The 142,602-nt window shown below is 48.9% G+C and overlaps 2 protein-coding genes and 1 long non-coding RNA gene across 3 annotated transcripts; 1 reads left to right on the top strand and 2 right to left on the bottom strand.

Annotated features, from left to right (window-relative positions):
* Positions 1-37,064: 37,064 nt before the first annotated feature.
* Positions 37,065-85,166, bottom strand: LOC127492624 (uncharacterized). Its single transcript, XR_011382990.1, has 2 exons — positions 84,678-85,166; positions 37,065-46,545 (listed from the first exon to the last, which is right to left on the bottom strand). It is a non-coding gene; the product is annotated as an uncharacterized lncRNA (long non-coding RNA).
* An 829-nt stretch (positions 85,167-85,995) lies between these two features.
* Positions 85,996-91,340, top strand: DLX6 (distal-less homeobox 6). The gene is made up of 3 exons (XM_051852954.2): positions 85,996-86,855; positions 88,076-88,269; positions 90,018-91,340. Exons 1-3 carry the CDS (start codon positions 86,417-86,419, stop codon positions 90,267-90,269), a joined length of 885 nt encoding a protein of 294 aa, XP_051708914.1. The 5' UTR covers positions 85,996-86,416; the 3' UTR covers positions 90,270-91,340.
* Positions 91,341-100,363: 9,023 nt separating this feature from the next.
* On the bottom strand, positions 100,364-104,520 carry DLX5 (distal-less homeobox 5). The gene is made up of 3 exons (XM_002713784.5): positions 103,976-104,520; positions 102,103-102,287; positions 100,364-101,045 (listed from the first exon to the last, which is right to left on the bottom strand). Exons 1-3 carry the CDS (start codon positions 104,328-104,330, stop codon positions 100,716-100,718), a joined length of 870 nt encoding a protein of 289 aa, XP_002713830.1. The 5' UTR covers positions 104,331-104,520; the 3' UTR covers positions 100,364-100,715.
* Positions 104,521-142,602: the final 38,082 nt, after the last annotated feature.

Here is a 142,602-nt window from a genome sequence, read left to right as displayed (position 1 = left end):
ACTAGAACCCGGTGTCCATATGGGATGCCAGCGCCGAAAGGTGGAGGATTAGCCAAGTGAGCCACGGCAGCAGCCCCCATTTTTGTCTTTGAAACTCCAACACCAGCCCAGTGCTGGGCACTTAGGATCGCTGTGCTCTACGATTGCTATTGAGTAAGTGAAAAGAACTCCTCCACCACACAGAGTGAAAGGGGCTGTAGACTTTCCATGAAGGTTAATCGGGTTTCCTTTACTTCTTTCTCAGGTCAAGTCCAGCATCAAAGGATGTCTGACGTTGTAATTGTTCTACGGGAACAGCTGTGAGATTTTACCCTCCTTCTGTATATCCCAGGATGTAACTGCTGACTTTTTACCCCTCCTCCTCCCCAGCTACACACACACACACACACGCGCGCACGCATGCACAAGCACACACACACACAGAGCTCACATCCCACAGAAGTGTATCAAGCATCTCAGAGCAGTCCCTGGAACCAACCAGCCCTTCCATGGGACCTCTAGATATTGGATCCTTGGATTCCCTGGGAGTCACTGGGGAGCTTGTTAAAATACACACGACTGTGCCCCACTGTCTGGAGTGGAAGCCAATGATTATAATTTTCAAAACCAATCACCTACCTAACCCGGCAGAGCTGTCAGGCTTGGGAGCTGCTGCCCACAGGTCAAACATAGAGCTCCAGAGAACCAAAGGAAACACCATGCAGACTGTGACTCCTTTCCCAGGGCCACTGGACAGCAAACCAAACGTGCTACTGCTCGCAGGGAAGGGAGCACAGAGCTGAGTGTTTTTAGCCGTGTGTTGGCTTATGCCTTATGTCCTTCTGAAACAATTTAGGGTGCCTCTGGGACAATAATATTTTTTCTGTCAACAAAAGACATGGAACTTCACAAAGTCCATATCCATCAGATAATCAGCCCTTCCTAATTGAAAGTTGTACAACCTTGGGCTTCATCATGCTTCAAGGAGAGTCGGCAGGTCCTTGTGCCATCAGATTGCATTTCCTAAGACATCACTTACACTGATAAAATGCTAGTCAGGCCAAAGTGCTGTGGTGAGAAGACAGGAATGTAGCCAAATGAACAGAGGCTGGTATGGGTTTTGTAAATGTCAGTTCTGCTGCATGGTTCACGTGTTTAAATTATAGCAGCACACAGTGAGCGCTAAGCTTGGGTGTTCTCCTCCCTGTGGTCGCAAAGTCAGCCCTGTTTTGCCGTACAAGCAAAGAGTTAAATTTCTACCATTTTTCTGTTTCTCATTTGATTTCACTTCCAGACACCTTCCTCAAGGGAGTGAAGGAAGACTGTGATTTTGTCTCCTTTGAATTTTGTTCAGAAACCCCAAGCAAGTGTGCTGCTGCTTCATGACTTCCTCTCTTATTCTCTCCAGAGGGAAGAAAAGAGCCGAAGTTCTAGGGAGAAGCTTGCTTTCTGTGCCACTTTCAGGCGGCCTGCAAGAGGAAAAGGTGAGAAATCCCGGAGAAATGCACCTGCTTAGCTGGGCTTTTTTCCCTCTCTCTCTTCCTTTTGGAGCTTCCAGCCCCATTTACAAATGTGATTCCCATAGTTTGGTAGCAAGAACTCCAGAGCGGATGAAGCTGCCCAGGAAATCTGCCAGATGAGCGTGCTCACGAATCCCACCTCTGATCTGTCTCCCAATTCCCCAGTCTCTGGGAATCTGGCTGTTCTTGTAGAGTGACCTGGACTCCTTGCCATCACCCTGAGAAGGAGCTCATTTCCGCCAGTGTTGTGCAGTAGCAAGAGAAGCAGGGGCTACGTGATGAGGAACCCGGGACAATCTCCCTTGGCTGGGAAATCTGTCACCGGCAGCCGGCCCAGAGCTCTTACTTCTCATCTCACAGGGACCACCAGCAGTAAGCGTTGTGTAGTGGGAACTTCCTCAGCACCTGAGCGCCTTGGTCTAACAAAGCTCTAGCAGCAGAGATGATAGGCCAGCGGCTGGGCCTTCCCCCACCCTAGGTAAGTGACTGGTGGACCATCCCTTCCAAATTCTGCCACTAACTGTGGCCTTCTGACCCGGGATTATGACCACAGGGTGCATCCTTGTGCACCTGCTGTCCTTTGGAAGACCCAGCTACAAGAAGAAATTCTTGGATCACCCACCCTGCTGCTTTCCTCTGAGATCACTTTTCCCTGATGCCAACCGTTCCCAAACTCCAGTGGGTGTGTAGGCAAACTTCCTCCCTGACAGCGCCACACTGGGCCAGTGGGCCACAAAACAGGGCTGCCTCGCGACACAGAGTTGTATTAGCCCCACTATTTGTCCAGCCCCATCTCCTAGGACTCTGGCCCTGATTCAAACAGGGAGGGGTCCCTGGCAATGAGGGGGCAGCTTCCTTTGATGTACTGGCTTTAGAACTCTCTCCCCAGGATGAGGTCGTCCTGATCCTGCACACTCCAGCAGGACTTGAGAGTGCCTCTTAGCCCTCAGCAGGGCGAGGCCAGGAAGCCAAGGATCAGCTGGGTAGCTCAGTACAGACATTTTTCCATCGTCTAAGCGCTGTGTTGTTTTTTGTTTGTTTTTTGGCCTTCGGGAAAATATATCTGAATTTGTGGTGGGTATACAGCTTAGATGCTCATGCTGGGGATTTCTTTTATTCGGCTCTCCTGCTCACCATGTTATAATAAAAAGAAGTTCATTCATTCGACAAGAATTCATTGACTGCCTGGTTTTTGTCGAAGTATTGCTGTAGGTGAGTGGACTCTCTCAGGGAGCGACATAGACCGCATATCTTTGCCCTCATAACCTCATCCTAGTGAGACACACAGTAAGCAGATCAAATGGAACGGGGAATTACATGGTGACCTAGAAGCTGAGCGACAGAATACAGAGAACTGGAGATCAGGAGGGAGGGAGCAGACCGGAGGCTATAGCTGGCGCAACTTCAACAGATCGCTCAGGGTAGCAATCACCAAGGAGGTGACATTGGAAGAAGACTTGAAAGAAGTGAAGGAGATATAGCCTTGTGGCATGGGAGAGGAGAGACAAAAACGCTGAAGCCACTGCAGGATACCGCAGGAGACAAATTCTCGAAATGGTCACAAGACTGAAGTGGGTGGAGAAGGAGAGTGTGAGGAAGGGGAAGTGGAGAGAGACTGGGAATCAGATGACATGGATCCAGGAGGCTGGTTCCAGTTTTGGGGCACGGATAGTTTGCATGATACATTCTCAGCATTTAATAGCCTCAATCTTGTAAGATCTGTTTCACAGAAATAGGCTCACGGATAATCCCAAACTCCTTTTCAGCCAGTAATGTGCACATCCGCTTCAATGAGAGGTGTGTCTAAACGCGGAGGACAACAGAGATTTGACTTGCATCTCTTTTCCCAGCCCATCCCTCTTTTCAGGACCCTGAACAATGCACTGGTACAATGTCCACCCTAGAGAGCACAGGCTGTATTGCAATTTTGGAGACTTCTCTTCAATTCTGAGGCCCCGCTGAGATGAAATGGCATAGGGAAATTCTGTTCATTGAAAAATAAAATTTTACATGTATCAGCTTTTAGTTTGTCACTGAGTAACCATGACTTCGGGAGGACAGGAGGCTCAAGCTAGTGGTAGCCGGTAGCAACATGGTAATGGAGAAGCTAAGAAGCCAGAAAGCCAGAGCCTGTGGCAAGACCTGTCAGCATCTCCCCCACCTTCTCCCCAGTCTACCCACTTGGACCCACCCATCACTACCACCCATCACTGCCCCTAGCTTGAGCCTCCTGTCCTCCCGGAGTCACAGTTACTTAGTGACAAACTAAGAGCTGATATATGTAAAGTTTTATTTTTCAATGAACAGAATTTCCCTATGCCATTTCATCTCAGCAGAGCCTTCGAGTCTCACCTTGACTACTACAAATCTCCTCTATCTCAACATCATATTCCTCACTCCCTCCTAGCAAAGACTACCTGACAAAGGCTGCTGGTCGAAAAGGTAGGCGGGGCCAGGTGTTCTTGGGTGTCCCGTGAACACTAAATGAGATGGGAAACCACCATAAAGCTATGATCTGGAAAATGACATAATCTGATTTAAGATTTTTAGAAAAGTGCTGTGTTGGCTGCTTGGAGAGTTGACTGTAGCATGAACCAAGGCAAGGAGGCAAGGGTAGCCACTGCCTCAGCTGTGCAGGTGAACAAGGATCTTGAGAGTCTCTTCTTTTGCCTTGAAAATGTTAAACACAAAACTCCCTCCTCGAGAGCTTCCCTTTTCTTTTTGTCATTGAAATACTGACTTTTATTTTAATAGAATTTTATATTAATAGACTTTTATGTTGACGGGTTGCAGTGTGACATCTCAATACACGTATATATAACATGCAATGATCTATCAGGGTAACTACTATATCAGACATTCGTCTTTTCTGTGTGTTGGGAAAATTCAGAATCTTCTGTATCAAACTGTTTGGAAATATTCAATTAATTATTGTCGACTGCATCTTGTTGATCTATGGAACATTAGAAATTCTTCCTCTTACCCGCTGCAGCCCTGTGCACGTTAACCATCCTTTCTCCAGCCCCACCTCCTTGTCATCCTGCCCAGCCCTGGTAGCCACTGTTCTGTTCTCAACCTCTCTGAGATCAGCTTTTGAGCTCCCACACCGAAGTGAGAACATGTGGTATTGGCTTTCTGTGCCTATTTCACTTAATATAGCCTCCCCTAGTGTCATCCACACTGCTGCAAATGACAGAACTCCATTCTCTGTTCTGGCTGAATAATCTCTCTTTGTACATACACACTACATTTTCTTTATTCACTCACTCCCCACATCCTCTCCGGCACTCATTATTCTTGTCTGTCTTTTAGGAGCTGTTCTAACTGCAGTGAGATCATAGTTCATTGTGATTTTGGTTTGCATTACTTTTGTTATTCAGGACACTGAGCATTTTTTCATGTACTTTTTGGCCATTTGTATGTCCTCTTTTGAGAACTGGCTAGTCACACTTCAATTAGATTATTTGTTTTTTGCTATTGAGTTCCTTCTATATTCTGGACATCAAACCCTTATAGACTGAGTAGCTGGCAAACATCTTCTGCCTTTGTCTAAGTTGTCTCTGCTGATTGTTTCTTTTCCTATGCAGAAGCTTTTTAGTTTGACCTAATCCCATTTGTCAATTTCTTATTTTGTTACCTGTGCGTTTTGGAGCATATAAAAAAAAAATCTTTGCCTAAACAATCACCCTAAAGCATTTTCCTATGTTTTCTTTCAGTAGTTTGTAGTTCTGGGTCTTACATTTAACTCTGTGATCCATTTTGAGTTGATTTTCATATATGGTAAGAGATGAGGGTCTCGATTTTTCTTCTGCATATGGTTGTGTACTTTTCCCAACACCATTTATTGGAGAGACATTCCTTTCTCTAGAGTGTGTGCTTGCTGCCTTTGTCAAAAATCAGATGATTGTAAATACGTGGATTTATTTCAGCATCTCTATTTGGGTCAATTCGATTTTGTGTATATTTTTATGCCAGTACCAAACTGTTTGGGTCACTATAGTTTTGTAGCATGTTTTGAAGTCAGGTATTGTAAAGCCTCCAGTTTTGTTCCTTTAGTCAGGATTCTGTTGGCTATTCAGAATCTTTTGTGCTTCTGTATGAATTTGAGAAGTGTTTTTCCCATTTCTGCCAAGAATGAAATTGGTATTTTGATGGGAATTATATTAAATCTGTAAACCACTTTGAGTAGTATGGACATTAAACATTTTAATTCTTCCAATCTGTGAACATGGGAGGTCTTTCCAATTTTTTGTGTGCATTCTTCAGTTTCCTTCTATAAAATTTTATAATTTTCATTGTAGAGGTTATTTGCTTCCTTGGTTAAGGCTATTCCTGGATATTTTTATTTTTGCCACTATTGTGAATGGGATTTCTTCATTTCCTCTCAAAATTTTGTTGTTAATGTATAAAAAAAAGCTGCATATTTTTGTATCTTGTATAATACTGATTTCTAACAGTTTTTGTTGGAATCTTTACGTTTTTGTTACAGAAAATCACATCTGCAAGCAGAGGTAGTTTGACCTCCTATTTCCTATTTGGATGCTTTTGCAGCATCGGTTGAATCTTTTTTAGTACAGTCTATATCTTTTATTTTGGGGATCTAATCATTTTATATTCAAGACTATTATCAATAAGTAAAGATACTCCTGTCATTTTGCTCATTTTTTTCTAGTTGTTTTGTGTATCCTTTGTTCCTTTCTTAATCTGTCATTTATCTTTGTGACTTGATGGTCCTCTGTCTTGTTAGAGTTTGACACTCCTTTTTGAATCTACCGTATTTTTTTTAATGTTTTAAAATTTTGTTTGAAACAGAGAGACAGACATAGGAGATCTTCCATCACTAGTTCACTTCCCAAATGCCCACAACAGTTATGGCTGGGACAAAGCCAAAGTCAGGAACTGAACCCAACCTCACTTTCCCACATGGATGACAGAACTCAATCACTTGAGACACCACTTCTGCCTCCCTGGGTCTACAAGAAGCTGGAGTCAGAAGCCGGAGCCAGGTATCAAACCCAAGCACTTCGCAGGCATCTTAGGTAACATCTTAACCTCTAGGTCAAATTCCCATCCCATATTCTCTCGTATTTCATGGTTTCCTCAAAATCCTTTTGGAAAAATTCTGTTTCAGGAAATTCACTGACTTGCTTTTCTTTTGGGTCTGTTGCGAGAGAGTTGCAGTACTTTTTCATTCTTTTGACCTCACTTTCACATTTGTGCATCTGGTGGGCCAGTTGCTTCACCTGATTTTATGGAGTGTCTAAGTAAAACACTTTCTGTTGGAGACGTGTCCTAGGATATTGGCTGTACACACTGCATTGTATCGGCTTTGGTTCCAGGTAGGCACTTTAGTGTAGTGTCCATTTAACTTCTTCAACCGTGATTTCTGGTATGTACTAATTGTTTATCTTTATTGAGGCTTCACTGTATTCCAGACAGTATTATGAGTTTCATTGGAAGTAGATGTTATTATTCTTGTTTTTACAGATAAGGAACCTTGGATACCTACCCATTGTGGACTCTCAGGAACACTTGTAAATTCATTGCCTTCCAACTCCAAGAAGCCCTTGAGAAGATGGCTTTAGCCTTGAAAAATAAAAAGTTGTTGATAGGCTTGTTTAAAAGCTGAGAAGCTGTTAGAGTTTTAAAGCCTAAATTGGACCCAGTGTCAGCTGATCCGATGACCTTCCCTCTTTTATCCCAGGTAATCCGGTAATCTCCCAGGATGAGCAGAGCATGCAGACTCCATTAAATACTGGGTGCACTTTGAGGAGGCTGCCTGTAGCCTTTGGTGCCCAGCAGGGAGCCACAATTGACAACCCAGCTGTTGTCCCACAACGGTACAGCATGGCCTCAGCACCTGTCACCTCCTCTGTCTCCCTGTGTATGGAGTTGGCTGCACTGATGCACTGCTCAGCTCCTCTTGGACCAGTGGTAAAGCCCTGGACTAGACATCCCTGGGTTCCCCCCTGTTCCTAACCCAGGTGATTGCCGAGGTGAGTCACAAACACCTCACCGAATAATCACCTGAACTGTTCAACAAAGCCCTCTCCATCCTTCATCCTGGGATGTGCGACTCGCAGTAGGGGACGTTCTCCAGAGGAACGACATTTATAGAGTTCAAAGTAACGGGAGTTTCAAACTCAGCATTTTAAAAGATTCTAGGAACAATACAGATTTGTAGAGAACTTGTATCTTTAACAGTATTATCATTAATAGGAGAAACTGTATTTTCATGAATGATTCTATATTTCTGAGTATAGAGACAAGAAAGATTGCCTTCATGAAAAGATAGACTGCATGCAATTTTGCTATATTTTGAAATATTCCTCAGTTGCAATCTGATCTTTATACTTTATACTGATAAACTCTACTACTGAGAAAGTTTGCATCTGTACCTACTATCATGATAACATTAGCACATCCTCTGTTCTGTGAGTTAGAGAGACCAGGTAATTTACCTCTTCTTATCTATAGGATTTATTTTCTAAAGATTTTATCAGGAAGAAGTCACTATTATAAAGATTTGGCATGCCTTTTACTTTATTCTTCTCCTGTTTTATTAGGGAAAAAAGTGAAATACCATTAATTCTTTTCTGAGACATACAGTGAGTTGTAGGAAGGGAGTCCAAGAAGCAAAGTGTTCAAGAGTGGAGATCGTGGTCTTTGCAGAATAACGTACCGAGTTCTTTCCAGGGTAAACCATGGAGGACATGTGAGTCTGATGCTAATGGGTTTGGGACTTTCTCTGACTTCAAAGCCTGAGGCTGTTTACAAATACAGACAGACCAAGGTGACACTCTGCCCAGGACAGCACCAAGTGGGGAACTCTGCAGGGTTTTGGTATCTGAAGCAAGCACTCGAGTCAGAGGCAGAGTTTCCGCTGATGTAATGCCATGTCAGGTGGGCCAGTTCTGAGCACTGTGATGAAAACCCTTCACAATGGTTTCCAAAGAATGGGAGCCAGAAACACTTTAACAAAGTGACACTTTCACAGAGCAGCAAGAGAAAGGACTTCCACCATTTGCTCCCATGGAAAAAAGTATGCCCTGGCTCCCTAGACCCAAGCACAGCTCTGGGAGCTGTTGGAGAGGGGCTCTGGCAGATCTCAGATGATGTATGAGTGAATGGCAGGAGGCAAGGGAAGGATGCCAGGGCCCACCCTGAGACAGACTTCCGAGACGCAAGACCATCCTGCGAGTGCATGAGCGGGTGTGCACATACGCACGTACACACGGATAGCAACTGTCTTCAGGAAGGCACATTGCATGTTTTAATGACAGGCAAATATGGTGATGGTAAACTGCCTCCTCTTCTAAGTATGGGATAGATGGGAAGTCATTAGAAGGAACCGACAACAGAGACTGGGATCCCCAGGTCTGTGAATGATCAAGTGATGGCCACAGTCAGCCTTTGGCTTCACTAGACTGGTTGTGCTTCAAGAACTTCTGGGCACGCTACTAGCTTACCTCTGAGAGGTAAGTATATCAGCACCTTAAATCACATGCTCACACCCCAACCCAGCCCTGCCCCTGCTCTCAGCCACGCTCGGCCACTGTGCATCCATCACCTTACCGATCGGTTGGGTGGTTCCCCACCGCGCAGTGCTCCTCCCCTAGTGGTGGGTTCTTTCTTCCTCTAACAGGCACCAAAATGGCACCTCCTAATGGAGGCCCTGCCTGTCCACACTACTGAAGTGTTTGAGAGAGTGTTCAAGGAATGAAGAGTCTTCTCCAAGGCCCCATCTTTTCCACTTCAGTCTGGAAGGATCTTGCCTCTTCTGGACAGAGCACTTAAAGAAACTCCTGCACTCACAGGGCACAGCGCTGCCTCCTATGGTTTTCAGGCCCTCGGCTGGGTGACGTCATCTCATCTCATTTATATGCATCTAGATTAGGGATCAGATCTACTACTCATCATCCTTTCCAACCTCCCAGCAAAGATCTGCATGCATTTATCTTAAAGCTAACGTAACAGAAATATTGGGTTTGGTGAGAGCAGCATCCCCAGAGTGGTCCCCGCCCCATGTGTAGACCGACCACTCTTACAACGTGACAGGAGACCCTGGCATTGTCGTGAGCAAGGGCTCACCTTCAGGGGAGCAGATTTGCCTGTGAAAGTCTTGAACTTCGTCTAAACACTGCTCAATAAAGGCATACTGTGAAAAAAAAAATCTGAACAGCTAGAATTTAAGAGCTGATTGTAAGTTATTGCAAATTTCCTCCTTTTGCTTCCAGAATATTTATCTTAAAGGACCTGGTGCATAACAGATCTTTATATGATGACTAATATCCTGCCAAAAGAACAAGAAAAAAATTTTCAAAATTGTTCTGCAGGAAAATACAGGTGGCTCTGTCCAGCGACAGACTCCTCCTTCCTACTCCACTCCCACCCCTACCCTCATCCCCACCCCAGGCAGCCTCTCACTTCCAAACCTTGAGAAGAGCTCTTTCAAGTTGGAACATTCTTTCAAAATTGCTTTGACTAAGAAACCAAAGCCGGCTGTCTTGCTAACATTTGCTCTGTGTTGTCTGTCTTTGGTGGTCAACAAAATGACCCCCAAATGCCAGAATCCAAATGAAGAATTCAGACATTGAACTTCAGAATAGATGCTTGATAAGATAGGGACTCCGACCACCTGTCAGATGCTAGGAATGCGATGAGGCAGAAAGTGGATGGCAGCGTAGAAAAATGCAAAGAAGAAAATCGCATTTAGCTGAGCATTGATGCCAGATTTCCATTTCAGCCGAAATGGGCACTCACAGTTCCGGCTCAATTTTAATTAGAGGGAAAATGGTGAAAGAAAGAGAGAGAAACACTCATTTTCCACAAGAGCCTTAATCAGGCAAGTTGCCTCAAAATTTTAATTCTAGTTAGCCAAACTTTTCAAGACCTAAGCCACTTCTTTTTGTAGTGTCATCTCTGGCTAGCAACTTGTCACACACACACACACACACACACACACGCCATCAGCACCAGCATCCTTTGTCTCCAGAGATCAGGGACTGTCCCCTCTGCCAGCTAACTCCAGGCAATAGTCAATACTGAAGCTACTTTCGCTCTCGAGATTGTCTCAATGAATCTAAGCTGAGGATAACTTTAAAACCATTTTCAAGGTCTCAGATGCATGTAAGACAAAGCTGGGTGGGTACTGAGTAGATACATCCTACAAATGAACCACTAAAAAATGCACTCTTTTTGAGCACTGGTATGAACTTGTTGTCACCCCAAAATTCATATGTTGAAGCCCAAAGCCCTGCGTGACTGAATTGAGAGCTGTGGGGATGGAATAGAGGTTGGGTGAGGCCTTATTGATGTTCTTCCCAGGGAACCAGCAGACACCACAGAGCCCTCCATGCGCACACAGAGGAAGGGCTGTATGAGGACAGAGGACCAAGAGAGGCTTCACCGGAACCCAGCCAGACAGCACCTTGACCTTGGCTTCGGGTCTTTGATATTTTTTATTTTTTGACAGGCAGAGTGGACAGTGAGAGAGAGAGACAGAGAGAAAGGTCTTCCTTTGCCATTGGTTCACCCTCCAATGGCCGCCACGGCTGGCGCGCTGCAGCCGGCGCACTGCGCTGATCCGATGGCAGGAGCCAGGATCCAGGTACTTATCCTGGTCTCCAATGGGGTGCAGGGCCCAAGCACTTGGGCCATACTCCACTGTACTCCCTGGCCACAGCAGAGAGCTGGCCTGGAAGAGGGGCAACCGGGACAGACTCCAGCGCCCCGACCGGGACTAGAATCCGGTGTGCCGGCACCACAAGGCGGAGGATTAGCCTAGTGAGCCGCGGCGCTGGCCCCCCTTTCATCTTTACAATAAGCCTGTGAGGCAGGTGCTGTTGTTATCCCCATTTTAAATATGAGCAAACTGAGGCTGGGAAAGGATATATGCACAGCATCAAATTTCTCTGACCTTAGGTGGACAGCAAATAAATGAAAATATGTAAGGTATCTTCAAGATGTGTCAAGACTTTTAAGTTGTATTATGGCTAGCAAGCATTACTTATTCTTCCCATTCCTAGTTCTGGATTTTTTTTGTTGGTAGTATCAAATGAAACCTAACTTGAGAACCTCAATACAAAACAGCCAACATAATCAGATCAAAATGCTCATATTTAATCAATACACACCAGGGAACAATTTCAATAACATTTTCCTCATACTATTTTGCCTTTAAAGGACAGTGTCATCTGTTTTTGAGTATAAAGCTGTAGGTGGATTTAAATCTCTTTATTAAGTAATGCTGTCAAATGTGGTGGTGAAGCTACAATCACAGCTCATCTGGTGGGAAATGTGCTCTGGGTTCCAAGAAGCCTGTTCCTTCCTCAACGCATATAATTTAATGGGAGGAACAAGACTATCAAGAAAAATGTCTTGAAATATCTATTTTTATTTAGCATACCATTTATTTGCAAGGCGTACTGAGGGACTACGTCGAGTTTATATACGGAATATGGAAAAGAGGAACTGTGGCAGGATACTGAAGTGGTAGCAAACACAAACTTGAAGTCACTGGAACATGGGCTCCACTCAGCATTGTGGCTTCCTAGTGGGGCCGTCTAGACAAGTCACTTATTGCCTCTAGCTCAGCCTCAGGTCTGAAATGGGAAGAGTAAGTGAGGGTAGAAAGTAGATGGAGTGATGTCTGCAGGATGCTTTGCATTTTGTCTGGTGGAGTAGTCCGGGATCTCCAGAGAAATAGAACCAATAGGTTCCATATAAAGAGAGGGAGAGAGAAACACTTACCACGAGGAACTGACTCATGTGATGAGGAAGGATTAGGAAGAAGTCCCACAGTCTGAGACCTGGGACCCAAGTCAGCAGGTGCAGTGTTGAATTCAGCTGGAGTCTGGAGGCCAGGGAACCAGGGGAGCCAGCGGTGCAAGGCCCCATTCAAGGGCAGCAGAAGGTGCAAGGAAATGGCCTCACTACTGCAGAGAGGCAGGAAAAGGGGCAGATGCCTCCTTCCTCCACATTTGCTGTACTCACCCCTCCACACGTGGGATGGTGTCCACGTGCATTGAGGAGGGCAGCTACTGGGTGTACCAACTCAAATGTCAGGCTCACCCAGAAACACCCTCCCAGGCACATGCAGTCTGGGTACCTTCTGGTCTAGTCAAATGGATGCATCAAATCAGCCACCACACCTTGAAAGTGCTAAGTGCTCAATATGTATTAGCCCTTGTTATTGGCATCTGAAACAGAGGTGACTTTGGATTGTGTTTATCCTGGGAAAACTCCTTCCTGGTTCATGGGTAGAATCCAAGCAGACCCTACAAGCACACATCAAGCCTTCAGGAGCTATGGTACAAGAGAGAGAGGAAACAGGGCTAGAAGGAGAAGAAAATCTTTTTCAAAATGAAAAACTGCTCTTTCCCAGCTCCCAAGAGGCGTTCCAACAATCAGCAGCGAAAAGTAGCAGATGATGATACTCTACACAAGAGACAGCTATTTATAAACAAATTTAAACGACATACAACAAGCAGCAATACACAGCAAACATCATGGGGTCTACCTGCACAACACACACAGGGACGCAAGCCAGTCTGCAGTCGGCGGCAGTGACTTAGGAGTGCCACTGTGTCACTAGCGTGAGCTTCAGCATGTGCACAGCACCAGCTTTGAGAAACAATAGAAATCGGCAGACACATGCAAACCACGGCACACAGGTGGCTGTTATTGTACATCAGAGTCCAGGTTGCTCTGACATCAAATCATCACCCTGATGACCCGACAAGGAAAGGACAAGGCTGGTGAAAACCATTAAAGGGGTCAATTGGAAACACCTGCCTATGACTTAGTTTAGGTGATAGGACAGTTAATGCTCCCCCAAAGGTGTGCGTCCGCTTGCATGGCACAAACTTGAGGCAAAAGAGACAGCTCAGCCAGGAACCTCTCCCTAAGTCGCCTTTGCATCTAGCAGTGCCGTGTGCTTGAGCTCCAGCCAATGGGATGGGAGTAGATACGATGGGTGCCATGTCCAGGCCCAGCTTGTAAAACCTCCCAACAATGCTTTTCTCTTCCAGACAGCAGACAGAGGCCAGCACAGTGCTCTCACGAGCTACATGCCGAGGATTCCATTAGCCTCGGTCCCTGATGACTGAGAACATCCTGTCCTTCCCACTCCCACTTACCTTCTACAACTCAGGACGTTTTACAAGCCAAAATTAAACTCCTATTGTTTGAGAGCCTTTGTACACTGTGCCATCTGCTTGTTCTAAGAGTCAGCATTACCCCCAACCAATACAACTAGCATTATCCTAAGTTATAAATATTTGGAGCATGAATATTGCAAGAGAAAAAGCACAGGAACTTGAAACACTTGTTCTGTTTTCTTTTTCTGCTCCTTTCTGTTCTGATGTTGCTGGGCAGGTATCAGGAAAGGTTATCAAACACAGAATGAATGAATGCTGGATCTGACTCACCTATGACATTGTAACTTCTGTTTTCAATGCTTAAAATCTGTAATTAACATCACAATATCTACTCCTCTGTTGAAATGCAGTGAAGATTAACAAATTGTGTGACCTTCCACTCTGAGCTCCTTGGGGATTCAAAGCTAAGCACAGAATAAGCACAGTCAAGTTTTTAATGTACCCAGTAAACACAAGCCCAGTAGAAGTCAAGTTACATAAAACTCGAAGGTGTCTAGGACCCAAGAACCCCAAGTCACTACAGCAATGTACCCAAGGGGGAGTGTGGAGCATTATCTAGAATATTAAGCAGGTAAAAATTATATCTTCATTTCTTCTTAAAAGAGGTTTTAATAACTAAGACAAGTCAGTAACTGTTCAATAACAATGTAATTCATCAAACTGTCAACCTCTGGGTTCCTTGTTAGTTGGATGTGTGTAAAATTATGTAGCCTTTCTACCCAGGGGTAGCTAGACAGGAAATTCAGTCCCCAGAAGTATTTGAAAGACCTTCTGAAAGCAGGCACCTTGATGCAATCTCTAGCTTTTTGAAAACCAGAGATGAGTCCTCTTTGTGCTCTTTTCAGAATCCAGAAGAATATTTTCAAGTGTACTTTAAGCTAATTTGATTTTCCATGAATTTCTGTTCATGGTAACCTGACATTATATTCGATCCTGCTTCTATAGAGTTAGACAAACACATGCTGGTTGTCTGAAGGCTAAAGGGAGATGAATTATTTTTCTCCTGGTGATCAGACTCGAAGTCTCCAACCTGACTTGGTTGAAGTTTGGCCCATGTCCTTCAGTATGTGTTCCATCATGCCCACCACCGTCTCGGCACACTGCCACGGCTCTTCACTCATGAGATACTTGCTGAGCACCTGGGCTAGAAGAAGCCTTTACCATGTCTAAGATAAACCCCTGTCCTCCCAGCGCCAACACAGCAATATTTATAATTCGACTGTGCACCAGTCAAAATGCATCCCAAGCTCCCTTGTTTGTGACAGAGTAGTATGGAGTAGGAGCTTGGGATAACGTTCTACATTCCACCATACGTGTGTTCTGCAAATATGGCCTAAAGCTTTCAGGTTTGAGTCCCGCTCCCCTCTGCCCATCATCCTATGTCCCCCTGGCCAGCCATCACAACACTTTGAGCCTCTTTCATGATTTGAAAGTTTGAGGTGCTCAAATTAGGAGGCTGCCATCTTGAATTGTCCAAAACTCACACTGTTCTCATCGATGAGAAGCCTTACTTACTGATTTCTGGCCTTTGACATGCCCGCTCGATGCAGGCTGAAAGCCCCACGTCCCGTTCTGGTTTTCTTTTACGTAGTCTTGCTTGGTTCAGCAAACTTTAATGGAGCTGAAGAGGAGACAGAATAAATGGTAGCCATTTGGCCAGGCAGACTTCTGAAAAAACAAATCCTGCAGAAGAGAAAGCCTTCCTTGGATGACACCTGTGCCCCAAGGAAATCGTCCTCATTACGAACAGGGAAAATGGCATCCTACCACATGGGAGTAATTGTTAGCAGGCAAGTGATCATGTAATACACAGCAATTGTGGATTCTGAGGGCGCGATTCCAGACCATGATATAAGCCCAGTTGTCTGCCCAAGGTTAATGGGGTAATATCCTTGCTTACTCCAGCTCCGAGCTAAATTCACTTCGCAAACTCGGAGTGCAGGTGCTGTCTTTTGTATAGGGCGCTCAGGACTTACCGTTCTGATGGGAATCCGGGAGTTTAACTTTCCAGGGGGCGTCTGTCCCTCTTTGCATGCAGCAGGCTGCACACACACCCCCGGTTCCAAGACACAAAGACTCGGGGAGTGGGGGTTTTCTGCTGACAGCCTTTTCGCTTTGTTTAGAGAAGCCTGGCAGGCTCCGTGTAATGGGAATACCTGGCCTGGCTGCAGCTCTGGGTCTCGCCCACGACTACCGCAGCATGAGGTTTAAATCACCAGACGCCACGAGGCCAGGAAGCACTTCCTGGTGTTTTTCACGGAGGCTTTCTCCCCTCACAGCCAGAGTGGCTGCCAATTCTGTAAGAAAAGCTGCTCCAATGAGTTGGATCTTGAGGCGTGGGGATGAGGAGGAAATCCATCATGGCTCGAAGGACTCAATCGATGGGCTGCATTTTCACTTTTCCACCAGCTGTTTGGGCAGCTTGAGGAAGGGGTCAGGCGATCCGTCTCCAGCTGCATGCTATTGTCATCAGTGAGGCATGCCAGTTCCAACGCCTGCAGTGCCATAGGCAAATCTGGTTGCTTGGAAGCACAATGATTGCTGTCTGGAAGTAGCAATTTCCAGCCACCACTTTTGGCTTTCACTGTGGACTTGATATGCCCTGCTCCGTGAAGACATGGCCTGGAACAATGGAGCTGCTCCCGAAAAGCAGGTGCACCGACTGCCGTTGCCCCGTGATTCAGAAGTCCCACGTGCTGCTTCTCAGACCACTGACTTCTTGTGTACTGATAGAAGTGTCTGCTGTGTAAAAATACCAAGTCAGCAGTGCACAGCTGGGGGAAGCCTGGACCTGTTTGGCGCTGGCAAAAGCAGCTCTAGTATGAGTGGACGTCATCATGTCCGTGGGAAAGATTAAAGGAATTGAAAGATAAGTTTATTGTGGTGCAAAAGAATCTTGAAATCACATGTATGAGGAGCCCTCAAAATGCTCATGGAAAATATCGACTATGGAAAAGCGGGGTACCTTACCTTTTAGTTCCATTTCTGCACAAATGTGTTAAAGTGAGTAGGATATGTTGGTCCTGAAGGAATGGAAATCAAATGGTAGAGAACCTGAGGAACTGAACACTATTCTGGCATCGGTACTGGTACTGGATCTACCAGCCGCAGAGGTTCTGACACGGATGCTAAAGCATTCACTTGTGCCAGACTCTCACCCATGCAGGGCTCCGGGCTTGGAGTCGAGGGGACAGACGTGTGCAGGAGTGATCTCATCGCTGTATGACGAAGAGTAGTAACGTGATCTGACAACAGTGAATGCTTCAGAACATTCCAATTCACCTGCACCTCCTCGGGGCTCTACGCAGCCTTAAACTCAAGATCAATAACTTCTCAATCAATCATAAACTTGTTGTGATGGTTACACAACTGTATAAACTGACTTTTCAAATACTGGGCTGTGCACTCACAGTGAGAGAATTTATAGTTTCTAAAATATTCCTCATAAGTGTTAATTTTAAAATAAACAGCAAATATTGTGGAAAAAGAAAAATATAAGTAACCTATATGATATTGCTGGATATTTTAACAACTAGTTTGAGTTAACTTCATGCTCGGTCCCATCAATCATAAAGGAGTATGGCATTATGTGATTCCTAAATGTCCCAATTCGTCATAAGGAATGATTTGTTAAAATAGAATTTAGTTTACGTACACTGAGCCTTTTTTTAAACCAAGATAAACATTGGCTTACTCATATCTCCAATTAGACACACAATGTATTTAAAAATCAAAAATACATTTTCGAGCTGGAGAGTACATAAAGAAGGTTGAGTATTTCCCAGTTATGAGGGAAAAAAATAAAAATGAGAATAATTTTATGAATGATCACAGAAAAAAAAAAAAAAAAAAAAAACCTTGTAACCATCCCCTGCAGGTATATTCTGATTGTCTGATAGTCTAATAAAGTGAAGTACATTGATTTCTCTCTCGGGAAAATAGTACTAACTATTTGAAAGAATTGAACCCTGCAAGGCTGTGACACAGGAGAAAGACCTCTGCACCCACTTTAGTGTAACCTCTCAAGTCGTCACTGAAGGAGAAATCTTTCTCTCGTGTGCCTTCCATTCTCACCTGTTGAAACAGTGAGCATGAATCTTTGAACAGTGGACTGCCCTACAAAGATCAGTCCTCATTCACTGAAGCGCCAGGATTCTCGCCAGTTTATCTAAAGTGAGTTCAGACTCCAAAGAAACTTCCCACAGAGAACTGTTGCTTTTCTTGTGGTCTAGGAAATCAATCACCTCTCGAGCACTGTTTAGTCTGTAATGCAAGAAAACCGCTATATTTTTAGGGAATTAAGGAAGGCAAATGTTGAACATCTAGAACCCTCCATTTGTATCTAATTACTTTTTATAAAAGTCCTTGAGAGAAATGTTTTCAGAAGAGATCACAAAATCAATTATTCCTGCTGTTTGCATTTGCTCTCTTAGAGAATTAATGTTATGCATAATTGGCCCACGGGTATTCAAAGGGGTGGAGAGCTGCTCATTTCTATAGTTTCTGGTTATCACCGGATCCCCCCACAATAAGCCTTTCAGCCAGGTGGCATTGTTGTGCCCTTTCGGTAGATTGAAAGACTGAGTCGTAGGAGACTGAATACGTCAGCCAAGTTGATGCCGCAGCAGACTTGGTGTTCAAGCCAAAGACTGTCTAGTCAGGGAACTACTTGGCACTATAGCAAGAGAATCTGAAAACCAAGGAGGCTGCTGCGAGACCCCGCCCCTGGGGAGGCTGCCCGAGGACAAAATCAGACCAGCACCAAGTTCGCGTTGACTGAAGAATGGAGTTACTGGTTCAGCCTGCGTGTAAATGTTATGTCAGAACATACTGGATCGCAGAAAAGCTGTCCCCAAAGACTGACCTGAAGGAGGACTCTCCAGGGAGAAGAGATGACCATGTGAATTTCGGTGCACGAAGGAACAACCCAGAACCTGGCTAGGGCTAAGAGTGGTTGTGATCTGTCACTTATTCTAGAAAATTAGAACTTGCCCTCAGCTTCCAAGTGCGTGGGCCTGATTACTTTAATCAGAACAATATGCCCTCGGGCTGTCAACTGCCTGGCTGATAAACCCAAATGCAAATAGTGCCTCACACGTTTGGAAGGCGCAAAGACCCAGGTGAACACCCGCTTTTGGCTGGGAACCCCTTCCACATTTTCTAGGAGTTCTTTCTTCCTGGTAGATGAAGAATACAAGCCTGCTTGGTTATTATAAGATGTTGCTTTTTCTTCTTTTCACCCCCAAAGAAAAATGCGCTTCCCTGAGAAGTCTGAAATTTGAAGGTGCTCTTTCAGATCTTGCCATGTAACTTACCGCTTCTGACAGTCTCTGAACAGCTACTCGGGTCCATGGCATGAAGCACGTTGGCCGTCCTCTGTGGTTTTGATAAAGGGCTTATTCACTGGGATGGACCTGGCTACCCACCATGCTAGCTGGGCTATTCTTTGGGTGGCTTGACTTGCTGAGCTAGTGAAGAACCGAGTTAGCCCGAAGCCTGTGTGATGCAGGTGAACCACAGATGAGAATGTTTAATTGCTTGTGCCAGAGCTGGGTAGATCTCCTGGCCAAGGCCAGATTCTCCCAAACTCTGTTTCTCCATGTTGAAACTTGGCCAACGTTGTCAGCCCAGTGACAATGAAAAAAATAAATAAATAAAATGAAACTCTGTTAATAGGATTATACGATTTGGGGGGTAGAATGTTGCTACAGACGATTTATTTTGAAAGCTGATTTCATTTCAGTGCAAACAAGCTCAGCCCATTACACCAGAGACTGTGGTGCCAAACACAATCATTTCTAGTTTGAAAGATGTGATTGCTTTTTAATGTAGAACTTTCACAAGGTTACAAAGAGGGGAAAAAATTAAACTCCTTTCATATAACAAAGTCACTTTGGGATGTGAGTTGCAATGCCCTGACAGTGTCCAGACGCCCTGACCACATTGCGAGTCAGAAGGTGGATCAGTTCGAGCTACACCACTTCTCAACTGTGCTGCTCTCAGGCCTCTGATGAAGTCTAACAGTGGGATTTTTTGTTTTGTATTTTTTTTTTTTTTTTTTTACCAAAATAGAGAGTAAGACACTCTAAATATTGGAAGCGTGTAGTCAGGCAAGGACAGGAGAGATAAGGGAAAGAAATTCAGGTAGAGAAACTTACTCTGTGGGCCTGTGCATGCATGTGTGTAGGCCTGTGCCTGTGTTTATTTGTGAGTGTGTGTGTTTGTGTGTGTGTGTCTGTATTTGAATTGTCTTCACCCAAAACATCCCTTTGCTTTTTCTGGTTAGGACAGAGCATAGCCTGATGCTTAGCCTGTTCCAGTTTAACCTGGCACCTTGCTTTCTCTAGGTTCTATAACCTTCTCCCCCCCCCCCCCACCACCCATACCTTTGAGAAATTTTAAAGAAAATAAAGACCCAACAAATCAATGTTCTAAAAACACAATCATAGGATATGAATGAGATTATCAAAATAACGACGGCTGGATTTTTTTAAAAAAAGATTTATTTATTTAAAAGGCAATGACAGAGGTGGAGGGGAGAGAGAGAGAGAGAGAGAGATCTTTCATCCATTGGTTCACTCCCTCAATGGCTGCAATGGCCAGGACTGTGCGAGGCTGAAGGCAGGAGCCAGGAACTCCATCCACATCTCCCATGTGGGTAGCAGCAGTCCATGTACTTGGGCCATCATTTACTGCCTCCTGGGTGCATTCTTAGGATGCTGGATCAGATGTGGAGGAGCCAGGACTCAAACTAGCACTCGCCTATGGGATGTAGGTGTCACAAGTGACAACATTCACCCCAATGACTAGGTTTTGATTTGGCCTTATTTTATCAGATCTCACGATTCTTTGATAATAGGTGATCCAGAGTGAAAATTCTAGCAAATGACCCATAGGAGCAGGAAAATTTATTTCTATTATCAAATTGATGTAAAGCAAAAATGTAAACTGCTTTGAAGAGACACACATTTTTCACCTGGAATGCACTGTCTCACTGTCTCATCTTTTTTTTTTCATATATAGGAGTTTCAGCCTTGGCTTCACTTTGGAGTCACCTGGTAATCCTTTTTTTTTTTTTTTTTGAAAGTTAGAATTATTTACTCCCAAGTAGCCCCAATGGCCAGGGCTGGGCAAGGCCAAAGCCAGGAGTTTCATCTGGGTCTCCCACACAAGTTCAGGGGCCCAAGCACTTGGCCATCTTCTACTGCTTTCCCAGGTGCATTAGCAGGGAGCTGGATCAGAAGTGGAGCAGCCAGGATATGAACTGACTCCCAAATGGGATGTTGGCACCGCAGGTGGTGGCTCAACCCGCTGGTCACAGTGCCAGCCCCTGCATTGTTCCATCTGTAAGCCAGGCTTCCCCCCAGCTTTGGAGCACAGTGCTCGGGGTCGGGGGTAGGAACCCAGCGATGACAAAGGAGCCGAGTTTCACAGAAGTGTCACACACACTGTGCCATTTTGTCCTCCCAGGAATCAGCTGCTGTGCGTTTGCTGGTGCACTTTGAATGCGTGACATCCTGTTCTCTGTGACTGACCAGGGAACACAAGTGCAGAGTCTCTATGGGCATCAGGCTTCTCCTCACATACACGTGGCCAACAAAATTAGTATTGGCCTGCCGGGTCTAGCACCAAAGATCACCAGTCCAGTGAAAACGAAAGGAAATTGGAAAGGAAAGGTATTTGCCTTCTGTTGAGATAAAATTTAGGGGAAATACACAGAGTGAGATTGGAGTGCCCAGCTGTCAATCAAGGCCCATTTTCCTTATGGCTCCTGGCAGTCCAGATTCACTGCACCATTCGTTTCGTCCTTGGGCCAACCCAGAGCTCCAGGCCGGCCGATTCCAGGTGGCAGGTGCAGGTTTCCTTCCATTTTCCTTTTCCAGTTCTTCCTTTTCTCTTTGCTGTCACTTCTGTTCTCATCCTGAAATATCAAAATAGGTCATTTTACTTCTTAACATTGGTTTATAGAAGAAAGGGACTGGGCCACCTTAAAACAAAATTTAGGATTCTTGTGGACCAGTGTCACTGGTGCCGGAGGATGGGCTGCACTTACCGAGTGCTCACGTTCCAGCGGTTTCATACACCTATTTAGTCCTCACAAAAACTCGAGATAGATTCTATTATCCACTTTGCAGAGGGGAGGGGGGAATTAAGATGCAGGGATCTTCGGAGCCTACAGATCCTTTTACTCCAACATCCCTCCTTCCCTCTCAAGCTTGCTCTGCCCCCCAATTTCACTGGAGGTAGTACTCTTCTATTAATTTTCCTGGTTGAGGACTGGACTTATTCAGCAACATGAGCCCAAATATTTCTGCATTTAGGACCTCAGTCCTTGATGGGGAGACTTTTGAGAAAGACTTCAGAGGTCTTCAGGTGAAAAGAAAGTAAAATACTACTTTCTGAAGTTCATAGTATGACAAAATTGTGCACGGACTTCAAGGGGATTTTTTGCACCAAAATAACTCACACTGTCTTGTTATAGGATCTATTTGAGGGAGTAACAAAGATAAGACACCAAAATGAAAAAGCTCTTTTCAGAGCAATATGAATTCTGCTTAAATTGAAGCAAGAACAAACATTACATTCATGGTGAAGCTTGGGTGGGAAAAATATGGAATCACTGACACATTAAAGTCTATGGGGACAAAGACCCAAAGGAGCCAGCAGTTTATGGCCAGATAACTCACCGTGAGAGGGACACGATGATGTTGAAGACAAACTCCCCAGACACATCGCACACGTGTCAATTTGTGAAGAAAGCATCAATTGTGTCCATGCCCAGTTTCAGAGGACCAACAATTAATAGCCAGCACCACAGACATCCCAACTGGTTCAGCTCACACAATTCTGACAGAAAATTAAAGTGTAGAAACCTTCTGCTCAATGGGTACCAAGATTGTTGTGCCCAGATCAGCAGTGGACGAGAAAGGAGTTTTCAATGGAAATTTTTGGCAAGTGGGTGCAGGATCGCCAAGCATTTCTCTGAAGAACTGGAATAGGAGAGGAAACATGGCTTGGCCAGCACGCTCCCAAAAGATAACACTCAGCCAAAGCAATGGCTTCAAAGAGGTGGACGCAAAAGTGGACCGGTCAGGAGCAAAGGTCCTAGCAACGGTTACTTGGGATGCTCAAGACATGTTTCCTGTTGAGTTTCTGGAAAGTCAAAGAACAATAACATCTGCTTATTAGGAGAGTGCTTTGAGAAAGTTACCCAAAGCATTAGCAGAAAAATGCCCACTGAGTCTTCACGAGAAGCACACACTCCACACTGCCATTCATCTCTCTCATCCACAAACAATACAAGAAGAGTTCCGAAGGAAAATCATCAGGCATTCATCTTTTTTTAAAGATTTACTTATTTAGGGGCCGGCGCTGTGGCTCAGCAGGTTAATGCCCTGGCCTGAAGCGCCAGCATCCCATATGTGCGCTGGTTCTAGTCCCAGCTGCTCCTCTTCCCATCCAGCTCTCTGCTATGGCCTGGGAAAGCAGTAGAAGATGGCCCAAGTCCTTGGGCCCCTGCACCCACATGGGAAACCTGGAAGAAGCTGCAGGCTCCTGGCTTCGGATTGGCGAAGTTCCGGTCATTGCGGCCATCTGGGGAGTGAACCAGCGGATGGAAGACCTCTCTCTGTGTCTCTATCTCTCTCTGTAACTCTGCCTGTCAAATAAAATAAATCTTTTTTTATTTATTTGAAAGAGCTACACACAGAAAAAAGGAAGGGGAGAGAGAGAGAGAGAGAGAGAGAGAGAGAGAGAGAGAAATCTTCCATCTGCTAGTTCATTCTCCAAATGGCCACAATGGCTGGAGCTGTGCCAATCTGAAGCCAGGAGCCTGGAGCTTCCTCCGGGTCTCCCATGCAGGTGCAGGGGCCCAAGAACTTGGGCCATCTTCTACTGCTTTCCTAGGCCATAGCAGAGAGTTGGATCAGAGTGGAGCAGCTCATGTGGGATGCCAGCACGACAGGTGGCAGCTTTACCCTTTATACCACAGCGCTGGCCCCCAGGTATTCTTTCAGTCCTGATTTGGCTCCATTTTGACTTCTTTTTTATCCTAATTTAGAGAAATCTTTAAAAGACAAGCATTCTCTGAACTGATAATGTACAGAAGATTTGACTGACATGGTTACATTCCCAGGATCCACACAGTTCTCTAGAAATTGACCCAATGGCTGGTATCATCATTCACAAAAGTCTCTTGAATTTGATGGAGTTTATGTTGAGAAATAAAGTTGATATTTTTATTTTTGCCTTTTATCTTCACTTCCCACAAATATTTTGAAGTCCTCTCATTGATGGATGGATGCATAGATAGATAGATAAATAGATAGATAAGTACTAGTGGCTGTGTAGGTTTGCCCTGCAAACACAACTCTGAGATAAATAAGAAAAACAGCTTCTTACCTTAGGGGCACAGTTCTGCGTGCCCTTTCACATATATTTTCACCTTTAATCCTCCCCACCAAAACAACTAAACAACATAGCAAATATTCTTAAGAAGCCACAAGTTAGAGAGGTTAAGTAATTTGCCTGCGATTACATGGATAAGCAAGAAACAAGAGTTTAACATGAGCTTGACCTTCTTAACTCCAGCCAGTTAACTTTCCTCCATAGTAGAACACGAGATTCATATCCCGCCTAGCACTGTGGCACTGAGAAAGCGGTGCCACCTGGGGCCATCCCTCTACAATGCTCTTATCCCACAGCATTGGAATGACTCGGTTGACCATCCTTGCCTCCACCAATAAATCTCAGACCCTTGAAATGAGGGACTAGGTGTTTTTTTCCTTTGTTCCTTGTTGAATAGTAAAAAGACATTTAAGTTTCTAAGTTGAATGGAGTGTGAACTCTTAAGTCTCATGTGTCAGAACTGCCAATGTTTTGATATATTTTTTTCTATCTTTCTCCTCTGTGTCCTTGGTACCTAGTATATTGCCTGGCACATAGCGGGTGCCAAGTGAGCATTGGTTGAATTTAACTGTGGGATCCATAGTAGTAGGAGTGAGTCAGGAAACCTGTTACCTAGTACAGAAATAGTATTTTGGATTTATTTCTTCATTCTTCAAGTTGGCATGTTGGAAGTATTTCTAAAGCATTCATTCAGATTTTACTATTCGATCGTGAGATGATGACAGAGATCGTAAGAGAGGCTTTGGCAAATGATATCTCTTACGATATGTTTTTTTCAAAAGCAAACTACATATGCCCCTATAACAATATCCCCCATGGTGAATAAGTCTTAACAGCTATTGACTGATGGTTCCTTCAGTCTCTCTCTCTCTCTCTCTCTCTTTAACGGTTACTTCTTGAATTTCAGTGGTTGCTAAGACGACACAGTCTACACAGGAGTAGAAAACTGCATGAAACCAGACTCCAAACTCAGAGGGCAAGCATACAGCTGCACCAGAAATCATGTCAGTCCAATCCAAATGTACTAAATCCTCCTGTAATGTGTGGTCAAGGAGTTAAGTTCTAAAGGAAAATGCAAACAGCCCGGAGTGGAAACCATAGATGCCTGTCTGCTCGGTCTCGGTAGGAAGGTGGTGGCAAACATGTGAATGTCATCCTAACGCTTTGCCCAGTAATGAGCCCTCACCAAGGGCTCCGGAGTTCTGCAGCAAGGGCCAACGTTTGGGTTTGGAAAAGAGGGGAAGCAAACTGATTCTGTGGTCTGTTAGGAGATCCTGGGAGGAGCTTTTGAGTGCTACAAAGAGTCTTTCCTCTGCCAACCCTCCCAGCCGCCTCCTCCTCCCTAACCTCCTTCATTCTTTTTCAAAGAAAGTTGGAGACTGAAAGAGAAAGGCCAACCAGAGGAAAAGACCCCGAGGCCCAGATCTCCTTGGCCTTGACCGACGACCGTGCCCCAGTAGTAGTCTGCGAGACGGGCAGCCCTATTTCATTGAGTCTGTCTGGCTGAAAGGGAAAACTGCTCTGTGTGATGACTTTATGGCAAATGCTGGCCAAAGCTTCGCCCTGCATACTGAAAGAGAGACATTTCTGACCGCAGCCCATGAACCACTCTTATTTACTCTGGCTCATGCCCACTATTTGTTCATAGGCTTTCTGTCTCTCCTAAATGCGTTCCAATTTTGGAGGCTAAATCATTGCCAGTAGTTTCCAGGACATTCCGCTAGGCTAAGCAAAATTGCCCTAAGCGGTAGTCAGAAGCCACTGGGGTAGTATTGTAAATACAGACTATTTGCAGAAAATGAAAGATACTGAGCATCTTATCTTTCTTTGTGTTGCAGAAATCCATGGGTTGAACCTCGCAGAAAGCCATGCAAAGCACTAACAAACAAGAGACAAGAGCAGGGTACAAGGGCTTGCATCCCCCACTAGATCTCAAAAATTGGGCTTGAAACCACTGTGAAATCCCAGCCTAAAACCTCTGTAAGTGCATGCTATGGCTGTGAGCAGGAGGCACGTTGGACATTAGGTGCAGTCTAGCCAGTAATAGCCTTTTGCCTGGTATGGATTTAAAATGAACATAACATCTGAAAACAGGAGCTGGCACTGTGGCATAGTGGGTAAAGCCATTGCTTGCTGTGCCAGCATCCCATATGGATGCCGGTTCGAATTCCGGCTGCTCCACTTCTAATCCAGCTCTCTGCTGTAGCCCGTGAAAAGCAGTAGAAGATGACCCAAGTGCTTGTGCCCCTGCACCTGTGTGGAAGACCCAGAAGAAGCTCTTGGCTCCTGGCTTCGGATCGGCGCAGCTCTGGCTGTTGTAGCCATCTGGGGAGTGAACCAGAGGATGAAAGACTCTCTCTCTCTCTCTCTCTCTCTCTCTCTCTCTGCCTCTGCCTCTCTGTAACTCTGCCTTCAAATAAATAAATAAATCTTTTTTAAAAAATGAAAACAGTACTCCTATCTCTCCTTTTAAAGATTTATTTACTTATTTGAAAGGCAGAGTTAAAGACTGTGGGGGGCGGGGGAGAGGAAAGAGGAGAGAGGAGAGAGAAGAGAGGAGAGAGAGAGAGAATCTTCCATCCGCTGGATCACTCCTCAAATGACCACAACGGCCGGGACACTGCCAAGCCCAAGTCAGGAGCCAGGAGCTTCTTCCAGGCCTCCCACATGAGTGCAGGGGCCCAAGGACTTGGGCCATCTTCCACTGCTTTCCCAGGCCATAGCTCAGAGCTGGGTCACAAGTGGAGCAGCCAGGATTTGAGCCAGTACCCTATGGGATGTCAGCATTACAGGCAGTGACTTAACCCACTACACCACAGTGCCTGCCCCTGGTTTCTCTTCCAAACATAGAAAGAAATCTGATGCCTTTTACTCAAGATCTGAAAACAGTGGGGCAATGGTAAGGAGAAAACAGTGGCCAGACAAGAGCCATTTTCTCAGTGGTAGTTGTCTAGGCCAATATGATGCTTCACCTTTGGCCTTCATGGTCATGCTCACCCATGCTGAGTTCTTAGACATTGTTATGTATGCATTTATTTATTCAAAGGGCAAAATGACAAAGACCAGTCACAGCTGGTCCAAGCCAAAGCCAGGAGCCAGGAGCCAGGAGCTTCTTCCGGTTCTCCCATGGGGGTAGCAGGAGCCCAAGCACTTGAGCCACCACTCACTATCTTCCCAGGCACCTTAGCAGAGATCCATATGGGAAACAGAGCAGCTGGGGTTCAAACCAGAACTCTGCTCTGGGATGCTGGCATTCCAAGTAGTGTGCCGCAATGCCAGCCCTGAACCGTGCTAACTGTGAGATCTGGGGTAATTGGGAAATTGTCCATTTGTGATCAAATATCTCAGCACTGTTGGGCTGCCGTATCCTGTGTCTTGCCTCAGGCAGTGACTAAGAAAAGGGTGTGGGAATTCTTACCTTTATGTAGCGCTTTTGCACACTTCCTGTTAGACTTGCTTCTAACTAGATCAGAGATTTTATTTGCATTCATAATGAATCCATGTGTGCCTTAGAAAGCCAGCAACGCTGACATCTACTCACTGATAGGACCATATTTGTGTTTGGAAAGTAGAAGGAAGCTCATTCCAAAACCAAATAATCTATCAAAAATAATGATTGTTAATATTGACGGAGTTTGTGGATTCAAAAGGCTTCCATAGGAGCCTAGGCAGCTCATATCAAGAGCCTCCGGTGGTCACTAATGTCATACATAAGAGTGTTAGTTGTTAAATTAATAACAGGAGTCACTAACTCCCAGTGCAGGACCTCTGTCCTCAATGAATTGTATTATGAGAATTAACTGTAAAACTTGTTCTCAAACAGTTTGTGTGTGTATGCATGTGTGTGCAAATTGTTAAAATCTTTACTTAGTGTAGAGTTGGTCTTCTGTGTACAAAGTTAATTGAAAATGAATTTTAATGGAAAATGGGACTGGGAAGGGGAGAGGGAGGAGATGGAGGGGTGGGAGTGTGGGTGGGAGGGAGGGTATGGCGGGAAGAATACTGTATTCCTAAAGTTGTACATATGAAATTTGTATTCCTTTAAAAATAAATTAATTTTTAAAAAAATGATTGTCCTTGGGCATGGTTAAGCTGATTCCTGGAAATCTGTCTCTATTTTACACTGTCTCTTGAGACATAGTAATACAGGTCACATTCATCCTAAGAATGAAGCAGAAATAAGAGGAAATAAGCCACAATTAAAACTCCACGTGTTAGGTTGGGAGGGAGTAGGGAAGGGCCACGCACGTCTCTAACCTTGTGCACTTTGGTAGCGACAGTGGCATTTCAGCTTCGAAGAGTGGACTAGGTAGAAACAAGGCCACCACATCCAAATGGTAGCGGGGTAGAAGAAACACGGGACACCTCCTGCCTCCTCTGGCCTCTGTCTGCTTTCAATTTTGCAAAATCGCTCCTGTCTGGAGATTGTATATTTTAAGTTGCCTCTCTAAGCTACACGGCGGTACAATGTCAGGGAGCCTGATCGCCAAGCCAGGCAAGGGGATGCAAAGGCTGTAAAGGCCCCCAACCCACAGGAAAAAAAAGACAAGGACCGGGCGGCGTCTGGCACATGCAGGGACCAGGAAGGTGGCACCAAGAGCCGTAACATTTCTGTTATTGTGAATTTAAGACTTTCTACGTGTCTGTGTTATGAAACGCTAATACCCCTTTGGAATTTCTAAAGGTGACTTCCTAAGAAACGTGAACCGGCCAGAGGTTTTACTGGAAATGAGATTCCATGGCAAGAGACCTCAGAGTGAGCCAATTTCTCCATCACCCATACAGCAAAGGGGAAAACCGGGGACAAACGCTGGACTGTGTGCTGCACTTGTGTGTGCACACACACCACGATGTACCGAGCTCCTCGGTGGCAAGTGGAAGAGAAAAGACATGAACCGGTCCCCGTGTCCAGCTGCACCTCCCCAGTAAGCCACGTAGCTCTGTGTGGGGGGAATGATGCAATGATGTGTCCCAGGTTTTGCTTTTCACATTGCATACTTCTGAAATATAGACACACCTATAAGATGGGCACGCTCATTGTTTCGGCCTGCCGAGTAACTAGGAAGCTGAAATGAGAAGAAAGTGGGTGACACAGTGAACCTGGGGCTCAGAACACAGCCAGCCCTCGAGAATTGCTCCCTGTGCTATGATGCAGGCTGAGATTCAAGGGGATGCTTTAACTGTGGTGCAGTAACGGTACCCACAGCCTCCTCTCCAGCAGGGAGGGCCAGCCTTGCCCTTAGTGGATAACTGAGTCCATCTTCAGTTTGTTTCTCACGCGCACCTTCTCCAGCTCAGCTTTACTGAGCAGTCCGTGAACCCCGCACCACGGTGCACCCGCAAAGCAGTCTCTCCACCCCGCAGAGGCCGCGGTGTCCTTGGAAGGAAGCAGCACGCACAGAGATCGCCGCCGCAGTGGGGAGCAAACCTCCCGGAAGGCGTTCGTGCGTGTTGCAGGCGGCGTCGCCCGCAGAGGAACGGCAAAGCTGCCTACTGGCCGCTTCTGAGAGATAGCAGGGCGGACGCCGCGTATTGCAGTTCCGCGGCCTCACCACTCTCCTAGAACAATCCCTGCCCAATTGCCTGTGTCTAGGCACGAGTGTCAGCCTTTTCTGAAAGGGAGCAAGTGTGACGGCAGGTTGTTTTACTGACGCACCTTCTCTGTGTACTATTACTGAACAGTGATGGAAGCAGAGAAGTTACGGCAAGTGGGAGAAAGGCTGGTCAATGAAGATGGACCTTGGTGGGGTGAGAGTGTGCGTATGCCCTGTGCCAACACTGGAAACCCCAGGCCTCAGGCCCACTTCTGTGCGAGATGCACAAACCACATAATTATTCAGAACCAACAATGGTCCTCCTGATTTCTCCCTGGAAATCACTATAGATCACATGGGAAAATTTCCCAAGAGTTGAAAGTTAAAGCAAAGCCCTGCCCAGTCAATAACTCAGTGAATATATTCTGGCTAGGCCATGAAGCTATTCAGAAAATCTTGGATTAGTAGAGCAAAAATGAAACATAAACAGTGTCAAATCAAAACTGCTGTGGGCATTTTTTTTTTTTTAAAGAAAAAGTTCTCCGGCTTAAGTCGTTATGTAATCAGAAACAAAGCATGGCTGCTGTTTTCAAAGGGACGGTGGAGAGCAGTAAAGATTTGATGTGTGGCCACTTAAAAGAAAACAGGCCCGGATGGTGAGATTACATAGTCTAAGTAGGAATCAGCCTGCAGGCACACCGTGGGGAGAGGCCATGGCTGTGCCCAGCGCCCTGTCTGGGTGCCAGCCCCGGGAGGAGACAGGTACGTGCGGGCGCTGCCCCTGCGGTGAACAGAGCGGTCCGGCACGTTCTCGGGCCGTCTCCCTCCTCACCAGCGCCTCCACCCTCCCGTGGGCTGAGCCCTGGCTGTGCCAGACACCCAGGGACTCTCCCACACTCCCGGCCCGGTCGCCTCCAGCAGAGCCAAGCCTTGTCTTTGCGCACAGTTTTAAGGGTGCTAAGCGTGATGTCACTGCCCCCAAAGTATGACTCCTACCCATTGGACGCTGAAATTTCCCCAGTGAAAGTTCACGCCTTAGTGCTCGTACAGGACTGCTGCTGGAGGGGGGCCAAGGAATGGCCCCCCCACCCCTTCACGGGACAGCAACAGTGCAGGAAAACGCTCTGACCCCTCCTGCTCGCGTCCCAATTGGATTGTCACGTAACTTCCCGTCCCCTGGGCAAACAGACGGGAACGCTCAACACGCATGGGGTGTGACACAGGTGGAACTTCACGGGGAATGTGGTCCACATGGGGCACAGACGGGGTGCAGAGCATGGCCGATCAGGTGAGGGACACGGCGGGGACCTTGGGTGACCAGCGTCTACACCTCTGAGTCTGGGGCAGTGGGACAGAGCAAGGGCCGTTTCAGAGTACGTGCGTGGTGACCAGCAGCGACTGCCTGGTGTGACTTAAGGCAGGCCCTGCAAGTGGAACTGCCAGCCACATACACGGCCCCAAGTCGCCCCTTCCCCGCCAGCGTGTGCTCCACCTCCTGCCCTGTGCCTCTGCCTGTGTCTCATTTGGGAGCTTCGCAGCGGCTCCAGCAGTGTCTGGGCTTCGTGAACCAGGCTTAGAACAGCCCACGATCCTGTCCCGGGTTCCTCCATGCTGAGCAACCCCTGGCTGTGGCACAGCATGAATCCTTGTCACCTTGTTGGCCGGGAGGCAGTGTGTCGATCTCTTGGGAATTGCAAAGATCTACAAAGTTGCAAAGTAACCCAACCAAAGGTGTATTCTTGGTCAGTCCTGTCCTATAATTAGGAATTTGTCATTCTTTTTAAACAGGGGAAAAAAATCTTACTTGATCCTATTGACTCTTTTTTTAAAAAAGAATTATTTTATTTATTTGAAAGAGTTAAGAGACGTAGAGCCAAAGAGAGAGAGGTCTTCCATTCCGCTGGTTCACTCCCCAAAGGACCACAACCGCCAGAGCTGAGCTGATCCGAAGCCAAGAGCCAGGAGCTTCTTCTGGGTCTCCCACATGGGTGCAGGGGCCCAAGGACTTGGGATATCTTTTTTTTTTTTGCTTTCCCAGACCATAACAGAGAGCTGGATAAGAAGAGGAGCAGCTGGGACTTGAACCAGGCCCATATAGGATGCCGATGCTGCAGGCTGGGGCTTTAACCCACTGCACCACAGCACCGGCCCCTCTTGTCAACTCTTTCCTTCCTTTTTGCAGGCCTTTATTCTTTAAGAGAACTGTACATCGTTATGCTGTATAATATATAATAGGCCTCAGTAAAATTATCCCGATGGGCCGGCACTGTGGCATAGAGAGAAAAGCCACTGCCTGCTGTGCGGACATCCCACGTGGGTGCTGGTTGGAGTCCCAGCTGCTCTGTTTCTGATCCAGCTCCCTGCTAATGGCCTGGGAAAGCAGCAGAAGACGGCCCAGGTCTTTGGGCCCCTGCAGCCACGAGGGAGACCCAGGAGAAGCTCCTGGCTCCTGGCTTCATGGTAGCCCTGCTCCTACCATTGCAGCCAATTTGGGGAGTGAACCAGCAGATGGAAGCTCCCTGTCTCTCTGTCTTTCCTCCTCTCTCTGTAATTCTACCTTTCAAATAAACAAAAAAAATATTTTTTAAATAAAAAATAAAACAATCCCAATGCAACATGGGTTTCCCAGAAGGCTGGAAGCCTGGTCTATGGCTCTATCCCCTTCAACCACCTGAGGCCCCTGGCTTCCAAGCCATGGGACTTCCCTATGGACTCGGGGCCTGCAGGGCTCTTGGGGCAATTGTCAAGGCTGTGTTTAGTAAACAGGCTCTTGCACCCCTGGAAAAGGACCTTTCTGGACTACTATGGGAGAGAGATCTCCAGGACCATTATGGGTCACCTAGGTGGGGCAGGTGAGGTGGGATGAAAAAAGGGAAGTTGATGTCTGAAATAGAAAAAGCAATCAATCTAAGAAAAGTCTCTTCAGCCATTTCACCCAGTTCTTTGAGTTAAGAAGGACTTAGGAGCCCAGTTTTCCTGAAATCTTAATGTTGCTAAAAGCAGAGAATGTGTGCTGGTCAACATGAGGGTAATGCCATTGATTTCCGATCAGTGTCTTGGGATGAAGCTGACCATGCCAGTTAAGAGTATTTTTTAAGTGTACTTTCATTTGAAGTAGAGAAGATTAAAAAAAAAAAAACTGGAAAGAAGAAGAAGAAAAACACACTTTAACCACTTTACCTCATTCAATTTAATTTCCAAGCCAGCTCCGAACAGGAATGAAGCCATTCCTCATCTCTTCTCCTGAACACTCCTGATATTTTGCTAAGTGTATCATTTATTTTGCAGCAACTGTGTCAGGAAAGCTAACCCCAGCAGAATAATCCATGACTTACAGATGGGTTACAAAACAGCAGAACAATTAGAGAAAAAACAATGTAGTTTTTCTGTGCTAGTTGCTTTGTCTTTGTGAGTCTACGTTATTCAAAAAGACATTTTTTTTCCCCAGCAAATTGACTGGGGAGAGCAGTACGAGAAGGACACAGCCTTAGATGAGAAAAAGTAGAAATCAATTTTCAACATTAAATAGTGAATCAATGGAGTTGCTACAACCATCAGTCAAGAATATAGTTGCGGAAACGTGTAGTCCCAGGAATGTCATTCTTCTCAACTCAGGAAAATCTTCCCTTGTGAATCACAGAGATTAAATCGTTTTTACAGAGATTATGTCTAAGGAGGCCACCCAGATTCACCTTTCAATGACTCATTCCCTAGTAGCAACTCCAAAGACATTAAGCTCCTTACGCCAGAAATACACATGTCCCGTGGAAACTAAGTATATCGCATTGTGTCTTCCATTCACTGGGCTAAAAGCAGTAGTTGGCCACACGCTAGAATCACATTTCCACAAGATAACGCTACCAAAGGGAAAAAAAAATGAAAAAAAAAATGTTTATTTGAGATCCTTGTGGATCAGATAAAATTTTCCCTGTCTAAGATGGGTGCCTCAGAACAATTTTGATCCTGACCCAGCAAATGCAATGTGTGCACTGGGTCTCTGGAATCTGAGGCGGGAAACTAAACAAGTGGTCATTACTGAAGGGGGTTTCCATAATTACTTTAATGGGAGAGAGCGATTTTATGTGAAGGTCTTTGTGACAACTCAGGAAGAAACAATCAAAAGGAAAATTGTTTTCACAGCTTGTGACAAGGTAATACCAATAAATAGGAATGGCGCCTTGATCGTTTATCCTGGAGACCCTAATACTTGGGTCGAACATATAATTTATCGTCCAAACCAAGATTCTTTAGAGAGTGAGAGGGACTGCAATTAACAATTATGCTGCAACAACAGGTGTGCATCTGGACAGTTCAAGCCAATAAGGGCATAGGACCGCCCTACTGATATTGCAAAGGAGATTGGCAGGTTTCTAACGAATGTTTCATTTGGAAGGGGCTTTTATAACAAGTGTGATACATGCCTGTTGCAACTACAGAAGTCATGGCTTTTACACATCTGTGATATATATGAGACAACATACCATTTGGCAACATATGGCTCATTGATTTAATGAAGCTATGGAAAGGATGTGAGAAATGTCTGCCTCTTTGGGGTGTGTTAAGTTTGAGATTCCTGCTAAAGCTAGTTAGTGATGTACAAAGGATAGCGAATGTATAGTTTAGGTTCAGGTTGGAATTTAGACATAAAACTGGGAAGACATCAGCGTGGGGAAGGTATTCAAAGCCAAGATGCTGCATGAGATCACCAAGGAACTGAGTTTAAATAAAGAAAGCAGGTGGCCCAAGGACTGAGCCATGAATAGTCACAACATTTCAAGACGAAGAGGACAAAGGTGAAGCTTAGAAGGAGCAGTCTGTGAGGTAGGAAGAGATCTAAGGGACACAAGTGTGCAGAGGAGCAAGAGGGAAAAGGATTTCCAAGAGAAGAAAGTGATCCACTGTGGCCAGTGAGTTGAGAGGTAGAGAAGATGAGGACTGAAATTTGACCATTGTATTTCACAAGTAAACACCACAAGTGACCTTGACGAGAGTCTGGGGAGCGTGGTTAGAGCTGACAGCTGGAGAGGCATGGGTTTAAGAATGGGTGAGAGGGTGAGTGTCCTGGCACATTGGGTTAATTCTCACTTTCAACCCGCATGTCCCCTATCTCAGTGCCTGGGTAAGTCCCACCTCCACTTATAATCCAGTTTTCTGCTATTGCACCCGAGAGGCAACAGAGGATGACCCCAGCACTTGGGTCCCTGCCACCCACGTGGGAGACCCAGATCAAGTTGTTGGCTCCTGGCTTCAGCCTGGCTTGTTGTGCACATTTTGGGAGTGAACCAGCAGATGGATGATCTTTCTCTCTTTTACTGACTATGTCTATTTTTCTGTCTTTCAGATAGATAAAAATAAAATTTCTTTATAAAAAATGAATGGAAGGGAAGAAAGTGTCTTTATCAAAGAAAAGCTTTTTCAAGGGAAATTGCTCTAAAGAAGTACACAGAATTGGAGGAAGTTTTCTTGATTTTATTGCGTGAGATTGGAGACATATTTAAGTACCAACAGGGATGATCTTGAGAGCATGGAAATTTTCCTGAAAGAGGTAGAGAGTTCGGCTTAACCCGCAGTAGGAATGAGAAAAATGTTAGCTGTGTTGTTATGGATGAATTGAAGAAGAAAGTGGTAGGGACAGGAGCTGGAAGTAGTGTTGCCGTGACCTGTCAGTCATGGCTTTAACCTGTTGATGAATAACAGAGGTAAAGGAACAGAGAGTTCTGGAAGCCTTAAAAGAGGCCAGGGAGAGGTCTAAAGTGAATTTGGGAGATTACAGCAAGCCAGAGTAAGGCTGACAAAGGTGTTGTTACGGGTGTGTAGAAATCAAGTGCCAACTTTTGATTGTGTTGGGCTTTTATGAATTATTTAAACTGAATTCATATGTTTGCTCTTTGGGTAAAAGAAAATAAAATTCAGGGTAGATATTGTGGCGGAGTGTGTGAATCCACCATGTGGGATGCCCACATCCTAACCAGAGTGCCTGGCATCAGGCCCTTGCCTCTGGTTTGATCATGCTTCTTACTAATGTACCTGGGAGGCAGCAGATGTTGGCCCAAGTTCCTGGGCCCCTGTCACCAACATGGGAGACCCAGATGGGGCTCCTGGCTCCTGGTGTCGGCCCACCCTGGCTTCAAGCAGTTGGGGACTAAACCAGTAGTTAGACTTTCTCTCTCTCTCTCTCTTGTTCTGCCTTGCAAATAAATACATAGGACTTTAAAAATTCAGACTGTCAAAGCACATAGGCTTTGACAGTATACCCATATTGTTTCTTTCTCCCTCCCTATGGGGAACCATTGTTCATGTAATTCAGTGTGTGTTCTTACAGATATGTGGGTGTGCACATATGTGTGTGTGTATATATGTGTGTGTGTGTATGCGTAATTACTTTACAAAAACAGCAAAAATACTATTTACACTATTCTGCAATTTGCTTTTATACCCAACAATGTGTCTTTTGTATTTTTCCATCTCAGTAAAAATAGCTTTTCCTCTTATAAAAAATATGAATAGGTAAAATATGAATATGATGCATTGTATAAAAGGGACAACAGGATATATAGAGAGTCTTTCTCCAACCTCCCAGCCAGTCAGTTGCTCCCCAGGGATAGCCACTATTCTCCATCCCTGCATTGTCCTCCACAGTTAGCTACTGCATTCAAATATTGATACGTAGGTGTTGCATAAATAGAGCTGCCGCTTCTCTTGTATTCTTATTTAATCAAATTCTGTATCTGAATGTTTCTAACTTTGCCCAGTCAGCTTAATGCAACCATACTGAACAATTTAGAATTTAATCAGCAAAAGAGGAGAAACCAACCTTGAAAGAAGATCAAAAGAAGGCATTCTAGATGGCTAAGAATTATAAATTAAGGCAGTTTGCAATTCCAGGTGCTAATATTCTTATTTTCAAAAGTGGATTGATGGGGAGGGCAGTGTGTCACAAGGGGTAAAGCCATGGCTTGGGACACCCACACCCCCTATTGAAGCGCTGGTTCATTCTCAGCTTTCCTGCTTCTGACCCAGCTCCCTGCTAATGTGCCTGGGAAGCAGCAGGTGATCGATCACTCAAGCACTTGGGCCCCTGCCACCCATGTGGGAAATCAGAATGGAGTTCCTGGCTCCAGGCTTCAGTCTGGCCTTGCTCTTTAAAAAAAAAAATCGATTATTTTTCTGACTTCCAAATAAGATACAAGCAATAAAGAGCCCCTCTCTGTTCAGGGCACCTAAGTCCTCTTAACGACCTGGAAGAAGCCTTTATCTGGAATCAATGAACGTTGAAAGTCATTTATATGTTCACAGAAACTTCTGGCTAAGAAACCAACTTCTCTTCCACGTGTCAGTGCTGTTACTGTTGATATTTTTCAGAGGCTGATTTTACCTATGTTGCAATTAAACAAATGTCACTGAAATAATGCATTTACCAGGAAATACTCAGGAAAAAAAAAGTGACCCTTTCCTACTATATTGGCCGGCGCCATGGCTCAACAGGCTAATCCTCCGCCTAGCGGCACCGGCACATCGGGTTCTAGTCCCGGTTGGGGCGCCGGATTCTGTCCTGGTTGCTCCTCTTCCAGGCCAGCTCTCTGCTGTGGCCAGGGAGTGCAGTGGAGGATGGCCCAAGTGCTTGGGCCCTGCACCCCATGGTGGAAGCACCTGGCTCCTGCCTTCGGATCAGCGCGGTGCGCCGGCTGCAGCGCCAGCCGCGGCAGCCATTGGAGGGTGAACCAACGGCAAAGGAAGACCTTTCCCTCTCTCTCTCTCTCTCACTGTCCCCTCTGCCTGTCAAAAAAACAAAAACAAAAACAAAAACAAAACAAACAAACAAAAAAAAACATTATTAACTGGATTGGCTGGGCAGACAGTATCCTGTGGGATTCAATCTTCCACTTGGAAGACGAGGAAAGATTGTGTTCATTGCCTCTTCCTACTCTGAAACATGCTGGAAACATCAGAACATGAACCTGCAGCACAGCAGGAAGTTCCCAAGTATGACATTTTCTAGATAACCATATATTCAATAAATAGCTTTGCCTTTGGGTCTTTGGCAACTCTGGCCTGAATTGTCCCCTCGGAACCATGAATTAAGGTAATATTTCTTCCCAGAGAGGTTTACCAACTACTTTTTCTCAAAAAGATTTAATAGGACAGACATTTAGCCTAGTGCTTAAGATGCCCGTGTCCCAGATCCGAGTGCCGGTGTTCAGTTTCCGACTCCAGTTCACGACTTCCGCTTCCAGCTACTGCAGCCCCTGAGAAGTAGCAGTGATGGTGCCAGGGATTTCTGCCGCCCACTTGGGAGACTTGGATTGAGTTCCCACTTCTCAGCTTCAACCCAGCCCCGTCATAGCTACTGTGGACATTTGGGCAGTGAACCAGCAGATGGGAGCTCACTCTCCATCTGCTCACTCTCTGTCTCTCGAATGAATAAGTAATTTTGCTTTTTAAAGAAGATGCAATAGATGTAGGGCCCATACAAGCACATGCAAGGGGGCTTCAAAAAGTTCATGGAAAATGGAGATAAAACAAAAGCTTAATTTAATCCAAAAAAATTTGAAAGCCATGCATAGCTTTTCATGATACATATTTTCCATGAACTTTTTGGAGACCCCTCTTGTGCATATGTCAGACTTTTAAATCAGAAATGGCTTTGGAATTATACATTATCCTCAATAACCCCTCATTTTATGAATGGGGAAAGTGAGCTCAGAAAGGCAAGAGATGTAGGGAGGGTGTTTGTTTAGCAGTGCAGATGCCACTGGGATGCTAACATCCCACGTCTGAGTGCTTGGATGTGCGCCCCAGCTCTGCCCCCAATTCCAGCTTCCTACTATTGCAAGTAGCTGGGTCCCTGCCACCCACGTGGGAGACATGGATTGGGTTCCCAGCTCCTGGCTTCAGCCTGGCCAGCCCTGGCTGTGATAGGCATTTGGGAAGTAAACCAGTAGATGAGAGATCTCTTTTCTTGTCTTTCTGCCTTTCAAATAAATAAAGTAAATAAATACTTTTTTAAAGGGAAGAGCTGTGCCAAGGCCACAGAGCTCCCAGCCTAAGGACGAGGACCAGAGCTGTATCTTTGGTTTAACTGTCTTGCCTTCTTCAAACCACACATGTAATACAAAATGAAATATGCATGCTTTAAAAAAGTCATTGATGATAATGTTCTTTCCTTTCTATTGCAGGGGTCAGTGACACCATCACACAGGATAAGAACAATCCCACGTGATTTAAACTTCATGGCACGGAAAACCTGACAATCACCCCATCATTGCAAAGGTGGCATCCAATGACCCAGAAAGGAGTGAGGGAGATGATGGAGAATGAGGAGGGGAGTTTTATGTTCCTTACTGAGCCCCAAGTCAGCCTCCCCAGGCTAGCCCTTCTTTCCAGCTTCCAAGACTGCCTACAGGAGTCCTGTGGTTTCCAGAAGCTCCAGGTTTTCCCCGATGGCCGCCCCTTCCTCACATTTGGATAGGGACAGTGGAGTTGCTGTGAGGTGCTGAGCCTGCAACTCCCTGCCTTGGGTGAACATGGAGGTGCCCAGGTCAGCAATCAATTCTGGAATCACAGTGAGGGCAATGAAATTCAAGTCTACTGATAATGGCTGGACCTGGGCCTCTGACACACAAGAAAGGATCTTCTGGGCTCCCGCAAAGGGCAGGGCGCCCATGCCGAGCGAGGAGACGCCTTCTGGGTCTGACTCACGCACCGAGTGTGGGCAAGGGAAGGTCGCAGAACTGGGAGAACACCCAGACCAGTTCTGGACACCTGCCTGTCTGCCCACGAATGACACTGTGGAATGGAAGGCAAGGAGACCGCCCCAGAGCTCGGCCTGGAGTCCGGGACTCCATGCGCAGCCCCTGCTCCAGTCCTGGCCACCACCAGGAAGGCAGCCACTGCCTCCTGCCTGGCCACCAGTTCTGCGGTTGCCAGAAGAAGCCAACGGCCATAAATTCCCAACCCCACTAGATGTTGACCTACTTCTAAGGCTGACTGCAGCTTGCCCTTTGGGAAAGCAGTCTTCCTCTTGAGTACTCTCTGTAAATGAGTGCCACCTTGTCTCTTTCCTCCGTGTCATCATTATAATTAATAAGCAACAATATCATCCCTCGTGGTTATGTTCTTATTAAGTGTTAACTGGCCTTCGCGTCATTATCTCATTAAGGCTTTCCACCTCAATTACTCGATCAGCTTCCCTCTGAAGGGGGCCTGGTACTGGCTGGCTGGAAGGAATCCCTTGCACAAATACAGGGAAGCAAAGAGATAATCACAGGCATTTACACCTGCTCCAAATATCAGCTTTTCTGAAAAATTGTCATTCCTACCACTGGGAATAACTTTACATTGTTATCAATCCTCTCATCCAAAATTTTTAGAACAATCCCCCAAAGCTTTTTAACTTTATTTCGCTCATTTTTATGGGAGAAATGGTTTTGGAAGAGGATATTTTCAAATATTGACAGCAGTTGAAACCTCGTCATCACCCAGCTTCTATTGGATAAATTGTCTCCAGTGCTCTCATCAGACTCTGAATTTTAAAATTGTACCTACAAGGCTGTGAGCAGGTTTGTTCGCCTTCTCCCTATTCGGTTGTTCTAAACGCAATCTTCTCTTCAACTTGCCCCGATGATGCTGAGCTGTTCTCTCTTTTAATAGCATTCATCTTATACATCAACCTTCTGTAGAAGGTACGTGAACACTCTTCCGTGCTTAAATGAGTGCAGAACACAGACCGAGAGATTTCTCTAGGAGCACTTTCATTCCTGAGGACTAATGCCACATTACGGCTTCCTCGAACGTGCTCAGGACTTCGCGGTAACCATGAACCTTTCCATCTCTTCCCTCTTTATTTCTAGGCTGTGCACATGCGCCACAGCTTGGTGGCTAGGCCGTCGAGGGTTCCAGCTTGGCCGTTTGCAGGCCGTTTGCAGGCCCTCCCACTGCCTCTCCCCCAGCTCCCATGCAACTCAACATTCACCCTCACTTGCCTGAGAAATTTCCCGTTTTTAAGTATCTCCTCTTCTCGTGTTCCTCAGTACCCACGGATCCTTCAAACCCTGTTCGTTTAGCTTTCTCACAGACTGGGTGGTCTCACCGGCTTGCGGCTTGCTTCCTCCCCCCTCCTTCACCTCCCTGCTTTGCCCGCTCCCCTCTGTTTCTGAAGGTGCAGAGCATGCTTTGAAACCGTGGCGATGAGCCTTCGTCTTCTTCCAGTTACTCGCATACTCTTAAAAACGCACCTATCATTCCAAGGGGGAAACTAGGCTCCTAACTCTCCAACCTTCCCACGGAAGCAACCAAACACACAAGAAGTCTTTTTATTTAATCAAAGGTAATACAAGGCAATACATTTGTAAAGGCTGATGCTCACCTTAGCTGTGTTGACCATTCTCCTCGTCCTTTGAGAATAACATCCAGTACAATGTTCAAAAGACACACCGACATCTTAGGAATTTGTCTTATAAACCTTCCCTCTTAGCCAAAGGAAAAAATCCTCAATGAAAATCTACCAGCATCAAACTGTTAGTGCCCACTTTTTCTAGAAGAGTACAATTTTAGTTTTCAGCATTTTTTTTTTTTTTTGGTTTGGTTTTGCTTTGAGCCCTCCCAGGTTTGAGGTGTTTTCTGGTTTTCTTGATCTATCTTTGCTCCCTCCTGAACTCTCAGGAGCAGGAATTCTAACCAACCCTGGAGACCCCGCTCGGCCCTGTGCCGTCTTCAGGAGCCTTCCCCAGCTCCTGCCCTCCCGGTGACGCCGTCCTGTTGCGGGTTTACAGCGAGGATGCATTCCCACCTTGCTGTCCCCTCCCTTCCCCTCTGTCATTGTCTGACTCTGCGTTACCAATGCTGTCCCTGGCCACAGTCAGCAGGTTTCTGTGGCTGTGGGCTTTCTCCCAGCCTGGCTCCCTGGGCAAGGGGACGCCATCTTGCTCCCACAATGCCCCGCAGATGTTGGCAGGGGAAAAGCATCATGGCTGCCTACGTTATTAGTGATGACACCAAGGCGATGGGAGGAAACACAGTGATGAGAGCACAGCCTCATGACACAATGCTTAAAGGAAGAACTGCAGCAGTTGCCCGAGCTCCAACCATCGCCCTGTTGAACGCCCAGGGGGACCAGGGTTCATTTTCCAGGTGATTGATTTTCTCTTTTTTTTTTTTTTTTTTTGACAGGCAGAGTGGACAGTGAGAGAGAGAGACAGAGAGAAAGGTCTTCCTTTGCCGTTGGTTCACCCTCCAATGGCCGCCGCGGCCAGCGCACCGTGCTGATCCGAAAGCAGGAGCCAGGTGCTTCTCCTGGTCTCCCATGGGGTGCAGGGCCCAAGCACCTGGGCCATCCTCCTCTGCACTCCTGGGCCACAGCAGAGAGCTGGACTGGAAGAGGGGCAACCAGGACAGAATCCGGCGCCCCGACCGGGACTAGAACCCCGTGTGCTGGCGCCACAAGGCGGAGGATTAGCCTATTGAGCCACGATGCCGGCCTGATTTTCCCTTTCTATCACAGGCATGGGAGGGACTTTTAGCAGAATGAGGTCAGGGAATTATAACCACCGAAAGCTTGCATGGCTTCCATGTGGCTATGACTTGACTCTCCTAAACTGGTCCTGCCTTGGTGATTCTGCTCCTGGACTGGCTATGAAGATGTTGCTTTGAAAAGAATTGGGTTTCCCTACATTAATCCCTTTTTGGAAATAATCCAAATTATCTATTCTTTTTTTCTAAAATATGACCCCTCTCCCCTTCAGTATTCTATGACAATTCACACATGATTTCTCTTGAGGGTACGATCAAGTCTAATTTTCTTCATTATTCAATTTGGATCCTGTTAAGTGAGACAGGCATTCACTGACAAGAAGAGCATTTAAATTTCGGCAAATAAGTTCATTAGCATTCAGAAAGCTTTGCACCCCTCATATTTAATAAACCTTTCCATTACAGAACAAGAAATCTTACAAAATAGTCAAACAAATTAGCAAGGAGGCCACCAAGAGAGTATATTCAACCCTGATTCAGAGATGTCTTGGTTTATCAGTTTTCTGTCAATCATCAAAACAAGAAAAATGAAACATGCAATTACATACAAGGAGTCAGAACTCATAATTCTTTCATCTCAGCTGAAGCAGAAGCATTTTAATTGCCTGGAAAAATGTGATTTTTGTTTTCTTTCCTTTCAAGGAGGATGGGGAAAACAAATGTAAATTGCCTTAGAGTCAAGGCTGGAGTGACCCGACTCCAGACCATCCAACAAGAGGTAGAAAGACGAGCCTATCATCTGTATACTTTGTCTTCTCAATGGCCAATGTCCAGATATTTGAAAATGTGAGATGCTAGACAGAATGAGCCCTTTTTCATAGAATGTCTGGAGTCATCTGGGTCTACTGATGCCGTGTCTGCTTAGTGGGAGGAACACTGCTCTAAACTATTTGAATACATTGTCAACTATTCCAGGGTCAACTTTTCATTTATAGAAGTTACCCAGGCCTGCTATTGCTCTTCAAAGTTCTACCAGCCACTCTGTCTATGAATCTTACCCTGTTTTTAATGTAGTTACCAGAGGGAAAGAAAGCACAAGCCGAGGAGACAAAACACTAACCAATAAATTTAATAATAATGTACATACACAAAAGAGAAGGTAATAGAGAAAATTAAAGCCCTTGGCACTGGAGAAGTATAGACACGAACTGAAAGTGTCACCCATGCCTTGACTTCAACCATAAAGTAAAACTGAGTGAAGAATAACTAATTCCACCATTTAAGGCAGAAGTTGAAATCTCTAAAACTAGATCCCACGGTGAGATTCTCAAACCAAATAGTTTGTGTCAGCATTTCTGAATTTGAAATTCCACGGATTTAATTTTCTATATTTTCTGCACCCAAAACTATATATTAAACAAATTTGCTGGTGGTGAAAGAAACAGTGATGAGAAGTTCCTTATATAGGATTCATAATGAGGCAAGAACACATAACAACAGATTCTTATCTGATAAGTGTTTTTCCTTGTTAAAAAGCTCTCCAGAGGCTGGTGCTGTGGCATAGTGGGTAAAGCCACTGCCTATAGTGTCGGCATCCCATATGGGTGCTGGTTTGAGTCTCTGCTGCATCTCTTCAATCCAGCTCTCTGCTGTGGCCTGGGAAAGCAGTAGAAGATGGCCCAAGTCTTTGGGCCCCTGCACCCGTGTGGGAGACCAGGTAAGAAGCTCCTGGCTCCTGGCTTCGGATCAGCACAGCTCCGGCCGTTGCGGTCATCTGGGAAGTGAGCCAGCAGATGGAAGACCTCTCTCTCTCTCTCTCTCTCTCTCTCTCTCTGCCTCTCTCTCTGCCTCTGCCTCTGCCTCTCTGTAACTCTGCCTTTCAAATAAATAAATAGATCTTTTTAAAAAACAAAAAACTTCTACAGCCATGTGGATATATGAAGCACTGTGTGTATGAAAGATGTCTCTTGATGGAGAGGCATTGTTTTAAGTGCAAGAAATAGTAGCCCAGACTCTCCCTACCTGGGCAGGGCTGGGTTGCTGGGGGCAGGGAGTAGTAGTCGTTGGTGATCTTCACTGCATGGAGATTCATGCCAAGAAGTAAAAGGTTGTCTCCTCCTTAGATCTGGAGATAGCTCTTTCCCTGGTGACTCTGCCTGAAAGGTTACTGATGGGTATTTCAGGGCGTTCCAAGATTGTGCTCGATGCAAAGTGAGGAAGCAGAGAGGCAGAGAGTAGGCAAAGAAGGGAACAAAGCCTCTATGAGCAGAACAGGGCATGCTGCCAGAACCTTCTTAACTCCAGAGGACAGAAACAGACTCATTGTAGCTTAAGAGGCCAGTAAAACACCCTCTCCAAAAAACTCACAGTCAAGTGAGTGTTGAAGATCTATTTGACCTAACTAGGAACTGGAAAGCTAAGCACTGGTATGGCCTGGGGCCTGACCTGACATTGTTAGGGGTTTGGAGTCATTCAAGGGGCACCTTGGAGCAACTCGCCCAGTCACACAGTTCCTCAGTAGTGGGATAAAGACTAGACTCAGAGTGGGTATTTGATGCAGCAGTTAAGATGCCGTCCCATATCAGACTGCCTGTGTTCAAGTCCTGGCTCCACTTCTGATTCCAGCTTCCTGCTAACACGAACCCTGGGAAACAGCAGGTGATGGTTCAAGTACTTGGATCCCTGCCGGTAATGTAGGAGACCTGGGCTGAATTTTGGGCTCCTGGCCCAGCCCCAGCTGTTGGACATTTTGAGAGCTGAATCAGCAGATGGAAGGAGAAAGAAGGTGTCTCTCTCTTCTCTCTCTCTCTCTCTCTCTCTCTCCCTCTCTCTCTCCATTTCAAGAGCATTTTTTTAATTACTAAAATTCAGATCTCAAGGTTTCCAGCTCAATATTTTCCACGCTGATTCCTACATAGAACAGAAACAAAAGAAATAGAATTCTATTCTTTCCTACTTCCTGACCCAAATCACTCTATATTTCCCACCCTAAAAGCCCTACTAATCCAAATTCCCACTTCTGATTCCACAGGACATTGTATAGCTTGTTAGGGGAAAAAATAGCTTTTAGGGCATTTCTAGAATGCAGGATTACAGCACATGGTCACTAGGCATGTTTAAAAGCAATAAGAATGACCATATTGAATTCAAGAATATCTTTGTGATCAGTAGTTTGCTGTAGCCACTGCTTTTCATATCTAAGGAAAAAATTAGAAGATGAGAGCTCCATGGGGGTAGGAACTGTGTCTACTCTGAAGTCTAACTCTAAATTAGTACCTATTTGTTGTTAAATGTGACCACAGTTCTATATTTCATGACCATGACTCCAAACATGCTCAATGATGTCCCCACCTACAAATAGCCAGCAATGTCATCCTTAAGCCAAATATTTTTGAAGGTCTCAGCTCCATTGGTATCTTCTTCCATGGATTTAACTCAACACTGTGTCTGACCTCCTGGCCCATTAGCAGAGTTCAGGTTCCAGTTGACTTGAACTACTGTTTTAGCAAGAGGGCTCACCCCCAATAAATGAAGGCACTCTAAGGACACACATCCTGGAATTGGAAGACAGAGTCTATGGTAATGTCTTCATTGTCAAGCCCTAAAATGCAGAGAAGAGAAATGGAAGCTAATGAGTCAGTGCCTCCTTCAAATCACAACTTGTTCAGTCACTATTGGAGGAAAGGCTGAGCTCTGATGGAGAAGAACCAAGCAGAACAACTGCGATGCTCAAACCACACTCCATGTGCAAAAACATCCCAGCAGGAAAGAGGAGACTTATGGGAAAACAACCTTACCCTCCTCCATAATCTGATTATTCTGTCCTCCCCACCCCTAAGAAATGTATCAAACCCACCCGGAATTCCCCGAGACGGGATGGCAGATCCGTCTCCTTCTTGTGTTTCTGTGGCTGTGTTAGCACGCTGTTCTCGTTTGGGTGCCCTTCAAAGTCAGTCCTTGGACTAGGCATTTGGCACAGCAGTTATGATGGTGCTTGAGACATCAGTAGTCCGCACCAGAGTTGCCTGGTTTGATCTGCTTCTGATCCAGCTTCCTGCTAATGCATCCCCAGGGAGGCAGCAGCGATGGGTCAAGTACTTGGCTCCCTGCTGCCCAGATGGAAGAACGGGACTGAGTTCCAGGCTCTGGGCTTCAGCATGGCCTACCCCACTTGGAGAGTGAACCAGTGGATGGAAGACAGCTCTCTCAGGGAGAGAGACAACTGGCCAGCAGTTGTCCAGCGGGCTCATTCTTCATCTGACCCTGATCCCAGCCATTACTTGACATGAAGCAGGCGGTCCAGTGAGGAGCTGCGGCTTATGTCCTGCCTCTTCTGGGCTCTGGGCAGTCCATCCAGAGTCTTCCTGATGATGGTGTCCAGTGGCCAGTTTCAAACAACTCAGCAGCAGCAGGGCAAGCAATTTAGTAAAAGGCCAAAAAGCTCCAAAGGACTGGGTTTTCCTTCTGTCTCAGCAACTGTAAAATTATAAATCAAAGATTAAAAAGTTAAGCCACTGCTCAAGTGAGGATCTTGGTAAATATATGGCTTAAACAAAACCCGATGATGGATTCATTGGCATATAAATAAAGTCTGTGGTTTTTCCAGACAATGGGGTAGAGACTACAGGGACACAAAAAATATGCCTAAGCATTCTCCATGCCTTCATTAATTTTGCTGTACCAAAGGAAAAGGAGAAGTTATAACTGCAGTTAAATAAACAAACGTGCATATACATGAATCTGCATGGTACAGTGTACACCACGAATGGGCTACAGTGGGACATACTGGGGAAAGAGGAAAGAGAAGAGAAAGAATCCCAAAAAATCATTCTCCTTCAGTGTTGGTAACAGGGCTGACCTGAACTGGATAGTGATCATGTGACCAGAGTAAGAGCTGAATCAATGATTGTATTTGGGGACAAACTTGGATCTAAGATCCCATGAAAATTTACAAGCACAGCAGCCTATGCCTTGTCCAGGTCCTATACAATTGATGCAATTGATTCCCAGAGTCTTCTGCAAAATGAAAATGACGAGGTCCTCACCCAAAAGTGGCGCAGATGAAGCGTCAGTAAATCACGCATCTGTCAAGAGCAACAGGGGTGATGAATCCGAGCACCACTGTCACAGGGAGGTAAAGGGCCCATGCCCTGACCACCCTCGGCTGCCGTCCCCTTCCTCACTGCCCCCTCTTCCCTTCCGGAGGCTCAGGACACCTGGGTTCATGTGCTATGATCTACCCGCTTTAATCTCTTTACTACAACAAGTAGTCATTAAACAGAGCATCTTCCAATGACTAGCCTTGATTACTTCATACTAGAGTATTAACAAATGGTGACTTGAACACTGCCCTTGAGCTATTTGAACCTTATACATGGAGCTTGAATGCAGGACAGTGAATTATTGGAATTTGGGAAGAACTGGGAGGGAGGGAACAGGAGCACAATGAAAGAGCAGGGTCTTCACACACTCTTGCTTAGCATCATCTGAGTGTATAGCAAAGCCTCCTGCAGATACCAGTGATCTCAGCTTGTCCAGAGTCTCCCCTCATCCGAATCCTCCACTTTACAAAGAAGCAAACCGAAAGGTGAATGAGTGGCTTCCTCGGTGTCTCCCCGGTAGCCCAGGACTGAGCCCAGGTCTCCCGGACCCCCGTCCTCAGCCCTGCCCGAGTAAATCCCAGTGAGCACACGTTGGCTTTGTTCCAGACACAGGCAGGAAAGTCGTATTCCTCAAACTCGCAAGCAGTGTTTGGGCAGCAGCGAGGTAGTAATTTCCCCTTCCTGAACAACAGTCTGGCTGGGTGGGTCTGGGACAAGGCACAGGAAGCTGCGGGTTAAAAGGCTCCCTGAGGGCTCTGATCTTCAGGTGTGGGAATCCCCTCTGCACTTGGCCACTCCTCAATCTACCAGCACCAGGCACGAGGCTGGGAGGTCTCCCGGCTGGAGCTGTTCTGAGAGCGCCTCTTGAGCCCAAGTGCAAAAGGGCTGCTGACCAGGGGTCACAGGCAGAGCCTGGAAGACACACATCAGCCTTGAAATCCCAAACAGAAGATGCTAGAACGGTCGGGAAAGATCTCCTCTTGGGCCCATGGCCCTTAATGACTTCTGGCTGCCCACATTCTTCAAGGTTCATGTACAACCCGTCTCCCAATATGTCCTGATGTAAGCGTGTGTGCAGGGGTCTGAGAGGGACACAGCAGAGTAAGCTCCGCCTTAAGTCATCAATTAAGAAGATCAGACATGCATACTTTTTTTTTTTTTTTTTTGGACAGAGTGGACAGTGAGAGAGAGAGAGAGAAAGGTCTTCCTTTTGCCGTTGGTTCACCCTCCAATGGCCGCCAAGGCCGGCACACTGCGCTGATCTGATGGCAGGAGCCAGCTACTTATCCTGGTCTCCCATGGGGTGCAGGGCCCAAGCACTTGGGCCATCCTCCACTGCACTCCCTGGCCACAGCAGAGAGCTGGCCTGGAAGAGGGGCAACCGGGACAGAATCCGGTGCCCTGACCAGGACTAGAACCCAGTGTGCCGGCGCCGCAAAGAGGAGGATTAGCCTAGTGAGCTGCGGCGCCGGCCCAGACATGCATACTTAAGAATAGCAACATTATGGAGCAGAGCTGCTGAGGATGGAACACAGCAGGGCTGCTGAGTGTCGTGCAAGCATGTTCCAGATAACTCAACGATTGCCAAACCCATTGCCTGGCAGGATCTTCGGAGGCAATTCCTCAGCCCTGGGCATTCTGACTCAGTGAGCCCAAGGAAGTCTGGAATCTGTATTTTAAACAGCTCCCTCGTGAATCCCAGCAGGTCCACAGATAGGCCGCTGAGACCCTTATAATGTGTTGAGGGCCAGGCTGTGAAGAATCCAGGGGATTGTGGCTTGGTTGTTTGTACTAACGGTGTACAGCTCCTGTATTCTCAAGCTACTTAAACCGCCCTTGGAACCCAAGTTTGCTTGGTTTTGTTCCTCTTAGGTCAGTCTTAGCCAACGCTCTCTTCCACTGGTTACTTCCTACTTCAGGCCTCCTTCCTTTTCCAGTAGAAATGGGTGACTTTATTCTTCAGGAAAGCACACAGGCAAAAGCCCATGTATAGTCATATTTTGTATGATTCCATCTATATGAAATGTCTAGAATAGGAAAATCCATTCAGATAGAAAGCAGATTAGTGGTTGCTAAAGGCTGAGGGAAGGTGGAATGAAGGGTGACTGCTGCTGGGATAGGGTTTCTTTTTGGAGATGATGAGAACATTCTGGAATTAGCTCATTGCAATGATTGCTCAACTTTGTGACTATACTAAAAACCACAATGCTGTACACTGCAAGAGGGGGAATTTTATGGTATGTGAATTCCATCTCATATTTGAAAACCCATGGAGATGTATGGGTACTGCATATCACATGCAGGTGGCTCACCTGGCTCCCTGCGTTCCCCAGGCAAGAGGCAGGGCAGCCAATGACAATAAAGCTGCCAGCTATTGTGCACTGATTGTGTGGAACACACCATTACACATTGTTTTCCTAGATAACATGTCATAACCAAAGATGTGGGCACTGTTATTATAAAACCATAATATTATTTTTTTAAAGATTCATTTATTTATTTGAGAGGCAGAGTTACAGACAGAGATAAGGAGAGACAGAAAGGTCTTCCATCCACTGGTTCAATCCCCAAATGGCCACAACGGCTAGAGCTGGGCAGATCCAAAGCCAGGAGCCAGGAGCCTCTTCTGGGTTTCCCATTCGGGTGTAGGGGCCCAAGCACTTGGGCCATCTTCTGCTTTCGCAGGCCATCAGCAAGGAGCTGGGTCAGAAGTGGAGCAGCTCATGTCAAGAGCCTCGGGTGGTCACTGATGTCATACGTAAGAGTGTTAACTGTTAAATTAACAACAGGAATCATTGTGCACTTACTTCCCATGCGGGACCTCTGTCCTCAACGAGTTGTACTGTGAGTTAACTGTAAAACTAGTTCTCAAACAGATTGTTTTTGTGTGTATTTGTGTGCAAATTTACTTAGTATAGAGTTGGTCTTCTGTGTTTAAAGTGAATTGAAAATGAATCTTAATGGAGAATGGGACTGGGAATGGGAGAGGGAGGAGGAGGAGAGGTGGGAGTGTGGCTGGGAGGGCGGGTATGGTGGGAAAAATAACTATATTCCTAAAGTTGCACTTAAGAAATTTGTATTCCTTAAATAAAAGGTTTCTTTGGGCGGGGGGGAAAAAGTGGAGCAGCTGGGAGTAAACCAGTACCCATGTGGTATGCCTATGCCAAAGGTGGGTGCTTAACCTACTACATCACAGCACCAGCCCCCATTATTTTTATAATAACAAAAAGATGCTAACATCTTTTTAGAAATATTATTTATTTATTTATTTGAAAAGCAGACAAAGAGAGATTCCATATTCTGGTTCACTCCACTAATGGCTCCAACAATCAGGTCTGGGCAAGCCAGAAGCCAGGAGCCAGGAATCCATCTAGGTCTCCCATATGGGTGGCAAGGACTTAAGTACTTGAGCCATCATCTTTTCCTTCCTAGGTGCATTAGAGGGATCTGGACTAGAAGTGGAGCAGCTGGGATTCAAACTGGCACTCCAATATGGGATACAGGCCTTCCAAGTGACAGCTTAATCCTTTGCACCGTACACCTGTCCCTACAACTAACCTCTTAAAGCTGTTAAAATAAAGGCACAGTGAGGTGAAAATGATTGGGTCAAGCCCACAGCAAGTAAGTGGCAAAACTAAGAGCTAGGGTTTAATAGGGATCAAATGATCCTCTGCCCTAAACGATGTCCCTCGTAGTTCTAACACTTCCACATTAGATTTGGGATGAATGCAATAATCATAACCGAGATAACAACATAGCTAAGATTTTATCTTACACCTTCCATGTTCCAATTCCTCTGCTAAATTCCCTGCATAGATTAGCTCATATAAACTTCACAGAACACCTGTCATGTCCACATCTGCAATTTAAAGACCACCAGTGATGGAGCCAGGGTTTGAGCACAGCCCCTTAGTGCTAAGCCACTGAGTCAGAGATCCCAACTCAGATTCCTAAAGGGGAGGGCCGACTCCACGGCACAGAGGGTTAAAGCCCTGGCCTGCAGGGCTGGTATCCCACATGGGCTACCCTTCCAGTCCTGGCTGCTCTGCTTCTAACCCAACTCCCTGCTAATGCACCTGGGAAAGCAGAGGAAGATGGCCCAAGTGCTCGGCCCCCTCCTCCCACGTGGGAGACCCAGAAGAAACTCCTGGCTCCTGGCTTCGGATTGGCACAGCTCCAGCCATTGTGGTCATTTGGGGAGTGAACCAGCAGATAGAAGACCTCTCTCTGTCTCTACTTCTCTTTGGAACTCTGTCTTTCTTTTTTTTTTTTTTTAATTAATTTATTTATTTTTTTATTTTTTGACAGGCAGAGTGGACAGTGAGAGAGAGAGACAGAGAGAAAGGTCTTCCTTTGCCGTTGGTTCACCCTCCAGTGGCCGCCACAGCTGGCGCGCTGCGGCCGGTGCACCGCGCTGATCCGAAGGCAGGAGCCAGGTGCTTCTCCTGGTCTCCCATGGGGTGCAGGGCCCAAGCACTTGGGCCATCCTCCACTGCACTCCCTGGCCACAGCAGAGAGCTGGCCTGGGAGAGGGGCAACCTGGACAGAATCCTGTGCCCTGACCGGGACTAGAACCCGGTGTGCTGGCGCCGCAAGGCGGAGGATTAGCCTAGTGAGCCGAGGCGCCGGCTTGGAACTCTGTCTTTCTTTTTTTTTTTTTTTTTTTTTTTTTGGACAGGCAGAGTGGACAGTGAGAGAGAGAGACAGAGAGAAAGGTCTTCCTTTGCCGTTGGTTCACCCTCCAATGGCCGCTGCGGCCGGCGCGCTGCGGCCGGCGCACCGCGCTGATCCGATGGCAGGAGCCAGGAGCCAGGTGCTTTTCCTGGTCTCCCATGGGGTGCAGGGCCCAAGCACCTGGGCCATCCTCCACTGCACTCCCTAGCCACAGCAGAGAGCTGGCCTGGAAGAGGGGCAACCAGGACAGAATCCGGCGCCCCGACCGGGACTAGAACCCGGTGTGCCGGCGCCGCTAGGCGGAGGATTAGCCTAGTGAGCCGCGGCGCCGGCCTGGAACTCTGTCTTTCAATAACAAAATAATGGAAGCACGAGGAGGACCCTACACAGATCTCGGAACACAAGACAATGTCTGCCCATCATTTATTCATTTGGATCTGTGATAGGATTTCCTCTTCACACCAGCAGTTAAAGCACAAGAGTGGTGACAGATGACAAAGGACATAAACTGGTCAATTAAAGGGAGAGCCTGCTTTGTCTAAAGGGACAGCCATCATTCAGCTGCAACCCTGCAGTGCCAGGTAGGCATGTGGTGCAGTGTTGCCATAGTTTCTGAGATAAATGAATTTTAAAAAAAAAAGTATTTATTTATTTGAAGGTAAAGTTACAGACAGAGAGAGGGAGAGACAGAGAGATAGAAGTCTTCCATCTGCTGGTTCACTCCCCAAATGACAGCAACAGCCGGAACTGAGCTGATCTGAAGCCAGGAGCTTCCTCCAGGTCTCCCACATGGGTGCAGGGGCCCAAGCAGTTGGGCCATCTTCTACTGCTTTCCCAGGCCATTAGAGAGCTGGATTGGAAGTGGAGCAGCCAGGACACAAACCGGCGCCCATATGGGATGCTGCAGACAGAGGCTTAGCCTTCTGTGCCACAGCGCCAGTCTTGAGATAAACACATTTTTAAATGAAATCTTTTGGCTTTTAAAAGATGACCAAAAAAAAAAAAAAAAAAAAAAACCCAACCTGCAGCCTGGTCTTGGCCTTCTTGACCTCCAGAAATTCCTGCTCGAGCAGGTCTGTGTGGTAGGGATTTAGGCTGTGCAGTGGACGACGACAGGCTGATTGCGCAACAGTGTGGAAAGGCCAGGGTAGAAGACTCCTGACACGCACCTAAGGAAGTTCAACTCTCTAGCCAGGGAGAGGCAGAAGCCTGGTTGTTTTGTTGTGTCTAAAAAGGGAGAGCAACATCACTGAGGGTGAAGGACAGAAGCTGTGCTGTGCCCGCAGCTGCCGCCCTGAATCCAGGTAGTGGGAATGAACTTACGTCACCACCAGCCACGCTCTCCCTGAACTCATGACGGACTTGCTTATATCAAAAGGGCAGGTATGCACCCTCCATTAATTACACAGCGGCAGCATCACTTCATTCAAAACAAAAGCCTGTGACCCTGAAGAGGAAGCCCCTGGGAAACCTGGGAAACGTGAGGAAGAGATCTGGGGGAGAAACAGGGGTTTTGGGATACAGCTTATTGGAGGCGGGGCTTGGCATAGAAAAAAGGAAGGGAAATGTTCTGGCTTGAGAGGAGGCAGCTTTAAAACAGCCCAGGAAAGTGAAAGTGGACAAGGGAAAGAAAACACACACACACACACACACACACACACACACATACGGAGGTCAGGTATTCAGTAAGGCGACATGGCAGGCCGGCAGGGGCGAAACCCGCAGACAAGAAAGGAGAGTGGAGACCCCTCAGGTCCAGGCTCGGCAACCGAGGGAGCAGGGACAGCATTCTGGAAAGATGTGACGGCACCACAGAGACTGCTTTAACAGACACCGCAGCCAGAGGATTTATAGGGGGAAGAAGAGAAGAGGCGGGAATGTGGGAAAGGATTTGAGCGACTGGAGACCACTGGGAAGAGATGAGCCTCAGATGTCAGAAAGGAACATATGACGGGATTCTGGAATATGCTCAGAGTAAAACTAAGGTCTGGTCTATAAAAAAATGCAAAGTTCTCTCTCCACAAGTGCTTAAGAAGTGGCCCTGAGGGGAGCCAAAGACAACAGGGAACTGCATTCCGAGGGCGTGAGGACAAGAAGGCAGCTACCAGAATGTTCCAAACAGAGCAGACGCTCGTCTCTGCCGTGCAAGGTTGTCCGTGGTCATAACATCACCCACATCGGAATAAAGTGTTCCAAGAACTGACCTTGTCAGAGGTGACCTCGTGATGGCCCAAGGCATTCTGGGAAAACAGCAGTAGGCAAGAAGCCTGAATTAAAGAGGAGTCTTTGCCATCCTTCTGGCCTTGAGATTAAAAGGACCAACTGCACCAATAACATAATATCCTAATTAAAAGCATCACGGGGCATTGTGGGGTAGAAGCTAGCAATATCAGCATCCCATATTAGAATGCAGTTCAAATTCTGTTTTGCTTCCAATCCAGCTCCCTGCTAATGCACCTGGGAAGGCAACAGACTGGCCCATGTAGTTCTGTCCATGTGACCCTATGGAAGGCCAAGATGGAATTCCTGGCTGCTGGTATCAGCTTGGCCCAGCTCAGGCTATTGGACCCATCTGGGGAGTGAACCAGTAGATGGAAGAGCTATACTCCCTGCTCCCTCTCCCTCTCTGTCACTGTCACTCTGCCTTTCAAATAAATATTAAACAAATAAATCTTTAAAAGTTTCAAGTGACTATTTGGCAAAACAGTTAAGACATTGGTTAAAATGCCCACTCCGCACACTGGAGTACCTGCGTTCAGTGCCCAGTTATAGCTCCTGATTCTAGCTTGTAGGGTGGAAAACTTTTTTTCCACCAAGGACCATTTGGATATTTATAACATCATTCATGGGCCATACAAAATTATCAACTTAAAAATTACAGATTTATTGATTTTCAAGTCCCACCTACAGTTGCCTTGGCAAGACAAGACCAGATGATTTCACAGGCCTTGTGGGACCCGTAGGCCAGACATTCCCCACTGGAAGAAGGCCCTGTCACTGACATGGGAGACCTGGATTGAATTCTAAGCTCCAGACTTTGCACTGCCCAGCCCTGGCCATTGTGAATATTTGGGGGAGTAAATCAGCAGATGGGAGTTGTTTCTCTGTCTCTCAAATAAGTAGTGTGTTTCTTAAGGAAAACATCAACTTGTACATCAAAGGAGAAGAAAACAGGGAAGCAAGAGGAAGGAGTGTCATTGACAGCAACAGGAAGGGCCTACCACTTACAAGTGTGTTATACAATGCCCAACTTCTCACCTACAGTATTCTATTAAAATTCCATAATGGATAAAGATGGTCCATTTACCAAAAAAAAATTGTAGAAAGGTGGGCCTCTGCCATAGTGATGAAGATGCCACCTTGGATGCCTCTATCCCAAATCAGCATGCTTGGGTTTGAGTCCTGGCTTTTCTCCAACTTCCAGCTTCCTGCTAACGCAAACTCTGAGGACAGCAGGTAAAGGCTCAGGTACCTGGGTCCTTGCCGCCAACTTGGGAGGCTCCTAGCTTTGGTCTGGCTCAACCCCCAGCTGTTGCAGGCATCCGGGGAGTGAACCAGCAGATAAGAGATCTCTCTGTGTTTCTCTGTCAAATAAAGAAAGAAAAATTTAAGGAAAGAAAAATACCTGGAAATGACATAAAATCGATTCCCAGGAAATGTCAAATCTATACACAGTTTTAGAGACAAGTGCTACCAGAGGCTAAAGCTGTTCTTACCGCATCACACTGTTGGACTGAGGGCCCTGTTCCACCTGGGTCACTGCAGAAGCCTGCTGGCTTGCACCTCTCTCACCTTCTCCAACTCCTCACCCAGTGTGTAGCCTGGGAAATCTTTCCAAAATGCAAATTCCATCACAGTGCTGCCCTACTTGAATCCCTTCCATACATTCCCTTTCATCTCGGATGGAGTCCAAACTGCTTAGCATTCCTGCGAAGGCCCTTAGGGACCTAGCCCTGCCACCTCCCTGGTCTCATCTCAAACTCCTCTCAATGCGGGGCATGATTTAGTGACTTGGAATAAATCTAAGTCCCAGAATGCACTGTGTTCCTTCTCAACTCCAGGCCTTCACATACATGGTCCTTTATGCCTGAAGCACCCTTCCCCTCCCCTCTCACCCCCACAGTACTTCACCTAGCTCACCAAACCTAACACACTTGGTTACAATCCTTTCTACCTGTCCTGAGGTCCCCATACTGCCTCTACCAAGAGGTAAAGTCCGCTTTCTATCTGGCTCACCCTTGAGTTCATCACACCTAGCATACACCTCACATATCACAGGGCTTGAATGGATGAACAAATGTGATGGAGTGAGACTGTCACTGGTTACTAATGTAGGAGGCTAGGTTGGGAGTTCCTGGCTCATGGCTTCAGCCTGGTCTAGACCTGGCTATTGCAGTGATTTGGAGAGTGAGCCAGTGGATGGAAATCTCTCCCCACTACTTGCTCTGCCTTTCAAATCAATCAATCAATCATTAAAAACAATTTTTGGCTATCCAGGTCCTTTGAGTTTCCATGTGGATCTTTGGCTTCTTTTTTTCCAGTTCTGTGAAGAATTTTATTGGTATTTTGATGAGGATCACATTGAATCTGTAAATAACATTAAGAAACATGGATATTTTAACAATATCAATTCTTCCAATCCATGAAGATTGGGGATCTTTATATTTTTTGTCTTCAACGTCTTTCATCAGACCTTCATTTTCTTTCTTTTTTTTTAAAGATTGTTTTATTTATTTGAAAGACAGAGTTGCAGAGAGAGGTAGAGCCAGAGAGAAAGAGAGAGAGAAGGCTTCCATCCTCTGGTTCACTCCCCAAATGGCTGCAATGGCCAGAGCTGATCTGAAGCCAGGAGTCAGGACTTCCAGGTCTTCCATGTGGGTGCAGGGGCCCAAGGACTTGGGCCATCTGCTACTGTTTTCCCAGGCCATAGCAGAGAGCTGGATCGGAAGTGGAGCAGCTGGGACTCAAATCGGCACCTATATGGGATCTGGGCACTGCAGGCCAGGGCGTTAACCCGCTGTGCCACAGCGCCGGCCCCCAGACCTTCATTTTCAAGGTCTCTCACATCCTTGCTTAACCTTTTTCCTAGATATTTTATTTTATTTTTTGGTTGCTATTGTAAACAAGACTGCTTTTATGATTTTTTTTGCTCAATGAGTTTGTTGTTGGTGTATAAGGCTGCTACTGATTTTTGAATGTTTATTTTTTTATCCCACAACTTTACTGAATTTATTTGTTCTATAATCTTTTAATGCTATCTTTAATTTTTTCTATGTATAGGATCATATCATCTACAAACAAATATAATTTGGCTTCCTTTTTATAGGCCTTTTTTTTTCTTTCTCTGACCTAATTTCTATGGCTAAAATTTCCAGCACTAAATTAACTAAGAACAGAGGTATGAACATGTTTATGAAGTTCCAGATCTTACAAGAAAATACTTCAATTTTTTCCTACTCAGTATGATGTTGGCTATGGGTTTGTGGCATACCACCTTTATTATGTTGAAATACATTCCTTTTATTCCTAGCTTGTTCACAAGATTTTATCACAAATGGATGGTTCAAATGCTATTTCTGCATCTATTGAGATGATTGTATGGTTTTTATCCGTCATCCTGTTGATGTGATGTATTATGTTTATTGATATGTATACATTGCAAACTTGCATTCCTGGGATAAATCCCACTTGGTTATAGTGATCATTGTTATATGCTTTTGGATTTGGTTTGATAGTGCTATCTTGAGAATTTTTAGATCTATGTCCATCAAGGTTATTATTCTATAGTTTTGTAGTTGTTTCTGTGTCTTTGTCTGGTTTTGGTATCAAGGTAATGCTAGCCTTGTATAATGAGTTTGGAAGAGTTCTCTCATTTTTAATTTTCTGAATAATTTAAGAAACACTGGTATTAGTTCTGCTTAAAAGCTTTGGTAGGATTCATCAGTGAAGCCATCAGGTTTTGGGCTTTTCTTTGTTGGGAGGCTTTTTATTACTGATTTAATCTCATTATTCATTTTTAGTCTGAAGATTTATACATTAATAATTTGATTTTGGTAGGTTTGATATATATAAAATACATATCTGAAGACTTTCAGACATACATATATACCTTAAGATTCTCAGACATCTCAAAAAATTTACCATAATTTATGGAACATAGGCTCTATTTGGCTGCTCTGCTCAGAGCTATGAGCAATTACAGAGAAAATACTCATTTTTTCCCCTTCATCACCAGCTCAGTCTGTTGGCAGAATCTTCATTTTGCCAACATGGTACAGTTCATATGTTCTTTAAATATTTTCAGGGTTGATCTGACAAAGAATCCTTGACCCATCTGTTAAGCATTTGGTAATCGCCAGTTGACCAATGACTTGCTCCCAGACTACAAAGGCCTTGAGAGAAGAGAAAGAATTTTGTTCAACATCAGCATCCCAGTGCCTACCACAGTGCTGGACTTAAAATAGTCCCTGAATGAATGAAAGAATAAAGAACTGAACAAGTGAGCAAGCGAACAAGGCAGGTCTTGGAATAAAGCTTTGGAATCCAGGTCACAGTCTCAGGTATTCTTCTCTATCCCTAAGCAGAGAAATGATTCTGTGACAAGTCTCCTAGGGGAAAATCAGCCATGGACACACACACACACACACACACACAGAAGAGACTGCAGGGCCTGAGGATGGCAAAAGAGGGGCAGGATAGGACTTAACAATGGTTTTCCAGTGCCAATCCAGGTTCTCTTCTGTGTTCTTAGGCTCAGAAGGGAGGTATCATAGGGCAGCCACACCCACAGAGATTACTAAAATGGTTTCATCCCCAACCCCAAACCTGCTTTCTGAAGCAAATCATGGAGACTGATCCATAGATCAGTAAGTAGATACATCCATATATTGTTCACCACACATTTTCAAAAACCTATTAAACAAACCCTCTGATGACAGCTTATTGAAAATGTATAGTAATAGTCACCAATATAATCAATATTCAACTAAAATAAGGTTATTTGGATAGTTTCTATACTTTTCAGAATTCAGAATAAAAAATTGAACTTCTAGGAAAAGCTATTGAAACAGTTATCTTTACACACACACACACATACACATACAACACACACTCCTGGAATTTACCTGCTGCTAACTTGTTAGTTCCCTGACTAAACATTATTTCTGCCACACACTTTAGTACCAAACAGTACCTTGCAGTCGGTTAAAAAACCTTTATCAAGGTTAGAGTATGGTATTATTTTGACACCAGACAGTTCTTTGCTTTTGTGTGGAATCACTGTGTTGCCTGAACAGTGTATGATTTCGCTTTTGTGCAGACAATCAGCAGATCATTAGTGTACCATACAAATCGCCCTGGACTCAGGATGGAGCCCTGGGGAACTGAAGCTGTTAGACTGCAGAGACCATATGCTGGTTGCCGACAGTCACCTCTGATGGCAGGTAAAAAGGTATGATTGCAGCCACATGACAGCTTAAGACAGCAGATCCCTGAGCTGGTCACGTGAAAAATTCTGATTAATAGGGTCACTAATCATTATGAATTTTTAAGTTTTCACAGAGCACTTCATCTTATTCTATTATTACAGCACAAGACTCACAAGCTCCGTTATGAAATAGCCATGTTTTAACATTATTTGCTTGCCTCTGGTTTTACACACTGACAAATATAAATTCATTTATTCAGCTGACTTGGGAGGAGGGAGAGTCCTGCTGCATATTTAGAAGGTTCATAAAGAAATCTTTGCATCCGAAAATAAATGTGAGATCAGCTAGGAATACGAGCCAGAATTCAGCACTTCTCCTCAGGCGCATACGTTTGCACGCACACACACACACACACACACACACACAGAGGAGAAGGTCTCTTTCTCTCTATCCACATCTGGCAATGATGTGGGCATAGTGAAAAGATTTCAGATTCCCTCCAGAAAGCCCTTGGGCTACAAGAAAAATCATCCTACAACTACTAAACCCATCTTAGATATATCTCCCATATGGCAAAGCCCTGTTTTGCTTTATTACAACAAATTGGTCCTTGGATTACTCTCACAGCTGTTTCTCCTATTGTTGCTGATGCACTGAGCCCTGGAAATAGGCAAGACTCCACGAGCACAGCCAGGATACCCCCATGACTGGGTTGTGTGTGCACTAAGTGATATCACCTGTAAGGAGCGCTGGGCGCTCCGGATAGAGAAGAGCCTGACAGCCAGCAACAACTCACCGGAGTCAAGGAACATTTGCGACTGCGATATTGTGGGTAAGAAAAATCCGAACAGGGTTTGAATCAGATGACAACAAAGCAAAAAGGATACTAGAATGAGCAAACCAACAAATAGCTTTTTCTCAGAATTTCTCCTTTACTATTTCCCACCAAAGTTCAGTTTGACTCGAGAAACACTGGTGCATCCAGGCACCTGACCCTTCACAAGGCCTGGAGACACACAGATGACTGGGGCCACGCCCTGGCCATGGCTGTCCTACTCCACAGGTATGAGACACCTGAGGCTCTTTGAAAGCAAAGTCTTTTACCATTGCAATAACATCTAGAAAGTGAGAAGACCAATATTTGTTCTTCTTAACAGCTATGACTTAAGTTAGTTGGTTTTTTTTTTACATTTTAGAAGTCTCCTCCTTAATCTATAGCTTCCATATGTATAGAAATCATTTTATTTGGGACTGATTTATCTAGAATTAGTGGTTATTTCAAATAGGTTAAAAATTTAACAAGTTAAATGTGAGCCATATTAATGCCAAATGACAAAATAGCCCATTATAGCAAGCCAACGGTACAGTTTTTGCTGTATACATTAAATATAACTATCATACACACATAAGTTGACCTAAAATTTCCAGTCACCCCATCACTAGGATACCGATGATTATTACCAAAATTGAGAACTAATTCCAACCCTTCTGGTCTGTCTGAATAGATCATTTGCAGGCGTGTGGCCAGATGTCCTCAACATTTTGAGTTGTTCAAGATCATCTTTAATCTTCTGGGATTTTTGTCCATCACTCTCCCCTCCCCCAATATTTCTTTCCATTTCTATCAAGTTTCAGCAAATCCTTTTCTGAAGTTGAAGTAATACCAGAAGTCTTGTCCATTTGTATTAACCTGAGACAGTTTCCTGTCAGCTTAGGGTTTAGGGCCTAACCCCCCTCCCTCTTCCTTTCCACCTCCCTTACTGAACCAGCCTGGTTTCCCTAGTTTTATTTTATTCCAACATTCTTTTTTCCATGTTTTTTGTACTAGTTAAAAATCTCTTTCCTGTGCTCTAAGAAAGAATACGCCATTGCTGCGGCATAGTGGGTAAAGCCACCACCTGCAGAGCCAGCATCCTATATGGGCGCCAGTTCAAGTCCCGATTGCTCCACTTCCAACCCAGCTCTCTACTATGGTCTGGGAAAGCAGTAGAAGATAGCCCAAGTTGTTGGGCCCCTGCACCCATGTGGGAGACTTAGAAGAAGCTCTTGGCTCCTGGTTTCAGATTGGCCTAGCTCCAGCTGTTATGGCCATCTGGAGAGTGAACCAGCAGACAGAAGACCTTTCTCTGCCTCTGGCTCTCTGTAACTCTGCCTTTCAAATAAATAAATGAACAGAAAGAAAGAAAAGAAAAGAGAGAAAAGAAAGAAATAGCAAGTAGCCTAGAAGTTGGGGTTAGATGGGTGAGCAAAAAGGAAGAAAACAAGAATTTTAAAGCCCTTAAGCATTTTAATCTCAGCTCCTTTTTCTCTGATGGACAAAAATGGGCAGAAATTCTAGAAAGACTAAATGGGAAAAGATGCCAGGGGCAGAGAGAAGGGTAGAGGAGGAAGCGACCTCTAGTTCTTTCCTGTTCCCCTAGCCTCTTCTTTAGGCTCCCAGCAGAGCGGGATCCACTGAGAGCTCACAGCAGGTGGAAGGCACAAACGCCGCGAAGTAAAATTCCACTGACAAAAGCAAAACTTCCTCAGGGCCTCTAGTCATTGCTCAAGCGTTTTCCACCGCACCCCACCCACTGTCCCAGGCCAACAACGCACCACTAGGCACCTTGCACCTGAACTTCTGGTTGAGCCAGAAGAGCACTGGACATTCAGCAGGGGGAGGGCCAGAAACACAGCCGAGCCCCAGGCCGTGGGCTCAGTCGTCAGAGTGCAAGGAAAACACTGCCCCAGAACAGCTCCCACAAGGCCGGGCAAGGGAGACAGCTGGGAGGGTTGGAGGCACCCTGAGTTAGCATTAGACAGCCTTCCCCTACCTTCCACTGGGCTGCAACCCTGACCATGTTAGAAGGTGCCACAGTGTCCTAACCATGACTCCCAAATTCCAGTTAAACCAGAAGTTGGACATTCAGGGGAGGGCCCAGGAATGTGGCCGGCCAGGTCCAGGGACATTGCTTCCACGCTTCCTATCAAGGCCCACACGCAGGATCCAGGCCACAGAGGTGTGTTCGTTAGACACTGAGATTCTGTCTAAAGGGAAAATGCTCCACTCCAGACTTTGACGAGGACAGTCAATAATGACTGTCACTTGCTGCACACTTGCTATGTATGGGCTAGACCCTCCACCCAACAAGTCGCTTCATGTTAACTCCTTGCAGTAGTCACTATAATTATCTTTCCTTCAAGCTCTAGGAAACTGTAGTTTCCAAGAGTAAAATAACCCGATTCTAGATATTAAAGAGACAGATCCAGAACTCCACTGCAGAAAGGGCTGACTCCCAAATCCACATTTCTAACCCTTATATGTAAAAAACCAAAACTATATTTTCCAAAGTGTTCTTCCTGGAGGAAGGCTTTGTCGAAGAAACAGAATTCAGAAGCAAGGGGACACATAGCTTTCCTCCGTCAGTGTGCCTGAGGCTAGAAGTAGGTTCTAGAAATTAGATAAACAAGTGGCAGAGATAACTCACTTAGCAAACAGCACTTACAGGAGCGTGGGTGGCTGCGTGCATTCTGAACCGTCTGTCTCAAGGCTGCAGTATCTCCCTTGCTTTTGGAGCACAGCAAACACATGAACACGTATCTCCCACGAACTTCAGTCACGGCTCCAAATCAACAGGCCACATGCTAACACAGGATGTGTTCAGGAGGTCCCCAAGGAGCACGCACTGGACCCCGCAAGTCTCATTTCTCTCAGCGATATTGACTGCTCCATGCCAAAGATTAGTCAGTTCTGGGAAAGTTCTGAGAACTTCCTGAAGGAAGTAACGGACGCAATGAATGAAGACAAAGTCAACATTGCCTTTACACTGAAGGTAAGTTTTTAAAGTAAGGGAAGTCGCAATTGTAAAGTAGCTACAGCAGTAACCGTGATGGATCATTTCACATAACTATAAAATAAACAGGTTGTGACAGTTTCTCCTTGCACAGAGACTGCATGAATCCCCATGATGATGAATTGGGGGCATCTGAACTATTTATGAAAGCTCCCATTCAGTTCAAGCCGCTACTATCACTTCCCCTCCCAGCACCCATGCGAGCCAAGGAGTCTCCCGTTTGTAGGTGTCAAGGGAGCTCCCCCTCCTTTTGGGGAAAGAATGACAGCTTCCTCATTCCGTAAGCCAACGGTCAGGCGGGCTCTTCCCGTAGTGAACCACAGATGACAGCCAGCCTTTCCTCCCTTGCCTCTTTCTATCCTGTAGCCCAATCCAAAGAAGGACAATGGGCACCAGGAAACACACAATGAAGAAAGGCAAGGACATTCTGGGGCCTGCACTGGGCCAAGCGGGGCAGATGCTGCCTCTCGTTTCTGAGTGCTTGGGTTGCACACCGGCCTCAGCCTGGGGCTCCCGACTTCAGTGTCCTGAAGACCTTGGAAGCAGCAGTGATGACTCCAGTGGTTGAGAGATCAGAATTGAATTCCTGGTTCTGGGCTCAGCCCTGGCCATGTGGGCTTTTGGGAAGTGAACCAGCAGATAGGAGCTTCCTCTTTGCCTGTCTGCCTTTCAGATAAATCAATAATCTTTTTAAAAAAGAAAAATTCATACCCCAACCCCTAACAAAAACAAAACTCAGAGGTCTGAGATTATATGAAATATGTCCACGTCTACAGGGTGAGCTTATTCCCTATGAATTATAATTTAAAAAGAATCAGAAGACTCAAAGATCTATATCCTCTACTACTTTCACTTACTTTTTTTTTAATCTATTCATTTATTTGAAAGTCAAAGTTATAGAGAAGATGGAGAGACAGAGAGAGAGAGAGAGTTCTTCCATCCACTGGTTCACTCCCCAGATGGCTCCAACGGCCAGGACTGAGAGAAGCCAAAGCCAGGAACCAGGAGCTTCATCAGGGTCTCCAACATGGATGGCAGGGGCACAAACACTTGAGCCATCTTCTGCTGCCTTCCTGTTAGCAAGGAGCTGGATGGGAAGTGGATCAGATGGGACCTGAACTGACACCCACCTGTGATGCCATTGTCATAAGCAAAGGCTTAACCAGCTATGCCACAGTGCTAGCCCCTCACTCTTTTTTAACGAATAGTTTTTGAATACCTGCTGTGTGAGGTTTCCTAGAAGATACAAAGGTCACAGGGTTGCTAGATTTAGCTAATAAAAAGGCTGTGTTTTATCTGCCAGTTCTAAATTGCCATCAAGAAATCCTGTCTGGAGTGTCAATTTGTGAAGTCAACGGCAGGAGTCACTGTGCACTTACTCCTCATGTAGGATCTCTGTCCTTAACGTGCTGTACACTGAGGCTTAATGCTATAACGAGTACTCAAACAGTATATTTCACTTTGTGTTTCTGTGGGGGTGCAAACGATTGAAATCTTTACTTAATGTATACTAAACTGATCTTCTGTAAAAAAAAAAAAAAATTTATCAATTCCCAACTTGACTCTCACTGGGATTAAACATGACAATAGGTCTGATCTGATTTCATCATCATTTAAAAAAAAATCATCTATTATTTTTCACTTTATGTTTCTGTGTGGGAGCAAACTGTTGAAATACTTACTTAAGGCATGCTAGGCTGATCTTCTGTATATTAAGATAATTGAAAATGAATCTTGACGTGAATGGAGGGGGAGAGGGAGTGGGAAGGGGGGGGTTGTGGGTGGGAGGGACGGTATGGGGGGGGAAGCCATTGTAACACATGAGTCGTACTTTGGAAATTTATATTCATTAAATAAAAGATAAAAAAAAAAGAAAAAAAAAAAGAAATCCTGTCTGTGCACAAAAACAAACAAAAAAACCCACATAATCTAGCACCCTGTGCATTCCCTAAGAATTTTGAAATCTTGTTAGCATCCTAGCAAAAGCTGATTACCTGATTAGCCTCCAAGTATACAAGCTAAGGGAAATGATACACAGATGAGGTCAGTTTTGAGGCAAAGAAAGAAGTTGGAAGGATCCAAGGCAAGGCCACCAACAGCAGTGCATCCCGGCAAGTGACAATGGCTGACAGAGGAGAATGAAACGCAGGGGTAGGGTAAAGGGATTGAAGTGAAGAAGAAACTCCTCCCGAGAACTCAGCTTGTTTCACCTGCATTCCAAGTTCACGATCGGTTCGCCCAACATGCTGTCAAGGTTGGTAAGCATTTCAATCAGACCTGAGCAGGGCATCCAGAGTGATTGCAGGCCAACTTATGGTTTGGGGTGGAAACCATACAAAATGTGGTGGTTTTATAGGGCCTGAACCTGAAAGCAAGCAAAATGTGGTGGTTTGAGCTGTGTTTTTCTTGGAGTTTTTTAGGTTCTTGGGCATAAAAATTCAGTCAGGCTTGGGAGGTCTGATCTGAAACAATAAAAAGTTTTCACGCTATCCTTTCAAAAACCACACAGACCGAGAGAAGCGTTCAAGAGAAGCTCTAGACTCTTACTTGAGTCTCTCTTTAATATGGTCAGTAGATGGGCCAGGTAGGGCACAGATGTCATGAAATTTGACTTGGATATTTGGAGAGAGGAAAAGTTGACTGTTTCTGGACCAATATGATCTACCTAGGAAAAAGAAGCCAAGAGTTTTGCTTTGTTTTGTTTTTAATAATATGCACTCATTGTGTTAATAATAATAAAATCAGTTAATGATTCGTTCCATTGGCAAAAGTTTCTTGGTCAGCCCGCTGTGAGTGACTCCATAGTTTGAATCTGAAGTGAGAGTGGGCAGAGCGAAATATCTGTTTTGTTGTCTAAGTCAATTACTAAAGCCCCTTGTGTAGCATAAAGAAAGAGGAAGCGTCACAAAAGTGGCAGAAACGGATGGACAGACACAGGCACGTGGCAAACCTTACTGTTTTCCTTACTGGTTACTCACCATTTTCTAATCTTAGGATCCCATAGCATTTTATGCCCAGTGCAAATTACACTTTGCCTCTTCAACTCCTTCCCTTTCTTTGATCTCCTTTGTCTGACTCCACTGCAATGCCTCATGGGAAAGTGTGAGTGTGGGGTTAGCACTGCCTTGGATGTGGGACAGCACTGGCTCACTGGCAGCTGAGCAGTGTATCAGCAGGTGCAGGAAAACACACTGCCTGACCGTCCCCAAGCTCTCCACGAGGCCCAGTCTCTGGACCTATAACCAAATCAAAATATTGACTTCAATCTTTATCTTAAAGAATCATCATCAATAGAAATTCTATTGTTTTCACAACGAAGTGGAATTTCTTTTGTCCTTTTAAATTGCTTTATTTATTTTGTTTTCAAAGGGGCTAGGGGAAAAATTATGAACATTAATTAGTGTTTACATGACCAGAACAACAGGAATCATTATTATGGCTTAACGCCTATATTTTCTAAGTTATTCCAGGAAAGTCTGGTTCATTTTGACCTTGTGCCTTTGGAACACTGGATAATGCCAAGATAGGGAATGGGCTTAACTTTCCCTTTGGTAAAAGAAAGAGAGTTTACAGAATCTAATTAAATAAGCTTTGCAGGGGGTGATTAATTTCTTAAGAAAACAAACAGCTCTCAAACACTCGAGTATCAACTGTTCCTGACGATTAATGAAATAATTACAAAGAATTCTGGCCTTGCTCATTAAAGCAGACCCAGTTTTGGGTCTCAGACACAGAGTTACTCCCTGACTTGTGTAAATATTTTCCGCGAGGTAGATTACAATATTCTATATTTCCTACAGAGCATAGTTTTTTACTGGTTTTCCCTCGAATTAGCTTAGCACAGTGAGGATTCCCTAGATTTCTAAGAGACAAACTTAAAGTGACAGTGAAACAAGCACACGTGGTCTTTTGAAATGTTTATTATACCCCCAATCACGAGTAACTACATGTACATACACCTGTGACCTGTAAACCAGTGACATAGCTGGATTCATTAAGAAGCCCAGTTGGACAGGGCATTGTGGTAGCTGAAACCTATTAACACTCACAGAGAATCCAAATCACCATCCAATGAATAAGCACAACCCTTATATTGAATGTCATGATCAAAGTCTTGGACAGATAACTCGACTTGTCCATAAGGCAACTCACCAACAATTCGTTATAAAGCTCACAGTCAAATATCTTCATAAAGTTCCTTAGGGGAGTAATCTGTTCCTTTCCTCATGCCCCCTGAGGAACAGTAAGCACAGAGAACTAAATGCAGAACTATCCATCCCATGCAAGCAAAACAGGAGGGAAAACCTGAATATTTACCTGTTGGGTGTTAGTATCCAGCAGGCTCAGTTGTGAGCTCAGAGGAAGATAATTAATCACACTGTGTTTGCAATAACTTAGAGTCTAAGAAAGGAAAACAGATAAGGAAAGCTGTAATTACAATAAAACCTGCAAAGTGCTACAGAAGTGATAAGCAGTGAGTACTATCTGGTTCTCTTTGATCTACTTTCTCATTTTGCCTTTTTTTCCTCCGAATTTCAAGCATCAGGGATTTCCCAGGGGCACTGTCCCTTGGGGGGAATTGGGGAGGTAAGAAATTATCCAGGTGGGCAAGGCGGCAGGGAGAGCTTTCCAGAGTAAGTGGATAGTATATGCAGAAGCAGGAACTGAAAGGCCTTGTTAAGCACTATATTAATGTCAACAGTAAGCATTAGTTAGTATTCCTTGAATGTTTTCTTTTGACAAGGCACCTTGCTAAGTGCTATACAAGCACTTATCTCATTTAATTCAACCATTACAAAGTAAGTTATGTGTAATATTATTCCATTGTACTGAAAGGAAAGTAAGCCTCAGAGAAGTAAAATAACTTGTTCCAGACCGCAAATCCTGCACTTACCACTAGCCTCCACTGCCTCTCCAAGCAGGCCACAATAAGGAGCTGCTTATTTTCTCTATAGCCAGTGAGGGCCCACTAAGAATTCTAAGCAAGTCTCCTAAAAGTAAGCATAACTTTTTTTCATGAGAAAATGACTCCTACTCTGCATTAATTTTTTGTTCAATCCTTTGGCTCAACACCTTGTTGAGCAAAGGAACACTGACCCTGTGACACCATGTGAATCACAACTCTGAGTGAAGAGGTGACAATGTCGCCATTTCCAACAAGCAGGGATGTGAATTGGCAGGTGTTGCTCTGATGTGCCCTACAGAAAGCAGAGGGTTGTCACACAATGCATGCAAAACAGGATCCACCACTGGTACCCGCTCTCCGAGAGGTGGGGTTACCTTTCCAAATCAAACCACTTTAAATTCATCATACTTCTCCAGTAATCTTTGCTTTATAATTGCTGGTTTCTAAAGGGCAAGATTGGCTTAGAACTCTGTTAAAGACAGAAGAGTGGAACTATAGTGATCTAAAATGATTTGATTTTCTAGAAAATTACTGCTTTCTACAAGCTGTATAAACTTTAATTAAAAAGACAAGGAGGTCTTTTCTTTCTCCCTACACACATGCGACATGCTAGGTTTTTGGGAGACTGGGAAAAGGAAGAGAGCAGACTGAAAAGATTACAATTTTTAATGAAACTCTAAATATAATTAAGATGGAATGTTTATTACTGACTCTAAGGAACAACAAGTTACCGACGTTTGTTACTTTTCCAAAGAGAAAGTATTTTTTCCTTCAAAATATGTGTAAAGTCAGCTTATAAAGTGAACCATGGAGCCATGTTAAGTCACAAGTAAGACAATGCACAAGTGAGCTTATATGAACACAACACTTTTTTAGCTAAATGTCACCAAAATGAGCAATCTTGGGATACTTGATACAATGCTTTCAGTATCTGTAGGCAACAAATATCCCCTAACCTCATGTAAAGGAATAGTTTGGTAGCTTCCAATACAAATTCTCTACCACCTGAGTTTCAGGGTAGCAGATTTAGAGGCCTGGAGGAAGGACAAGGAAGGCCACCAAATGAGAGCAGACCTCGGATGGGGACGCAATCCACAGTCTGTGGCCACAGACAGCTCCCTACCTCCATACGCGGCAATCCTGTGCTCTCTCTCTTCTACTGGCTCTCTCTTTGCCCTCTTCCTCCCTCGGCCCATCGCAGTCCTCCTCCCAAGCAGTGCTCCCAAACCAGTGAATTGAAGGCACTTTAAAAGCACAGGATCCATGCAAAGTCATTGACTGTGCTTTGTCCTCCATGTAAATGCATTTGGGTGGCCATGGTGTCAGGGTGAGTTAGGCTGTCACAGAGAATGGCCCACTGAGGTTAAATGAAGACCAACTTTAATAGGGATGATTGCAAGCAGATAGGGCTTTAAGAAATTTAGATATCTGCATGTGTTCCTCCCATTCTACAAATTCTGAAAGCCATAGTTTCGTGGGCAGCTTCTTGCAATACAGAACCTAAGAACTGAGAGGAAGGGTGTGTAGACAGCAGGAATGCTTATGATTCTGCACACATCATTTGTGTTGAGTGTGCAGCTCAGCTATATTAACTATACTGATTAACTATATTTATATATATGGGAGGTGGCATGCAAGCAGAGTGAAATACTGTATTGTATGTATAAATATCAGGTAGCATAAAATAAAATACCCTTCTGGTTGTTTGTTTAGGGACACATTTGGATTGAGTGAGCTTTGTAACAATTATTTCTTTCAAAGCCACAAAAACATCACAGTTTTTGGTTTTAATAAAAAGTCTAGTTTTTGGCAGTTCTTTTATCCCATCTGTCATCTTCTAAGCTTTGCTTAGCCAACGCACTCAGACTTGAATTTTGAAATTGTCAATATAGGCCTTCTAATCTGTAAGTCTTAAATTGTCTAAGCAGATTAACCACCATTGCTCTATGCTTAAAGAACTTGGGTAAAAGAAAGCAAAGGAAATACAACTTCTTTTTGTTGCTGTTGTTATTTTTCCAGGTAATTAAGTTCCTGCGGAGGTTGTGTCTGGGGCATGTATTTGGAGCATGGTCCAACGTATTTGTGTAAATAACCAGGCAGGCATGCTGAGTACATTAAACCCAGTATCTGGAGCGATAAGCCAAAAAATGACTCCCTTTAAGGAACTTAATTGTCCCACTTTGAAATCACAAGGTATTCATAGTTTGTACTGACCCTTGCCTGTTTGTCCACTGGTAAGCAATGTCCGAAGCTAAGGGAGATATCTTGAAGGACAGAGAGGAGACAGGGAAGGAAGGAAGGGATGGAAAAAGGAGGGTGGGAGGGAGGGCGGGAGAGGAGGTGGGTGGGAGGGAAGGGAGGAAGAAAGGAGAGAAGGAGGGCAGAAGGGAGAGAGGAAAGGAGGAAGAAAAGGTGGGGGGGGGGGATCTTCCCAGCAGCACCTTTGTGGCCACCTGATTTCTGCTATGATCTCCCCTCCCAGATCAAAGCAGGATTAATACGCTTCTTTACTGTTTGCGTTGCACATCTCAAAGCTCTGGAGACTGAATGGAACTCGTGTGTTTCCCTGGAACCAAGGGAAGTGGAGTTTGAGGGAGGCTGGTTAACTGCACCAGGGCTAGCTAACTCTGGAAGGTCCTTTGGATTGGGAGGCACTGTGGAATTGAGAGTACTTTGTAAGCACAGTTGCTCTCTCTTCTCTCGTTTGCTGGTGCAAAGCCTTTAGCTAGCTGATGAGGCCGGTCCTGAATGCATCTTATTAATAGTCTCCGTAATGACCCTCGCCTCGTCGGGAAGGCTCTGCAGCTGAGCTGGTACACATAAAAAGGCACGGGATCCCTGCGGCATGTTTTCACACGAAAGCGCTTTCACGGCGCTACAACCAGGCATTTACAAGGAGGGTTTCAAAGAGGGGGAAATCTTTTAAAATATCACAATGTTGAGCTTTTGTATTTCCACCGCATGTGACATTCCTGGATACTGGAACCCCTAAGGGGCGAGTATTTCTCAAGCCTTTCAGAACTGCTTGCTCTTTTGTGGAGGAAAAAGGCAAGTCCCATATTCCTGGGATCTCAGAAGGTGAGGGAAAAAATCGCTTTCATTTTTAATGGTGAGTGTACACACCTCCGGAGAAGCACCCTCCTCCAAACTCGCCTGTGCTGTGCGCCACGGCGCGGTCACCGCGCAGCTTCGGGGGGGGCTCAGCCCGCCCTGGGGCAGCCGGCTCGCGGGGTGGGGGTGGCGGTTCCCAGCCTGCGACGCCCCCACCTCCATCCCAGGTCTCCACTCTCGGCTTTTACAATTGCACCCAAAGCTCAGCTTTCGCACAACTCCGCACGCCCAGCCACGCAAACGCGCCCATACGAATTAGAAGTGCCAGCACCCAGAGTCGCGCAAGCAGCTGCGCCCCGCGCTGCCGCCGGACAACAGCGTCCCCCTCCTTCGTCCCAGGTCCCTTACGTTTGGCCCTCGAAGTTAGTTTCCTATCCGCATCTCCTACTGCCCTCGCCCGCTCGCCCCCGGCCGCAGCCACACTCAGAGCCAAGGAGGCGACCCGAGCTGAAGACAGCCAAAAGAGACCCGATAGCGAGGGCTCCGCAGGCTCAGCAGCCGCGAGGCCCGGGGTCCCTCCTGCGCGCACTCCCGCCTTGGCACCCCACGAGGCCCCACCTCTGGGTGCTGTCCCACGTGGAGCTGGGGACTGGGGGGAAGCTGGGAGTCAGGCACCTTCCAGGCCCAGGGCTGAGGGGAGGGAAGGGGCTCCCACGTGCCGGCTCGTCCCCGTGCCCTCGCCGCGGCGCGGGTCTCCCGCTGCCCGCCCCGAGCGCGTACCTGGCGGGCGACTTGGCCCGAAGCACCTGGAGCGCTATCTCAGCTGGGGGAGCAGCTTGGTGCGGCCGGAGAAGGGAGCGGGGCAGGAGGAGGTGGGGGGTCTGAGCTACCTACGCACTCTCCGCTCACCTCCAATTGTTTCAGCACAACCAACACGGGCAAACTGCACGCGCTCGGGCCGTCCCGGGCTTTACTGGACTTCACCCGACGGTGTTAATGCTCATTATGATGCTAATTTCTCAACAGGGAAATTAACCTACCAAGCTCGGACTCCGTACCCGGGAATCCTGGCTTCCCGGAAGGAGTCACCCGGAACATTCCAGTGGGCCAGTTGGCCACTCCGACGTGCGCCCACTCCTGTCTCCCCCCCTTTAATTTGAGACCACCGCTCTGTCTGCAGCCCTGTCTGCTGAGCGGTGGTCCATCTCCCGCAAACAGCCCTGCAGCTAAAAGCACAGTCACGCACCCACGATTCAACTCGTGTGGAAAAGTGAGAAGTTTTAAAAATGTTCTTGGGTGATTTTTTAAGTATAAAGTACTAGGTGAAATCTGAGAATACGACCATTTGCTGTATTTCAGAGGCCTTTATCTGACTGATGTGTTCCTGACCACGTTATGACTTGGAAACAAACATGAGAGTTTGAATTCATCAAAAGTTATTTAATGATTAAAAGCCAGTGGGGACCCTACAAGTTTCATAGCTGCGTCAAGACATTGTTAAGGTTTCATTATGTATGTGTGTATTCATCTTTGTGTGTGGATATGAATATATATATATGGCACATATAAGGGGGGAGAGAGAAGGGGAGAGAGAGAGATGGGTTTTTCTGGGTTCTCAATTTTCCAATGTCCTGTTTCAGACACTATCCCTTGATTCTAATCCATGATCTTTTTTAGGTGTCTTAAAGGAATGCAGCCTTCAGCTCTCTTTGTTTCATATCTTTTGGAGACACACTAACTCCCTTGACCCCTATTGCCTAATTTAGAAGCCAAACTTTCAGGTTATGTCTGGAAAGTCCACTTGAAAGAAACAGGTAACCGAGGGTGGCTCTATTTTTATTTATTTCATTTTGTTGAGAGAAGTGTTTAGGTCAATGAAGATGTACAGGACAATCAAATTACAGAGCATCCTGCCACACACAAAATACAGAGACGACTTTAAAAAATGATCCCGTGTAGCAACACTTATAGACACACAACTACTAAAAAGCATCCCCATCAACAGCCAGCGTCGCTGGCAAAGTATATTCCATCGAAGTGCTGCTGAAAGCGTTAGACTCCGTTGTAGCTTGGAGTTGTGTACAAGTATGTATGCATGAGATCTATGTATGTATAATTCTTATCCTTTATATATATTTAGACATACACTTCTTGCTAAATGTTTATGTGGTTAGTCGCTTTAAGAGCATCAAAATAAATTGTGCGTTGGCTCACACGATCTCCCAGGTATTCCTAAACACTGATGAACAAAAATCTTTACATCCGAAACGAGGAGCCACACATTGCAGAGACAGAATGGGAAGGAGAACTCGATTGACTCCCATTTGTTTATCGCTACATCCCCCCCCCCCCTCCCTGCAGATTCATTTGAATAGCTTTCAAGCTGGAAATGGAAATGTGGCTCCTGCCCTCTATTTCAGCGGCGGCAGCGTCCTGGCAACAGCGCAATTTTCTATCATCAAGGATAAATGGCATCGAACAGAACATTCTGATAAAAAAAAAAAAAAAAGGAAAGGAAGAAAAAAAAAAGAAAGAAAGAAAAGGGGGGAAAAAAGCGCGAGGAGCCCATGAGTGCCGGCCTTCCTGTCTGTCATCCCTTTACAAAATCCTGCGCGCAAAGCTGAGCGGCGTGCTGTCAGGGCTAATAACGTCTGCCGACGGGCGGAGGGGCCGCGCGCGTCCCCGCACAATGTTCCCATTTATTAAATCGAGGGCTGCTTTTAAAATTGCAAAGATCTTTGGTTCAGCGAAAATTAAAACCAAGATGTAGGAAGTTACATGATGCAACAATTATTCGTGTCCTATCAGAGGCTCAAACCCGGATCTGGGCTTTCTTCTGGCTTGGCGGGGGGGGGGGGTGATGTGGGGGAGGGGGGGGTCTGGGGGAATCCGGGGCCAGGAGGTTGCTGGAGGCAAAACACAAATCCGTGCGCCCTGCAGGTAAGCGGCGAGCAACTGAACGCCGGAGAGCGCGTGGGGCGCCGCGCGCAGCTCGCGGGTCACGCACGACGCGGAGCCCAGCCACCGCTTCCCCAGCAGAGACTTTGAACATAATGGGGGCGATTTCTCACCTACTGAGATCCCTTTCCGGAAAAGACCCTTCTCCTGCTCCGAGGAGCTGGATCCCTCGCGCCCGCTTAGAGGGTCCTAGAGGGGCTCAGAGGACGTCCTCGAAGGCGTCCCCAAAGCCGCAAGGTGGGCGCTGAGAGGCCCAGCGCAGACCTCACACGTGCGGCTGGCCTGAGGCCTGGGGGTGCCGCGGCTGGGCCTGGCCGGTGACCGGCCCTGGCGCCCGGCCAGGTCTTGGGCTATCTGCTGAGTAGAACCCAGCCAGGCCCAGGGCCGCAGAGGGGCAGGGCGGGGGTCGAGGCCGAGGGGGGGGGGGCTAGCGGCGGAGCTGACTCGCACTCTCCCTCGGATGCACGGGTAGGGCCCTGGCCACCGCGTAGAGGGGAGAAGGCAGCGAGGGGACCTACAACAAAGAGAACATTAGATGTTCACCGTCTTTGCAAGAAAAGGGATGGTGGAGAGGTACGCATAAGACCCCGAACTGCGGGGACCCTAAGAGACAGCAGGGGCTGGGGTCCCGAGTCGGGGGGCGGCCGAGGGAGGAGAGGGGTCGCCGGCTCGGGTGTGAGGCGCTCCCGCGTCTGAGAACGGTGGGAAGAGGGGATGACGGGGAAACCTTTGTTTAATGAGGAAACCTAATTATTGCGCATCTGGAAGTCTAGGTCCCAACTCGGAGACGCCGCGGGTCCCCCGAGGGGCGCAGCGCGCATGCCCCAGCCGTCGGATTTGCATGACAAGGCGCACACGTGAGCCCGCTGGCGCGCAGCCCGCACCGCCGCGGCCGCCAATGGAATCCCCCGCGCGCTGCGCCGCCGGCTCCCACCGACACTTCGGTCCCCCCACCCCACACACACGGCAGGCCTTTAAAACCCACTTTCAAAAATAAAAAGAGTGTTTTAGTATTGATTCTCACCTAGCCACTGGGGCTTTCTGTAGGAAATCGACACATTGGAGGACGACAAACACATTTACTGCAAGCAACGGTTAAAGTATTCAGAATTTAAGGAAAAGTTAGAAGGCAAAAGAGAGGGGGCTGTTTAAAGAGCATCTGCAGGAAGTCAAGAAATCCTGGGAGCCTCAGGGTTGGCCAACGCTCACTCCCTGTGCCTTACTTGTTGTTGCCAGCAAAGCACCCTTGGATAGACCAAGGCCTCAAAAGCAGAATCTTCCCGGGCAAGGCCTGGTTGCAGGCAGCAACCACAACCCCAGCCCTTCCTCACCTCCTTCCCAGCCATCCGTGGTTGCCAGGGAAACGGAAGCCAACAGCTGCACTCCCCCTTCCTTTCCCAGACAGCAAAGTGGCCTGCAGGGCGAGGTCCACATCTGTGCAATGGGGCTAATTATAGAAAGGCAGGTAAGTGACAGGAACCTCTGCCTGCTCTGGGCCTCTCTTGCCCCTCAGGCTCCAAGGCTGGAGACATGGAGTTGATTCTCTGCAGCTACAGGAGGGGTGAGCCAGCTGGGAGATGTCCATCGCGCTGCCCCTTCTGCACACCGGGGCTGCAGGGGGCTGCAGCCCCATGCCCTTTCCAGCCTACACTCCTGCCAGGACCACTGTCCACACACCAGCCTCCAGTGCCCCAGGCAACAGCACTCAGCCTCAGCTTTAAGAAAACTGCTAGTTCTTCTCTCTGAAATAAAACAGGTGAGGATTATTATATGCAGTCCCTCTTCCCATTTGTGTAATTCACAAGTCTCCAACGTGGGAATAGGCTTCAAATGCATTTGGGCAGGTACATGCATTAGAGTGCTCAGCTCCAATAATGGGAGGCTTGTCTGCAGGTCTGTAGTTACAGCATGCCCCCACCTTGGTTTTGCGAATATGAATCAGACCTCCACCCCCAGCCCCGACAAAACGCAAGACACAAAAACATGACCCCGAGGGCTTCACCTTTGCATCTGAAGTCAATATTTATTTGACTGGTAAGTATTTAAGTTGGCGTATTGTTGAAGCACATAGCTTCCAATAGCCATGCGTGGTTTCAAAGGGGGAGACACCTACTGGATTTTCAGCGATGCCAGCTGGCAGTCTCTTTGTAGAACAAGCTTTCTCAGATTGTCTCTGCAGTTACCCTTTCTCCTAAACTGACCCAGCACGGTCAGGAGCGTCTGCTTCAGTCCTCTGGGGCTTCAGGATGTGAAAGCCATATTGTTGCGAAGACTTTCTGAGCACTTTGGATTTTAGGCTTGTACTTCTAAGACTCCCCTTTGTGCTTTAAGGAACAGGGAAAGGATAGTGTGTTTGAAAGGAGACATGGGCCTAATCAATGATTTGCACTGATCTCAGCTGAAGCAAAATCCCCTTTTCCTGTCTTGTGGGTGGCTGGGATAAGTCAGATTTGTCTTCTGGAGCAACTGGGGAAAGTTGAATGGACTTAAGTCTCAGAGCCACACCGTGGCCTCTTTCTAAAGCAGGTGTCAGATCACCCGTGAAGCCAACTTTGCTGACAAGTCATTGTCACCCCTGAGAGAGTAGACCAGCAGGCTGCGATGCAGAGGTGTGCACCCAGCACAGTGACCCAGCACCCAGTCTCTGGAGCCACCACTCACAGGCACCCTCAGCTCTAGCCCAGGGGGGCCCTGCAAAGTCTCTCTGTGTCACCATTGCACTGACCTCAGACCCAGAGGGCCATCAGCACCTTGGGCTTGTGTGTGTTTGGTTTGAAGAAGAAAACAAAACCCCCAAGCCGACCTGGGAGCGTCTTCCTTCCTGTGTGGGGCTAACGTCTTCTGACTTTGAAACTGGTCAAATTATGAAGAGGCAGGGAGAGGGGTTAAAGGGGAAGATTATTGCAGACGCTGACTACAAAAACACAGCCCACAGGGCAGAAGCATGGGCCCAGGGTGGACTCCATGGAGGACTCAGGATGGAGCCTTGCATCAGCTGGGGACAATCATGCACCTCTCCTGTTTGGGGCCATCAGGGGAGGAGAGACCTGGGGGAGGGGCGATTCCCTTTCTATGGCACAGATCAGCCAAGGGAGGCAAAAAGAGGAAACGGGGTACTGAACTCTCATCCCAGAGATGCCTGCTCTGCGGCCCTCTGGAGTGACCAGGGTCCCCTGATGGCGCCAACACGGGACTTGGAAGGTGCTCCAGGGAGCTTTCCTCTCGCTGTTTCACTAGACGGGGCGGCTAAACCAAGTCAGTCCAGCCCGCAGGAGGCAGCGCCCCAGCGCGGGGCGCTCACTCGGCCCTTCGCGGCCCGTGGGCAGGTAGCAAGCCCGGCGAGCAGCGCGTTGTCCCGGCAGGCGTTTTCAAACAACTTGAATTACAGGCTACATCTTGAATATGAATTAGCCTTGCGCGCTGGTGTGACTTCGCTTTGAAACTCGACTTGTCAAAGTATGGTTTTAATTAAACGTCTTCCGGCCTCGAAAGATTACATGTTTTGTAAAATATATCCTAGCATGAAATTTACTTCCACGATCTGAAATTAGGTTCCTTGTAAACGTTTTCATAAAAAAAGAAATAGGAGGGTGCGTGTGTGAGAGAGAATGGAGCAGTTCTTACTCGCCGCGGTCTTTTAAGGCGCTCAGCCAATGGGCCCCGGTGCCCGCCAGGTCCCAGGCCGGCCCGCCAGCCCCGCTGGAGAGACTGCGCGCCCGGGACCAGCAAGTAACCCGAATCCGCCCGGCAGGCGCAGCCCGCGCTGCGTGTGCACTTGGAGACAATTCAGCAGACAGACAAGTTAATCCCGCACTGATTTGTTTCGGATCCATCTGCAGGACGCCGGATACCCCCCTCGGCTGGCTGCCGGGCCGACACCTGCCTCCCTCGCCATCCCAGGCCGCTGCGCTTGCCCCTTGGGAGGCAGTGACAGAGAACGGCTGGGCCCCCACGCACCACCTTAAAGTTCTCCTTGAAGAAGTCCTGGCTAATACTGAGAACAACAGCAATACCCATCAGCAGCCATTCAATCTCAAAGCTGGTACCGAGGGAGAAGGAGACCCTGTGGGCTCTCCGTTACCATCCTGGGGGCGTCCGTCCCCCACGTAGCCCTCTGAGAAAAGGGGTCCTCTTTCCCTGTGTGGGGGCAGGGTAGGCGGCAGCACCGGATGCGTCTGTCTATTTGATACAGACTTCAGAGCTGGGTCCCTGTGGTATTTTCTCAGCCTAACTACTCTCTAAGGGATTCGCTGGAGCGAACCTTGGCGCACAAGGTGGGGGGGGGGGGGGGATGCTGGGGCGCACGAGGGACGGGGGCGCATCTCCTTTCTTCCAGATAATTGAGACCCAATAAAGGAGGAGGGGGTGGAGCGGCTGGGACAGATCTTCACCGCCCGCCACCCGCAACAAGCAAGACCAGTAAAGCGCCTGGCTTTCCCCCTGCCTACTCCCATTCGGTGATTGGCAAAGCGGGCCCTGGAGGCAAAGGCAATCAGTGCTCCGCGCTCTCCTTACCAGGGAAGTGTGTAGGCATTTGAAGTGTACTAAAAATAAAAAGGAGCGAGAAAATGAAAAAGGGACAGAGTGACAATTTGCGGCAGTTAAAGCGTCTACGCGATCTTGCTGGAAGAACAGAGACCCACAGCGGTTTTTGTTTTCCCAGGCCCGGTGATGCGACTAACTTGTTAGGGAATTTGCGCCCCAGGTTGTGCGTGTGCTCGAGTGCGCGCCCACGCGCGTGTGCGCGTCCGCGCGCGCGGGCCTTCGGCAATCAAGGGGCCAGCTCCTAGGGTCGGAGTCGTGGGCAAGGGGGGGGGGGGCTGGGACCCTTTCTGGGCCCCTCGAAATCCCATTGACCTCAGATCCAGCCCAGTCCAGCTCTCCACACCATTCCCCGAGGCCTCGCAAGCAAGAGCGTCTGGGCTGGCGTTGGCCCACCACTTCCTGCAGGAACTTTGGCGCAAGTTTTCAGCTCCAGGGTGTCTAACGTTAAAGGGGGGAGGAGGGGGGGCAGACATAATACTAACTTTTATTTCACAACCACCCCAAACGCAAGGATGCAGGGTGGGGTGGGCAGGGGAGGGGGGCAGCCAGCCAAATCAAAGCTTGGGAGACATTTTGACAGCGCTCTTGAAATATTACTGTTAATTTTTGGAAGGTTTTCAAGAAGAGAAAGGGGGGAGGGGCTTGAGACAAGTACAACTTTCTCCTGTCTGTCACTCAAGCGGCCAGAGAGGGCTCCCACCTCCTGCACAGGCGGGGACACACAGTGGGAAATTGCTTCAAGATACAGCGGGGCTCTCTTCTCCCCCCCCCCCCCAGCTTTCCTGAGCTGTGAACTTTGCAGAGAGGGTGACAAGATTTGGAGGGTCCTGGGTGTCACAAAGCAAAAAACAGACAAAATCCGTGCCTAACCTGGACCCCCGGGATCAGAAGGCTTAACCCCGGGCTGCGCCCTCCAGGCCAGGCGCCCAAACTGGCACCCCAAGTCGCTCGGAGCCCCCAGCCCCGCCGCCCCCTTCCCCGAGGCGGGGGAGGGGACTATTTGGCGCAGCCACCTCCCTGGTCCAGCCCAGGCTGGCTTCAATGAAAGCTGGCAAATCCGGCGAGTCTCGCAGAAATTTTCTTCAACCCTAATTCAATTTTAAAGCGGATTTTTACTATTAAGAACGCTGCCGAGCAACACATTGAATTAATCTGACTGTACGGTTTTAATTACAGTGAGGGTTTCTCTACAAATCTGTACAAGACAGTGGCTGGCTCTCGGAGGATCCCGGCCTGCTGAATTCCATTACCCCGGCCCGGGTGCCTGCAGACGGCGTCGCGTGGGAGGCAGCTGCGGGCGTGGGCGTTCCCGCGGCCCTCGCCTCCGCGCGCCCTCCGCGCTCCTGCGTCGCGGCCCCGGCTTCACCGGGGCCCGAGGGTAACCCCGGAAGCCCACCTGCGTGTTGGGCACAGCGTGGCTAACAGCGGATAAGCTGCCTTTGCTTTTTAGCTCCCGGGCCCAAGACTTCATCCCCCAGAGACTCGTTCACGAAAGGGCTCGCTTTGTCCGGGGAGGCGAGCTCGTTGGTAGATTTTTAAAGGGTCCTCCCGCTTCTCTGTCGCAGCTGTCAGAGTGGGCAACTGTCTGTTTAGGGAGAAACAGGCCACGGAGTGCCGAGGGGAGCAGGAGAAAGGGGCAGCATCCTTGCTCCTTTTGGGGTCTCCCCTGCACCCCTACCCCTCGTCCCAGACCCTGGAGGTTTTACTCCGTGAATTTAACACACACCGCAGGCCCACAGGCAAACAGGGCCACTCGTATCAGCTTCAGTTTTGTTGATTTATTGTGCAGCTAACACGGTGGGCCAATGGTCCCCAGTGAAAAGGCCCAAGGAAGAGAAGGAGAGCAAAGAACGGGCACCGTGAACAGAGTCCCACTCATTCTTTTCCACCCACTGGCATATTCTCTCTGTAACTCCCTTCCCTTCTATGCCCCCTGCTTCTGCGGCCTGTGCTTCCCAGAGACTGGGAACCCAAACAGGAGCCAGCCACAGGGACACCAGCTCTCCCTGTGGACAGCGAGAGTCCAAGGCTGGAGCTCCATAGGGAAGGGGCCCTGCTTGAAACAATGAAAGGGGTAGAAGCACTTTTGCTTTCTGCAAAAATTGGTGAAAACTACAGAAAAAATAAATGATCCCATTCCCAGGGTGGCATGGGCCACCAGAGGCATTCAGGAAATTTGTGTGTTTTACTACACAAAAGAAAAGAGGGCACAGTTGCAAGAATGGGGTTTTTAAAACAATCCTAGCTTCTAGGGCTCTTAGATCTTTGACCCTCTAGGGTGAGTTTTGCTCGAAACCCTAACAAATTTCCTTCTCACTTACTGGAATGTTCCAAAATAAAGATGAGAAGAAACGCCTCTGAACAGGTATGAATATGGAAACCACTAGCACATCACAAGGGCGATCAGATACAGAATCAACCTCTCTCTCTCTAATGAAAAAAGTGGTTTTACCTTATTTTTTGGTTGTAACAAGGGAGCCATCTAAGAGCTCCTGTGATAGCAAGAGGGTGTTTCCCAACCCCGGAGCTGCTGAGGAGCTGTCCCAAGCCCGGTGCTCTGGTAACCTGAGGCGTTTGCTGCGACTTTGCTGTTTTTCCACCGACTTACACAGAAGATGCTGCAGGCATTTAGGAAGACCACTGGGCAGCTATATTAACTCCTTATTATGCCTAAAAATAGCCTGCCGCTTCCTGTTGATGCTTGTTCCCTGCTACTCTGGGGCTACATTTGTCCTCCAGTGGTCAAGGGGTCCTGCTTTCCAGAGCCAGGCTTGATGACAGCTGATTCTAACCCCCACTCCTTCCCCTAGCAGGGCAGTCTTGGTTTAGCCTACAAATTAAAAGACAAACACCAGCACTGATCTTGTTTTAATCTAAGCGTTTCAACTGTGGAGCTCACCCCTCCTTGCCCTGCCCCAGGCATGTACTAGGGAGTCCTGTGCTTGAGTGGGAGTGAAGAAGGAGGGAAAGAAGGAAGGAGGGAGGGAGGGAGGGAGGGAGGGAGGGAGGGAGGGAAGACAGGTATGCAGAAAAGATGGGAGTGCACTGTGCCCCTGGGCCCAGTCTATGGAAGGAAGTTCTGGGTGATGACAATACATGGAAATGCACTCAATGAGTCTGTGGCCCTGGTTACTGGGCTCCAGCTTTGAAAATGCCTGGAGCAGGGGCCTCAGTCAGAGACCTGTTAGTTAATAGTCTCCAAACTGGACAATCTCAAAAGTCTGCGAAGCCCCCTGGTGGGCCAGTGCCATGTTAGAGATTCCTAACTGCCTGTTATGGGGACCCAGGGCTGGAGAAATGCAGGAAACGCCCCCAAACTTCGGCAAGGCTCCTCCTGGCTGTGGAATCAACAGAACCCACTAGTTAGCTGGACCTGGGGAGCCTGGGAGGGGAGGGTGTTAATATGGACATTGGAGTTTTAGCACTAGAGAAAATAACACCAACATCTCAGTATCTTCTTCCTGGCCTGTTATTTTCAGCTACTACTGGCAAAGATACCATCACTGCCAAGGGCTAAGAAAGGAGAAGCCGAAGTCTGCTTGTGGCCCAGAGCTTTGGCAGGTGGGGGAGGGAGGTGTAGAGAAGGGTGTCTGAGTTTCTAGGATATGGGCACCATATTTTACAATGAATGAGGAAAAAGACCAGCTAGATATATATATATTTTTTTACACCAATGTCTCCTGTTGAGAAGGGGTTTCTTAGCATGGCTGTGTAAATCAACACCCAGTTATTTCTTTGAATTCAAAGGCTATTTATCCAGGTCTAATTTCTTTAGAATTAACGTGACAACTGAGCTCAACTTAGCAACCGAACCCAGCTAGGCCCTGCCAAGCTTGACTGTATTTCTGCAGCCCGAGAGAAGGCAACCCAGGGCCCCCAGCAGTCTGGTGCCAGGAAACACCGGTCCAGGGCTGGAGCTGCCCAGGCTCCAACCCAAAGAGCCCATCTCTCCAACTGGGGCCTCTGGTAGGTGGACCAGCAAGGTCTGGTGTTGGAATTAGGCAAGAATTTCCTTCTCCATAGCACAGCCCCAGCACGGAGCCCTCTACCCCTCACCACCTTAAACAGCAAAATGCAGCCTTGGCCTCAGATGCTGCCCCTCTCAAACTTCTCAGTGAGTATGACCCTCAAGCACTACAGCCCCAGAGTGAGCCCTAGGGCTCCGCTCCTTCCCATTCTATATTTTGAATGCTAAAGCCTTCACCCGCCTGGCCTGCTCTCCTTCTACCCACAAAGGTTGGCTGGGCCTCCCCAGCAGGCAAGACAAAGAGGTAGAAGCCAGCGCCACGAAATGGAGGCCCTGAGCTCTGTGCCTCTTTTGCAAGGCCCCGAAGAACCGAGTTGGCCTCTTGCAGAAGGGCTTGGTGGTACAAACTGGACAATGGGTGGCTCCAGCTGCTGGGCCCCTTTACCGCAGCTTCTGACACAGGGCAAAGGCCTGGGAAGCTGAGCTGCCCGGTTCAACTGGGTAGAAATGAGCACCCCAGCCACAGCTGGCCTCTGCACTCTGAACCCCCGTGGTGTGGCTGGTGGCTAGGGCCACACGTGGCCGCTACTGGAGGGGGGGGGGCGCCACCTTGACACCCTCTGTGGGGCCACACCAGTTCCTCAGCTCCCCATTCCTGAGCGTAGGAGAAAGTAGGGCGCTCCTGCCTGCCGTTTGGAGTGTGTCCCACCAGTGCACACTGAGAGTGTGCGAGGCCCCTTCGTTCACTGCACTCCCCAAGCCCACCCAGGGTCTCCCAGCAGGTCTCTGCATGACCTAGCTCCAATGCAACAGTGCAGGGACTCTCTCCCCAGCTAATGCGGGAGGCATATGAGCCTTGAAACTTCAGCCTGCTCCATTGCAGTCTACCCAGCTATCTCAGACGTTCAATAAAGAGAGAGAGGGAGGAGAGAGAGAAAGGAAGAGAGAGAAAAATCTTTGCTTAATGGAAATCGCTGTCCCTGGGTGTGGTGCTCTACTTGAGGACCTGCCATGCGGGGTCCCGCTCCGGGTGCGGCCCGAAGTGTGGGAAGCAGGCAAAGAAAGCCAGGCACCTGCGAGCAATAGGGGAGAAACAGAGGAGCGCTGGGGGAAACTCTGGAGCCGTGTTAAAAGCAAGGTGCTGGGGATAAAGCAATGAACTGCCACGTCTCCCTGCGAGCTTCGAGGGTCTTACAGGCTCGGGGCGCAGCCGGGCTGTGCCAAGAGCTTCCCCGGGGCGGGGGGAGCTTCTCCCCTCCGGACCTCTTCTTCAGGGGCCCCCACAAACGCCCCATCACCCGGCCCACCTTTGCACTTTCCTAGCAGCGTTTTTGGTTGTTGTTTTCCTTCACTGCCGATTTGTAAACGCGTGGATCAGGTTACTGGTCCGCGCGCTAAAGTGCAGCTCTTGTGAAAAGGAAGGGGAACAAGGTAGGCCACTTAAAAATGAATTCAGAGTTACTGAACCGGCTCCCAAGTCTCCAGACTTGAGGAGGGGACGCGGGGAGCGAATGCCGCTGTCCTGGCGATCCTGGAGAAAACCCGCGGGCGGCGGGCTTCTGGTCGCCCCGTAAAGCAAAGAGAGGAAAGAAAGAAAAGGCAAAAGGCAAGCTGACCGGGCCGTGCCTGGAGACCCCGGATTGGGAGCGGGGCGAGCAGCCTGCCCGAGCCGTGCCGGCGAGCTTCGCGCACCGCGCAGAGCCGGGGCGTTTGTCCGCAGCCACCTGGTCCCGGAGTCTCGGGCGCCGGCAGCACCGCGGAATTCTCTACCCTTGGGCTCCTTAGGGGCCGGACGGGTCTAGGCGCAGTCGAGTGCAAAAACAAAACAAAACAAAACCCCCAAAAAACAAAGACCAAAAAGTCGCCAGTAGCTTCCCCAAGGGTAGACACGGACTCGCTCGCAACCTCCAGACCCGGCGACGCAGGGTTGTGAGCTTGCACGTCTCTCCCCAGGGCTCGCGGCGCAAACCGAAAGCCGGCGCCGAGCCCGCAGGGGTCTGCAGGTTTTGCCCACCCAGTCTGGATTCCTCCCCATCACCCCCGACAGCGCGGGCTCCCTGCGCCTTGCACGGCCCCAGGGCCGGGGCGCCTAGTCCGGCCCGGCCCGCCGTCCTGCACGCCCGGCCCCTGGCTCGGCGTTCCTACCTGGTGGTCGGGCCTGGGCTGCGTCCCGGGGCTCCGCCGTCTCCGCTCGGCTGCCTGGAGCCCGGAGGGAGAGCGGTTAGATCCGCAGTCCTGGGCTGCTCCGAACTTAATGTCTTTCCCCAGTCCATCTTTGAAAGAGAAGTGGTTCTACCACCTGGATGTGCGGATATAAATCCCCTTGCAAATAATAAATGGATTAATAATAACAAGGTATGAAGTTCTTTTTATAGAAAAAAAGGAGAGAATTGAAACTAAATGCGGCAGTTAGACAACCATTTTGATAAGAGGATAATTGAGGCGACACTGGTGTATAATTAGAGGATAATTTATGCTATATCCACTTTTATTCCACCTCCCAAAATAAACCCAGTCCATAATCATTACAGGCAAATTGTTCTGAATTTTATAGCAGCAATTTGAACAAAGTACTGCAGTTAATCATGGGAGATTTTTGTGTATTCCTGATTAGAGCTCTAATTGCCTCCTTCCAGAAAGTAAAAATAACTGTAAAACGACTCTATTTTTATCATTAACAATGTTGACAATAAAATAAAATCAATTGGAATTGTAATCGAGAGACAAATTTAGGACGAAGGCACTTTTACTTGGGTAGTTTATATTGTAATCAAGATTTGCCAAACCACTAACCGCATGTATCATTTGCATATATTTGAAAGCATTACAGTAGCTTCTGTTTTCAATAGGAAAAAATGCATTACTGTCACTCCTCCAAAGATTCGCTTTCAGAGGAGGCTTCTGCCTGGAGGGGGGCGGTTAGGCCCCCCATTTCTGCCCGGCGCAGCCCGCAAGGGCAGGACCCTCGCCAGCACCGGGCCTGCTTGCTCCAGTCCTGTGCCACCCCGCGCCCCCCTCCCGCCGTGGGGTGGAGCCCAGGTGTGTGGGTTCGTCTTCCCTCTGTGGTTTCAATAAAGTGTGCCTAGGAAAATCCACGGTGACAGGGCGCTCCCCGGGGCGTGCGGCGCGAGCGGGGTGGGGGAGGAGGTCAGGGGAGGGGGCCCCGCATCTGCGAGCAGGCAGCCTACGAGGGCGCACGGGGCCTGGCCGGGCGGCCCGGGGGCTGCGACGCCGGGAGCCGGGGGGCCCGGGGCGCGAGCCGCGGCTCGACGCCTCCCTCCCTCCCCGGCCGCCCCGGGCGCCGCGGCTCGGCGCTGGGATTGGAGCCGCCGCGGGCAGGCGAAGAACTCGCCGCGAGGCGCGCGCGCCAGTGGAAGCCGTGCGCCTGTGACGTCAGGGGGCGACTGACCAATGGCGAGGCGCTGCCCTTTGGAGACAAACCATTCGACTCGTGGCGTCTGCATCAAGTCTGAAAGCAGACGCGCAACTTTCGCAGAATCCACCTTAAAATCTCTGCCTTAAACTGCACCAGCCCCCAAAAAATCCAAGGGGGGAAAGCGAGGGGGGGGAGAGCAGGTTCCCCCTCCCCCCTCTCCTCTCCCATCCCTCCCCCTTCCTCCTCCCTTGGAGTTAACAAGGCCCCGCTCACCGTATCTCTTTATATTAAAAATATATATATTAGAGAAGAGCGAGGGAGAGGGAGAACCACCTCCGCCCCCTCTTTTTTGTTGTTGTTTTTTTATTTTTTATTTTTTATTTTATTATTATTTTTTTTGCAAGGATCCCAAGAGCTAAGGTGGCTGCAGAGGGGACCGCGGCGCAAGCCAAGTGGGGGAGGGTGGAGGAAACCCGGGAGAAGGCTTTCACCAGCCCCCAAAGTTTTGATGATGACCATGACTACGATGGCTGACGGCTTGGAAAGCCAGGACTCGTCCAAATCCGCCTTCATGGAGTTCGGGCAGCAGCAGCAGCAGCAACAGCAGCAGCAGCAGCAGCAGCCCCAGCAGCAGCCGCCGCCGCCGCCGCCGCAGCAGCCGCCGCCGCCGCCGCCGCCGCACCCGCAGCAGACCTCCCCGGCCATGGCAGGCGCGCACTACCCGCTGCACTGCCTGCACTCGGCGGCGGCGGCGGCGGCGGCCGGCTCGCACCACCACCACCACCAGCACCACCACCACGGCTCGCCCTACGCGGCGGGCGGAGGCAACTCCTACAACCACCGCTCGCTCGCCGCCTACCCCTACATGAGCCACTCGCAGCACAGCCCTTACCTCCAGCCCTACCACAACAGCAGCGCGGCCGCCCAGACGCGAGGGGACGACACAGGTGAGAGGCCGCGGCGGCTGCCCGCTTCTCCCGCCCGCCCCGCTCACCGCCCCGGCGCCCGCGCCGCGGTCGGCCCCCTCCCCGCGGCGGCCGCGGCGCGCCCCCGGCCGGGCCCCCGTGCGCGCCCGCTCGCCTGGCGCCTGGCTGCCGGCCTCTCCCGGCCGGGCCCCTTGGCCGCCGCCGCCGCCGCCGCGGACCCCCGGGCCTCCTGGCGGCGCGGCCCGCGCGGCTCCCCCGCCTCCAGCGAGCCGCCGGGGCTGCGCGCCCCGCTCGGCGCCGGCTTCACCCGTCGGGCCGCAGCGCGCTCTTGCCGCGCGCCCTTTGCCCGCTCCTTCGCTGCGCTGCGGGCCCTAAGGCGCCGCAGAGCGAGTGCCACGGCTGGGGACGTCCCTGGGCCGGAACCGGGGAGCGGGTTTTGCTGCACCGAGCACGCTGGGCAGGCGGTGGCCTACTTTGCCCGGGGCGCCTCGGTGGCTTGCAGGCAAGCTAGCGCGGCCTGTGGCTCCGGTTCAACTAGTGACAATTGGGTTCTTTCCTGGGGACTTTGGGGTAACCCCCGCTTGCACCCCAGGCCGAGCCCCCTCCCTCTCCGGGTTTTCCATACCGGGGTGGCCGCTCTTTGTTCGTGGAGTCGAAGCCGAGGGCCTCGGCCACTGGTTCTCAGCGCCCAAGGGGACGAGGTTGCTGCGACCGGTTCAGCCTTAGGGGAGAGGGGGAGCTGGCCTGAGCGGCTGCTCGTGTTTGCTTTGCGGGACTGGTCCCTCTCGGCAGAATCGTTTTCAGACGCGCCGAGGGGGCTTGATGCACTGAGCTTGGAGCTGGTGCTATCAACCCAACGGGACGGGTAAGCAGCCCCAGGGACTCCAGCTCAGCCTCGGGAGCTAAGGAGCCAGGCCCTTCGAAGAGCCCCGGGCCTCCTGGCGCCGCCTCGGCCGCCGCGGAGCAGGGCTGACCGCCGGAGGGCTTGGGCGCTCCCACGGTGCAGCAGCCGGCTGCCCACTGTGAGGGCCAGGGCCCGGGGTGGGGAGAAGCTGACGCAGCCTCCCGCAGCACATGGGCACCGCGGACGCGGAGAGGTCAGGGCGGCCTGGGGACGCCTGGAGGAAACCCTTTTGGGATTTGGGGGTGGGGTGGGGGGACCCAGCACAGGCCAGGCCCAAGCAAGCGGAAGCGGCGGCAGTGGCCTCACGAGTGACCGCTCCTGTGTCATTTGCTTGCAGATCAACAAAAAACGACAGTGATCGAAAACGGGGAAATCAGGTTCAATGGAAAAGGGAAAAAGATTCGGAAACCTCGGACCATTTATTCCAGCCTGCAGCTCCAGGCTTTAAACCATCGCTTTCAGCAGACTCAGTACCTGGCCCTGCCCGAGAGAGCCGAACTGGCAGCTTCCTTAGGACTGACCCAGACGCAGGTAATTCCCAGGAAGCCCGCGTGGCCTGGAAATGCGGGCCCATTTGCAGATCCGGCAGGGAGCGCACCCGGAGCAATTCTTGGCCTGGCCAAACCAGCGTAGTGACAAATGCCTTTGCTCCAGTTGCCACTTTCCCCGGGACAACACGCACGGAATAAATGACCTGGTGTTGAATGCTACATTGGAGTTGCACATCCCCCCACAGCCCTCGGCGACCCAGCCCCAGCCTAGCGTCCTTTGGCGACCAGACTTAGTTCCATTGAGTGCTATTCCAGAGCAGAACACCACGAAAGAGAACAAACGAGTGGGAGGAAAAGATGTGCAGACCGGCGGGCAAAACCAGGCCCACCTCTCTTAAGGATTCTTTTGTAGGCCCTAGGAACTCAGAAGGATTTCAGCTCATTGGCATAGGAAGAAAAATTGTGAAGTGGAATAAGGGGTGGGGGAGGCAGGTGGGCACAGGGAAGTCAGCGCCGGCCAACTGCTCCTGTTAGGATGGAGGGTGGGTCTTTGAGCAGCTGGCCCTTGGCTGGGGGTTAAATCATGCTGGAGGCAAATGGCAGAGGTAAAGATGGAAGAGAGGTGCTCTCCAGGTCATAGCAGTGCAGCCGCGGTGAAATACAGCTCCCAGGGCTCTCAGTCCCAGTAACCGGAAGGACACGATGGGGAGGGCATTTCAGATTCCCAGGAACGGGCTTTAGGTGGACCTCGCTTACAAAGCCAGGCTGCTGGCACCTGAACTTTTTGTTCTTGTCGATTAATTTAGCTTCATGCCATGGTAGGCCCCAGCAGTGGCGGGAGACCCTCCTTTAGCAAGGGGACTTCAGGTGTTATGAGGCGGTTGCCGGGGACTAATTCTGTGGTCCCTGAATATCTCTTTTCATTGTAGCCTGCTTTCTCTGCTCTGTTGTCCCTGAGAATATTTGGGGTTTGATATGAAAGGATTCCAGGTACGCAGTGACTTGTATTCCTCTGGGAAAAGCAGAACCTCTGGCTAAGGAGTTTTAAAGCAAAAGGAAGCTGCGTTGTAGGTTCTCTTCTTCACACCAAGTGGGTCTGCAGGGCTGGTCTGTGTGTGCTGCCATCCCAGATTCCTCTGCCTTGCAGTGACTGCACTAGCAACCATGTGAGGGTTGCTGCCCACGCTGGTCTAAGCAACCTACAAAGCAGGGAATGAGGGAAGTGCAATCCTTAATCCCTGCAGGCTTATGGGGATATATGTACATCTGGAGGAAGATGCTCTGTGCAGAGCTGTATACATGGAAATAGATTCAAGGCATTTGGTTATGAATGCATTGGCTGTGAGCTGTTTGTAGCCATTTGCTCCCTGAACACGTATGGAGATGCCAGCTTTTGAGTTTGGTAAACACCAAAACAGACTACAGAAGAGGTGCATTCAATTGTATGGTTTTGATCCAAAAAGTACTCCTTAAAAAAAAAAAAGGACCCTTCTTTAGACTTTTTAGACTCTGTTATCTCATTCACTTTCTTTCTTCTTTTATTCTCACTTACACCAGGTTAGCATCCAACTCAAGAACTATAGTGACTTTAGGTAACCAGACAAGATACCTAGTAGGCTAGGAGGTGGGGATGGGTGGAAGAGGCTAGACGGAGGTGGAAGGAGGCGGGACTTGGCTCAGCTTTTGCACTGATTTTTTTTTTTTTTATATTACTTTGAAAGCCTCCAGTGACACTGGAGGCACCGGTTGGATGTTTATCGGGACTAATCATTGCTGCATTCATTCCAGGTGAAGATTTGGTTTCAGAACAAGCGCTCCAAGTTTAAGAAACTGCTGAAGCAAGGCAGCAACCCTCACGAGAGCGACCCCCTCCCCGGCTCAGCGGCTCTGTCACCGCGCTCACCGGCACTGCCCCCGGTGTGGGACGTTTCGGCCTCGGCCAAGGGCGTCAGTATGCCCCCCAACAGCTACATGCCCGGCTACTCGCACTGGTACTCCTCTCCACACCAGGACACCATGCAGAGACCACAGATGATGTGAGCTGTCTGAGGAACGCCCCAGGAAGGCGTCTGCACCTGGCAAGCAGGATCCGGGACCTGCTAGCCTCTGCCAGACGGAGCCAAAGGAGCAGGCTCGGGAGAACTCGTAGGTGTGGCGAGAAGCCAGCGGGGCGCTTGTGTGCGCTGTCTCTCTCTCTCCCTCTCTCTCTCTCTCCCTCTCTCTTTCTTTCTTTACTTTCTTTTCATTCCTCTTTACCTTTCCTCCTTTCTTTTTTCCTTTCCTTTGCTCATCAACCTTGTAACCCTGAGCAGCCTCAGTAATTGATCTTGCATCACACACACACACACACACACACACATACATGGTGGGGGGTGGGGGGGAGGGGGGAGAGAGAGAGAGAGAGAGAGAGATCGAGCGAGCATGCAACTGGTCTCTATGCCAGCACTCCTGAAGCCCCTCACTGTAAGGATATTTCCCCTTACCCCTGGGATCCAGGCTCTGAGCCTCCACTTCTCTTTGGTATCCATCAAAGTGACTTTTTTTTTTTTTACACACACTTCCCCCCACCACAAGAATCTGCACAAACATGGCAGCATTTTTACTTGTTTAATGAGCTTAAGACATTACATGGGGAAAGAGAAGCATTTTGGACTCCTGTGTTTTTATTTACCAACCCCAGACTGGTTTTTAAAAGAAAGAGAGAAAAAGAAAGAAAAAAGAAAAAACAAAAACCCTCACATAACAGCCCCTCTCTAAAGGAAAAAGAAAAACCCGGCTGTTAGAAGGTTGCCACCAAGGGAGCGCTGCATGTTTTATCCAAATGCAACAACCAGGAATGAGGATTGATTTTCAAAAGAGAAAATAAAAGAACAACCACTTTTCCCACCCTATCCCCAAACCCTGAGCTGGAACCAGGAAAGACAGAGGAAGCAACCGAAGTCACCATCCGATTGCTCTGACACCTTTGCTAGTTGAACTGGTGGCATTGAGTAAGCTAATAGGGACGTTTATATTGAGAAACATTTCTGTATATATTGTTGAATTTTAGTTGTACATATACTTTGTATGTTTTTGTCTTCTTTCATATATGGAGTAAAAGCCACAAAATGCTGGGAGTGTCTGGTCTGTTTCTGTTTCCCCATCCCTCTCCTGCCCTCCCGTTATATTTTCTATCACTCTTCAAAGAATTCCTGTTTCCTAATATGGGAAGCCCCATATATAAACATCAAGTGCCTGTGAGGATGGCGGTTTGCACCACTAGCCCTTGTCTTATGTACTTTAATATCAACTGTGGTTGTTTTCCCAGCTGCCTCTATGTTTTAGGTCTTTATTGTCATCTCTATATAGCTTCTCTCTCTCCCTCTCTCCCTCTGTCTCTCTCTCTCTTACAGCACCAGAATGACCTGTCCTGAGGTTAAGCTCTAGACATCCAGTAGTCTCTAGTGTTGAAACTAAACATTCTTTCCATTTTCCCAGCCAAATTAATCCAGCTGTATTTGTCTTTGGAAACAATTATTTTTAAAATAAAAGGAGAAAAGAATAAAAGAGAAAAAAAACCAGAAAGTAAAGTGCACAATTATGCCTACTTAATGCTTTAACCCCATTGCAAGCTAGCTAGGTAGAGAAATGCACTATCCTGGATGAAATACATCCTTTCGATCTTGTGGAAAGCACAGAAATAATGAAAATGAAAAGTCCTTTCGTCATACAAGCAGGAAGCCCCATACTGTGAGAATTAATGGCTACAGACCTGGGCATCCTTCAAATTATGAACCTTGAAACCACTGAGCCATTTATCAGAAGTCAATAGAGATACTCGGAGTGCTCCATATAATGACAGCGACATACAGTCGTGCAAAAGGACAGTCACTATAATTAGACACAAAGCAAAGACTACTTACCAATATACCCGTTCCTTTTTTTGTTGAGCAACTTCCACGCTCAGTCAGTCTTCAGAATGGTTTAAAACCGATCAGTCTTGTCATTTTCTAGCATTCGCATTGTTACATTAGGAAAAATGTTTTCTTTTCTTTTTTCTCCCTTCCTACTGTGAAACTTTGGGTTCGCAGCTCCCCAGGATCAATTCTGAACAAAGCCTCCAGCTGCAGTGCCATCCAATTTGAAGCAGACATTGGGGACAATTTAAGGTTTTTATCCACAAGAAGGTTTTTTTCCATTCTCTTAAATGCAGCCATAATTAGAGTAATTTTTCATGTAGCCCGCTGATTACAGCGTTTTTACCGTCAAAGATAATTACCTGTAATTTTCTTCCACTTTTAATACTAAAAAGCCATCTTTATTTAGATTCAGGAACAGGAAAGGCGAAACAAAAGAGGGAAATTATTCTGTTATTCATACACAAATTGCAGAGACGTAGGACCTAAAATTGAAAATTAACCAAAATTATAATGCTGGAAAGAATGGAAGAGGCTGTAGAAGTACAGCTGGTAGTGGGGCTTTGCTGAATTATTCAGATTACGTTAGAGAGAAAAGCTACCATCCATCGAAACCAACACTAATTTTTCTTTAAAAATTTTTTTTCACCAAAATACACGCCAAACCACTGCGAGTGCAGGGGCCTCTGAAACCCCACAAATGCACGCTAACGTATCCTACGGAGGTGTGGCCGTGACGCATCTGTATCGATCCCTGTATCTCTTAACACGAGTGTAATCGAGTAAGGAATTCTGCCAAACAGTGCCCCTGGAACTCTCCCTGGACCGGGCTTCCTTTGGGTGCTCTGGGCCGCAAGGGTTAATATTCTCGCTCTCGAAGAAGGACTGGCCCCACAGTAAGCCGGTCGCCGAGGAAGGGGCTGGTAGGAGGGGCGTGGGCAGAGGCAGCGCCCAGTCGCTGCGGCGCCCACTGCGCCTCCCCACGTTCGCCATTCCCGTGGCTGCAGAGTTCGGAGTTTCACAGGGGTGGGGGGGACAGCAGCTGCAGGGGGTAGGGGTGAAGGGCATGGTTTCTCCGCGGCGCCAATAAGCATCTCATTATCTTTTGACACAACCAGTCCCGATCTCCCAGCCAGCCGACAGAGGCCTTTCTGCACCACGGTGAGGAAGCCAGAGCGCTCTCAGGCTTCCGTGCGCCCCACCTCTAGCTGCTTACATCGCCCATGGGGTCGGGAGACAGCGTCATCTACAGACGGCGCGGTCTTCCTCAGTGCGCCCCTGAGCCACTCGGGTTCCTGGGTTCCGCGGCCCGGCGCCGCGTCTCAGCCAATCATGCCCCTGGAGCGCCAGGGTCGCGGCGCGGGCGCTCCTCGGGCCACCCGCTCCCCAGATCCGCACGCCCTCCCCCAGCCCATCGCAGCCCCACCCGGTGGAGGCGCTTGCCCCGAGGAGCAGTCCCGAAGGGCTTCGGAGGCCAGTGACTCCCCCCACGCGGAGGAGAGATGTCCAGGGGGCTTCGAGGTGGAGAGATTTGAACTGCCCCTGCCCCTGCCTCTTGCCAAGGTCCGCAGACCCGCAATTGTCAAGGAGCCCCGTGGATCGATCACTTGATGCCTCAGCACCTGAAATCAGGGCCACACACACAGCCCTCTATGGATTCACCTAGGATTACCTGTGAGTAACAACGTTCAAATAGATTTTAGCTTGGAATCCCTGGCCGGCTCCCCCGACGCCTTACAGAAACCGGGTCCTTTGCTCTGTCTCTGGTCACTAACAGCCCCCAAACACAGCCGCCGCACAGAAAGCAAGAGAGACAAATGCGCTCGCAAGGACCCCGCTCGCACCCACATCGCTTACTCACCAGAACAAGCACCCTTTCGCGGCGAAAGGGGGCTAGAAGGTCAGAATTGAAAAAATCTATGAGGCGAGGTCGCAGCCCCCATACACTGCAACAGCAACACACATAGCTTGGAGAGTGTGAGCAGAGAAATCGGAACTATGCCTTGAAGTAGGCAAGAAATAAAAACTTACCCCAGTGAATATCTCTCGGGCAATGACCAGGGTCTAGAATCTATACTGAACCGAGGCAGAGAATATTTTTCTGAGTCTCAGGGCAGAAGCTCTTTCTCTATATTCTTGGTTGAGTGAGCACATCCAGGTGTGAAATTGTTTGCACACCCCAGCACCTCTTATATTGCCAGCAAAATTAGCTGTTATTACTGTCACTGTTTAGTGATGGTTAGCGTGATACAAAAAAAAAAAAAAAAAAAAACTGCTGTAATCAAGACCTGGCGCATCTTTGCAAATTACAGATAATTGTAAACGGCCAGATTATGATAATAGCATCCTAATCCAGCCTGCAATATAATTATTACAGAGTGTTACATCTGAAACTGTCCAGTAGGGCTAATTCAGCCATTATTTAGACCCTATTTTTGCACTGCAAATGGGTTGCTGAGTTGAAAATGTACGATTGTAATTTCACGGGGCACTCAATGAGTAATGGTATAGGAAGAGGAAAATACAAAAGTGAAATGTGAACAGTAGCGATCAAATCAAACCCTGAAGGACAAAAGACTGTTTGATTCATATGGAAAAAGAAGAGCGGGAATTAAGAAAATAGCAAATCAGTGGTCTGAAGCATTACGTGTCCAAATCTTCAATAGTGCAGGGCTGATGTGTTTGCAAGGGCTGCTGCGTCTGCTGCTGCCTGGAGTCTGAAATAATTTTTCTTTTCTTCTTCTTTTTTTAACCTCCTGTTTTTTTTTTTTCTTCTTCTCTCAAAGCATTTCCTTGCTTTAAAAAAAGTTACCCCTCCCCCAAAGTAAAGAACATTTGTCAGTTTCACCATTGTTTCCACCTAAGCCCTAGGAGCTGCCTGTCACTTGTTTATGAACATTTTTCCTAAATAAATGTGCAATCTTTCATGTCATCAGAGCAAAACACCCCGAGTGCTCATGAATGTTCCCGCACTCCATCTTCACTCTGCTTTCAGGGCAGACAAGTCATGGAGAGTCCTAGAGGATATTAACAGAAAATGCATTAATTGCTGTTAATTAAATATAGCTGGCTGAGAAGCGATCTTCTCCAGTCAGCTTCGCTGGTATTGGTTTTAATCCCATCATTAACTTTTATTAATGAACACTGCCACCCCCTCCCCCATATAAACCAGTCCAGCCGCTTCAATGCTACACATCACCCAGATACCTGAAAAAGCAAGGTCTGTCTTTTCCAAACATGGGAAGGCCACAGGGAGGGAGGGGGAGAGGCAGAGAGGATGGAGGGAGGCTGGGGACCAGTGCAGGTCTTAGAGGTAAAGCCCTCTGGGGATTCCAGCTGGTGCTTCCAGGCATCCAGTTCTGGGTCCTGGTGAGGACCTCCTGGTCGGGGATGCCTAAGGCCCTTCTAGCCCCAGGAGCTCAATTTTCACACCAGAGCTGCAGAGTCTGGCGGGCATCTTTTCCAGCCACTGAGCCCTGGCCCTCTTGATTCCCCCTCCACCCACCACCTCGGGGACCTGGGAGCTGCCCAGCCAGGACCACCCTGCAGGGTGGCAAGCTGACTTGCTAGTTCCTGTGAATTTAAGGGCAATAATGAAATGTCCCCTGTTTAGTGACCCCTGTTTATAGATGAAAGTTGAGTCCATATCCTGCCTCTTCCCGCCGCCCCCCCTTCTTCCACCTTGCAAATGGCAAGTGGCAGAAATAGTCTTTGGATGACAATAAGCTTCCAGTGGCAGTTTGTCTTCTTGCCTTGCAAGGAAAAAAAAAAAAAGCTTTAAAATAAATCATAGCTTGCGAACTGTTTACCGCCCTCCACCCCCACCCACTTCTTAAAAAAAAAAAAAAAAAACTAGATTGTGCATGGTGGAGGCTCCTGGAGAATCGTAGGAAACCGTGCGTGTGTGTAGAATGATGTTATGAAGTCATTTTTTTCCCCTTCCTGTGGTGAAAGGTCGTAATGTGTGGTATTTCACGGTTTTATATAAATCTCGGTTTAGGATGTGGAACAGACTCAAATAATACATGCGCTTTTGGCAAAGAGACTCTTTCGGATCCCCATAAATCAGAAGGAAATAAGAAGTCAGAGCGAACAAAAGAGCAGAAACGTTAATTGCTACAAAACAGATCTTCTTTAAAGAGAGATTCATGTAAATTCCCCCAGCTCCTATCTTCACGGTCAGCGCTGGACCCATAAAGCAGGTTATTGCGTTACTGCCGGCAGCACCCCCCCCCGCCCCCCAGCAGTAGATACATGGGGCGGGGGACAGGGACAGGGGTGCACAGCGAGGAGTTAACCAGCTCCACGTGTGGCGCCGCTCTTTGGGCTATTTTCGAGGCCCGGAGTTCGCCGTGACCGGGCCAAGCTCTGTGTGCCAGGACCGCAGGCAACCAGGGAAGGCAAGCCGAGGGCTGCAGCGAGCCGCAGGGCCCCCTCCCCGAGCTCCCGGCGGCGGGGGCCTCCGCCCAGCCGCTGCGGGAGGGGGTGCGTAAGGGCGGAGGAGCGGGGTGACCGCAGGCGGATCCGCCGGCGTGGCGCGCTTCCCAGAGGTGCCCGACGGCTTCTGCCCTCAGGGTGTGCCTCCGGGGAGGGCTGCCGAGCGCTAGGTTGGCGGGGTCCCAGTGGCCAGTGGGAGGCGCGCGATCCTAGGGGTTGCGGGGACAGGGCGGGCAGTGGGGTGTTCGGGCAGCCCCTTAAAGCCCCTCGCCCGGAACACAAGGAAGCGCCGAGGACAGGGCGAGGGCAGGGTTCCAGCCTGGCACCCCGGGCACACGGGGCTCGGGAGCTCAGGAGCCCGAGCGGTGTCAAGGCCGCAGTGAGCTCTAGGGCGGAGGCGAGAGTCGCCCGGCCTTGGCGCGCGGTGGGTGACTCCCAGGACGGCGCGACCGGGACGCCGCGAGCCGTGGGGCGTCCGGTGGGATCAAAGGAGCCAGAGGAGGCCAGCCGGCGCGTCTGGGATTGTGGGCTCCGGGGCGGGAGAGAGAGGACTGGCAGGGGCGGAGAGATGCTGGCCGCGCCTGTGTCGCCCGGAGCGGGTGTGTGCGTCTTTGTGCGGGTCAGCGTGCTCCTGCCCGAGCCCCAGCCCCGGGCGCACCCGAGTACGGGTGGACAGGCTCCCGGGTGGGTGCCCCGACGGGGGAGTCGGGGAGAGGGGAGAGCGAGAGCGAGGGCAGCGAGTCTGCGGGTTCCTCTGTGTGCGCGACTCAGGCCCTGTGGCTCTGCACTGGAGCCGCCTGGCACCCACAGGAATGCGGCTTCTCTCGGATCCCCAGGCCACCCCCTGTCCCACAAGGAGGTGGCCGCCAGAGAAGGGAGGGGGAAGGGCAGAAAGCCGCCTAGCCCAACCCGAGCCTCAGACAAAGGCCAATTTATCTGATCTCTTGGGGGGGGGGGGGAGCGGGAGGCAGGCAGGGCACCGAGGAATCGCCGTGGCCCTGTCTGCCCGCCCCAGGCCTCCTGGGCTTTGCGAGGTCTGAAGACGGGGGAGGAGGGGCGGGGGATGTGGAAGTGTGGAGGGCGCGCGCGCGCGGTGGGGGGGGGGTGCATGTGAAGAGGCCCACGGAAAAGGAAGATGAACCTTGAGGTGGGCTCGACTCGTCTCGGGGACACCAAGAGGTGTCTGGGAGGTGCGGGCGGAGGGTACGCCCGTGCGAAGTCCGGGAGAGCAGGGACTGCTGGTTAGGGAGGCTGCTGAGGGTGGCACGGACCCAAGAAGAAACAATGGCGGGGACCGGGAAGGTGGGAGGAGGGCGAGGGAGAGAACAGCACGCAGGTATTTTTAGACTTTGCTGAGGATCTGCTATTTTTACATCTTGGGCACGGGGCTGCAGGGAGTTAAATTCTCAAAGGAGCATCCCCACGGTTCCAGGGAAAGCCCGCTGCACACTGGTTTGCCGGAATATTTTTGTTCACAGCTCCCGGACCAAGTTAACGGGCGCGTACACACACACACACACACACACACACACACATCCCACCACCATCACCATCACCCCCACCACCATCACCACCACCACCACCACCACCGCGCGCGAGAAGAGGGCCGAGCGAGAGGTTAGCACAAGAGAAGGGATCCTGAAGCCGAGGCCGCGTGCGCAGGGCCTGGGAAGCCCAAACAGCCCGCAGTGTCAAGGCCAGGAGTGCAGGGCCGAGCACCAACCAGGAGGTGCCCTGCTCCTCGGAGTGCCGGCCAAACGTGTCCTTCCCAGCACCGGGTGTTGGGGGGCGATGTGGAAGCGAGCCCCCCTAGTCCGCCAGGGACACGGGTGGGGACCTCTCTCTCCCGGGTAGAAACGGAGAGCAGTTCCCGAGCACATTTTCGCCACTCTCAGGGAACCTATGGGTGTGTGCCGTGGGCGCCCCCTCCCCAAACTCACGCTCCGGGGCGGGGTGAGGCTCCCGCGCGCGGGGAAGCGCCAGGTGCTCTCGGGATTTCTGGCAGCCTGAGTCGCCAGAAATTAAAAGTGCCGGCTTTCGACGCGCTGTAAACTTGCCGTTTGCTTTAATAAGCAAAGAGAGAAAAGCAGGAGGTATGAATCTCTGCCAACTCAGAAAACGGAATGGGCACGAGACCCCGCCGTCCACCCGACCCGTGCGCCGGAGCCTCTGGGCGCTGCCTCTGGGCAGGAGCGGCTGCAGCGGCAGCGGGGAGACGCAGAGGCCGCGGAGCCGCCGCTCCGGCCTCGGGGGCGGGGAGCAGGAGGGCCCGGGTCGCCGCCCGTGCTGCTGCCCGGGGCCAGGCAGCGGGACGTCAAGAGATCTGCCAAGCCAGTACCATCTCCCAAGACCCAAGCGGTTCCAAACTGGCCGGCTTGGAGTTCCTTCTGGAAAGAAAGGGAGGGAGAAGAGAAGAAATCGGGGCTGGGGGTGGGCGTTGGAGGGAGAAGGGGAGGAGGGGCATGGAGAGAGAGAGAACACAGGTAAATTCCCCTGCAGGCACCCAGCCAGCCCTTTCAGGTCTCTCCTCTCAGCCCTGCAAGAGCCTACTCAGAATCCTCAGATGACAGAATGTAATTTTTTATGTTCTAATCCCTACCCCACCCCCATCCTTTAAGAAGGCTTTTTTGTCACATTTATTGCTGCCGACTTCCTAGCTGTAAAATATTTCACATGCATCTTATAATTTCCAACGCACGCTTTGCTTTGGTATCCTAAGGAAACAGAGTCGGGCAGACTAAAGGCCCGACAGCCAGAGAGACGCCTCCCACGGAGGCCTGCGGGGCAGCTCTAGCCCGGCTGCAGCTCTGCTCTCAGGCTCCGAGACTCCGCGGGGTTGGCGGCAGGGGGCGGAGAACGACGCAGGCCGCCGTGGCTGCTCCAAGGCGGCTTACAAAGGAGAAATGCCCGCCAACAGATTCCAGGTCTCCCTGCTTGGAGTCTACTTTGCCACTGTTTCATGTTAAAAACAAAAACAAAGCAAAACACTAGGCAGTGGTAAAGAAAGTGGAGCAAAGTTCTGCTGGGAGCGCTGTCATGGGAAAGAAACCCACGCGGGCCTTACTGGGCTCATTCCTCCCCTCCACCCCACACCCTTCCTGGCCCACTGCTCGGGCGCATCCTGGCTCTCACCGCCTGCCAATTTCCATTCTCTCAAAGAGCTCACACAAATGCGGCATCACACTCCCAAGGAGTCCAAGGCCCTACCCTTTCAGATTTTCCAAAAAAAAAAAAAAAAAAAAAAAAAAAACAACGGAGAGGGGGAGATGTCCTTCCTTTTTTTTTTTTTTTTTTTTTCCTTTTCTCGCTTCTGGAAGCTCCTTCTGAGGGGAGTGTAATTTGTCTAATTGCTCTGGCAATACCCAGAAGCTGGGGTGGGGGGGGCAGCTCCACCATAATTGCTTTGAGCTTAGAATTCAGAGGGGTTGTTCAGGGGTTTTTGTTACACTCTTGCTTCCAGGGTGGAAGGGATGCACTTAAATTCCAACATGACTATCTACCTGAAACAATTTGGGGTTAGACAAAATCATCTAAATGCTTTTGTGGTTAGGCCAAAATACACCTAAATACATATTACACAGCAGTACTGTAAACAGGCCACATATGCATATAGACATATAAGGCATGCAACATGTACACATAGGCAGTTCTGCTTCCATGCAGCCCTTCGTCTGGTTTTCTTTTTTGCCTTGTTGGATCTCTGCAGAGCTGGTCTTTTTTCTGATTTGCCTGCATAAAGCATCACTAGTCAGTCGGGGGCGGGGGGAGGGGCAAAAGGGGGTGGGGTACTTTTTGGAAACATTGTTTTCATGGTCGAAATAATTTTATTTATCCAGAATATACAGTTTAATTCCTCTATCTACACTTATGTACATGGTTAAAATAACATTGAAAAAAGTCTTTTGAAAAGTTGAGGTCATAGATTTCAAGGCACCATTGATAGTGTCCACAGTTGCGCAAAAAAGTTCATCTGTAAAAAAAGGGGGCGGGTCCTCCGGAAAGGCAATAACTTACATGCACAAAAAAGCTTTACACATGAATCTCTTTCGTTTCCGTTTTCCAAACGTGCCCATTTGGATTCCTCTCGTTTAGGTTTCTCTAAAACAGCCAAACACAGTAGTCCCAAAACAGAAAGCAAGAGAGCGCAGCGCGTCTAGTACAGCGTCCCCGAGGCCAGCGCCAGCGGGTGTTGTAAGGAACCGGGCGGCGGCAGGTGGGAATTGATGGAGTTGGCTGCGCTTGGGTACCAGGAAGCCGAGTTCTCCAGGTAGCTGGATGCGGGGGACTGGTTGGAGGTCGGAGGGTGGGCATGAGGGTGGTGGCTGAGCGAGCGGGAGGAGCCCTGAGGCTCCCACACCGCCGGGGACTGCGGTGAGTTACACGCCATGGGGTCGCTGGAGCTGGGGCTGTGCTCCGGGGGCATCTCCCCGTTTTTCATGATCTTCTTGATCTTGGATCTTTTGTTCTGAAACCAGATTTTCACCTGGGTAGGGGAACAAAGGCACACGTTACCGGGACACACAGAGGTCGCCCGCGCCTTCCCTGGGGGCGGGCGGCGACTGGAGGTCTGGCCCCTCGGTGGCGGCGCGGCCTCCGCGTCTCCCTGCAGCTCGGCGCCTAGGGGCTGGGCCCAAGGCAAAGCGTGGAGCGCAGGGGGCCCCAGGGGGCGCCCGGCCAGAGCTGCGGCTCCCGGGGCCGCTGCAAGGGCACGACCCCAACGCTTTTGTCTTTTGTTTGGGCTGGGGGCCGGGGTGCGAGCGCGGTGGGGGTGCGCTCCTGCGTCTGCCGCTGGCCTTCACCGCAGCGGGGGTGCCCGGAACAATGGCGGTGCCGGCAGGCGGGGAAGGGGCGTGGGGCCGCCTGAGCGAGCGTGTGCGCGCACTGGCGATGGACTGCGGGTGCCAGTGATCTCCTGAGCTCCCGCTCGACCTCCTTCACTCCCTGCTAGCCCTGGGGGGCCGGAGCCCGTCTGCAGCTCTGGGCGGCGACTCGGATTCTTTATGCTTCCATAGGCCACAGCCCTGTGTGTGTTGGGGTGTGGGGGGGAGTGAAGTGAAAGAACGGGGCAGGCGCCGCCGTGCAACAGCGCCCCCAGCCTCGTGACCCTCAGAGCTCCTGCGGGAGCGGCCCACGACCCTTTAGGTTCCCCGGCCTTTAAGTGGCCTGGGGTGACTGCGAGGCCTCCAGTCGGTGTGCGCACGCCCGGGGGAAGGCTCCGCGTTCCTCAAGACTGCGAGATTGTCCCAGAAACGCCTGTCCCCTTGTTTCCAACCCAGGAAACCGGCCACCCCGGCCCCGCAGGCCCAATGCAGGGGCCACCTCGGGACGCACGACGAATCCCGTCCCCTCTGCCGCGGGTCGGCGCCAGCCGGCTGGACTCTAAGGGCGCAGGGCGCGCGCGCGGGGCTGGCGCTTTCTGTCTGTGAGATGCTTGCAGGTTCTATCAGGAGGAGGGCTGCGGCCCTTGGGGACCCAACGGCGGGACCCAGGCGAGGCTGACCGCCCAGGCGGGGCCTGCGCCGGGCCGAGGCCGGATTTACCTGTGTTTGCGTCAGTCCGAGAGAGGCGGCCAGCTCGGCGCGTTCGGGCAGGGCGAGGTACTGAGTCTTCTGAAACCTCCTCTGCAGCGCAGCCAGCTGAAAGCTGGAATAAATAGTCCGGGGTTTACGAACTTTCTTTGGCTTGCCATTCACCATCCTCACCTCGGGCTCGGCCACTTCTTTCTCTAAATAATCAGAACAGACTCGGTTAGAACTGGCGGGCAGAAAGAGGCCCTTTTGCAGACGGTCCTAGAGTTTCTTACCGTGTGGGCTTCGCCCGCGCTCGCCCTAATCCCCACCTCTGCTCGGCAGACCCCAGAGAAGGAAGCGCACGCCCCACGTCACGGAAAAGCCCGCTCGGCCCGGATCCAAGCCTACCCGGTTCCCTCAAGGTGGGTTTGCGCCCCGCGAGCGCTTCTTAGCGCCAGGATGCGGCCCGCGAGGAGGCTCGCCTTTCTCCCGGGCTTGTTTCTCCGCCTGTGCTGTGCTCCCTGGAGGCGCCCCGAGGCAACCTCTCCCTGGGCCCTGGGGCCGGCTGTGACCCGGGTTCTGTCGGCGTCTGTTCGGGCGCCCGCAGAGGCCAGACGCATGGGCAGCGAGGACGCTGACCGAGGTCTCCAAAGTTCAAAGGCCCACAAGCAAACTAGGCTCGAGCACTTCAGCGGCGAGCGGTCGGGGCGGCGCAGACAGAGGGCCGATTATGCAGCCCCCATAATCTCGCTGCAGATCTGCGAGGGCGCACATGTGTCTGGTTTCTTTTACAAATAGACTTAATATGTTCTTGGCCAAGGAGGGGGGAGAAATCTTCCACTTAGGCACGAAATGCAGAGACAGTGAAAGGAAGGAAGACATCCCGCCCGTGGATTCTCTCTCACAGGGTTCAGCCAGAGCCACTCGGTGGAAAGGAATCGGCCGTGGGGTCTTTTTGGAGCAAAGGGGAGGCAGGTCGGAGTCTGGACGAGGGGGAGGGGCAGACGTGCCCTGGGGCCACAAGCCCCCGTCCTCAGCAGTTCGGAGCCTGTCCGTGTGTGGCCTCCGAGAGAGGAAGGGTGGAGGGTGAGGGCTGCGGTCTCCGTGCCGCCAGAGTAGGGGATGCTAATATTAGCAGGATTATTAATGTGCCGGTGGGGGGAGATCAAACCCGACCAGTACAACCCCTCCTGGGAGACCTCAGGCCTCTCGCGGCCCCCCGCCCGCGAGATCTCGCCAAGCCAGTCCCAAGGTGGACCAAAGAGGAGGGGCTGGGGAAGAGGAGGAGGAGGAGGAGGAGGAAAGCACATTTTAGGCACTCAAGGGGGAAGAGAGAGAGAGAGAGAATCTCTCCGACAACGTGACCCCTCGGCAACCCTTCTCCACTTTTCAAAGCCTTTTTGTTTTTGGAAATGCCATGGAGAGACCGCAGAGCGCTTGGTGCGCTCTTCCCTGCCGGGCTCCCCAGGCCCCCACCCTGCCGCGCGCGCCCCGGGCACCCGCATCGCGCTCGCCGCCGGCCGCTTCCAGCCCAATCCCAACTGGGTCTCGCAGGCAGCTACCCGCTAGCCCTCGCACCACCGACCCAAAGTCCTGACCAACCTCCCTTCTGTTACGCAAACGCCACCATGGCTGCTTGATTCTTTCTTCTCTCCACCCCTCACTCCCTTTCCAGCCCGGCTGGCTCCTTGGCCAGGCGAGCTGGGAGTCCAGAGGGTCAAGGGCCCAGGAGGCGCGAGATTGAGCCCCCTCGGGATTCTTCCACGGGGAATCCCTACAATGCTGGCCCGAGAGAAACTCCCTAGGTCGACGAGCCCCGGCCCGAACGCCCTTTTGCTAGGTGTGCCCGGATGGCAGGGCCCGGCATGGCCCGCAACCTCTCAGCGCACCCCACGCCCCGTACCTGGCTGGCTGGTGGCGCTCGGGACACGGTTGTAGGCGCCGCCGTACTGGTGGTAGGGGCTGGCGTAGCTGTAGTCGGCGTAAGCTTTGGCGGGGTAGCTACTGGCGGAGCCGTTCACGCCGTGGTACTGGTACTGATAGGGGTTGAGCGCTTTGCCGTAGGAAGCCGAGGTAGGAGAGCAGTAGCCGTGCGGGGCTCCCCCCGCGGCGTTGTAGTAGTCGGAATCGGTGGCCGACGACTCGGGCAACGTGGGCGATTCCTGAGACGGATGGTGCATGGCTGCGGACGTCTGGAACGGAGCTTGGAAGTCGCCGGATCGGATGCTGGGGACCCTTCTGTCAAACACGCCTGTCATCGCTCCCCGGCGGCGGCTGTCCCAGCTGCTGTGGTGGCGGCGGCAGCCGGGGCTGGCTCTGGGGCTGCGCTGGTCTAAGCAGACATGGCTGTGGGCGCGAGGGAGGAGGAGGAAGAGGAGGAGGCGAGGCGGCGGCGGCGGCGAGGAGGAGGCTGGGAGTCGTGGAGGCTCCGTCTCCCGCCCGCTGACTGCTGGCTGAGGCGCAGCACAGCCGTGGTTAAATCCTTAATTGCGCGCTTACGCACAGCGGGGTGGATCCGGTTCCATTGGCCAGGGCCTCGGGAGCAGCAGCAACACCCTAACTCGTCCAACTAGTTTTAGCACAACAAAGCATTGCTGAGAGAGAGAGAGAGAGAGGAGAGAGAGAGAGAGAGAGAGAGAGAGAGAGAGAGAGAGAGAGAGAAGGAAAGGGGGGACGTGTGTGTGTGTGTGTGTGCGCGCGCGCGCGCGCTCCGCGCGCAGGGGGAAGGGAGGACTCTGGCAATCTGTTTTTAGTGAATACCAAAGAACATACAAACCCCAGCACCCAGCTCTGTGAGGTCCGGAGACAGCATGTTCCAATCAGCAGCCTCACTGTGCGCGGGTTTGGGGTGGGGGTCGGCTACCGTCTTCTTCCCCGCCTCGTGGGCTCCACTAAGGGCGACACTTGAACCCTGATGCTGAAGTGGGTTGTCTAGGGCCATAGCATGAAGGCGAGAAGGAACGGAGAACGGTACTTTGTTTTGGTGTTGGGAGGCAAGTTGCAACTCAGGCGTGCTGAAAATCCCTGATTTGGGGAGAAGACCCAAGCGTGGAGCCTGAGATGTCCCGGGCTGAACAGAGGCGCTCAGGCCGCGGGCCGCCCATGGCGCAGCTCACAAGGGAAAGCTCTTGCAGCCCCAGTCCTGCCCGCCACTTAAAAATCCCGGTCTTAAGCACAAATCACTTAATGACACCCACGTCGTCGCTGCTGGCGTCCAAAAAGAGCTGGGCGGCTGCACCGCTGTACAGTGTTTTGTATCTGGGAGCCACGAGCATGGAGGGTCTGTGACTTCTCAGTGGCCAGCACTCCTCCCCAGAGTGTCCATGCATGGCCTGGGGTGCCCTGGATCGGCACGCGGATGCCAGATCAAAGGCCTGTGGGGAAGCCGGGGGTGCCCACCAACTCGCTTCCTGGCTCTGCGGTCGTGGCACCGAGGCCCCGCCCCTCCATCCCCCCGGTCCGGGTTCCTGCACCCCTTCCCCACCATTTGTTGCTACGCGAAGGGAGTAAGCACTCGAGCCGCACGCGCGGTGCACGCGGCCTGAAGTTGATTTCTCGTGACGTGCTCTAGTCGTGATCCAGCTGGGAGCCGAGACGCTGAGTCCCTCCCGCTCCTTCTCTCCTCAAACAGGCAACTCCAGGCGCGGACTCTTCCTTGCTCCCTCCCTGCCTCTTCCCCCAGGGGGCCCAGGACGCGGAACCCGGGCGCTCCCCCGGGTTCCAGGGCGGGACCGCCTGGCTTCGCCTTCTCTGCTCCCCCAGCCCGAGAAGCAAGCGTCGGCGCGAGCTGTGTGTCCAGGGTTAGTTGGGGCCGACTTCGGCTGTGGAACGACCCGGGCCCCACTGGGAGAGCTGGGGTTTCTGGACCTCGGCGCCGGATGCCGGTCCCCTCCGAAACTCCAAAGCGGAGCAGCCCACAGGCGCGCCAGCTCCCAGCCTCGGCCGTCTGGGCGCCATAAAACTACAGCTCCTGTCGCCCTGCCCCGGGGTCGGGGTCGGGGGCACTCCAGCGCGGGTGCGGCCTGTTGGGCCCCAGGCTTCTCCCCCGAGCAGGCCGTGGGGATCAGCCGGGGCGCCCCTGCCCGCGCGCCTGGCCGGGCTGGGTGGATTTGCGTGCGGCGGTTCCTAGATGTAGGCCGCGAGGCGTTCCGGGGGCCGGCGGGGACGCAAGGGCGACCCTAGAAGGGCCCTGGGCTCTCGGCGCCCCCGTTCGCACAGCCCGCCCTTTAAGTACACGAATCTCCCACGAATCAATGCCAGGGACAGTTCTAGGGGCCCCAGGCGAAGACGAGCGGCGCGGGGAGCTGGGCGCCTTTCTCTGCGTCCCCTCCCCCAAGCTCAGCCCCTGGCGAGACAGAGGCCCAGGAGTCAGCGTCCGAACGCGAGGGGCCAGGAGGTTCGGCTAAGCAGCTTGCTCCCAGCGAGGCGATGGAGCTGGAAGCCGCAGAACGGGGACGACATTTGGGAGTTCGGGTCCTGCTGAGCCCAGGGTGAAAAATAGAGTTCTAGGTCTTGCGCATTTTCATTCCCCACCTCTGATCCCAGTTCCACATTTTAATAAGAGGCAGGAAGTTGTGGGGCGGGAGGGAAGCTTCGAACCCCTCTGTCTGAACCCCCCGAGGAGAGGCAGCGTCAGCCCCCAAGGAGCCCAAGCCTGGAGGTGTCCCTGGAAGACCCGAGTCTCGGCTTTCCAGTCTGCTCTGTCAGCCATCCCACCCCCAGCCCCAACTCCTCGCCTAAAGGCAGCTGGGAGGGAGCGCGCGCCGACTGGAAGGCAGCTGGGGGCGACTCCCGGGGGCGCACCACGCACTCCCTTCTCAGTTGGCACTCGGGCGCACGTGCGCTGCGTACCCGGCCTCGCTGGGCTTTGGTACGAGCGGTGAGCTGGGGTGGTCCCGACACCCTGCTGTCGCTCAGCACCCAGAACCATCACCCAGCCAGTCGTGGAGGTGCGCGCTCCCCGGGTCCCGAGCCGCAGAGAAGAATGTAAGTAATTCCGTCTTTTAGTGGCCGGAGCGTGCCTGGGCGGTGCAGGGGGGGCAGGGGAGCGAGCAGCCCAGAGAGAGGCGCAAGTCTTTACCACGAGCGCCACCCAGTGTCGCCGAGGAGCAGCGCGCAAGTGGCCACCGCCGCGCTCGGAGCCCCGGCCCGCACCAGGTGGCTGGCTTGCTTTTTCCACTCCCATACCCTTGTCTTCCTCTTCTGGACTCTTTATCCATTCGTGCGTTTCGTCCGCCTTCCCGCCGGCTCACTCTCTTCTGGTCTCGGCGTGTGGCTTTCAGCTTCCTCTACTGTTTGATCTCCCCACTGGGGAGGCCCACGTTTCCCAGACGACTATGAAGAATTAGGCCCTCCTCTGCTGAGCTCGGGGTGCCGGGGCTTCGTGCTTCTGCCCCCAGGAGAGGAAAGGCAGCGAGAGGCAGGTAGGGGCTGTGGGCTAGTGATTTTAAAAGCAGCTTGAAATTATCTTCTTCCGGCCCGTCTGGAAATCCACTCAGCTGCATTCTCAAGGAGAACACCCTTTCCTCTGAGCTTGAAGCTCAGACAATTCAATGCACTTGAAGTTATTTAATTTATGAATTTAAGGTCTTTTTGAAAAGGGGTGTTCGCTTCTGGCTTGAGGAAGCACTTTCTTAGAGGAATATATAGTTGCCCACGGATTTATGTATTTGAAAGGCAGACAGAGAGAAAGAGCACTCGCTGGTTCACTCTCCAAATGCCTGCAGAGCAGGCTCAGTGGCTGCGCCATCCAAGTCTCCCATGTAGGTGGTGGGAACCCACTTACTCGAGCCACCACGGCTGCCAGCCGGGGTCTGTTTCCACGGGAAGCTGGAGACTGGAGCCGGGTCGGTTGTGGAAGCCACGTACTCCAGTGTACCCACTAGGCTACATGGCCCCTGCAAAGGTAAGGGCCTCTAATTCGGAAACCTTTATCTGAAACGTTGTGCATGCACTCAGATGCACATACTTCAGGTAGAAGGCCTGGTGATAGGATGGTGGCATTTGTGTGTGTCCATGTGATACAAGCAGTGCGTGTTGGCTTTAGAATTCCTACTGGAGGAAGGTGTGTCTTTGAAAAGTCCTGTTCTGGGACTCAGGCTTCTTTGGCTTTATATTTGCAGTTTTATCCAGGGCATTGCAATCCATCGCTTTTCTCTATCCTTAGAAAAATGCTCTCCGACAGTTCTCTGCTATTGTAGCTTTACTGATCCTGATCCTTCCACGGTACTCTTCATCCAGACACCTCGAACACAAACAAAAGTGGTTAACTCATACATTTGTGGATGTAGATTCGAGTAATCACTTTATTTACAGTGGAGCTGTAATTATCTTTGAGCCGGGGCACCAAGACCATTTAACAACTTAAGGTAACAGCCTTGAAGTGATCAGTTTGATGGTTGCATAGAAAAGACACATTTCTATGAATCAGGGAGAGAGACAGGAATGGTGACTGCAAACAGTAAAAGTTTTTCCTTTTCCTTTCTTTCTTTGTTTTTCTTATTTTCTCTACAACTTTTTCTTTAAAATTTATTTGAAAGGCCGTTGCCACGGCTCAATAGGCTAATCCTTTGCCTGTGGCGGCGCCGGCACACCAGGTTCTAGTCCTGTCGGGGCGCCGGATTCTGTCCCAGTTACTCCTCTTCCAGTCCAGCTCTCTGCTGTGGCCCGGGAGGGCAGTGGAGGATGGCCCAAGTGCTTGGGCCCTGCACCCACATGGGAGACCAGGAGAAGCACCTGGCTCCTGGCTTCGGACCAGCGCGAATCGCTGGCTGCAGCGTGCTGGCTGCAGTGGCCGTTGGAGGGTGAACCAACTGAAAAGGAAGACCTTTCTCTCTGTTTCTCTCTCTCACTGTCCACTCTGCCTGTCAAAAAATAAAATAAAATAAAATAAAATAAAATAAAATAAAATTTATTTGAAAGGTAGACAGAAACATGGGCAGACACAGAAGGATTTTATTTATTATTTTTATTTTTAGAGATTTATTTATTTATCTGGAAGGCAGAGCTACAGAGAGAGAGAGAGAGTGAGAGAGGCCGAGAAAGAGAGAGCTTCCATCTGTTGGTTCATTCCCCAAATAGCCACAATGGCCAAGGCTAGGCCAGGCCAAAGTCAGGAGACTGGAGCTTCATCTGGATCTCTTACATGGGTGCAGAGGCCCAAGCGCTCGGGCCATCTGCTGCTGCTTTCCCAGGCACATTAGCCGGGAGCTGGATCAGAAGAGGAGCAGCTGGGACTGGAACCAGAGCCCACATGGGATGCCAGCATTGCAGGCAGTGGCTTAACCCACTATGCTGTGATGCTGGCTCCAGAGAGATTTTCCATCTGCTGGTTCACTCCCCAGGTGCCCACAACGGTTGGGATTGGGCCAAGCCAAAGCCAGGAGCCTGGAGCTCAATCTAGGTCCCCCACATAGGTAACAGGGACCCCGGTTCTAAAGCCATCACCTGCTGCCTCCCAGGATGCACATTAGCAGGAAGCTGGATTGTGCCGAGGAGCCAGGACTCAAACCCAGGCCCTCTGCTAATATGATGTGGGCATCCCAGCTGGCACCTTTTTTTTTTTTTTTGACAGGCAGAGTTAGACAGTGAGAGAGAGAGAGACAGAGAGAAAGGTCTTATTTCCATTGGTTCATTCTCCAAATGCCACTATGGCAGGCACTGGGCCGATCCAAAGCCAGGAGCCAGGTGCCTCTTCCTGGTCTCCCATGGGGTGCAGGGCCCAAGCACTTGTGCCATCCTCCACTGCCCTCCCGGGCCACAGCAGAGAGCTGGACTGGAAGAGGAGCAACCGGGACAGAATCCAGCGCCCCAGCTGGGACTAGAACCTGGTGTGCCAGTGCCGCAGGCGGAGGATTAGCCTAGTGAGCCCCGGTGCCGGCCCCAGCTGGCATCTTAACCACTGTGCAAACACCCATCCCAAGCAAAGGCTTTAAAAATGTCAGCAGATGCAGGTCACTGGTTTTGCCAGTGCAGCTGTTTGGCCTTTATCTCCCAGCGGAGAGCCAGATTCACTGGCTTGCAGCTGGCACGCAGAGGTGGTACCTGTTGGCAAAACTGTTGAATGCCCCTCTTGGTTCCAAGTTCTTCCCCCTGCTCTCTGAGGCTGAACTAACTTGGCCCAGGCCAAACGCTCGAGGGTTATGTGAACTGACGATGAACTCATCCAGGGAGGGAAAGCAGTGGGAAGGAGGCAAGTGATGGAATGGGTAAGTGGAAGGAAAGACTCCTCCTATCTCGACTTTAATTGCAATGCCCCCCTGTCCTCCAGAAAGCACGTTTGCAGTTAAAGAGCAGCTCCAGGAAAGCAGTCTCAAAGGATTCACTGGTAGGCAATTATATAAATATTCTGAATAAATTAAGAATCCCCAGAGACGAAAACTCTTTTCCACTTAATTCCAACCTAATAGGATTTTTCAGTTTATTTCCAAATGATAGTGCAGATCATAGACTCTTACACGTTTTGTTTTTATAATTAAGACATTAAAATATGTTTATTCATTTGACTTAAACATAACTCACTCGGAAAAGGCCTTAAGTATCCACTCAAATCTATTCTCTATGAGACAGATTAAATATACCACAGCTGAAAACACTTCAAGTTCATCTGAGTAGGAAGCAATGGGATTATATTATTATATGTCTTTGCAAACTGAAATTGAGTCAGAGGCTTCATCCTGAACTCCGATTCCGTCCTCTTGAAAGGAAGGCTTGGCTGTGGTACTACTTATAAAGCCTTTCTTCTTCTTAAAGATATAGAAATATTCCAATTAAAAAATACCCCTTGTGGAGTTAAAAGAAAGGTAATTGGCAGGCAGGAATTCAGGGCCGTGATCCAGCTCTGGCAAGGAAATGGCAAGAGTGAAGCTGCAGGCATCTTTAATAACCTCCTAATTCCAAGATCAATTTAGAATTTTAGAGTTCATTGATCCTAAGCCACTGTATTTGATGATCTGACAACACTGTAGGCGAAGATGTAGAAGACGACTTCGAAAGTCAAATCCATTCAGATTATCCAAGTGCTGAGAACCAGGTAGAAGCTGGCCCACAACATATATGCACATGAGCAGATGGTATAATTTGATAGGCATTTTTGCCATCTGCTTTAATTATATCATTTTAATAGACGACAACACACATTGAGAAAATACAGGACCTCTTTCTACAGCTGTGTTTACTACCTTACACGTTTTCTAAAGAAAAGAAATTCTTAAACAAGCAGCCCCAGCCTGAGATAAGGGGTTTCCTGCTGTGCAGCTCAGCACAATCAACTCGAGGCCTGGTGCCCACCGGGACTCACACCCCTCTGCACTCCTGCGGGAGAGAATTAGGGCAACAGGAAGGAAAAGTCAATAGGCTTTCCCAGTGAAGTGTGGCTGACGCCGCAATGGAGGCATCTTTTAAATTTGGGACAGAAAAAATACGCTACTTGCTTAAGTCGTGGCTTGGGACACCTGTGTCCCACGTTGGGGTGCCTGATTGGAGCCTCACCTCTCCCACTTCTGATCCAACTTCCTGCTAATGCGCATCCAGGGAGGCTGCAGGTGATGGCTCAGGTACGTGGGTCCCTGCCACCCCTGTGGGAGGCCTGGATGCAGTTCTGAGCTCCTGGCTCAGCCTGACCAAGACCCAGATGCTGTGGGCATTCGGGGAGTGAACTGGCATATGGAAGAGCTCCATCTTTCTGTCTCTCTCCCTTTGCCTTTCTAACAAAATGAAAATAAGTTAAAGAAAAAAAAAAGAGCGGAAACACTACTTGAAGCTGGAATCTTAGTAATATTCCACTTATGTAGTCCATGGCAGTTAAGCAGAATTTAGTTTTTCAACATTAGGTCTTCGGGTTTATTTTATTTCACTGTCTTAACACAATAGGCTCTTGCCCAAGAGCATTTAGCAAAATGAAATCAACATACACGTTCCTATAATTTATTGATGCATCCTGGTCCACAGTTTTGGGCCTACAACTGCCTATGCTTATTGATTTGTGTGCTTTTTTTCATAGCTCCCTCCATACTCCCCATGAATGCAAGCATTTCAACTGGTTACATCACTTTGCTGCACCATTTTAAAAAACGATTTATTTATTTTTATTTGAAAGAGAGAGAAAGATAGGAATCCACTTTAATAACAGTAACAGCTTACATAGAGTTTCACACTATAAAAACTTTTTGTTTATTTATTATTTTATTTGAAAGGAGGAGGGATGGAGAGAGAGATCTCCCATCTGCTGGTTCACTCCCCAAATGGCTGCAACTGCAGGAGCTGCGCCAATCCGAAGCCAGGAGCCAGAAGTTTCCTCTTGGTCTCCCATGTAGGTGCAGGGGCCCAAGAGCTTGGGCCATCCTCCACTGCTTTCTCAGGCCACAGCAGAGAGCTGGATTGGAAGCGGAACAGCCGGGATTAGAACCGGAGCCCATATGGGATGCCAGCGCTGCAGGCAGCAGCTTTATCCATTACACCACAGCACTGGCCCCTGCTGCACCATTTTAACCAACCTTAGTTTGCAGGCAACCTACTATGTGTCTTCATGCACTACTGTTCACCCAAAATGGGGCTTACAAATGCCTGGAATTCTTCTTACAAGTTCCTGGAATTCTTGGAGCGACAGAGGAGAAAGATTCTTCTTAGGAAACACTGAACCTCAGCTAGCCACAGAATGCCTGTGAATGCATTAAATCCTTTCCCAAATGAAAAAAAAAGTCAAGGTGGAAATCAACAAATCACGTAAAGGAGTAACAGATAGGGTTGGGGTAGCTGAAGTCACCCGCGGAGAAATTCAGGCAGTTACGATTGGCCACACCGTCTTCTCCTGCGCTTGCTTCGCCTTCCTTGTTGTTTGTTCTGCTGCTCCAGGGGTGTAGGGTTTTACAGCCTTTTCACACTTGCCTTTAAGAGTTTCAGACACTTCCAGGGTCATGTTATAGAGTAACTGTGTCAGGTCACTGGCAGTTAACCCACATAGTAAACTGGGAGAGGACAGCGGAACTCTGGAGCGCTAGAAAAATAGATGAACCAACGAGCTCATCTTTGCTATGGTGAAAATGCTGTTAGCAGAATCACTTCTGAAGCCTAACTAGGCATGAAACTGAGTGGGGAAAGAACCTGACAATTAAACTTGCTGGTAGTTTTTCTGAATGTGTAAGAACAGTGGAAGAGATGAAGAGAAACAGGCAGAAGAACAGAAAGTGAAAGATAGCAGCAGAGCCCACCCTGCTCTCTGATTAGAGTAATCACGTGGGGGGCAAACATTTAGGAAAAAGCTCTTGTGCACCCCAGGATTATCTTCCGGGCCGTGTCTCTTAGAGAAGTGGGGATGAATGGGGCAGCAGGTGTTACTGCCAGGTCCCTTCTTCGTGATTTGCTTTTGGTAGGGTCACTTAAGTCCAAAGTGGCTCTAAATATCACAGTGTAGCAAAAATATTCTCTCACATTGTCTATGGCATTATTGGGCTGCATTCTTCTTTGCAGTCTTGTGGTGAACATTTGGTATGTCTTTGCAAATTTTATAGGCCTTTAAATGGCTTTTCCCAAAGGGATCTCATGTGTCATTCACCTCTGGTTTTCACAGTAGCCTTGAGAAGTCACTATGTCAGGCTGTTACGGGTGGTCCTCCGCTTTTATGCATTTGCCTTTCGTTTAACTTGAACTTGCTCATGTTCCATCCTGGCGCTCCTGGCCTACTTTCTACTGGTGGGTTTGAGCAGGGATGTGGTGGCACTGCTGAAGCCACTGCTACTGGGATCGAGTGCCATGAAATGCCTAGTGTGTGTCCTCTCTACCCACACCAGGCAGAGGAGCAGCCGGGTGTAGAACTGCTGCTCTGTGCAGGCCTGCTGTCCCCCCAGACCTGGCCTAACCCCTTCTTCCTCCCTACTGCCATCCTTGCAATTCTCAGTCCTCCATGGGCACAAAATCAAGACATGTGGCTCAGCTGCCTACCTGGAGCCCCACTCCCTGTAGGCCCGTGTGCGCCTGAGAAGGTGAGCTCCCTCGTGTCCCCAGAACATGAGTGGCCGCCTTGCCTGCCCTCCAAGAGCAGAGGGAGAGAGTACTGACAGAAACAACAGCTGTATATTTTGTATTTGCTTTGCTTTTTGGAAATGTGTCTCTACTTTCAAATGTATTCATTGGATAAAAGGCACTCATCAAATCTTTATTTGACAGATTTAATATACTGAGGCCCCAAGGAGCCACTTTAATAACAATAACAACTTACATAGAGTTTACACTATAAAAACTTTTTGTTTATTTATTATTTTATTTGAAAGAAGGAGAGAGGGAGAGAGAGATCTCCCACCCACTTGTTCACTTCCTAAATGCCCTCAACAGCCAGAGTCAGGCTGAAGCCAGGAGTCTGGAACTCAATCTGGGTCTCCCATGTGGAAGGCAGAAACCCAAGGCCTTGAGCCACCACCTGCTGTCTCTCAGGGTGTCCATCAGCAGGAAGCTGGCTCAGAAGCAGAGTATCCAGGACTTGAACCAGGCTCTCTGTTAAGGGATGCAGGTGTCCCAAAGCAGCATATTAACTGCTAGGTCAGATGCCCATTCCGGAAGTTTTTTTTTTTTTAAAGATTTTATTTATTGAGTCAGAGTTACACAGAGGGAAGGAGAGGCAGAGAGAGAGAGAGAGAGAGAGAGAGAGAGAGAGAGAGAGAGAGGTCCTCCATCTGCTGGTTCACTCCCCAGATGGCCACAACGGCCAGCACTGAGCTGATCCAAAGCCAGGAGCCAGGAGCCAGGAGCCTCTTCCGGGTCACCCCACGCAGGTGCAGGGACACAAGGACTTGGGCCATCTTCTACTGCTTTCCCAGGCCATAGCAGAGAGCTTGATCAGAAGTGGAACAGCCAGGACTTGAACTGGCGCCCACGTGGGATGCAGACACCACAGGCAGCGGCTTTACCTGCTATGCCACAGCGTTGCCCCCCCCCCCCGCAACGTTTTTTTTAAACTGGAGAGCATTCTCATGTCATGATTTTATATTGACCCTCACAATATGCTTTAGAGGTAGGTAAGGCAGGAAGAAGCCTGATTTCCTAACCTCCTGTTTGATGTACACCCTGTGAAACTTGTGGCTACCAAGGAGTAATCAAAATTGCCTGCTGTCAAAATGCTGACTGTATACACACACACACACACACACACACACAAAGAGTTGGTCATAAATAGGTGGAAGCCAACTGGATTTTTCAAATATAAAGAGAACTGCGGTAGGAATATACCATCTGCGAAATGTTTTTATGTGTGCTAGTGCAGTTAATCCCTGTTTTAAGGGAACATGAAACCGTGTTTTAAGGGAACACTTCATGACCGTGCTGCGTGGCTCTCCAGCCAGAAATCGTATACCCTGCTGGGGAAGAAGGCAGAGTTGAAGCTTAAGATGCTACAATAACATTTCTGCTTCTCTTCTCCTTAAAAAAATTATTAGAAGGCTTAAAGGCACCTGCAGTAAACTGTGTCTTTTAGTCTACTGCTTCTACCCGCCATTTCCTCTCTCTTCACGGAGTTTCACTTTTCTCTGGAATCCAGCTGTGGGATGCTGGCATCACATCTTTGAAACTGAGTTGAGATGTACTGTGATCTGGCGTGCGGGGTCTTCAGCGCTGGTACAGGAAGACTTCAGGGAGAGTTGCCATAAGAATGCCTCATTTCACAGTGCTGTTACGTGTCCATGAGCAGCTGGTGCCCGGAACTAGCTGATACCCCGTAGACTGGCTGTTCAGACTAGCAGTTGAGATGCTTAGTTCAAGTCCTGGCCCTGGCTGCTGATGCCAGCTTCCTGCTAATGCACCTGGGAGACAGCAGGTAATGGCTAAAAGAGTTGTGTTCCTGCCATCTGTGGGGCAAACCTAGACTGAATTTCCAGCTCCCAGCTTCAGCCTGGTCCAGTCCAGCTAAGGTAGGCATTTGGGGAGTGAATCAGTGGATGGAAGTGTTCTCTCTCTCTCTCCTGCCAAGAAAAGACCAGAACAGAACCCAGGAACATTCTGCAAACATTAAAAACAACCCCAAAAAACTGAGCAGAGATCCTATCCCAGTATCTACCTCTATTCTTTCTTTTCCCTTCCTTTATGTTTATTTATGGCTCTCACACATCTGTAGGTAAAATATTCTGGAAAAATTATCACATCATTTCTTTTTTTTTTTTAAACTTTATTGATTTATTTGGGAGGTAGAGTTAAAGACAGAGACAGAGAGACAGAAAGAAGGGTCTGGGGCTGGCGCTGTGGCGCAGCAGGTTAAGGCCCTGGCTAGCAGTGCCGGCATCCCATATGGGCACTGGTTCTAGTCCCGGTTGCTCCTCTTCCGCTCCAGCTCTCAGCTATGGCCTGGGAAAGCAATAGAAGATGGTCCAAATTCTTGGGCCCCTGCACCCACGTGGGAGACCTGGAAGAAGCTGCTGGCTCCTGGCTTCAGATCGGCGCAGCTCTGGCCGTTGTGGCCATCTAGAGAGTGAACCAGCGGACGGAAGACCTCTCTCTCTCTCTGTCTTTCTCTCTCTGCAACTCTGTCTTTCAAATAAATAAAATAAATCTTAAAAAAAAAGAAGGGTCTTCCACCTGCTGGTTCATACCCCAAATGCCCCCAATGGCTGGAGCTGGGTGGATCTGAAGCCAGGAGCCAAGAACTTCTTCCAGGTCTCCCATGTGGGTGCAGGGGCCCGAGGACTTGGGCCATCTTTCACTGCTTTCCACATCATTTCTTGTCTAAATAAGAAGACCGTATACTTTATCATCAATTTTTAAAAGTGAGAAGGAGATGGTAACAATCGTACTAGGATAATAGAAGTACTCTTGAATGGTCCTGGCTACATCCTGATTTTTCTAGCACTTCCCGAAGTCCTGCAGGAGGCCATCTTGGGAAGCCCTTCCCAGGATCCTGACATCATATGCGTTTTCCTGGTTGGCAGGACAAAGATTATCTGGATGCCTAGGGTTGACCTACATCTCCTACACCTAGCAGGTTAGGCATGGTCAGGGCCACCACCTGTGGTTGTGCAAGTTGAGCACTGCACAAGTGTGTCACCATGAAGGAGGGACAGCAGCTGAAATCCAGCGTGTGGGATACTTGCCCAAGACGTGCCCAGGTCGGGGACTGCATCTGTTTCTGTCTCTTAGAAAGGCACGCAAGGGTTGGTGGAATCTCTGGGTGCAACAAAGTTCAGTTCTTTGTCCAGTATTGACTCTCTATCCCTAACTTTCCTTTGATGGTTATCTTTTTAAAATTTTTTAATTTGTTTTAAATTATTTGAAAGGCAGAGAGAGAGAAAGAGAGAGAAAGCGTGTGCTTCATATGCTCTTTCACTCCCCAAATGCCTGCAACAGCTGGGGCTGTGCCGGGCACCTGGAACTCCATCCAGGCCTCCCACATGGGTAGCGGGGACCCAAGCAAGTATATGAGCCATCACCTGCAGCCTCCCAGGGCACACATTAGCAGGAAGCTAGGAGCAGAAGCTGAGTTGGGACTTGAACCCAGGTCCTCCGGAATGGGATGTGGGTGTCCCAACCTCCATGCCAAATGGCTGCCCCTGACTGTTATCTTTTTAATAGGCTTGGCAGAAAGCACGTCTCTCTATTTTTTAAATCACTTAATCTGAATCCCTCACATAATAGCAAACTTCAGAGCCTTGAAACCTGAGGCTTCCAAGCACACAAGAGACTGCTGAAAGCTGTTCTTTTCTTTTTGGCCTGAACTTTCCTGAGGCTTTACACAGCCTGGTGTATGGAGAGGATGAACGCTGCTGCCTAAACCCACCGCACACTAAGGGGCTGCATTTCTTTTCTTCCGTGCGGTGTGTCATATGTATGAACAAGATTTTTCTGGCTGGCGCCGCAGCTCACTAGGCTAATCCTCAGCCTGCAGCGCCAGCACCCCGGGTGCTAGTCCCAGTCAGGGCGCTGGATTCTGTCCCGGTTGCCCCTCTTCCAGGCCAGCTCTCTGCTTTGGCCAGGGAGTGCAGTGGAGGATGGCCCAAGTGCTTGGGCCCTGCACCCCATGGGAGACCAGGAGAAGCACCTGGCTCCTGATCAGCGCAGTGTGCCTGCCGTAGGGGCCATTTTGGGGTGAACCAATGGAAGGAAGACCTTTCTCTCTGTCTCTCTCTCTCTCTCACTGTCTAACTCTGCCTGTCAAAAAAAAAAAAAAAAAAATATATATATAGATTTTTCTTACCGCCAAGATTTCTTCAAAGAGTGAAACTTTGAGGACTATTACCTTTCAAAGAACTTCTTAAATGCACACCCTAGCCTTCCAGAGAAATCACTGTCTGGTGCAATCAGTGTTGGACCTTGGACCCTGAGACAATGAATGTTGGGAACACAAAGAGCTTTGGAGAATCAGAGTCCTACTCTGGGCTGGAAGACATTCCTGCAGGATATTAGCAGCATTTTAATAAAAACTCTTTGGATGAAGCAAATTAGACGAAGCCTGCCAGTTTGTCTTTTCCATTGCCTGAGCAGATCTGTCATAACACACATTGCCCCAGATCATGGAGCCCTCTCCTTCTAACGTTTCTTAATGGCAGTAGAACTTATGATGCCATAATTTCCTTTCGCTTTTGACAGTGTTATCCTATCTTTCTAGACTTGCACTGACAGCATTCCATCTTGACATCATCAGATCATCTCACCTGGCTTTTGCCTGGCGCACATCATTACATTATGATGGCACTATACAGTTACCAGGGAAATGAACAGGGTGTCAGTGTGATTGCCGAAGAGAAAGTTAGCATGGACAGATATAGCATTCGGCATTTGAAAGCATTTTCTAGCTATTAATTAGTCTGCCCAATGCATCTGGGACCCAGTCAAACTTAACTTTTTTTTTTTTTTAAATCAAGTAGGAGAATGAAAAAGGTAACTTAAGATATTACAGCACCAAGCTGAACAGGTTGAACTTTTCTTAATTTCTTTGGCTTTTTTAAAGCCTAAGATAGTTTGGTGTAAAGATTTATAGTAAATAATCACTGCATTGAAGTGCTAGACATGTGAGAAAATTCCACTTAACTTGGGAATTCTGCTTTTCTTATTTCTTTTTAAAGATTTATTTATTTATTTGAAAGTCAGAGTTACACAGAGAGAGGAGAGGAAGAGAGAGAGAGAGAGAGAGAGAGAGAGAGAGAGGCCTTCCATCCGCTGGATCACTCTCCAGTTGGCTGCAATGGCTGGAGCTGCACTGATCCGAAGCCAGGAGGCAGGAGCTCCCTCCCAGTCTCCCACGCGGGCGCAGGGGCCCAAGGACTTGGGCCATCTTCTACTGCTCTCCCAGGCCATAGCAGAGAGCTGGATGGGAAATGGAGCAGCCGGGACTTGAACCAGTGCCCAAATGGGATGCTGGCACTGCAGGTGGCAGCTTTACCACCACACCACAGCGCCAGCCCCACACCCTGATTTTCAATTTGAAGGTGTTGAAATGGGTATGGATTGGTCAAATTTTGTAAACTTGCTGACTTTTGATTTTTCTCACTTGCACAACTGTGAAGTAAATATCTATGGTAGATATATCATGAGCATAAAATGGGGTGACAGGTGTCGAACTCTTGGCTCAGTGCTAGAGAATAGTAGAATCTCAATAAAGAGAGCTGATTACCATAATTCAAGACTGGCCCAAGAGCCAGCGAAGAAAGTGTGGTGGCTGGGCGTGAGACGTCTCGGGGACATTTCTGCACTCGGCCCGTCCTCTGCTGGATTTACCCTGCCAGGATTGGGCAGCGGTCCAGTCTCAGGGATCATTCTTCCCCTTGGCTGCTTTCCGCAGTGATTCAGCAGGGAAGGACTGTGGTGCCAGCAGATAGAGCTGTAGGCAGAGCAGAACCAGTTTGTCTGACTTGGGTTAATAATATTTTATCTTCTCCCACCCACCTGCAAGAGGATGACACCAAGTGAGAATGCAGCATTTTGCTGTAGTTGGACAAAGTCGCCACACCTGAAGTGACACCCATGTTCATGCATCTCGGCCTCTTTATAGTCGTAGCTGTTTTGTGATTGACTGTCAAGCAAATGAGACTGTGGGCTCAGGACTGTTGCATCCCGTACATAGCAGGCACGACTTTCAGTCTTCTTTCGTTGCACCTTGGGGTTTGTTTGCTTCTTCACTCGCAGCCCTGCCACCTAATCCTACCCAAGTCTCAGGTTAGCTCCTGCCTGGCTCCGGCAGTCGCCCCGGTTGCCTTCCTACCTGCGCTCTCTCCAGGCCCGCTGCAGCCGCTTCAGGAATGACAGAGGCACAAAAGGCTTCCAGAGCCTGCTGCAGCCTTATCAGTCCACCTCCATCTCTGAGCGCACCAGACAGTCTCACTGCTTATGTGATGTCCTTCTCCTCCCTGCTCCTCCCAAACCCTTTTCCACCTCTGCATCGCTGGCCGTTCTGCCCCTGCCTACATAAGGATTCGGGGAGCAGGAGTCGTTCTGGATGGTGTAGGCAACAAGGGGTGCTTATGCTACGGCTGGAGCTAGAGGAAGAGTAGGCGGGCTTCCAGGGCTGACTCCTGGAGCACCAGGGATGGTGGTGGCAGGCAGAGGGAATGCAGAACATAATGCTATAGCGATGGCCCTGGTGTCAGAGGCTGCTGCCTTCACCGCACCTGCCTTTCAGCCGAAGAAGCCAGAGAAAACACAACCGTACACATGGGGCGGAGAACATGAACGTTCCTATCTCCATGCGGCGTCAGTAGCATTGATGAGTCAAAGGGGCATGACGAGGGCATCGCCTTCCCTTCTGTTTCTCCGCCTTGTCTGCAGTGCCAGAAATCTTTTCTGCATTTCAGAATCCTGGTTGCAGAGGAGTTGCGGTGTACCTGACCCCGACCAGAGACAAGGTGGATGCTGTTTGAAAGAATCAGTCCATGGTTTGAACACCAGGCCCTGCTCACCTCCCCAGCATCTGCCCTCCTCCTCCGTCTGCCAAAATTCTTTGGACCCATTTCAAGGCTCATTTTGAATGTCTCCTCCAGGAAATAGCAAGCAAGTCAGTGGCAGATCCTTACACTTCCTAAGCATCTCTAACCCACATTATAAAAACGCTGTTCACGTAGCCACACCTACCTTTCCACACCCCTGTCAGTCATCCCACTTGAGCTGCAAGACCAAAGCACAGGGTTTGCTTCTCCTGGAGTTGTCTTCAGGCAGTTGTCTTTATTTATTTGAAAGGCAGAGTTACAGAGAAGCAGGGGCAGAGAGAGAGAGAGAGAGAAACAGAGAGAGACAGAGAGAGAGACCTTCCATCCACTGGTTCACTCTTCAAATGGCCGCTATGGCCGGAGCTGTGCCGATCCGGAGCCAGGAGCTTCTTCTGGGTCTCCCACGCAGGTGCAGGGGCCCAAGGACTTGGGCCATCTTCCACTGTTTTCCCAGGCCATAGCAGAATTGGAAGTGGAGCAGCTGGCACTTGAACTGGCGCCCATATGGGATGCCAGCACTGCAGGTGGCGGCTTTACCCGCTGTGCCACAGTGCCAGCATCTGCAGAATCCTTCTACCACGGTGCTCAAGTCAGCCGTTATTGACCGATGAGGTCGTGCTGTGGAGGGACCTGGTTTGCCATCCCCGATGTCTATGCCGCAGGCCTTTGGTTGTTAGGTTGCAATTCCCTGCCGTCATTGTTCCCTGTTGGTGACATGGGACGGTCTGCAGCAGGATACCTGTGGATGAGTGGAGGAGAGACACTCATCCCCGACTCAGAGACTCCAGACTGAAAGGGGTTTCAAGAAACAACCTAGTGCAGCTCTCTGTAGGCAGGAAAAGTATTACACCTGGGTTTAAAAATGAATGAGCCAGGGCCGGCATTTGGCATAGTGTTGAAATGCTGTGAGGAATGTCCACATTCCAAACTGGAGCACCTGGTTGCAGTCCTGTGCTTCGATACAGCTTCCTGCTGACACGACCCCATGGGACAGCAGGTGATGGCTCAAGTAGTTGGATCCCTGCCACCAATACGGGAGACCTGGGTTGAGTTCTGGGCTCCTGGCTTTGGTCTGGCCCTGTCCTGATTGTTGTAGGCATTTGGGGAATGAGCCACCAGAGGGGAGATCTCTGTCTGTCTCTCCACCTTTTAAATAAAATGAAAATAAATAAATAAAAGCTTAAAAATTCATAAATTTAGGCCCAGAGAAATTGAGCAAATATCTGAGATTCATAGACAAAATACAGAAGTTTATCTGATTTTAAAATATTATATACTTTAAGACAGAATTATGAATGAATCTGCTTTTCCAAAGTTCTATTCTTTTTCATTGTTGGACTTTAATCATGGTATATAAAATATAACCTTAGTAGTTGAGTCTTTCTCCTTTTTGCTATTTTCTTTAGAGTTTGTTTTTATTTCTTTGAAAGGCAGAGGGGGAGAGAACTATGTCTTCATCTGCTGGTTCACTCCCCAAATGCCTGCAAGAGCCAGGGCTTGGCCAGGGTGAAGCCAGGAAGCAGGAATTCTATCCAGGTCTCCGGTGTGAGTTGCAGGACCCAAGGACTCCGGCTGTCATCTGCCGCCCCCAGGTGCATTAGCAGGGAGCTGGTCAGCCATGGAGGCAGAGGCGGGATCCGTCCCAGGCACTCTGATACGGGATGTGAGCACCCCAAACAGGGGCTTAGCCCACTGTGCCACAGGCACACCCCAGTGCTGAGATTTTCTGCGTGGGAGCCCATCTCTGCACATGAGCCCAGGGTCTGCTTCTCCCCTTCAGTCTTCTCTCCTGAATTCCTGGTTCACATCTGCAAGTGGACGTTGCCTTTATTCCGTGAACCCCACAGTCAGGACGAATTCACCCTAGTGCCTCAGACCTTCCTCTCTCCAAGGAGTCCTCCCACCTTCTCCGGCTCACAAAGAGGGAGACAGTCACCATCCGCTCTGCCCGCTCCCTCGCATAGGCAGCAGGGATGTTACAAGTTAACACGAGGAGCCTGGCCAACTTCTCTCGTTTGCCTTTGTTCCCTGCCCCAGGGTGGAGGGAACATGGCGCATGGGGAGTTCAAGCTGAGCGAGAGAGAAGGGGAAGAGGCTGTGAGGAGGAGAAGGGGCCAGCCTGGGTCTCCCTTGCGCTGGAGCCCTGCGCGGGGAAGCCATGGACATGGATCCTGTGTCCCGAGCAGGGCTGGCTGGGAGCACACCCGACTTGCTTTCTTCCTGGAAGAGCTCCCTGCATTTCTTGGGCTGCATTGCAGCCACATGGGGCCACATGACTAAATTCTCACGGTGGAATGTGGCAAAGCTCCTGATGGCCTGATCCCTGGCCGGGGCGGGGGGGGGGGTCACTGCATCCCCCAGTGCGCCTCCTTCAGAGCCAGTGGCGAACTCTGAGGTCCTCAGGCAAGGGCTCTTAAAAGCTTTTCAAAAGATTTATTTATGTCTTTGGAAGACAGGGTGACAGAGGGGGGCAGTTTAAGGAGAAAGGAAGGACCCAAAGATCCCCGCATGCTCCCCAGAAGGGTGTGAATGCTGGCCGACTGGGGAGCTGGGTCTTGCTTGGAGACCGTTGTAGGGAGCAGTTAGGCAGAATCAGACAATCCTCCACCGAGGATGGCGCAGTGGGCTGCTGTCACAGTGGAGCAGGGAGCAAGGAAGGGCCCAGAAGGCAAGTTCTTGGGCCACCGCTAGCAGGTGCGAGGGCACGGGCGCCAGGCTCTGCCAACCACACCTCTGCAAGGAGCTGCAGGGGTGGGCGGACCACACACAGCTCCAGCTCCAGCTCCAGCTCCATCCCTGCCTCCCTGCCACGCACACCTCGATTAGGAGCCGCCACCTGGAGCACAGCTGGGCAGAAAGGCGAAAGCCCAAGGATTAAGTAGTTTTCCAGGCTCCTGGCTTTGGCGTAGCCGAGCTGTGACCATGTGGCCATCTGGGAAGTGAACCAGTGGGTGGAAGATCTTTCTTTCTCTGTTTCTGTGTCTTTCAAATAAAAAAAAATAAATCTTTTGAGAGAGAGAGAATGAGAACTCATTGCAAAGTGACTTCACTAGAGAGACTAGGACAGTTGGAATTTTAAAATGTTGAGGGCCGGCGCCGCAGCTCACTAGGCTAATCCTCCGCCTTGCGGCGCAGGCACACCGGGTTCTAGTCCTGGTCGGGGCACCGGATTCTTTCCTGGTTGCCCCTCTTCCAGGCCAGCTCTCTGCCATGGCCAGGGAGTGCAGTGGAGGATGGCCCAAGTGCTTGGGCCCTGCACCCACATGGAAGACCAGGAGAAGCACCTGGCTCCTGCTATCGGATCCAGCCGCGGTGGCCATTGGAGGGTGAACCAACGGCAAAGGAAGACCTTTCTCTCTGTCTCTCTCTCTCACTGTCCACTTTGCCTGTCAAATAAATAAATAAATTAATTAATTAAAAAAAAAAAACGTTGTTGATGCTAGTTCAGCAACTAGTAGTAGTGTGGCTCAAGAAAAAGTGAGGCAGTGAGGGCTCAAGAAAAAGATGATTGAGGCTGGCGCCGCGGCTCACTAGGCTAATCCTCCGCCTTGCGGCGCCGGCACACCGGGTTCTAGTCCCGGTCGGGGCGCCGGATTCTGTCCCAGTTGCCCCTCTTCCAGGCCAGCTCTCTGCTGTGGCCAGGGAGTGCAGTGGAGGATGGCCCAGGTGCTTGGGTCCTGCACCCCATGGGAGACCAGGAAAAGCACCTGGGGACGTCCTGGGGGGGGGGGGAATATATGTGTGTGTGTGTGTGTGTGTGTGTGTCCACGAAGGTCGACCAGCTGCCCCGGCGGACTTGGGCTCGGGCGGGGACGGGCTCAGGGACGTCCTGGGGGGGGGAAATATATGTGTGTGTGTGTGTGTGTGTGTGTGTGTGTCCACGAAGGTCGACCAGCTGCCCCGGCGGACTTGGGCTCGGGCGGGCGGGGACGGGCTCAGGGACGTCCTGGGCGGGGGGAATATGTGTGTGTGTGTGTGTGTGTGTGTGTGTCCACGAAGGTCGACCAGCTGCCCCGGCGGACTTGGGCGCTGTACAGTGCAAGCGCTGGTGTGTTTTTTTTTCCAAGGAAAACGTGAGGCTCGTGGCTCCTGCCATCGGATCAGCGCGGTGCGCCGGCCGCAGCGTGCCAGCCACGGCGGCTATTGGAGGGTGAACCAACAGCAAAGGAAGACCTTTCTCTCTGTCTCTCTCTCTCACTGTCCACTCTGCCTGTCAAAAAAAAAAAAAAAAAAAAAAAAGAAAAAAGAAAAAAGAAAAAGATGATTGGCTACAGAAAATAAGGAAACAGAATTTTTTTTCTAGCACAGATAATTTGTAAATATTTTTAAATTCTTCTTGTTTCATTTATTCGAAAGCTAGCGAGAGAGACACACAGGCACAGAGGGAGTCCAAGCAGACCAAGCCTTCTGCACAGGTCCTTCAAGGTGGGACGCGACACCAAGTCACACCCTGATTTTACTTCCCAGGGTAATTCCCCTTCTCTCTGCTGCAATTCCTAACACTTCGTGGCCTGGAAGCAGCTTCCCCAGCTGAGAGGCCTGGGCTGCAGGTGGCAGGTCTGGTGTGTCCTGTGTGTTCTGCTCTGCATCACCCTTGACCATTCCTGTCGCTGGGGGGAGTTGCCCTGATGGTCTTGACATTGACCCTTAGTTGCAAGGGCTGTGCAGAACCTGCAGCTAACCTTGAGTCATCTGCTCCCTTCATGCTAATAGTGCTCTAAAGGCTTTCTGTGGTGCTGAGACTTTTAGTCTCACAGCTCCAGTTTGCTAGGAAACAACAAGAAGAGAAGATGGGCTAGAATGGGATATATTCAGCTTTCAAAAGGAACAAAATCCTGATGCATGCCATAGCTCGGACGAACCTTGGAGACTGCCCAGTGGAACAAATCAGACACAAAAGACCACGTAGTGGGCAGGTGAGTGGAGCAGTGTGGGCTTGGAATGCCCACATCCTGCCTCCAGGTGCCTGGGTGTGAGTTCCAATGCCACTGCTGTGCTGTTGGGAGACCTGCGAGGCAACAGTTGGGAGACCTGCACTGAGTTCCCAGCTTGTGAGCGTTTGGGGAGTGAGCCAGTGACTGGGCGGTCTCTGCGTCTCTGTTTTTCTCTCGTTCATTGTCTCTGGCTCTTAAGTAGATAAAATAAATAAAATGTACAAGGCAGTGTTGAAAACACTTTTAAAAAATGTATTTGAAAAGTAGAGTGACTCAGAGGGAGAGACAGGGAGAGAAAGAGAGAGAAAGAGCGTGAGATTTTCTGTCTGCTGATTTTCCCCAAATACCTACAACAGCCAGCAGGGCTGGGCCAGGCCAAGGCCAGGAGGCTGGAACTCCATCTGATCTGCCACCTGGGTGGCAGGGACCCAAGGACTTGGGTCATCTGGTGCCTTCCCAGTCACATTAACAGGAAGCTAGATTGAAAGCAGAGTTGCCGAGACTCGAACCAGGCATGCAGATTTGGGATGTGGGAGTCTTAAGCAGCGGCTTAACCCACTGTGTCACAGTACCAGCCTCAGACTTTTCTAAAAAGACCCCACATTGTATGATTCCACTTGTATGAGGTGCCTAGAATAGTCAAATACGTAATGCAGGAGTTAATGTATGTAAAAGTTTTAGGGGTGGGCATTGTGGCAGGGTGGTTAAGCCGCCAGGGACATCTGCATCCCTTATCGGAGTGCTTGGTTGGTGTCTTGGCTCTTCCACTTCTGACCCAGCTTCCTGCTGATGTGCACCCCGGGGGGCAGCAGTGATGACTAAGTACTGGATCTCTGCTGGAGACTCCGAGATCCAGGTGCCTGGCCCAGCCCTTGCTGTTGTGGGCATTTGTGGAGTGAAGCAGCAGATGAGATGGTCTCTGTCTCTGTCTCTCTGTTGCTCTGCCTTGCAAATAAATAGAAAAAGAATTGAGTATCTTAATGATTAAAAATATTTTAAATACTGTGAAACTGCTCACGAGCCAGAGCCCTGTGTGGCCCCAAGTTCCTTTCCCCTTGCTTAACTGTGAGGGTGTGGATTTGGGAAAGACCCTCCCTTCTCTCTGCTCGGATGTGGTGTGCGGCTGGCACAGCTCCCACTTGGGGTGTGGGAGCATCCGGAGAGAGTGAGTTTCCAAAGTGAATACAGACAAGTCATGGCTGAGAACACATCTCTCCCGGGACGCTTTGCCCAGACCTTGAGCTGCTTTCCTTTCTAATCCGGGCTTTCCATCTCAACTAGGAAATTGTAGTTCGGATTAAAAATTTCCACCTCTCTTTACTACTGATGACCAAGTGTTAATTTGAAAAGATGTTTTCATAAAGCTAAACACAAATTTTTATTTCCCCCCCAAATTACCAGTGATCACAAAGTTCTTTTGCGTCATAAAGCTGAAAGTGGGGCTTACTGCCAAATGTCAGATCTTCTATTGTTACCACATTCTGACCTCCGATGGAAACAGCCATCTACACTACACACATCCTGGCAGCACATAGACTGGGAAAGACTTGCCTGGCTTGTAGCAGAGGAGAGGAATCCCAGCAGTTTCTTTTGGGTTGCTCTTTATCCTGCAAATGCCTTAATCAACGCCCCAGATATTGCTGACATGACTTAGTGGAAAATACGTCAATTTCTTCTTTAACTTAAAAAACATATTGCAAGATATTAGTAAACATTTTAATGTTTAAATATGGGTCACAAAATTTAAAAAATATGGGTCTCAGCATCCGTTTTTTCACATTGCTTAAACTTTCTGGCAGAAGAATTAGAGAAGACAGCTGAAAGATTAGGTGCATAATCTGAAATTTTTAAATTATGATTTATATTTCCTAACAAGCAGGACAATCCTTTCATTTTTTTCCTTCAGTATCAAAAATTCTTAAAAATTATCCATATTGTTATGAAGTCTCATTTTATTCTGTCATTAACATCTTTCTATCTTTTTTCTTTTTTCTCTTCCTCCCCTCCTTCCCTCCCTTCCTTCCTCCCTCTTTCAAAGATTTATTTATTTATTTAAAAGGCAGAATTACAGAGAGAGAGAAAGATCTTCCATCCACTGGTTCACTCCTCAACTGGCCAGGGCTGAGCTAGGCCAAAGCCAGGAGCATGGAACTCCATCTGGATCTCCCACGGGGATGGTATGGCCCAAGTACTTTCGGGTGCTTTCCCAGGCTTTCCCACGGCTTTCCCAGGTGCATTAGCAAGGAGCTGGATTGGAAGTGGCACAGCCAAGATTCAAACTAGTATTTAAAAGTGATGCCAGTGTCACAGGTGGCAGCTTAACATACTGCCTTAAACAATGGCCTCTAATGTCTCTTTATTTTAAAAAGGATTTATTTATTGATTTGAAAGGCAGAGTTACAGAGAAAGAGAGGGAGAGACAGAGAGAGAAGTCTTCCATCCGCTGATTCATTCCCCAAATGGTTGCAATGACTGGGGCCAGGCCAGACCAAAGCCAGGAACTAGGAGCTCCTGGGTCCAGGGGCCCGAGGACTTGGGCCATCTTCTGCTTCCCTCCATGTGCATTAGCAGGGGCTGGATCTGATATCAGGGACTTGAAACAACACTCCTACATGGGATGCACTGCAAGCAGCAGCTTAACCTGCTGTGCTATAGCGCTGACCCTAATGGATGCTATTTTTGACATTTCACTATTGCTAATGGTATAGCAGCTAGGATTGTGTGAACATATAAGAACGTGTACTTTATGAGACCATGCATTTTGTGCAGTTGTTATGTCACCAGTTTGGGACACTGAATCCAATATATGAGTGCCTGGGTTTGAGTCCAGCTCCTCTCCTTGCAACCCAACCTCCTGCTAACGCACACCTTGGAGGCAGTGGAATGCAGCTCAAGTACTTGGATCCCTGCCACCTACCTGGGAGACCTCGATTGACTTTTGGGCTCTGGCTGTTCCAGCCATTTGGGGAATGAAGAGTGGATGGAAGGTATCTCTGTCTCTCCATCTCTGTCATTCTGCCTTTTAAGCAAATAAATCTCTCTTTTGTAAAAGTCAAGTTTGGAAGCATCCAAACATTGAAAACAAAAACTTTCCAATATGAAAACCTATACCCACTTTAATGAGCTTGAAGAGCAACTTTGAATCCTTTTCTTTAATCTTCTTACTTCAGTGAAATAGTGTTTCAGTGAAATAGCGTTTCACGATGTCCCCATCTTCAGCTCCCTCGGGGAATTGTCATCAGAGATAGCACAGGAGCTGGAATGCTTCCGTTACCCCCAGAAAGCAGGACATGGAAAAGAATCCAGATGCTCAAGAATTCAGGCTTATAAAATCCTTGCCTCCCCTTCAATGTGTTGCTAGATTCCCATCACTTCAATGTAAATAGTATCTTTAAGGAGCAGAAAAAAACAACCCAGGAATGTTGGTTAAATGCATCTTGGTTAGTATGGGAGAAAGTCTTTAACTATTTCACAAGGTATTTTATGAAGTATCTATTTATAGCAGTACACACAGTGCTATTTAACAGCCTTTATTGGGTACACAAAGCATGTTGTTATGGGATGCTATGTTCAGACCCCATGCTGTAGCCTAAACATGTAAAATAATTAAAATATCCAAAAATATTTTTAAAGCTGCAGTCACTAGGGCTTCGTAAATACATAAGAAGTGTGCTTTAGGCATCCAGATTATCCGCTGTATTGAAATCTGCCTAACGAAGCAGTGACCCTAAATCAGGGATTCTGCTGAGCTATGCACCCACCAGAGCTGGGACTGACTGGAGCACTCGGAGGCCGACGTTCATGGATGGAAGTGTTAAGGAATCACTTGAGAAGGAGCTCATGCGTCCAGACAGCATGGCCAGGTGCCCTGCCTAGGAAGCGACAGGCGGCCCCTCGTGCAGCAGTCGCTGGGGAAGGAAGCTGCATTCACACGGAAGGACGCGGGGAAGGCAGGATTGCAGCTGGCTTGTTTTATAAGAGTTCAGTGCCCCCAGCTAGGAAGCTTCGATTTGCCTTTGGAGAGGGGGAGAGCTGGGTTGGGCAGCATTTGGGCATTTAAGCCTTCCCTTGCCATGCAGGCATCCCATGTCCCAGCTTATCTGATCCTGATCCAGTTCCCTGCCACTGCACCTGGGAAGGCAGTGGAGGATGGGTGGCCTTTGGGTCCCCGCCACCCATGTGGGAGACCTGGATGGAGCTCCGGGCTCTGGGCTTTGGTCTTTGGCCTGGCCCAGCTCCAGTAGTTGTGGCCACTTGGGGAGTGAACCAGAGAATCTCAATCTCTCTCTCCCCTTCTCTTCCCCTCATCACTCTGCCTTTCATGTAAAAAATCTTTTAAAAATTTTCTCTTGCACTGAAAACTCATTTGATTTTCTACCCACAAATACTGCTGTACTTCTAACCATGTGGTAGCCTGGCAACAGTGACATCTAGTGGTCACACTGATTCCCCAATCTTTCCAAAGAGCCTTAGATTGAAGTGTTTGCTATTGAACCTCTGCTGGTGTCCACCCTTAAATGTCTTAACTGATCTTTCTGGGTCCCTGGGGAGCTTCAGATTTGTATGTTGATGGATCAAGGCTGAAGTGGTTGAGTGTGAGTATTTCTTTGACTTGTATGAAAGTCACCTAGTGATACAGCCGAAGGGGAATGATTGGGCTCAAACTTTTTTTTTTTTTTTTTTGACAGGCAGAGTGAGAGAGACAGAAAGGTCTTCCTTTTCTTTTTCTTCTTCTTTTTTTTTTTTTTTTTTTTTTTTTGACAGGCAGAGTGGACAGAGAGAGAGAGACAGAGAGAAAGGTCTTCCTTTGCCGTTGGTTCACCCTCCAATGGCCGCTGCGGCCAGCGCGATGCGGCCGGCGTACCGCGCTGATCTGATGGCAGGAGCCAGGAGCCAGGTGCTTTTCCTGGTCTCCCATGGGGTGCAGGGCCCAAGGACTTGGGCCATCCTCCACTGCACTCCCGGGCCACAGCAGAGAGCTGGCCTGGAGAGAGCTGGCCTGGAAGAGGGGCAACCGGGACAGAATCTGGCGCCCCGACCGGGACTAGAACCTGGTGTGCCGGCGCCGCAAGGCGGAGGATTAGCCTAGTGAGCCGCAGCGCCGGCCTAGGTCTTCCTTTTCTGTTGGTTCACCCCGCAATGGCCGCTCCGGCAGCGCACTGCGGCCGGCGCATCGCGCTGATCCGAAGCCAGGAGCCAGGTGCTTCTCCTGGTCACCCATGCGGGTGCAGGGCCCAAGGACCTGGGCCATCCTCCACTGCACTCCTGGGCCATAGCAGAGAACTGGCCTGGAAGAGGGGCCACCGGGACAGAATCTTGTGCCCCGACCGGGACTAGAACCTGGTGTGCCGGTGCCGCAGGCGGAGAATTAGCCTATTGATCTGCAGCACCAGCCTGGGCTCAAACATTTTAAAGGACATGGCTGACAGCCCAAAGAGCTGGCTGATTGGTAGAGCGCTCCTGGGGGCTCCCTTTTCTTCAGTGCTGTCCTGCTCCCATTGCCCCCCCCCAGACTGAGCTCCAGGCAGAATAACTGGGCTGTGTCCTGTGGCTGTCCCCCATGGCCCACTGGGCGGGATTCACACGGGCCTGCCCAGCTTCCACACTGCTCCTGAGATGGGTGCTCCTGACTTACTCAGTTTTTCCTCTGATTTCTCTGTTTCAGCCATGTCAACCTCTCTCTGCGGACCTATCATATTCGTTTCTCCTTTCTTATTTTGTTCCTCCTCTTGCCTCTATTATTCGTTTTTTATTTTCATTTTATTTGAGAAGCAGAGCGAGAGACAGATATCTTCCACCCACTGGCTCACTCCCCAGATACCAGTGACAACCAGGGTTTGGTCAGATGAAGTCAGGAGCCAGGAACTCCATCCGGGTCTCCCATGTGGGTGGCAGGAACCCAAGTCCTTGGGCCATCATCTGCTGCTTCCCAGGTGCGTTAGCAGGAAGTTGGATCGGAAGCACAGGGCAGCCAGGATTCAAACCAGACGCTCCTGACTTAGCCACTTCAGCAAACACCTGCTCCTCTCCCTTTCTTCTCTGACGCCTACTTCAAGGCTTGTCTGGAGGCCGTCTCTTCTATGAAGTCACGTCTTCTTCTCCTCAAGTCTCTGCCCATCTCGCTTTGCTCTGAGTGATCCCTTTATTCATTTTTGCTGCCACACAGTGAGCATTAAACCGCTTTGCTAGCAGCTCATGCTTCTTGATCTTGTCTCATCTGTGAGTGTTTAATTCCCTCAAAATCGAGGCTTGATCTGTTGGATGTCTGTCTGTATTTCCATAGACTTTTAATGGCATAAAATATGTAAAATATCCCTTTCAAGCTATTCCGTAGCATTTCCTCCAGTTTCAGTGGAAAACTTCTGTCTTCTTGTCTGACTTGGTGGTGGGCGATAGTTTTTGGTAACTGCTCATATCACGTGAAGCCTGGGATGCAAAGCAATAAATAAGCATTGCTTTAGCTGCGGCTGTTGTAAACATTTATTCCCAGGAGATTTTCAAGGTAACCCAAACAGCGAGTGAATCCTTTTACAAACATTAACTACTACACAACAGAGCAAAACATTATAGAATGGCATGGAAATCTTTCTGCACATTTGAATAGCTCTAATTGTCTTCCTTCAGGAAGCTCACTGGTTGTCGAAATGCTATCGTCTGTCTCCAACTCAAGTTGTGTTCACAGTGGTTTAGCAGCTCGCTGCTTTTCAAGTTTACTCTGGTGCACTACCACGTGGATTATCTGAGGAACACTGAGTATCACATTAAAATTCCTAATTTCTATTATGTTTTCAAATAAAAGGAACCTCTGTGCCAGAGTTTGGCTAAATAATATTTAAGATTCGATTACACATCCACTAAGCACTGGTGAGTTTAATACCATATTGGTTGAGATTCAACTGAAGGATTGAGTTCTCTCCTGGGCACTGCGTTTTGAAAGAGACAGACAAATTGGAGAGAGTTCAGAGGGGAAGAGCAAAAATGATCAAAGGTTTGGAAAATCAGCCCTGTGAGGAAAGGTTCAGAGAACCAGGTCTGTGCTGCTCTGAGGAAGAGAGGGCCGAGAAGGGCCATAATAGCGTCTCCAAAGCACATAAAAGGGGCCAATTATGCTCATTAGTCAGCAGGGACAGGACCAGGAGTAATGGGCCTTAAGCTGCAGCCAGGGAAGATGAAAAAAAGATTAAATATTATGAAAACCTTCATTTCAAGGCTGGGCCTATGAGTTAGGGCTGAAGAAACGAGCCCAGCTGGGATGGCAGGGGACTGTCAGGAAGTTGCCACAGGAAACCTTGCTACTGCAGTCGATTTTGATGTTATTTTGAAAATTTGCATAGTGTTCACCCCTCCAGCCTAGTGAACTGGTTATTTTCACCCAAAACTGTAACGTGCACGCAGACACGCACACGTGAAGATGCAGACACACCCACATCACAAATGAATGCAGAGAGAACGTTAATTACCCATGCCTGGAGCATCTGGGCTCGCTCTCTCACAGGCTTCATGCAGACAAGTAGGCTTCATCATAGAATGTCACAATACCAGTGCCCTTCGTTCCTGGGTTGAGTAGAATAATCCTATTCAAACACAGTCTGACTGATGGACCGGAAGTGACAGAAACGTCGCGCCTGAGTGCCACGATGCTGGAGTGGAGGAAAATAGGCCACATCCCAGTCAACACCTGCGACTTCCCGCGTGCCACTGACTCTCTGTCTCCTTAGCCCCCTTCTGCACTGAGAAGGTGAAAGCCACTCAGCTCCAGTGCTTTCTAAAAGAACATTTATTTGTATTTATTGGAAAGGGAGAGAGAGAGAGAGAGAGAGAGAGATACAGAGACAGACAGACACACACACACACACACAGACAGAGAGAGGGAAAGAGAGAGAGAGAGAGAATATCTTTCATCCACTAGTTCACTCTCTAAATGCATGTGTACGCCAGGGCTTATCCAGGCCAAAGCCAGGAGCCAAGAGATCAATCCAGGTCTCCAGGTGGGTGGCAGGGACCCAAGTACTTGAGCCATTTGAATGTGTCTGTATTGAATGCCCTCCATATCCTGAGCACCTGATGGACTCTGGCTAGAACCCAGGACAAGGTGTACATAGCCCTGCCCTCATGGAGTGTACAGTTTGACAAAGACATATCTTTAAAAAGTATGATTAGGCAGCAACAGCTTCTTATAATTTGTAAGAGTCGCCCCACCTTAGGAGGAGGCGTTTAGCCTAGTGGTTCAGATGCCCACCTGCCACATTAGAGTACCCGGGCTTGAGTTCTGGTCTTGGTCTTGACTCCAGCTCCCTGCTAGTGCACATCCTGGGAGGCAGCCCTGATGGTTCAAGTGCTTGGGTCCCTGCCACCCATGTGGGAGACCAGAGAGGAGTTCCTGGCTCCTGGCGTTCAGCCTGGCCCACCACTGGCCATTGGGACCATTTGGAGGAGGTGGACCAGCCAATGGAAGATCTCTCTCTCTTTCTCTCTCTCTCTCTCTCTCTGTCACACACACACACACACACCTTTCTCTCTCTGTCACTCTGCTATCTTTCTTTTAAATAGAATGAAAATACACAAATAAAAATTTTAAAAATAAATAAAAAGAGGTGCACAGTTGTTTGTGGAGCCCACTGCGACTGGGGCCTGACCGAGGACCGGAGGAGGCTGGAGGGCCCAGAGGCAGGATTTCAGCCTGCTTGGCACTGCTCAGACACAGAGCCTCGCAGAGTCTGGCAGAGTGGTGCTTGGTAGCTCACTGTTGGATGAGTGAGCAAATCCTTCGCACACCTGTCTTTTCCCAGAGAGGCTGTGGTTGGCTACGCGTTAGATCACTGAGCCTTCTGCTAGGCCCCTCTGTGCACTTCCTTGGAAAACGCAGCTGTAGCAAGAGGGCTGGCGAAGTCAATTTAACAACAGTGCCCCGCTCCTCCCAATAGCTGATCCAGAGCCTTCCTCAGCCCCCCCGCCAGGGGGTGTCTGCTTACCCTGCCTGTCTTCAGCAAGATTCCCGTTTGGTGGGGTTAGCTAGAGTGCCCCTCACCTCAGAGGCCCCCTCCTAGTCATTTTCCACCCGCAGACCCCACCTGCTTCTTGGCTGTAGAATTCACCTTGCCCTTGCTGAGTGCAGAGTTGCGTCTCCTCTCTTGACGCTGGCTGCACTGTCCCATTGCAGGGGGTCCTGCACCTGCCTCCATGGTCCTGAAGGAAGTCAGCCATTCCATGCTTCAGTAAATATCACTGAATGCAGTCTGGTGTCCTAGGGCACAGTTAACATTGTATTTTCTTTTTTTTATAAAAAAAGATTTATTTATTTGAAAGGCAGACTGATGGGAAAAACAGCTTCTATCTACTGGTTCACTCCCCAGATAACATAACAGCTTGGTCTGGGCCAAGCTGAAGCTGGGATCCAGGAGCTCCATCAGGGTTCTCTCCCATGGGTGCACGGGCCCATACACCCATCGTGCCATCGTCTGCTGCTTCCCAGGCACATTAACAGGGAGCTGGATTGGAAGTGGAACAGCTGGGACTTGAACTGGTGCTCTGATGTGGGGTGCCAGCCTTATAAGCGATGGCTTAACCTGCTATACCACAATGCTGGCCCTTATTGTATATTTCAAAATAGCCAGAGAGAGAATTTTTGAATGCTCTAAAAATACAGAGTTGATAAATGCACTAATTCCCATGATCTATACCTGTTTCAAAACATCATATTGTATCTCATAACTATGTACAATTACTGTGTCAGTTAAAAATAAAACCTAAAAAACAAAAATGACTAACATCTTTAAAAAAATGTCTTTTTAACAGGGGCATTCAGATAATCGGAACTTCTGTGCACGAACGTGAAGGCTGATTTGACAAAGCTCAAAGCTATCTCAGCACAGGCAGATTTGTTGGTTTCTAACTCAATGATGAATTGTTTCTAAACAACCCGTCACACGGGAAATAAGAGTTTAATTAATAAAAATGAACAGTGCCAGGGACCAGGGATATAGGTAGCAAGAGCCTGTGTCGCTGCCGTCAAGAGGAATACACTTTCATTTCTTGGGTCTTTGCTATTCCCCTCCGATTCAGATCCTAGGAGGAGAGCTTCGTATTGGCTGAGCGGGGATCACGTGCCCGCTGCCTTGCCCCAGGGCCTCCCCAGGGCGATCCCGACGGGTGGGGCGTGGCTCTCGCTGAGGACAAGCCTGGATGCTCTATAGGCAGAAGTAACAGCTGTGCGCGTCTCCAGAGCATTTTCCTTTGCGAAAACATAAAGTGCCATGCAAGTAGCGTTGCCAGCGTGTTGTGCTCAGGGATTTTTAATTTCAAAATTTTGACCAAGATTCTTGAATGTAAAGCTGTGACATCCATGGGTATTTTGTCCATAAGAACTTAGTGCTGGATTGTAATTTTTTTTTTAAGATTTATTTTACTTTGTTTGAAAGGCAGAGTTACAGAGAGAGGTAGAGACAGAGCAAGAGGTCTTCCATCCACTGGTTCACTCCCCAAATGGCTGCAATGGCCAGAGTTGAGTAGATCCAAAGCCAGAAGCCAAGAGCTTCGTCCCAGTCTCCAATGCAGGTGCAGGGGCCCAAGGATTTGGGCCATCTTCCACAGCTTTCCCAGGCACATTAGCAGGGAGCTGGATTGGAAGGGGAGCAGCCGGGACTTGAACTGGCGCCCATATGGGATGCTGGCGCTGCAGGCCAGACCTTTAACCCGCTGTGCCACAGCATCAGCCCCTGGATTGTAATTAATATAATCTAGAAACCCAAGCACCCAAAGAGGCACTTTTATATCAAATTATAGTACTGTGTAGATGAAACCAGTCTACCTTGAAAACCAAAAACCAAAAAAAAAAAAAAAAAAAAACCCTAAAACAAAAAAACAAAAACAAACAGTTTCCAAAACCACATGGCAACATCTTTCAAAAGTATAAAGGACAGTTTTATTCAAACTGTGTGCAGGGTTGGGAGAGGGAAGTGTTATCTTCTCGTGACTTGTAATTTCCAAACCAGTCCTTATCAAGAAGGGAGGCAGTAACAGTGAAATAACACAGTAGACTAGTGCAGCCATCTGGTTTTGAGATTGTTATTTATTTTGTTTTTTATTTATTTGGAGGGGAGGGAGGGAGAGAGAGAGAGAGAAACAGAGAGAGAGAGAGAGAGGGAACGCATGCTCCCGTGTGCTGGTTCATTCCCCAAATGCACACAACAGCTGGGCTAGGACAGGCTGAAGCCAGGAGCTGGGTACTGAATCCAAGCAGGGACTCAGCTCCTTGAGCCATCACCTGTTGCCTCCCAGGCTGTGCACTTGCAGGAAGCTGGAACCGGAGGCAGAGCCTGGACGAAACCCAGGCACTCTGATACAGGAGCAGCATAGTAACCCCCATGCCAAATGCCCTCCTTGAGGTCATGTCATTTTAGATTAGGAAAGTGACCATGGAAATGGGAGGGAGGGAAAGAGAGAGAGAGAGAGAGAGAGAGAGAGAGAGAGAGAGAGAGAGAGAGGTGTGTGTATGTGTATGTGAGAGAGAGAAAGAAAGGTATGTATCCGTAAGATGTCTTGCAAGTGGCATTTATATGATTCCATATTGTCAATAATTTTAGGGGAAGGCATGAAATGTCTATAATAATACTGCTAAGTGTTGCTTTTAAAATTCTCTTACCTGGTTATGGTGAAATGTCTGTCCAAGTATGAGTAACATTGTTATTCCAACTCTGCAAATACAAAAAGAAGACTTGCATATATTTCTGATTTATCCAGGGTGATAAACAAATTCCATCACTTTTCTGCTCTATACTATATTGTAGCACGCATGGCATCTCATTTTCTGCACTTTTCTTAAACATAGGCTTTCAAGGCACTTCCAGTTACTCTACTATCTATCTTCGAAATCAAGGAACGCGTGCTCATCCATCCGCCTGAAAGCCTCCATTTTTTAAATGACGTTCATTTTGGAAAGGGACAGCACTGGATTTGTGCATTTTGCATGAGGAATCGGACAGCATAGCACTGAAATCAGGACCTTTTCAAAAACCTACTTGGAAATGCTACTCCTTTTCTCTCTGTGTTGTTGTATTCTCTTCACTCTGATGGTAGTTAAGACGCTGACAATTTTCATGCAGAGTGTTTGTTAGGGAAGAAACCAATCATGGTTTCTTTTCCCACATCGACCACAGGAGACTGTACAATGGCAATAAGACAGATGGCAGAAACCATGCCTGCCCCGCTGAAAATATGAGCTTTCTTAGCGTTTGTTTAATTAAATACGGCTGCTTCCACAGCTTCTGAACCAATGTTTGCAAGAAGTAAGCTCCTTTAAAAGAAAAACTTATTCATTTCTTTTTATTTGCACAGCTGATGCCAAGTTTTCCAACCACCTCTCTTTCCAGGGCTATAATAATATCCAGGAGAACTCAGGAAAATATGTGAGACACGGGTTGGCTGCTGTGAGTGAGGAGCTGGGACGTGGGGCGGGCCCCAGGTGCTCACTGGTTCGTATGCAGCACTCATGCTGGCGTTTACCGCTTGCCTGCTTTCTATCCACTGGAGGAATCCAGCGGCTGAGGCGCTGCTGCCTGCTGCAGGGATCTGGTGCTTTGGACCGGAGGAAGCAGGGTTTGCTTTCTGGCTCTCTTAGAGGTTGTTACTGCAGACAACTTGCTTAGCTTCTGCGGGCATCCCCCTACTGTATCTTTGTTTCCATCAGCATTGAAAGGAGCAGTGAAACACAGAGGAAAAGTATATAATACCAACGCACATTTCAGGGCCAGCTTAGGTAACTGAACTGATGTTTCATGATACTTGGTCTCCTTGTGAATTACGTATGCATGGGAAAGAGGATAATTTAGAAAACCAAGAGGTACTCTTGTGTAGTGCTTCTTTTATTTACACATTCAGGTCTTTGATTGTATACTTCCCTGCAGTGTTGAACTTCAAGATTTCAAATTAATTTCAATCAACTTCTTATGGCCCTCTCTGAGCCCTAGAAGCTGGAAGCATATCTCTTTAAAATGATACTTTCCCATTATTATTATTTTTAAAGTTTATTATTTGAAAGGTGGAGCAACAGAAGAAGAGAGGGAGAGGGAGAGGGAGGGGAGAGAGAGAGAGAGAGAGAGATCCTTTATATGCTGGTTCACTTTCCAGATGTCTTCAATCGCTGGGGTTGGGCCAGACAGAAGCCAGGAGTGAGAAACTCCATCTGGGTCTCCCACATGGGTGACAGGGACTCAAGTACTTGAGCCATCACATACTGCCTCTAAGCGTGCATTAGCAGGAAGCTGCATTGGAAGTGGAGGTGGGACTCTAAGCCAGGCAGTGTGATGTGGGATGCCAGCATCCCATGGGGTGGCTTCACTCTCTGTGTCCTAACACCAGCCCCCCAAACAAAGGTTTGTACTGTTCTAATTCACTCCAGACAAATTTTACAAAGAGGGAAAGATGAGAGTGGCTGATATGCCTGATTAAGCCTTGTTTGGATGTGCAGGTATCAGATCCACTTGATGTTTTTGTACACTACTGTACACACTAGATCTCCAATACTTCCTTTGGACAGATGCCTAGTTCTAAGGGATGGGAGGGGGCATTTGTTTTTGGGTGTGGAAAGGTAAGTACTTGAAAAGTACTGCAAGTACATTTTACCTTTTATAAACGGTCACCTTTTGATGATGTGTTCCTTGGTTCTCTTTAGCATTTGCATCCAGTGGAAGCCGTGGAAATACATCAAACACAATATGCTATGATGCCTAAAGGTAGGGCACAGTGTCATTTTCCTGAGCCTGGTCAGGAATTTGTATTGGCAGTGTTATTTGTTGCTTCCAGCCCCACTCAGATTGACTGCATGCCTTGCATCAGGGATTGGCTAGTGACCTCAGCCTTGAGCATGAGGCTATCACTGAGCCCTTACTTGTGGTGACTGGCTCAGGACTCTGCTATCCCAGTCACTGAGGAAGTAAGGTTCCTTTTGCTGGCGTTGCTGTGCTGGTAGGATGGGAGCCCTAATAGTGTCCCTGTTGCCCCATGGCCCATTCATTCTCACCAAGGTACCAATCTGCACCTGGAACAGCACTTCCTCCCCCATCCTCCTGCTTTTAGACAGAGCTTCCAACTTTATTTTATTTTTAAAATTAATTTATTTTTTTAAAGATTTATTTATTTGAAAGACAGAGTTACAGAGAGAGAGGTCTTCCATCCCTGGTTCACTCCCCAGATGGCTGCGACAGCCAGAGCTGTGGCAATCCGAAGCCAGGAGCCAGGAGCTTCTTCCAGGTCTCCCTCATGAGTGCAGGGGCCCAAGGACTTGGGCCATCTTCTACCGCTTTCCCAGGCCATAGTAGAGAGCTGGATCAGAAGAGGAGCAGCCAGGACTAGAACCGGAGCCCATATGGGATGCTGGTACTCCATGTCAGGGTGTTAACCTGCTGCACCACAGCACCGGCCCCCATCTTTTTTTTTTTTTTTTTTTTTTTTTGACAGGCAGAGTGGACAGTGAGAGAGAGAGACAGAGAGAAAGGTCTTCCTTTGCCGTTGGTTCACCCTCCAATGGCCGCCGTGGCCGGCACGCTGCGGCCGGCGCACCGCGTTGATCCGATGGCAGGAGCCAGGTACTTATCCTGGTCTCCCATGGGGTGCAGGACCCAAGGACTTGGGCCATCCTCCACTGTACTCCCTGGCCACAGCAGAGAGCTGGCCTGGAAGAGGGGCAACCGGGACAGAATCCGGCGCCCTGACCGGGACTAGAACCCGGTGTGCCGGCGCCGCAAGGCGGAGGATTAGCCTAGTGAGCCGCGGCGCTGGCCCCCCATCTTTATTTTATTTTTAAGACTTATTTTATTGATTTGAAAGAATGACAGAGACATTATGCTGAGTGAAATAAGCCAATCCCAAAGGGACAAATACCACTTGTTCTCCCTGATAGGTGACAACTAACTGAGCACCAAAAAGGAAACCTGTTAAAGTGAAATGAACACTATGAGAAACGGTGACTTGATCAGCCCTCACCCTGACTGTTGATGAGCAACTTAATATGTTATCCCTCTTAGTATTTTTTTTGTTTGTTCTACTTAATACTTTTGGTTGAATACTGTAATCAATACACAATTATTCTTAAGTGCTGAAACTTAACTGAAAAGTGATCACTGTTAAATATAAGAGTGGGAATAAGAGAGGGAAGAGATGTGCAATTTGGGACATGCTCAAGCTGACTTACCTCAAACGGTAGAGTTAGAAACATACCAGGGGATTCCAATTCAATCCCATCAAGGTGGCATGTACCAATGCCATCTCACTAGTCCCAGTGATCAATTTCTGTTCACAATTGATCATAATGATAGGACTAAGAACCAAAGGGATCACATAAACAAGAATAGTGTCTGCAAATACTACCTGATAGAATAAAAAAGGGAGAGAATGATCCAACATGGGAAGTGAGATACACAGCAGACCCATAGAATGGCAGATGTCCTAAACAGCACTGTGCCCTCAGAATTAGCCCTTAAGGCATGCGGATCTGGCTGAAAAGCCCATGAGAGTATTTCAGGCATGGAAAGCCAAGATACTCTGGGAAAAAAAAAAAAAAAACTAAATAAAAGATCCCCATGAGTGAGATCCCAGTGGAAAGAACGGGTCATCAAAGAAGGAGGTACCTTTCTCTGAAGGGAGGAGAGAACTTCCACTTTGACCATGGCCTTATCTAAATATGATCAGAGTCGGTGAACTCAGGAGGCTTCCATAGCCTTGGCAGCTCATGACAAGAGCCTAGGGTGATTACTGATGCCATAAACAAGAGTGTCAATTTGTTAAATCAACAACAGGAGTCACTGTGCACTTACTCCTCATGTAGGATCTTTGTCCTTAGTGTGTGTACATTGAGATTTAATGCTATAACTAGTACTCAAACAGTATTTTTCACTTTATGTTTCTGTGTGGGAGCAAACTGTTGAAATCTTTACTTAATGTATGCTAAACTGATCTTCTGTATATAAAGAGAATTGAAAATGAATCTTGATGTGAATGGAAGGGGAGAGGGAGTGGGAAAGGGGAGGGTTGCGGGTGGGAGGGACGTTATGTGGGGGAAGCCATTGTAATCCATAAGCTGTACTTTGGAAATTTATATTCATTAAATAAAAGTTAAAAAAAAAGAATGAATGACAGAGAGAGAGGGAGAGACAGAGAAAGAGATCTTCCATCTGCTGGTTCACTCCCCAGATGGCCACAATGGCTGGAGCTGAGCTTATCCGAAGCCAGGAGCTTCTTCCAGATCTCCTACATGGGTGCAGGGACCCAGTCACTTGAACCATCCTCTGCTGCTTTCTCAGGCGCGTTAGCAGGGAGCTGGATCAGAAGTGGAACAGCTGGGACTTGAACTGGCGCCCATAGGGGATGCTTGCACTACAGGCAGCGGCTTTACCACTATGCCACAGCGCTGGCCTCCCCAAAATAACTTTTTTAAAATAAGAAAATTGTGGGATTGGTGTTGTGGCATAGTGGGTTAAACAACCAGTTGCCATACTGGTGTCCTATATTGGCGTGCTGGCTGGAGTCCTGCTGCCCTGTTTCTGATCCAGCTTCCTGCTAATGCACCTGCCACACAGGTGGGAGACCCAGGTGGAATTCCTGGCTCCTGGCTTCATCTTCATCCAGCCCTGGCTATCGTAGTCCTTTTGAGAGGGAACCAGCAGATGGAAGAGATCTCTCTCTTTATTTCTTTCTCTCCTTCTGTCTGA

This window comes from Oryctolagus cuniculus, chromosome 16 (assembly GCF_964237555.1).
Source record: "Oryctolagus cuniculus chromosome 16, mOryCun1.1, whole genome shotgun sequence".
Classification (NCBI taxonomy): domain Eukaryota; kingdom Metazoa; phylum Chordata; class Mammalia; order Lagomorpha; family Leporidae; genus Oryctolagus; species Oryctolagus cuniculus.
Note: the sequence above shows the minus strand (reverse complement) of the source record. Positions and strands in the feature narration are given on the sequence as shown.

Bases quoted from the DNA above. Each gene is read 5' to 3' on its own strand.
- DLX6 (XM_051852954.2), top strand. From the start codon at position 86,417: ATGATGACCATGACTACGATGGCTGACGGCTTGGAAAGCCAGGACTCG. The intron at 86,856-88,075 runs GTGAGAGGCCGC...ATTTGCTTGCAG, and splicing joins GACGCGAGGGGACGACACAG to ATCAACAAAAAACGACAGTG. The intron at 88,270-90,017 runs GTAATTCCCAGG...CATTCATTCCAG, and splicing joins TAGGACTGACCCAGACGCAG to GTGAAGATTTGGTTTCAGAA.
- DLX5 (XM_002713784.5), bottom strand. From the start codon at position 104,330: ATGACAGGCGTGTTTGACAGAAGGGTCCCCAGCATCCGATCCGGCGAC. The intron at 102,288-103,975 runs GTACGGGGCGTG...CTGATTATTTAG, and splicing joins GAGCGCCACCAGCCAGCCAG to AGAAAGAAGTGGCCGAGCCC. The intron at 101,046-102,102 runs GTAAATCCGGCC...TCCCCTACCCAG, and splicing joins TCGGACTGACGCAAACACAG to GTGAAAATCTGGTTTCAGAA.